The 144179-nt window shown below is 39.7% G+C and overlaps 3 protein-coding genes across 3 annotated transcripts in view; all 3 read right to left on the bottom strand.

The window, feature by feature from the left end:
• Positions 1–8202: 8202 nt before the first annotated feature.
• SLC13A1 (solute carrier family 13 member 1) lies at positions 8203–32862 on the bottom strand (the record flags this gene model as incomplete). The annotated part of the gene is made up of 15 exons (XM_082000027.1): positions 32440–32862; positions 30466–30594; positions 29628–29764; positions 24363–24550; positions 23488–23545; positions 23339–23405; positions 22666–22829; positions 18032–18151; positions 16698–16796; positions 16507–16608; positions 11412–11515; positions 10334–10443; positions 9508–9669; positions 8447–8584; positions 8203–8346 (listed from the first exon to the last, which is right to left on the bottom strand). The coding sequence occupies exons 1-15, from the start codon at positions 32536–32538 to the stop codon at positions 8203–8205; spliced, it is 1821 nt and encodes a 606-aa protein (XP_081856153.1). The 5' UTR covers positions 32539–32862.
• Positions 32863–67638: 34776 nt separating this feature from the next.
• On the bottom strand, positions 67639–130125 carry ATP6AP1 (ATPase H+ transporting accessory protein 1). Its single transcript, XM_081996743.1, has 10 exons — positions 129951–130125; positions 121726–121852; positions 121552–121620; positions 114689–114882; positions 113661–113704; positions 108954–109039; positions 82936–83177; positions 82278–82331; positions 73186–73423; positions 67639–67935 (listed from the first exon to the last, which is right to left on the bottom strand). Exons 1-10 carry the CDS (start codon positions 130061–130063, stop codon positions 67726–67728), a joined length of 1377 nt encoding a protein of 458 aa, XP_081852869.1. The 5' UTR covers positions 130064–130125; the 3' UTR covers positions 67639–67725.
• Positions 130126–138432: 8307 nt separating this feature from the next.
• The window catches only part of IQUB (IQ motif and ubiquitin domain containing), a gene marked incomplete at its 5' end in the record, with an annotated part of 22689 nt that continues 16942 nt past the window's right edge, over positions 138433–144179 (bottom strand). The window contains 3 exons of the mRNA XM_082001936.1: positions 138433–138844; positions 141088–141273; positions 143093–143341. Of these exons, the coding sequence (XP_081858062.1) occupies positions 138677–138844; positions 141088–141273; positions 143093–143341 (603 nt within the window). The 3' untranslated portion in view covers positions 138433–138676. The remainder of the gene's footprint in view (positions 138845–141087; positions 141274–143092; positions 143342–144179) is intronic.

Genomic DNA, 144179 nt, shown 5'->3' with positions numbered 1-144179 from the left:
CTTCGCTAAAAGACACTCACAATTTTGCTAAGGCCCTACACAATACAGGAGCTAGCAGTAATTAGTACTATTATTTTCTTTTAGTATTTTTCACTTTTCTGTTAGCACTATCTGCTTGTCAGGAAAACACCCCAGTGATTTCAAATCACAGATAGCTTGATATTTCTTAGATGTGGACAAGGAAGAAGAGCCAAGATATGCTTAGGGGATACTCATTCTGGAGGTTGCTGCAGAAGCTGAATCGTGTTGAGATCGCCTCCTGGGACTGCAAGCTGCTTGTAGTGGCATTTACTGTCAGAAGACCATCTCCAGAGCTCTCCTAAGAACTGTGCTCCCGGGTGACAGAGCAAGGTAAAGTCCATGGGGAAAGGCTGGGCGAGGGTCCAGTTAACATTTAGCTAACTTTGGTTGTGACAAAGTTTGAGGGAGCATTATAGACAAGACACCTGTTTGGCTGGACCAAGATCAGCTGCTCACTCCTGTGCTTTGCTACCTTTGAAGGGGACTCAGAGCAGACGGGAGTTTCCATCTCTGATTAGCTAGGAGAAGATTTAGTTTTCCTGTGATTTAGTCCCATCATGGTTGTGCAGCAGAAGCAGAAATGCTTCTGGGAACTTCATATAATAGCCTTCATTGACCTCAGCATCATGCGTAACACAATATTTTTTTCTATGTTGTCTGTAAAATCATCCTGGAAGTACAATACAACTCGAGAGTGAGGGGGTAAGTCGCTGTAGGAGAGCACTGGAAGTTTAGCTCTGTTCTGCTTTCAGCTGGGGTAGAGTTTTCTTCCTAATAGTTGGTGTAGTGCTGTGTTTTTGTTTTAGTGTGAGAATAATGTTGATAACACACTGATGTATTCAGTTGTGGCTAAGTAGTTGTAGTGCTTATACTCAGTCAAGGACTTCTCACCTTCCCATGCTCTGCCAGCGGGGAGGTGCACAACAAGCTGGGAGGGGGCACGGCTGGAACAGCTGACCCAGACTGGCCAAAGGGATGTTCCATACCATATAATGTCATGCATAGTATATAAATGGGAGTTGGCCGGGGGTCAGGAATCACTGCTCAGGGATGGACTATCGATCACCGGGTGGTGAACAATTGTTGCATTCTGCATCACTTGTTTTTGTATCTTCAATTATTATTATTATTATTATCATCATCATCGTCATCATCATCACCATCATCATCATCGCTTTCTTTGCTGTCTTATTAAACTGTTTTTATCTCAACTTGTGGAGTTTTTTTTCTGATTGTCTCCCCCATCCCACCTTGGGGAAGCAGCTGTGTGGTGCTTAAACCACAGCAGGTTCTAATTTTAAGGCTTTAGTCATAATCCATTATTATATAGAGGGTGCTCCACACCTAAGAATTTCAAGAGTGGTGTTCAAAAATATCACTCAAGAGATATTGCCTAAGCCATGATTCAATAATTGCTACACTAAAAATATGCAGTGCAACCAGGAAAGGGTTAACAGCTTATTGGAATTGAAGAATTGTTCTTAATGGGTGCAAAACTCCATCTTGCTTTCACAGCATGAACAGGGAAAATTATGGTACTATCTATGCCATCCATTTCCTTCTCCTCTGATGCATTATAATAGCACCTAAAGAAAGAACTAGCCAGCACATTATTTTCTATATTATGCAAACTGAACTTTTCAAAACCATGAAGGGTGTCAGCAAAAGTTGTCAGTCTTGTACATGGATCATTACCAGTTTTGAAAGGTGAGACTCAGAACTGCAGATTGTAGGTTAGCTTATTTCTCTCTTTCTCTCTATTCCCCCATCCTTTCTTTTCCTTTCCTTTCCTTTTTCCCTGCTCCCTTGCCCTTCTTGCTTATTTTCTTTTTTTCTTTTCTTCTTTTTATCTCTTTACAATAAGAAGCAGAGTTTTGCAAGACAACATGAAAGTCTGATAAAGGGGAGTTGTTCAGAGAAATCATCTAGGAGAGCAGAAAATGCTTTTGCCATTTGTTATGCATTCAAGCAAGTGCTACAATAAACAAGAGACTTTTACACTGTTTACTTCTGCTGAGCCAAATAGTAAAAACTGTCAAATGTTTGTGGCTTAGTTACATATGCCTGGAATGCTTATGTTGGGTAGCTTTAGTGCATGTGCTTATCACTTTATGTGTGCTTTGCTAGCTACACTCATGATGTGCACAGATGAAGATGGACATCATATAGCATGAATTACCATGTTTGGGGTGAAGAACAACTTATCTCCATGTGTGAGCCTCTTAGCCTGATAAATCCCAGTGAATCTGGTGTTAAATCCCACTTCTAATAAGAACACTTTTATTTTTAAAGAAAAACACCTGGCCTGAATGTCTGACTTCTATATTTTAACATAGGCTTTGAATTTCTTTTTTTCATTCTTATATACCCAAAGGCCTAAAGCCAAAGAAAAATCTGTGAATCTGATCGTCTGCTTAGTCCTGGAAATATTAAATTATTCTCTCAAACTGCTCAGACTGATTCCTAATTTAGGCATCTCTGAATAGCACTGTGCCCATATCTCTCTGTGGGGTGTGGGACCACAATCCAGCTACAGCAAGACATTCTTACCCTCAGATGTCTGGGGTGAAGGTCTCTCCTTGGAGGAGTACCACTGGGAGAGGGCAAAAGTGTGATTGTGGTCCCAGCTGCCAGACCCAGACCTTCCCCCTCACAGCTGAGTGCCCATGCTATGGGCTTATAGCTATCCTTTTGGGGCTCATTAATTTTTCTCTGTTGGCTCCACAGAGTCCATCAGGAGGAGAATGCACCTTATAGCCTGGTAAAGTTGGGTTCTCTTTTGTGATGTAAAAACTGTGAGTCCAAATCAATCAGCATTTGAGGAAGGATCACAAAAGAAGTTTTCATGCTTCCTGTGTTGTTAGAGGATGTTGGATGATGGACTGGGAAATCTCTAAGTGAAGGAAGCAGGTTGCCCAAAAATGTCCCACAGCACTCTTGGATCAACGCCTGAGAACAGAGTTTCAGGCACATGCTTTTCAATAGCATTTTATTTTGGATGGTTTGTGTGTATCAGCTTGCTGGTTCTTCAGCCCTCATGTGGTACCTAGTTTTTCCCCACATCTTGTGCAGGAGTTTTGAGAATTTAGGACAGCAATCTGAAGCCTACTCTTGGAGCTTGACACCCAAATGTCCACATTTGCCACAAGTGAACTTGGCAGAACCTGAGGCCCTTCATTGAAGGATGACCAAATGAGATGCTTGGAAGTGACTCTGCCAGCCATCCTTGTGTATCTGCTCCAGCACCCTGACCTAAAATGGTTCTTCCTGACTTCAAGGGTCACTGAATCAGGGATTATTTTGCACAGGTATATGCATTGCTTCCTGATTTTCTAATGAAGCACCAAACAGTTAGAGATTGTGATATATTTACTCTGTGTTTGTAGAGGGACCTAGGAGAGAGCAGAATTTTTACTATTACTGCTTTATAAAGCTAAAAGACCACTCTCCTTTTTTATTTATTTTAAAAGTGAACTTTTTTGATATCCAGTAAGTTTAAATTATTCTCAGCAGGTACTCTTCTCTGCCATGCATATCAGGTGTTGAGATATTATAACAATAAAAAAGCTTTAAGAAATCTCAGGCACTTATATTGAAAGACAACCTTTCTTCACAGACCACAGTTTTAGCTCTTGTTAATTTATCACTAAATACATGTTGGACTGTACAGCATTTGGGAAATATTTATTTTAAAAACAGTAGATCATTATTGTAAAGGGACGTTGTACAGAAATTGAACGTTGTGCAGGTAAAGTAACATACAACAGCTTCCAGAAACCCAAGGCAAAGGTATTAAGGAATAAGACTCATCAAGAGTGCCTTAGCTGCTAAAAACCATAAATCACCCAGTCAGCTTTGCAGACTAGGAACTAAGCGGATAACTGAAGTTATCATTTACCACTAACAGCTGCAAAGCAATCTGGCATCGGTGCAGACCTGACCGCTGGGGAATATCCTCAGCCCCAGGAGCTCTGGGGCAGCAGGATGTCACCACCGGGGCAGCTGGCGTCCTACCGAAGGCTGCCGACGGCAGGGTGGGAGAGGGTCCAGGAGCAGACTTCTGTGCACCTAAAGGGTCACTAGAAGCCTCCCGGTCCTGCTGGCAACGGCACATAACATACAACAGTCTTTTGATTGCTGTAATTAGTACATGAGCGGGCTTGGTACCCACACCTAATCCAAAAGTTGTAAGATCCAGGGTATAAGGCATTTTTTTTTTCACTACACCCTTCCTGCTCCTCAGCGAGCCCTCAGGCTATAGGCTGGTTGGCTTTAAACAAGCAAGAACCTTGCGGTAAACAAACATAGATATTTTGTTTGAAAAGGACATAAGGGGATTTACACTTCAAGACTGATCTGTCTATCTGATTGTAGTAATAGAACTGACAAGAAGCTTTTTCTGGAGTTGACTTGTTTTGTGGTTTCTGGTAATCTAAAAGCACATCTTCCAAAAGCAAAGTGAAAGTATATTAAATATAACACTGCCATAGAAAAGGAGAACAAAGACCTGGCACATCTCCCCTAATGCAGTACATGGCAAGGCTCCATTTAATTCACCAAGAATGGCACCACAAATAAATAGTAAGTCATAAATATTACTTATGTATTCATACAGTAGACTAATTAGACTCGGCTGAGACAAAGAAAAACACACAGCATTTTATATGAAAATTATGCACAGAGCAATTTACAAATAGTTAATGTAGTCATCATATATTAATCAACTCTTAAAATATAGATTCATTTCCACCATTTGTCACAATACTCACAAACTCTGGACAAAGCAATGAATATAAGAGCAACATATGAAGAACATGGTGCCTGCAGTCAGAGCCAAATCTACCCACTGGGTACGCAGAGAGCCAACCATTTGGAAATTCTCTTTTTCCTCCATTCCAAAGCTCTCAGGTGAGGAAGTTCTAGCAATATTAATCTCTGCACTGCAGAGTTGTTCATTTTGACTTAGAAGGTTCTTAAAAGCTTTAAAAATAAGTTAGCAATAATAACAACTCATCTCAAAGATTGTGTCTGACCTGCTTCTTAAACTTCTAGCAAAACAAGGAAAAAAAAATCCTGGTGAAGCCCTACATTCCCACTACTACAAACTCATTTATTCGTGACTGGTTTACTTACAGGATACAATCTCTCAAAAACCTCATGCATCGTTTCATTTTTGTCACTAATTTGTCACATTATGACAGTTAAGATGATGGTCAGAGAAAGTTTATTTTTAATTCTGCATTTCATTTTGAGAACTTATAAACACACATGGCCCAACTGATGACTAACTTTCTTTACTTTACAAACCCCTCTCTTCTCTATTTGCATATTATTAGCTGCATGCACAGATCGTACTGAAAATAGTTTTAGAAGTGCATCCTTCATGAAACAATTTTAATCTTCTTTCTTGTTTTCTGAGATACTTTATCATGCTGTCTGTCCTGAAAAAATAGTTTAGGGAAATTCTGTGGTGTGCATTATGTGAGGATTCAGACTCAATGGGCCTTTCTTATATTATCTATGATCCAATGATTAAGGCAAAAGTAAAGCAAATAAACAGCTGCAAATCATCGTGCTCAAACTGAGCTTCAGCTTACACTGAAAACTGTATCACTTACTACAGTTGACAACTTCTGAAGAGTTCTCTTAAATGGTGCAAAATTATTATTCGCTTCCATGAATGTATGCAACTTGAAGAGAGAATACAGGTGTCAAAGTATGATTTTACAGAGCAGTGCATTCATGGATGTCTGTAGACCTCAACATCATATTCAAGGCTGAGGTTACAACAGCCAGCTCCATGTTGTGGACATTAATATGACTGGGGGACAGCTCATAAGCACCTAACAAATTTCCTCTGGCTGAATAACAGTTGCCACATGGTTTATAATACTGGTGATTCTTTGCAGAGCAGACCAGTGGAGACAGAAAATACACATAAATACATACATAGAAAAAAATCTGTACCAATTAAAAGGAAGAAAAATGAGTCTATTCCACTAAAACGAATATGTGTTTGTTCATTTGTTTAAAGACAAAACATTTCACCACAATGACAGTAAGGTACTGTCAGGGAAAAGTAAAGTACTGTCAACTATAGTACTATCCAGGGAAGTTGTGCAGTCTACATCTTGGAGGTTTTCAAGATGTGACTAGACAAATCCCTGAGCAACCGGGTCTGAATTCAGTGCTAGCCTTGCTTGAGCAAAAGGTTGGACAAGATGGTCTTCTGAGATCCCTTCCACTTGAAATATTCTATGGTTCACTGTTTCTACTGTTCTTGAATAATCTGGAAATTACTGACAGAACTGGAAAGATGATACCTGGGAACCTTAAAGTAAGAGTACTCACTTAGCTGTTTCTCCTCTCTATGCCTGCAGGACCAAAGGCCTACATAAACCATGAGCTCCTTGTTTCTGTGTTGCACATCCTTTTGGGAAGAGACCATATGGTATAAACCAAGACCGATGTCTTGGATTAGCTACTTGCATAAGCTTTTCCCTCTAGTACCTGATGAGTTAGAGGCTTCATTTAGGCAGGTGTTGCATCTCTATAACCATAATCATTACTGCAGGGGATCAGTTAACATTATTTGTATAGTGGTAGCTCCTGATTGGCCTAGTCATGGACATAGATCTATTTTGCCAAGCACTGTATAAAAAATAAAAAAAAAAAGAAAAATAAAAGGGAGGTAGCCATCCTAAAGAGATAGCAGCCTTAGTGAGGCTGAAAAGTGTGGTGGCAAGTACAGACGGCAATTACTTACACCAAAACATCATCGTTAAGAAAAAGTGCTTCTTTAATAACTCATTGCAGCTGAATCTGCAACCAGTAGCTAATGGAAGCAAACTACATCTATAACAATCCTATACACTGTGTTCTGGCATTCTAGAAGTCATGACTGACATCTCTATTCTAAATATGCACTATCAAAAATAGATGTAAACCATCTAATCAAAAACCAAAAACGTTTTGTTGTTGTTGTTGTTGTTAGGAAAGCTGGATAATTTACAGTTATCTGTAAAAGACAGATTAAGGTTTACAGCCATCACAGAGGTGCCCCAAGGGATGACCCAAGCTAAATATATGCAGCTTGGATTCAGACTATTAACTAAACAATCTTTACAAATTGACACAAGTCTTCCCAACAGGTGAAAAGAACAACGCTGTAGTCCTTACAGTAAAAAACATGTAACAACCATATAAAACATCATTGTTTGAAGACATCTTTGAACTCCAAACTTCCATTCTGACTACATTGAGCTGTTTTGTGTTTGCAACGTTAATGCAATCTAGAAACCTTAAACTGTCACCTGTCCTGTAGAGATCATGAGCCTCCTGGTGAAGATGCACTGTAGTCTTGATTGATGGATTGAGCATCACATCTTCAGCACTCTATCTTGTGCTTTCATTCATCAGGGGATATATCTCTACTTTTGGTACAGACGTATGATGATAATTTAGTCTCCATTCATGTAGATCAACTCAGATCTATCAATACATGTCTATCCAGAAAAATACTAAATGACAGCAACATGTTTCAGTGAGGTCCTGGAAGGAGATAGACTAAACATATGCTTAAGTATATATTCTCCTTCCAAATTACAAGGTGCTTAACAGATAAAGTGCTGTGTAAGTGGTTGTGCTGCTTTTCTCCATTTTCTGTGCATTTTTGACAAGTCTGTAAACTATGTGTTCAAGACAAACCACTGCCTGATCTTTTGTTTGTGATCAACACCATTTCAGTGTTTGAAGCTAGAAAACAGAAAACCAACATGTTCTTGGACAAATCCCAAATATCACCAAAGTAATAGTAAGAAAAAGTATTTGAAATAATAAAATCTAAATCTCATTATTCCACTACCCTGAGAATGGGGGCAAACTGCCAGTGATAACGGCTATGCACATTTATTTTTTTCCTTCATAATATGAAGATATAAACATTCAGACTAGCTGAACTAGATTAGAAACTTGATCTAACTTTATGGTATTTGGAAAGTCTAGCACTCTGCCTGATTAGACTCTCAGACTGGATCATCAGTCTCTAGGACTGTGAAATATGGCATTTATAGTACTGTGGATCCCTATTGTTGTGGTGACAAAAAGCATTTTAAGTGACTCACCACATGTCAGTGGAAAAGAAAAGAAACAAAACCAATCCAATCCCCAGGATTATTTTTTTTACAGCCCAGTGCTATTTGTAGAAGGAATATTTGTTGCCCAGCTTGGGTAAGTATAGAGATCAAATATAGGTACTATCCATGTCATAATTGCGAGCATAACTACAGCAACTCCGATGATGTTAATGCCCAAACCAGCTTTCACCTAAAGGAGAGGGAAAAAAAGCAGATACTCACATCAAGACACTGAAGAAAGCTTTTAAAATGTTAAGAATCCCTATTAGGCAGTTTTGCTCAAAACTCACCATGTCCATAACAGTTAAATGACCATATGAAAATACAATGGCATTGGCTGGGTTTGCTACAGGAAGCAGGAATGCAAAGGAAGTGCACAAGGTAGCAGGTATCAAAATGAAAAGTGGGTTCACATGAATGGCTTCAGCCTATCATATAATAAAAGAGAGAGAGCAGCTGTCAAGGGACACGTTTACCCAATGAAATACATAAATCCACATTTCTTCTATTAACACAAGTGAACTGTGACCAGAACTGCCAGTTTAAATACTGAGAAATAACCTTTTCTGTTACCTGATTTTTAAGATTATGTCTGGGAATATTTCAGAGAAGAAAAGGTGATTCTAATACAGAATAGCTACTGAACTTTAAATTCACACCTGATGTTTTCTAACTGTAGTTGAGTCCATAGAATAAGACTATTGCAAAGAGTGTGTGCACTGCACAAGCACTGAAAGCAAAACACTGCAAGAAAGATGATAAAGTTGAATTTATACATAATACATAGGAGCGATTCAATGAGGTGAGGACTGAGGTTTCATCATAAGAGAGGGAAAGGGCATTAGTATGTGTCTAGGGTGGCCAAGAGGAAAATCTACAGACTAGAAGATGATCAGTAAGTTTTGAAGAAGAAGAAAGAACTAGGTGTTTTGATAAAAAAGATGAGAAGAAAAGACACAACTGAGCTAAGGAGAGAAGAAATGAGAATTACATATAAAGCACACCTCTTAGCCCTCTCTTCTCTTTGGTGACAGCTTGAAAGTTGCAGTGTTAACCATTTTCGCTGAAGATGTGGTCCTGAAGAAACACTAAGAGAGCTGTCCTTTTTAAGTTCTTTGACTAGTTGTAAATAGGAATAACAACGTTGTTTTCTGAGTGTTGAACTTTTACCTAATTTTACTGAATTTTCTGTCTCTTTTGTAAGAAAGCCCCAAGCAGCCAAGTATCCAATGCACAGCACAGCAGAGCAAAGAAATGCATCAAGTATTTTACGGAGACCGCTTCTTTGAGCAGCTGTATTACATCGATGATAGAGCAGATTCTGATTAAGAACAATCTATATTATACTCACCAAAGGAGATAGTATGGGCAAAAATATCGTAATGGTAGCTGGATTGCTAGCCACTTCTGTTACTGAAGTGACGATAAGGCATGATATCAGGATAACCAACCACAAGGGTAATGATCCTAGAGGGGTCAAATTACTTGCTACCCACTCAGAAAGTTTTGAAACCTGCAAAAGGAATATGACAACATGATTATGTTTTACAAATCACTTGAAAGGAAATTTAACAAATGGTATAGAACAGGAATTTACTGATCTGCTAATTATGAAGTATTTGTGTAAAAGAGAAAAAATCTGAAATATTTTCCATATTCCTACCACATGTTTTTTAGCACATTTTTCTAATTCAATGGTGTCATACAGGAATGCATGCAAACTATATTCCATTTATTTATATTTGCACCTCTGAGAGGTTTAGATAATCAGAAAATTGTAATATGCATATATCAAACTTCATAACCAGAGTTTGGGTCCAAACCTTCTCAATTTATTGGAGTAGACAGCAGGGCTCCATGTGAGCGGTACCTCAGTGACAAGACATTAACCCTAAGGTTTTGGATAGAGTGTGTCTGCACAACTCCTGCCACCATGAGGTTTAAATTAAATAACAAACCGTAGTCATCATTGTGCATAGTCTTTGAAGACAAAGCAAACTCCTTTTTTTGTAACCCTGTTTTCTGAATGTCTTGAATATTCATCACATTAATTGTGTTCAATATTGCTACCAAATAACTTGCTAAAACAAAAGAATGACTGTGAATTCACTGTATGTCTGAATTGCTCCTGATGTGGGTCGTGCTAATTGTTTGGTATCTTCTATAAATTGCATTACCTCACAGCCGTCTGCCAGTGCAAACCCGCCACCAACAAGAATAGCTATTTCCCAGGGCATGCATGACTGAAATTCCTTCCAAGTAATCAGTGGAGCGTAACCAAAAGCAGCTAGAGAAAAAAAAAAAAAAAACCAAAAACCAAACCGAAACAAAACCAAAACCCCCACCAGCATTAAAAAACATATTGAAAAGTATCTTGAAGTAATGTCTCTGAGGAAGTACTTGGGAAATATTCAAACGGTTATTTGAATGGAAATATTCAAACGGCTACAATGGTTTCCACCAGTGGAGCGTTGGCTCCTGTTCCCTCTCTCCCTATGTGGAAGATAGCTATGGGATATCAATTAGTTTAATTTACTCAATATAACTGCACTATTCAGACAGATTGCTCAGCAAATGCTGTTTCTCTTAGGCTCTTTTAGGTTCTGATCGTGAATTCTCTGTGAACCCCCAGATCTCATTGATTTCAGCAGCAGAACTGAATGCATAAAGAGGACAAGCTGGAGGTATACTGTAATGAGGGCAAATTACATTTTGAAGGGGAAAAATTAAATGAGAATGGACTCATTTACAATGTCGAATTTTATAAGGTACCTTAAATAAGCAGTAACATTTTCAAAAAATAAACCCAGCCCTGCCCCATGCAGTCCCATTCACAGCCCATTGCAGTCAATGGAAAGGTGGTTTCCACTGGCGGTGGTGGGCTGCAGGTAGCAGTTTCCTGCACAGCACTAGCTCCTGCTGCTCACATTGCTTAATTGTTGGCACTGACTTCCAGGTCAGGGGTGCTCTATATCCCAGTAAGACATTATCCTGTATTAAGATTGTAACATTAGTATTTACCAACATTCCTCTAACAAGTGCAATAAGTTATATCCATCCCTGGAAACATTCCAGGTCAGGTTGGACGGGGCTCTGAGCAACCTGATCTAGTGGAAGATGTCCCTGCTCCTTGCAGGAGGTTGGACTAGATGACCTTAAAAGGTCCATTCCAACCCAAAGATTCTATGATTCTATATTTTTTGTTGCATCTTAGATACCTTACTGTAGTAAAACCCACATCAAAATATACTCAACTGTTTTCTCCATTTGAAGTCCTAGACAATATTTTTGCTGGAATAATAAAGAACAGGAGGCCTATCACTAAGGCAGTTGTTGAATCCGTAGCATAGCCTTTATACCTACAAGAAATTAACAAGAAAAAAACACATAAATATATATAGTCAGGAAGAGCAGGGGAAAAGAGTGAGGAGGATGGGGTGGCAGAAAGGAGCTGTTATGGACTGACCAATGGACACCCCATTCCCCACCTCCTGTGCCACTTGGTGCAGTGGAAGGAGGTAGAGGAGTCAGGAATGGAGGAGTGAAGTTGAGCCTGGGAAGGAAGGGGCGGGGGGAAAGGTGTTCTAGTCTTTGTTTCTCACCATCCAACTCTTCGTCATTGGCAATTAAATTAATTTTCCCTGAATCAAGTCTGTTTAGCCCATGATGGCAACTGGTAAGGGGTCTCCTGGTCTTTATCTCGACCCACAAGCATTTTGACCTTGTTTTCTCCCCCATCCTGTTGAGGAGGGGGAGTGAGTGACTCGGTGGGCATCTGGCAGCCAGCCAAGGTCAATTCACCACATCTGTAGAAACGTTAGATGCAAGACCTTTAAATTCATGAATAAGTATCTTGAGTAAGTGTGTGTTATTTTGTCAGACAGAAATAAGCTGGGGGAGGGGAATGTTTGGGAATAGCTGATGCTTAAACAACTAATTTTCACAGTTCAATGATAAATTTAATAACTGTAACATGATCTGTAATAGATTCAGTCCAACGGGCCTTAAGAGCACTGTGCATATCCACAAAGGATGATGCTTTTGTAGCTAAGAGAAGGCAGCAGAGCTTTATTCTCATCCCCCTATGACTGTCATTACTAGGGTCATAGACACCAGGGCCATGTTCATTTTGGTAATTTCCAGTGCCTGAGAACTGCTTGCACTAGTGTTTCTTAAACTGATGCAATATCCTTCTCACTTGCACCGAGCAGCCCCAAGATCAGGGAAAGTGCAAAGCTGAGCTCTAAGGCCATTTTAACACATCCACCTGATTCTGTTACGCACTGCTAGGTGGTGACATATCCCAGTCTGTCTTATTTCAGTCAAGATGGTCATTCAAATGAATAAGAATTTTGCTGAAGAAAGTTAAACCCAACATTTTCTTAAGCTTTGTTATTTTTTTTTCTACTTTCTGTAAATTATTCTGTAACTTTTCCCGAAACAATATACCAATACATTTGTCCTTTCAGCCTCATAACAGTAGGTCCAAGCATAACTTCCCAGCAGATCTTCCCAGCAGCTTAAGGTTTTTATACTAAACCAGGGGTTTTCACTGAAAGGGAAAAATCAACTCCCAGTTATATGTTACAAATGTATAATCTAGTAGATTATACATTATATATACATCTGATGCAAAACATCATTCTCAGAAAACCTGCTTGGGACACAAACAACATCCTACCATTACTCATACTTTATGAAGACACACATGGCACCATTCCAGAAAGAAGCTTTTCAATCATTATCAAATTTTGAGATAAACATTTTTCAAAGTCCATTTATCCAAGCAGTAATGCAACTGCATATCTACCTGCTTGTAACACTGCAAATCTGATTGTCTCATAAGGAAGCAAAAAAGCTGTTGATTAAGGAAATCTCACAATGACTCCCACTGAGATCATTCTAGAGAAGTGGGCAAAAGTACATAGTGGCCTTGAATTGGCAATAAAGAAAGGAATAAACCATGCAGAAAAAAGAAAGAATACACTCAGGCAATAATCTGAGGAAGCGTGAGGGAAGCCCAGCTTGCATACATCAGATGTAATCAGCTGCAGACTGGTGTTGAACTTTATGCTTCTTATGAGGTTCATAAAATCCTGGCCAAAGGCCAACTCGAAACTCCTCTAATTGAACCTAATACCCTACAGCCTGGAATCAGGCCAGGACTTGGAAGGAAACTGCTGGAACAGGAATGATGCGTGATCCTGTGCTGTCAAAAGATGGGGAGGAAACAGGCATTTTTACCCTGTGCTTCTCTCTGTAGTTTTATACAACATTTATTAAAATATTCTACTGTCTGTCTCCAGAGGGAAGTAACAGGGGCTCAGGGCAGGACAGTAAAGGATTAGTCTTTAATAGATTTACAAAATTTTCTTAAGAATAATGAACTGGTAAAGGTAATGTATATTTGAAAAGCATCTGATGATGTTGCTTAAAAATGACCTCTACTCAGTACTGATACAGCACAAATGTGGATCAAAAAGTAAGCCTTAAAAAGTAAGGGGATAGCATCATTCAATACCAGTATTTCTGGTGGGATTTCAAAAAATTTAGTGTCTATTTTAAAAGGGCGTTCAGTAACTTGTGAGAATGCACACAAGGGGCTGAGAACATGAACATGGGTGATGAGAGTGGTGAGAATTTGTTTCTTGAAGCAAAACTTTAAGCAGAGCATTTAGTTTGTCAAAACAAATCTTATAATGTGGTATAATTAAGCCAGATATGTGTATCCTTAAAGCACCTACCACAGAAAAGTTTTTAAACCAGTAGAGAAAGACAAAAACAGATGACTTGTAGCTAAATTCAGACAGAAAACAAGGTATGAGTTTGTTTTGTTTAGTTTGCCAACAGGAACGATTACACACCAGGACAGACTATCAAGGAAAGCGGTAAATTCCAAAATCCGAGGAACCTGTGATTTGCCACCCTGAAATCAAGCCTGGTTGCTTTCTGGGAATTCATATTCTAATAAAATTAAATCTCTACTGGGCTTAATGCACAGAACAATGTAGCTCTTCTGATCTTCAGCGTGTTAGAATAAATGAACTGACAGTCCTGCGTGGTCGAAGACCCTGGGAGTGGTGTGTATCGTACCTAATAGGACCCACTCACTGGCCATGGAGGGTCTCAAGGTTACTTATAGCTCTGACACTGCAGCTTTTCCTAAGGACAAAGCTCAGCTCTGCAGGTGACAGAACTTCCCCAAGGCTGACTTGAGACTGTGGGATAAGGTCCTGTGCAAAGTAAGTACTATCAGGATTCTGATAAGAAATCAGTTTTCTAAGGGCAGAGAAATTTTACAGTTGTTACAGTTGTTTCCTGTAACCTAACCTTAAGGAAGTTGTGCATATGCCTACAAGTGTACTTAAATCCAAAGGACTGAACAATTTTGTACACAAGGCATTAGGGAACACGAGCATAAGAGATGGAAGCCGCAGTTCATGCACTGCTAGAAGCCTCTTGGACATCATGGTGATGAGCGCATTGATAGAACCATAGTTCTTGGGTTTCGAGTTCTTTTTCCTGATTGCTGCTTTGTTTTCTTTAAAAATGGCTCACTACTATTCCCAGCTGTACCTGTGCTGGCTCCTTGCCCCCCTCATGTATCTTGGCTGAGAAGTTTCCTGTTGCTCAGAAAAGTAAAAAACCAATTGCCTGATTTTATGTCAATTCATGCAATTGATTGATAAATTAAAGCTATCTAGAAATAGGCAAGGTCTGAATAGCTAGAAATGCTTTATTTCCACTTACAGGTTTTGTTAGGCAGCAAGACAAGCTTTGTTTCTCTTCAGGTTACCTCACCCAAATTATAACATGATTCAGCCTAACGTGACGTGACACGTGCTTGCACTCCCTTCCAAGGAAAACATTAGAGGGCATCCACAAAGGAACAACCCCGTGCAGAATCTGTAACCACACTTATTATGAGAATATTCTGCTTTTCACTACCGGTGAACAAAATCCTCAGACAATGGTAAACAGACAACTTCAAATAGGAAAATGGGGATCTCTGAACTGAAATAATCTATTTATTTGAGCCGTAAAACCCAAATTTGAAAGGTTGCTTACAACGTCTGTTTTTCAGTATTGGATGTGTCTCATTAAATGGTGCTCGATGAGCTCTGAATGTTAATATGAAGCAGAAAGAAGCAAAGCCAACCTGATTGCTTAGCTGTCTGATTGCTTGATTAGGTCAACACTCAAAAACTCCTTCAAGAGTATGTTTTTTCATATGAGACAATGATCATCAGCTCTGCTGTTGTTATAAGGGGAAAAATCTTTCTTTTACAATTTTTTGGATAATGAAAAAGTAATTAAAAAAACCCTTAGTTTATATTGCACTTTTCAATGCTATTTTTTACGTAAAAAAATTTTTTCTTTGCACTTTAAATCCTCACAGGGCTACAATTATTTCTTGTAACATCCCCTACTAGACTTTCTGGCACAGCACTGGTGTGTGTATGGTGGGAGTATATTTAAAGAGAGGAGGCATGATGGATGCATATTCAAATGTCATTTTTGACAGACACACAGGAAAACAAAATGAAAGATTGCCATGCAAGTCCAGCACTGGCCTTTGACCCATCCAATAATAAATGCTATATCCAGAAGGACCTAAAGAGCACAAAGTCCTGCTCCTCCCAACGCTGCAACTACCTCCCAGTACTCCAGAGCAAGACTCAGACCTTTATCACAGAAGAACAGAACTGAAATTACAGTAATTATAGCAAGAGAACAGGAGATAACACAGTATTATATGTTCTTGCAAGAGTGACCAATTTCTTAGAGAAAAAATTCTAGGTGATCCTGGGGAAGGGACTGCACAACCAACCTGCAGCAGAAGGCAAAAAAATGGAACCGTTCCTGGCTTTTTTGTGGTTAGTTGAACCGTGGCGTTACGACAGTTATGTATGAACAGATAGTAATTAGAGCTGTCCAAGTCGAGGGTGTTGCCCTCTATGCATACAAGTGTGGCTGTCACTAAGGGCAGTAAATCAAAAAATTCTAATTGACATTTCATTCTTGAACCTGCAGATTTGATGAGCAAGTAGGATACTGCACCATCAGACGTTATGGATTCTCACTCACTGGATCAACTCTAAAACCTTCCTAGGAGGCACTTTATTTTATCCTGTAATGGCTTTAGCATGTTTCAGATATTGCACACTTACATCCTTGAAATTGCTGGAGTTTACTTGTTCTGTGTACACTATAAAGATTTTCAATAACTTAAGCCTGGAATATTTCTGAAGTATAGAAAGTTTAGGTTTTTTTTTTAATTGAGAAGAAAAGAAGGTATGTAGTTAAGACACAGTAAAATTCCAAAAAAAGTACCAAAAAGATTACTTACTTTGGGAAAAGTGAAGACCATCCTGGGATGAAGCCAGGCTCTCTGGTGAACCATAGCAGGGTCATTAGAATGAATAGGACAAGTGTAACAATTTCTGGGTAGCTATAGCAGAAACAGAATGGGTTATACATTTTCCTGAATTCACACTTGGATTTACTTGTTCTTGTTTGAAGATTTATAGTTTGACATACCTCATCGGTCCGAGCCTCTTGTACTGCTCCTGAATCACCTGTGCTGAGGCCTCTTCTCTAGCAGTTTTCTTCTTGCCACACTTGAACATGTTTTTAAAACTGGAATGTAAATCAGTAATATTGAATGATGAAATAACAGTGTATATGGAAAAAAACCCCACCCAACCCTCCAAACTTTCCAGTTACCAATAGCACTTTACAAAAATAAAACTTTCACTTTCTAATGTAGTATCTCCCATTTACTTACCACGCACCAAACTGAGTGTATTGGAATTAATTGACAAAGCCCAGTGGGAGATTGACAGAGACAGCAACAAAATGTGTCCTATTATTGACTAGCTCATTCGCCTGGGAAAGATGAAAGTTTCAATTAGTTCCCATGCTAATGGGAACTAATTGAAACAATCAAATACATAACCTGGCTATTTAATGAGAGTCACTTATGACTTTGTTTTACTTTGTTTTGTACTGAAAAAGTTTGTATCACATGAGTAGCCTGCATACTGATCAACAGCCTATTTGCTGTGAGTTTGGTTTTTCATTCTTGGATGAGACCTTTACACCGTGTTAAAAAGAACACTACAAAACAATCAAGAACAATGAAACAATAAATGTTCAGATATAGAGTGTTAAGCGTGGGATGATTTTAAGTCTACTTAAGAGCAGACAGTCTCACTCTTCATCTCTTGCACGATAAGTAGCCATGTAATTGTGGAAGACAGGTGTTCCTGTTGTTATCTCTGCAGATGTTAGTGAACTCATGGAGAACAAGGCTTTGAAGAATCAGCCCAAAAGAAGTATTTTCCTCTCCAAAACACTAAAAGCACAAGCTCAGAGGGGAAAAAAAATACCGTAACATCACATATAAATTTTAGAAAAGTGGAAGTTTTATATTTTACATCTAAAAATATAATCATGCAGTTTATAATACAGATATTGCTCAAGTATTCAAGGCAATCACTGACTGCAGTGAAGGGTAACATCCTGACTATCTTTAAATCTTCCAGTCTTAGACCAAAATGCATAAAATTTCAGTATTCTTTTGTCTTGCACACATGCACTCTTTAATGATGATGTCAGTATATTCTAAAGGAATGGGTATCATCATTTGTGATATGGACTTTTCACATTGGGCTGAGTAGTCAAAGACCCTTATTTTAGAAAATTCCCATCCATACTTATGGACACAGCCATACTAATCAAGGAAGCAAAATCACTGTTGCTGCATTACCTTCCTATTGAGCCTGTTAAAAATAGATGCAATATTTACTCCTGGTACAAAGTATCTCTTGTGTCATCAACCTTTAGTTTTATTGATTGCAACATTTACTTACTCAAACCCAAGGAAGAGCCACTGGAGCCAGACCCAGGAGAGCAGCAGAATGATGACTGTGATGGGGATGGAAAGGATAAACCAGGATCCAAAATTGATGCACTGGCAGTCTGGGTAACGGCTGTGTGAAAGTAAGAAACTGTTCAGTTGAGCTTTGCAAAGGAATGAAGACTTGTGAGGAGTGCCAGAAAGCCCTGCTGCAAGAGAGTGCTTCTAGCGGGCAGCTGACTTCAGCATGAGGTGGCCTCTGGTGTTCTCCTCCCTCACCCTCCCCACCTGTTCTTGCTCATCATGACCACTACAAGAACTAGTCGTGCCAGTTATTTGAGCACTGGATCAGCAACAGGTCCGGGGATTTGACACCAATCTAAGTGTGTCTAACCTGAGTTCAGGAGGCAAGGAAGAGTCACCCACAGTGTTAAGGGCCATTAGGACTACAAAGAAACAGAACTTAAGAAAAGCAGTTCTTTGAGAGAAGACTTTAGCACAAGAAAATACACTCAAATGAACAAGCTCCAATGAACTTAGAAGACAATGGTGGAGACAACATTGAGATATGTATTGTTTAAGGTTCCATAAGGGACTCAAAACTGATTAGAAAAGAAATTAGTATTACTAATTTCTAGGAAAGGCAGGATTGTCACTCCAGTCACCTTGTCTCCTTCAGATTGTCTTAATCTACTGTTTACAGATGTGGGCCATTCAACCAGAGCTCTCCCTGCCACGTGCATTTAAGAAAAAGAGAAACGGGCTCTGGTTTTCTGAAATAAATGAATTTACTGTTGAACAAGATAAATGACAGATAGGCAAAAAGGCCAGGTAAATTAATCCTGTTTTTCAATTTATTTTATGAACAGAAGTCATTCTTCCTTTGAGCTCCTCCAGCTGTATTGAGAGATCTTTTAATGCTAGAAGTAAGAAAAGTCTAGTCTCTTGGCCAGCTTTCCTCCTTGATGCAAAATCAGGTGGAAGGGAAATCACGATGTCTAGACAGGGGCTGAAATTACTATTTTCAATTATTAGCCAATCTTTTGTATTTCGGGCCTTGCTAGAAGAAAAGGGATTGTGATATCACATAGGTCTTTGAGGCAGCAAATGCTTGTAAATGCTTTCTTAAGTATTGTGCAAATTTTAGGATTGATCTATATTTATTATGAAGCTTACATATATTGCAATTAAAGTGCCAGCTGGGACGGAACTCCTACCAACTTCCTGAGGTGATGTTCTAAACTGCAACTGTACATAGTGATGAGATAGTGAAACTGGAATGAGAAAAGGCATTGTGCTATTATATGTAATTTATTGATTACATGGCTATTTAGCTTTTATTACGTGATTAGCCACATCAATTTTGGAATGTATGAATTCCAAGATAGCAAAAAACTGACATCAGCATAGTAATGACTTAGCATTTCATCATTTACTGAAGTGTTTGTCATCTTATTTCCTGAATTATGTGTGATAATTCCTCATTGAGCAACAAACAAGCTCCTGAAAACTTTATTCTAAAGAATCACTTCCATTATAAAATGTTAATTTATTGTGGTTTCACAGTAAGTTTGTGCAGGGCTGGCTATATATTCAAGTATTTCTAGTAATCAATATTAAAGGTAGATAATCTTCATTTCTATAGCAAATATTCCTCAGGTAGACTGCATGATCAATTTAAATAATTAAATAAAATGATCTATTATATAGTGCTGGTTGGATTATCGCTATAGTTGGATTACCTACTACAGGTTTTGTCTGAGACGAGGATGAACAGGACACACTGAACTATTTATTTTCAGGACCTATTTCCTTTGGAAAATGAAAAAGTGTGATTGATTTTAATAATCCCTATTTTACAGTGATTCAGTGACAATAACAAGAAAGTCTTTCCAGGCAAATACTACAGATGCCAACAGATTTGGTTCACAGAACAAATCCAGATAAGATTATTCCTTTTATGACTTTTATAAAATTGCTTAGGTTGAAAATAATGTAATGTTGGCAAAGTTTGATTCTTCATGTTGGAAGGTCAAAGTCAGTTGCCAGAGTAGGATTCAGGAAATTGAATAACTTGTCAGTGAGCCTGATTGGAGAACCAAAGGTTTCCTTGTAGAATTTACTCGTTCTCAGCATGAGAACTCAGTTTTCTCCCTGACACAGCATTGTCTGGTAACCCTTTCTCTCCCTAACCTCTCCACAACCCTCCCGTCACCCTGGGGTACAGCTGCCTGTGCTCCTAGGGTCTGTGGCCCTGCTCTAATACTGCCCAGCTCTGAGCCTTGGCTTGCAGTGATGAAGAAACTGCTTCGTGTGGGAAAGAGCTGTGAGAAAGTCTCCACAGCTGAGCGATGTAAGATTAGATAGGTAAGACTGCAGGTGTGAGATAACTGACACAGGGATCTGCAGCAGCCTGAAGTATTCAATAGGAAAAACACCAATATGGGAAGGGAAAAAATACTACAGGAAAAAAATGTGGAGTCAGAAGGAAGGGACTCAGCATCACCAAGGACCTGTTCCAGGGAGCACTGAGGACCAACCCATCTCATCCGCATTGGTGCCTCCCTGGCCAGTAAAGCATCTGGGCATCTTATGGGCAGTTGTGAGCAGGCTAATGCTTAGCCTATTAGCTGGCTACACATCTTCTTGGTGTGTTAGCCATTACTTTTTTTTTTTCTTTTTCTTTTTTTTTTCCCATAGTTGTCTATATTCTAGACACTATATTGTAGTCTCTCTTTGCATACAATTAAAGAATGGAGTGACCCTGAGAGGATCAGTAGCAAATCTGTCTTGAAAAGGATCCCTTGTGGAAGATGGTCTCACTGACAGGGATGCTTCTGCGCTGTGGAACACAGCAGAATTCTTTGTCCCAAATCAACAGCAGGCTAAGGATTCCTAGCAACACACAAGCTCCAGTGCTAACATAGATATACTGCTCTCCTCTTCATGTGACAAATTAAAAGGAGGGAAGGAGAGAACAGTAAACACTAATTCCAGCTTATGTAATACTAATATTGGGAAGATATGAGGAATATGGAATTTCACAGTGCCATTTTAAGTGTTTTGTCACCGAGTGGGAAACCCAGGAATGTGCTGTATGCACAGCTCTGTGGCTGAATTATCCTTCCTTCACATGCTTATGATACCTGCAGGCAGACCGCAAATGTGTCCAAGTCATGCTAACAGGTCAATTCCCACTTCAGACAGGGCATAAATACAAATAAGGCCTCTAAGGAGAAGGGGAACAAGACAGTTAAAGATAAAAATATTTGCACAGTTAGATGGTAGATTCAGCTTAAGTTAAGGATTAGGCTCAGTGGTTGTGCAAAGATTAAACAAAGTCCTGGTGGGGTTTAAAATGAGATTACACATGCAGTACTCCATGGACAGCCCATGCTCCTAGCAGAGGATGAAGGCACAGGGAGAGAACAACAATCTGCTTATGCATTCTTAAAGAGATTGTTAACAGCTAAGACAAACTGAAAAACCAGCTACAAGCCAGTTTTCTTCAAGTTTCCTACAACTGCAGGGAGATGAACAAGAACAGTTCTTACTCCTAGTGATCAATCTTGGATTCTTCTAGGCTCCTGAGTGTGAAGCCTACTTGCATCAGAAATGCTTCTATGTCTAAATGTTTAAGTCTGAAGGACTTATAATGCCACAGTCTGCCTTGTGTAGTTCTTTTGCCCCAGTAACAGGTACTCTTATAATTTCCATACTGTTTCCATTGTTACTTTGCACCAGACCTTCTCTTAGCACAGGCTGCTTTACAGACTGCACCACTTCAGTTCTCTTCAGTACCATGCAGAAGGCAAATTTTATCCATTCATGGAACACAAGTTGGAAGAAAATCTATCAATAACTGGTCTTTCACTGTTTTGCCATCTGCAATACAGAATAGTGGGCAGAGGCTAGTAAAAGGATTGTGGGTTTTATTTTGTTCTATTTTAAAATTAAAGTACGAATATTTCTGGCCCTGAGTAGTTTGCAGAAGAAAAAATGTTCAGCAAGAATTATTGTTTTTTTCAAAAGCTTTGGAATGAAATCTGCCAATTTTCTTTTCAAAGCAGTTCTACTTAGAAAAGAAAAGGAATATTAAAGAATGTTTTTAATAACCTCAAAACAAAGTGTTCCATTGAATGCAAAGTTTCAGACTGGTTTGAAATGATTTGCTTTTTCTTTGACTAATGGACAAAAATTCCTCATTTCAACAACGCACTAAGCATAGCTTCCTGAAAGTCTCCTGATGATCTTTGCTAAGCAGACCTGAACTTAGCTCCTGCAGTACTTAGAAATGAATAACAGTCCTTTAAGGCAAGATGGTGTTTGTCATATTGATGCTAAGTAGTGACTTCCCCCTCAGATAAGCCCATCCTTTTCCATGCAGCTATTCAAAGAGTAAAGTACTATTTAACCAAAGACTGGTCATCTTTTTGCATGTGTTAGGTGATCACTTATACCCTTTCACAACTGTGCAATTTCATTTTATCTTGTTAACAAAAAATAACAGAAAAGAATAATAGAATCAAATCCTATCAAACCAAAGGGTAAGTTTTCTAATGCATTTTAGGGGACCCATGTGAGAACTCAAGAGTGGTTAAAAATCTGGATTAAGAAGAATACAAATAATTTAATATAGTCTCTTACGTATTGAAGTGCTCAGCAAAAATAAGATTAGTCGATGTTCCTGTGATTGTGGTCAGACCTCCAATGGTAGCAGAATAAGCAACACATAAGCACAACGCTTTGAAAATCCCACTGTATTTTTCCTCTCTGCTTTTTCTCCCTGTTTCAGTGGGTGGTAGGTTCTGCTTAGAAAGAATATGCACCAATTAATATATAAGAAGGGGTCATTACCAAGCACAAAAATAGGATTCAAGGCTGTCCCAGAACAGACAGGCAATTTGCTGGCAATATAGCCATACACAGCATGGTTTGGTTTGCTGCTACAGTGGTGCTACAATTATTCATGCAAAGGAAAAGAAGGGAGAGTCAAATCATGAAGTCCTTTGCCTGAGCTGTCTGTCTCTACACAGGAACAGCCTTTGTATATACTGATATATGTACACCTGATATATAGAGCTTGTTCTCCAGTGAGGTTGGTTTAACTTCTATAAAATACACTGGGAACGCAAAACTACTAATGAACCTAACTACATAAGGAAACTGTATGTATATGTGTATCTACACATATATATCTTATCCACATGAAACTAGCTTCATTGCTAGCTGTGCCATGTTAGGTGTTACACAGAAGTGAGATTTAGGTTAAAACTAAGTTACTCACATTAGCTGTATAATAGAGAGACATCTTAAGTACCTGTTGCTTTTCTTTTTCATTTTCCTTTTCAATTGTGCACACAGTTCTACCCACATTGTTGTCATACCTGGAAAAACAAATGTAGGTATTGTAATAAGCAGATACTATATTTAGATGAATTCTTATAGCAGAATTTAGTAAATTATTACCCATTAACTTGTTTTTCTTTCTCTTTCCAGTCACTGCTTTCAAGTTCTTCTACATTTTCTGTAAGACATTGATGGAAAGACAGATACTTATTTAAGGAAACAAAACTGGACAGGCTCCATCAGCAAGTCCCATTCCATGCAACAACTTCACATCATCCCATGAATGCATTAACAAGTGCCAACATTAAAAACAGCTGAGTTGTGCCCTGCTCCTTCATGACTCCTATACACCAAAGTCTTAATCTTCTAATGACAAGAAATCTCTTCCTAATTTACAATCCAACTGTGTACGTAACCAGTTTAGACTCATTTGTTCTCCCAACATTACCATAGAGTTTAAACAGCTCTTTCTCTTTCTAACATTTAATCCCTAGTGTATTTATAGCCTGTAGTCATATTTCTTTTCAGACTTCATTTTACTAGGCTGAACAAGCCAGCTTCTTCTCTCCTCTCCTCTCCTCTCCTCTCCTCTCCTCTCCTCTCCTCTCCTCTCCTCTCCTCTCCTCTCCTCTCCTCTCCTCTCCTCTCCTCTCCTCTCCTCTCCTCTCCTCTCCTCTCCTCTCCTCTCCTCTCCTCTCCTCTCCTCTCCTCTCCTCTCCTCTCCTCTCCTCTCCTCTCCTCTCCTCTCCTCTCCTCTCCTCTCCTCTCCTCTCCTCTCCTCTCCTCTCCTCTCCTCTCCTCTCCTCTCCTCCTGTTTAATTTTAATTAATCTTTGCGAATATGAGAGGCCTCATACACAGCAACCCAAGAGAGGTCTCACAATGAAGTACGTAATGACGTTAGTACTTCCCCAGCCATTTAACTTTCTTTGGTGTGGTGTTTACCCTGCTGCAGAGTGAGGAAGGGCAAAGACAAAAACTGCACTGCATGCCTACCGTCCAGCTCCAGTGCCGGGTTGATGGAGCCGTTAGAGCAAGACATCTCCAGCGCATCAGCTTCTGCTTCAGTTCTGATGATCTGCTGAGCTACAGCCTCTACAATTGGCATCACCATGGCAGCAGCAGAGGTGTTGCTGAGCCACATTGACAAGAAAGCACAGCTAACCATGAAACCCAGCGTAAGCCTGGAACAGGAGAGAAGAGTCTGTGGCTGCTACAGCAACACCTTCTATCACTGCTTTATTTAATATAAATGGAAAGCTTTTTCAACAGAAAGCTTGAATGTAGGAAACACTGAAAATGTAAAGCTTGTAATGGACCTCTGAGGGAGTTTATGAATTAAAATGATTTGGATCGAAGACATTTCTCACTGATATTATCATATTTTAGAGTTAAAGGATTAATATATTATAAATTGAAACAGGAGATATAATGTTTATTTACAGAATGATACTGTATTTCAATCATCTTTGAAGAAAGAGCACCATGCATGTCACAAGTTCAGATGAAAGTTAAAATGAGTAAACTGCTAATGCTATTAATTTTGTACTGTACACTTGGTCAAACGCCCAGACTAATCACTTACGTTGTAAATCCTCTAGGTACCAGTCCAGGCGTTACAGGAAGAAATATTAACAATTCAGGAAGCGGTACTTAACTTAGTTCTTAACCAGAGCCCCAAGACAGGTGTAGGGATTATTTACCTTCAGTAATGTCATATTTGATATTAAACGAGAAAGTGAAGGTCATTACAATGTCTTAGTCTGGTCTTGGCACAGCTTATGCTAAGTTTACTACAAATAGGAATTGAATCTGTGCAATTCCTGATTGCACTGATGCAATGCATAGAATTGCAGTGACTCTAGTTTTACACTAAAACCCTCAAATATTCTATGTCATACCTGGTGAAGTTGGACAGTAATTTTAGAATACAGGTCACATCATTGCCATTTGTAACATGTCTCTTGGAGTTGTAAATCAGAGTATTCATCTCGACTTCCTGTCCCAAGGTGTTGGCAGTGTCATTAAACACCTGCCATGCATCACCACAGTGAGAGAACAACTGTGAGTGGAGGGATTGTGATGTTACAGCATTTTCTGAGAAGTCATTTGCGCAATTTGTAAAGCTCTTTGCCTAGCCTGGATCAGAAGCTTCACAAAAACTGCAAGGATTACTCAGCACTTGATGAAAAGATTTTATACAAAAATAAGGTAAGCAATATTTTATTACATAAAAATATGGTTCAAAAAGCCTCTTGTAGTCTTTCATTTCAGCTAATAGCAACATTTCAAACTCGTTTTTTCCCAACAGGGGCACCTTGTCTTTTCTCTGTGCACCTTTAATTGCATAATGATGGAATGATCTGCAGACCTGCAAGTGGTGGACCTCATTCAATACAAATTGTCATGAGTAGTATAAAACCCATTAACATTAGGCAGTTTTTGATTAGGTCCTCAGATGGGACCTAACTGTGTTTCCAGGAGAAATTTTTATGCAGAAAATACTGGTCAGGCTAAGAACACTGAGTACAATTGTTCATGTTGTAAAGAAATATAATTTCAGTAAAACTTGCAAGAGGATTGCAAGAGAAATCAAAGCAAATTAACGTGTTTCAAAACTATTCATCTTAAATTTCCAGAATTTGATGGACTGATGGTCAGGTGACCATTTAGTACAGTGTGGTGTACTCTAACGAGTGACTCCAAAAGTGATTTAAAATATAATAAAATATATCCTAACCTGTTCAGCCACAGTTTTTCTGCATTATTCTCCCTGTGGTGTTTATTCTGCATGGAACCTCGGATGATAACTTCATTTACATTCAATTATAAAGTCACTCTCTGTTATGTAATGCACAATCAATATTTTATTGCTCATTCTAGTCCTTGCAGGGTGCATACACGTATTCACCTTTCCCTGATAGTTTGTGGACCAGACCGTGTAGCTCAAATAATGGGAGCCCTTTAGGTACTCGTAGAATCAGAATCATCTAGGTTGGAAAAGACCCTTAAGATCATCAGGTCCAGCTGTTAATCTCGCACTGCCAAGTCCACCACTAAACCATGTCCCTAAGCGCCACGTCTACATGTGTTTTAAATACCTCAAGGGATGATAACTCAACCACTTCCCTGGGCAGCCTTTTTTTTTTTTTTTTTTATAGAATGGTTTGGGCTGGAAGGGATCTTCAAATATCATCTAGTCTAACCCCCTGCCATGGGCAGGGACACCTTCCACTAGACCAGGTTACTCAAAGACCCATCCAACCTGGTCTTGCACACTTCCAGGGATGGGACATCCACAACTTCTTTAGGCAACCTGTTCCATGCCCTCACCACCCACAGAGTGAAGAATTTCTTCCTTATGTCCAATCTAAACTTACCCTCTTTCAGTTTAAACCTATTGCCCCTTATCTTATCACTACATGCCCTTGTAAAAAGTCCCTCTTCAGCTTTCTTGTAGGCCTACTTCAGGAAAGAGGTTATAAGCTGCTATAAAGTCTCCCCAGAGCCTTCTCTTCTCTAGGCTGAACAACCCCAACTCTCTCAGCCTGCCTTCATAGGAGAGGTGCTCCAGCCCTTTGATCAGCTTCGTGGCCCTTCTCAGGACCCTTTCCAATAGGTCCATGTCCTTCTTATGTTGGGGGCGCCACAGCTGAATGTAGTAATCCAGGTGGGATCTCACGAGAGTGACACGTAGGGGGAGAATCACCTCCCTCAACCTGCTGGTCAGGCTTCTTTTGATGCAGCCCAAGATACAGTTGGCCTTCTGGGCTGCAAATGCACATTGCCAGTGTTGAGCTTCACATCCACCAACACCCCCAAGTCCTTCTCCTCAGGACTGCTCTCAATCCATTTTCTGCACAGCCTGTATTTGTGCTTGGGATTACGCCAACCCATGCGCAGGACCTTGTACTTGGCCATGTTGAACTTCATGAGGTTTGCACGGGCCACCTCTCAAGCCTATCAAAGGTCCCTGTGGATGGCATCCCTTCCCTCCAGCATGTCAACTGCACCACAGTGCTTGACAACACTTTCGGTGAAGAAATTTTTCCTGATATCCAATCTAAACCTCCCCTGATGCAACTTGAGGCCATTTTCTCTCATCCTATCGCTTGTTACTTGGGAGAAGATACTGGCAGCCACCTCTCTGCAACCTCCTTTCAGGTAGTTGCAGAGAGCAATGAGGTCTCCCCTCAGCCTCCTCTTCTCCAGACTAAACAACCCCAGTTCCCTCAGCCTCTCCGTGTAAGACTTGTGCTCTAGACCCTTCACCAGCTTCGTTGCTCTTCTTTGGACACGCTCCAGCACCTCAATGTCCTTCTTGTAGTGAGGGGCCCAACACTGGACACAGTCTGTGAGGAGCGGTCTCACCAGTGCCAAGTACAAAAGGACAATCACTTCCCTACTCCTGCTAGCCACACTATTTCTGATGCAAGCCAGTTTCTCCAGAAGAATGCAGAATGCGAAATCCAGAGGACTCCTGCTATTCTACTTCCACTGCTGCATCCCCCATGCCCTCTAATGCAGAAAACTCCTACAATGGTATCTCTGCTTTGGGCTGGATGAGGCTCCAAAGTGCACAGGCTGGCTGAGGACTCCTGTCAGCAGAGGAGGAGGGTTGTGCACAAGGAACATCATGCATCACTTTGTGGTGGGCACAGCTAACAAGTAGCAGATGCTGAGAGGTGGGAGGATCCTCTCCTTCACAGATCATCTTATCATACTCTTATCATCCTTTTGTCATGATCAAGAAATGTGATAGAGCTGAGATAGTTGTGAGGGATACCGCTTCCTCAGGGTTACAAAGCTGTCTCTGGAGTTGCTCTAGGTATCCTCAACAGCTGGCTGCGGGTTTCTGTGTACACAGCAAGTTCCCCAGCAGTGTTCAGCTTAGCACAGCCCGCCATCCACTTGTGTTGTCCCTTTCAAGATTTCAGCCAAAAGGTGAGGACTTAGGAGTGATTGAAAAAAGAAAAACTGAAATAAGTATAACCACATAGCTCAAGAGTATAGCTAAAGATAATGGGAGGCAGCTGAACAAGATTGTAAAAAAAGCAAGCTACCAGCTATCAAAAGATGCCGGAAAAATCAAAATACATGTGATATTTAAGATTAGGACAGACAAATCACTGAGGAATAGAAATAATCTAGCATTTCCATAAGGTGTTATTAGTTAGATCACCTAAGAGGCATCTCATTTCTTAGGTTGTTATTTTTATGGCTTTTTATTTCCTGTCACTGTCTGATTCCTGACAAGGAGTCATAAGCATCATGTATTCTGGGAAGCCAAACTTTCCCTACAGATTTTATCTGCAGCCTCACTGGTGTACTGACAGATGAATCTGTGGGCCTAAAGCTTTTCTGCAAGTTTGTAAAGTAAGCAAAGAAAAGAGTTTTTGCTTCATAAGATATATGTTGATAGTGAGTAAGTAGAATGTGTCATTTCATCACCTTGTACAGCTGGGGAAGTTTCTATTCCTTTGCTATTTTCCTCATAGGTAGACAAAGAAAAAAAATAAAGACAGACATTGTGCATAATGTTTTTTTTCTTCCCCACCACATCTTTAATTTTATGACTTTTTTTCCTCATTGTGTATTTGAATGTTTCTTGTATTTTTGGGAAGTGTCTAGAATTTTGCAAACAGTATTGAAATACAAATTAGTAATAAGTATAGCACAGATTTTCAGTTGTAGGCATCGGGTATGTAATGAACTAATGACCATTAAATTTTTAAACTAAAAGAGGGTAGATTTAGACTATATCTAAGGAAGACATTTTTCACAATGAGGGTGGTGAAACACTGGCACAGGTTGCCCAGAGAGGTGGTAGATGCCTCATCCCTGGGAACATTCCAGGTTGAGTTGGATGGGGCTCTGAGAAACCTGCTCTAGTTGAAGATGTCCCTGCTCTTTGAAGGGGAGTTGGACTAGGTGACCTTTAAAGGTCCCTTCCAACCCAAGTTGTTCTGAAACAGCTTATGATTAAGAAACAGGACCCTTACATTATTCATAAATTCATCAGATATTTTGTTCGGAAGGATTCTTATTATGAACAGAATCACTGCAGGGAACTTTTAATTTGGAATTCAGTAAAATAATAGCATCACCTAAAAATCAATCATATAATTTCAAATATCTACTTTGTTTCTATAGAAAAGAAATGCTGCATTTCTACTACTGAAAAAGCAGTAGGCAATTATTTCTGGAATACATAGCTTTCCAAAAGTATTATTGTCCTTCAAGACATTGTTTAGCACATACCATGCAGGGTTGACACCCACCAGCATCACCATTCTTAAAGCCACTCTTTTGTGGAAATTCCATTTTTCTATTGACGTTGCCAAACAAATTACTCCAATCAGCAGCAGATGAAAGTCTTTAAAATAAGCAGATGCCACCTGAAATAAAAACAAAAAATATTTTGTTAACTAAAAGGTGATTTTCTATTACTATTTGGTATCAGTTTAATGAAAAAAAAATTCAGTAAGGACATATATTGAAATAAATATTGAGAAAGTTTTTTGGCTTAAATTTAGACTGTTAATTTCATTGAAACTGTTAGTTTCATTTAAACCAAATGATGCAAGAATAACTGCACTACAGTGCATAATGTTAAAACAGAATGAAAAATAAGGCTTATGATATGAACAATCTAAGCTCTTTAGTCATGTCTCACAAAATAAATCACCAATGAAATGCTGCTTTTATTAATTTAGTCATCTATCCAACAGATAAAAGAACAGCTTTAAACATAGAGTATGATCATCTCTTTGACATGAAGATGTATACTTAGCATTTTGCACACGCTGTCTTCAGTGTGTCATCTAACTTTTGTAATATTAAGGATATTTTATATCTATCTAGCATTTTCTCATTGACTGGTATCTAAGCACTGAATCATAATCTAGAAAAAAATGTTAAAGACAGATCAGTAAGTCCTGAGGACAAAGCATGCAAGCAAGTCTTAAGGCAGACCTACTGTGATTGGCACTCAGCAAATCCATGGAGTAGCCCATCAGGTTTCACCATTATGTGGTTCTTTCTTTGGAGATTTTACAATTGAAATCCATAATATGATAGAGAGGAAAAAAAGGGTTACCTCCTTGGATTCCATTATACCAAACAATGGGAACATAAAGGCAGGGAGCAAAGCTGAAACAGCCAACGGCAAAGCTTCTGTAAGCCAAAAGATGGCAACTACAAACAATGTGTATGCACATTCTGCTTCCTAGAATACAAAAGGCACCAACAAAAATATGAGTGGATCATCCAGGAAAAAAATCACAATTGCAAAAAGTCCATTTATGTCAGTAGAGAGATTCCCCCTAACTGAAACAAGTATGAGTCAAGGGACCTGAATTTAGGGTACTTATTGTCTGCTATTGGTAAACCTGCTAAGACAGGAAACATAGTTTGTAAAATAGTTTTAAAGAACTTTTTTCTACGAGACAGTAAAATTATTTAAATTCTACCACTTATGAAAGGCGGGAAAAAAGTCAGCTGCCTTTTCCTTCAAGCACAATTAATCATGTAGGTTATTCTGGAACATTCTCAGTCCATGAATTAACATAAATCACAAACATTTTGCAGCTGTAAGCAAACCTTTAAGCCTCTAGGAATACTGACAGTCAATAATAGGTCAAATTTTGTCTCTCCTGTAATCAATTAAGTTTTGTCATCAACATCAATAAGGCAAGGATATCATCTAATATAAAAAGCATTGTGCAAGTCTGACAAGAAACACAGTTGTTTTTAAGACGTGTAATTTTAGTGAAGGTCTTTCATTTAAACTCCTGGAAAACAGGAGTTTTTTCAGGAGAATTTACTTCAGTGCTGACTGTAAAATGCAGCCACAGCCAAATATAATGAGATGAAGTGAGCCTAGTTTCTTCTAGAATCCTAGAAACTTCTTTTGTGTAGTTTTGATTTGTATTTCTGCTCTTGAGGAAAATGGTTTAGATCTTTTTATGCCACTGGTTAGGGCATGAAACTACTCAACAACAGCAGAGATGGTTTGTATTGGGAAAGGAATAACTTCATGAAGTGTTTCTGGGAACCTCTGACTGGAAAATAGCAAAGTTAAATCCAAGTCAGTCAGCTACAACTAGCATTTATTTTCTGTAGAAGCTTGTGTTATGTATGAAACAATTTGATAGTCTCAATTCATTTACCAGGTACCAAATGTTCTCTCACTTAAGTCCTACCACATTAAGAATTTGAGAAATTCTTAATGCTCAGAGAGGAAAGTGAAACATTGAAACTGTGATACGAGACAGTGTGAAGAACGTTGCTCTGTAACCATAATCTATCTGTGATGCAAGGACCTCTGAACTGGACTTTCATGTATTGTTACGCAGGACATGTATAATGCATATGTGATAATACATCACGGGAGAATTCCGTTTCATTTTGCTGATATCAGAGCTGTACTAAATAGAATGACTAAAACAATTTTTAGATAGCTGTTTCATCAGCCTGGAGTTATCACAAGAGTTATTGAATGCCAGCAGAATTTATTTCAAGTAAAATAAAAATAAAGTGTCCTGCCATAACCTTTGCTCTATTTAGGAGCCAGAGGGAATTTCTCAGATCATTGATTCCAGTCATTTGTTATCAGACAACACAATATATTATGAACATAACAAAATCCATTATGAAATAAAAAGGTAATTGCAGCTGTATTCCTTACAATTCATCTCCACTGTCAATCATACAGAGCTGTTTAAATGGCCAAAATGTAATAGTAAGGACAGGATTTTCAAGGTAGTTTAGATGTAATTAAATGAGAAAAAAACATTTCCCAAACAAGAAAACAAATCTTTAATTCAGAACTTCATACAACCAGCACAGAAACTTACATTAAAGTTGTTGTCTTCTCTACATTTCTATGCAAATACTCTGAGTTTACAAAAAAAAAAAAAAATCCCCATTGTAAACATCAAGAAGTCATTCAAGGTCCCCTCCAGCCGAAGCCATTCTATGATTCTATGATTCTATGATTCTGAAAAGATCTAGGAATCTAAGGCTTGACATACAGGTGCAAAATAATTACCCTTTAAAGCAGGTCACTTACTTTGGTTTTGATGATGAGTGGAAGTGGAAGTAAAAGCAGTGGGGTGAGGACAATGAGCAGGAACCTTCGGTAAACAAAGAGGTAGCTAAGAATCTTCATGGTTGATGGCTAGTAGATGAACTTTCTTGCAGAAACTGCCAAAAAATAGGTCTGACTTTAAATAGCTGACTCTGATTAATATTTTTCCAAGCTATCACCTTTAGCCATTGCTAAAGCAGGCCAGTAAACCAAGTTAAAATTAAATCTTACCCTTTATTGTTTTAGTGAGTTTATTAACAGTAGGTTGATAAGATAAGTGTTCATCATAAACCAAGGCTAGATGTCGGCTTCCTCATGACTTTCTCCCCCTGCCCTTCCTCATAACAAGTCTATGTAATTAGAGCAGGTTTTAGACAACTAGATAACCAAACATTTTAGGTGCTCTCCCAGTCACTGTTGGCTTCAGTAAGAAATAAACACATCTAATATCTAAAGAAAATATGTTCAAGACCAATTATGTCATTATATGAAAACATATGCAAGATCGTTTTAATGAACAGAATTAAAAATTCTTGATCTTCTCCATTTGTGGAGATATTCAAAACTCGATAGGACAAGGTCCTGAGCAGCCTGACCTAGTTCTGAACTCCTCTCTGCTTTGAGCAAAAGGTTGGACAAGATGACCTGCACAAGTCCTTTCCAGCCTTAGTCTATTGATTCTACCTGTCTAGAATTTTAAATACATGAGAAAAACAGGGGGTTTTCTGTCTTGCCTGTCAGAAAGTTTTCATTTTCTCTCCTCATGCAGAAACAGGATAAGGTGTTCCACATACATCATATACAGCTTTGAGGAACACTAAGAGTGGGAGAGTTTTTGAGACAAAAGTGAAAAAAAATAAATCCTTTTGCCTGAATTTTCCTGTTTTCAATGAAAGAAAACTTGGTACAGTCTCTGTAATACAACAAAATAGCATCAAATAAAGAAGAGGAAAAGGCAGGAAAGAGGCTTGTACACTCTTTGGGTGAAGATCAAAAGGGGAAAGAACACACTGTTTCATGCTCAGGATCTTACATGAAGCAGAAAATTGGAAGATGGGGCAGATGAAAGAGTTTTTGAGCTACTGTCAGAACCATCCAAAGGCCAGGCAATAAGGTAGATTTTTACTATCGATACAACTTTTTGATTAGAAGGATCTCATGTGTCAGGGTATAGACAAACAAAGTGGTCAGATTGCCAGTGTTGTGGACAAACTTGGTTTCAGGAAGGTAGGACTTTCGTTTTAGTAGGTAAGCAGTATTTCAAATCTAACTGCCCCTCTACTCCACTCTGGTGAGACCCCACCTGGAGTCCTGTGTCCAGCTCTGAAGCCCTCAGCACAGGAAAGACATGGACCTGTTGGAGAGGTCCAGAGGAGGGCCACAAAAATGATCAGAGGGATGGAATACCTCCCCTGTGAGGACAGGCAGAGACATTTGGGGTTTTTCAGCCTGGAGAAGAGTAGGCTCCGGAGAGACCTTACTGCAGCCTTCTGGTACTTAAAGGGGGCTTCTAAGAAAGATGGGGCCAGGCTTTTAGCAGGACTTGTAGTGACAGGGCAAGGGGTAATGGTTTTAAACTAAAAGAGGGTAGATTTAAACTAGATCTAAGGAAGACATTTTTCATGGTGAGGGCGGTGAAACATGGGCACAGGTTGTCCAGAGAAGAGGTGGATGCCCCATCCCTGGAAATACTCCAGCTCAGGTTGGACGTGGCTCTGAGCAACCTAATCTCGTCGAAGATGTCCCTGCTCACTGCAGGGGGATTGGACTAGATGACCTTTAAAGGTCCTTTCCAACCCAAACTATTCTATGATTCGAAGGAATTAATTGAAAACCCAAAGGTGGTAAATAATTTCGGGAAGAAAGTAATCATGGAATAACAGCATTTGCTACTGCACAGAAAGAATTAGGAAAACAGCTTTGATACAACCTAGGGAGCTGAGACTGAGACGTCCTGAGTAGATCATGTCAGGGATAAAGAAGTTCAAGTGAACTGGTAGCTTTTGAAAGGGGCTATTCTAAATATATAAGGACAAGCCTGGTTTGAAGAGTTCAGAGACAGTGAGTAGAGAAAGATGCTATGGTGCCTGCATCAGGAAAGCTTCAAATATCCAAAAATGAAAAAGGAATTGTATGAGATCTGAAAAAATTGGCATGTGCCTGAGGACTGCTATAAAGTAATAACAAAAATATAGACAAATAAATTCAGGGAGATTGTGGCGCAAAACACATTTTAGTTGGAGATGTGAGAGAAAATTTGTGTAAAACTGTCCATAGTAAGAAGAAAACAGAACAGAGTAGAGAGATTTAGTAAAGAGAAAGGAAGACAAAATGTAGACAGTGCTGGAGTATTCAACACTTTTTTTACTTGAGTCTTCAAAAAGGTAAATGACAGTCAATTCTCTAATGAAATTAATTTTAACATGGAAAAGTGAATGCACTATGGGCATGGTGCTGATGGGAGTGTTGAATATTTAGATTTAATATATGTGTTCAAGTCAACAGTTCCAGATGAAATTCACCCATAATTCATGGGAGAGAAGTCATGCAGTAATCTGAGAACTATTTTAGAATATATTTGAATATATTCTGATATACCATATATTTGAAAAACTGTGGAGGATTAGAAGTTCCTAGAAAATTGGTCAGTCATACATGGATATAAAATATGGCTAATACGTCACATGAACGCAATCTAATTTTCTTTTATGGGGCAACTAGCTTAGTGATCAAAGATATAAAACATATGCATTTTATTTGATTTTAATACACTTTTAAAATGAACTAAGAGCAATTCAGAAGTAAGTACAGAAGAAATGCTCTAGGGGAAATTACGTTTGAGTGCACAACTGGTAAAAAAAAAGTTGGTCTTGAAGAATAGTTACAAATGTTTCACATTCATGCTTAGATGACATTTCAAATGCGATCCTTAAGGGGTCCTTCTGTTCTGATTGATTTTCTAGCCCATATTTTCATTCGTGGCTTCAATCATAAACTAACAATGGGCAGGACAAAGGTAATACCTTCTGGCTGATATTAGACCATAAGGCTGTTTTTTCAGCATTCTCAGACCATCCCAGCTATAGCAAAATGGCATGCGGAGGTAGGTGTACACATTTCAGAACAAAAGAGAAGAAGGAAAGAGAATTCCAGTGCTAACCCAAGTGAAGTATTGCTGATGAAGCAGTAGAAATTGTTCTGAAGAATTAGCACTGAAATTCTTAAACCTGTCTGCAGGTCCCTGGTCTGAGACCTGCAGCCAAGCCAGCAGAGATGGCCAGCGCAAAACTAGGAGCTAAAAGGAGAAAGGAAGAAGTTTCCTTCCAAACTTAAGCTGAGATGTTTTTGGAGCAGTCAAGCTTTTACAGGTAACCTGAGAATGTATCAACAGCTAGATGCTCAGCTAGGTAATGAATTTGTAGTGGACTAAGTTTAGTGGAGGAAGGCTGAAGCCTTTCTGAGGCAAGGGAATCTGACACAAAACCTTCCTTATAGGCAGGAACCAGGAACAAACAAGGGCATGGAAAGCTGCTTACAAGGACATTGAACATACAGCTCTGCATGTGAAGAGGAAAGGGGTTCTAATGTGGTATGTATTGCTATAGGTATTAATTTGAGGTATTTTTGAAAGATTAGGGAAAAAAATGTAAATTCAGTTTGAAAAATAAGGATGTGTTTGCAACAATGAAAAATAAAAAGGAGATGAAGTTTGTGGGGAGAAAGAATATTTCTTGTTATGCCAGCCACTGTGAGCTGATCTGGGTCAGTTTTGATCTTTAATTCCCTAGTCTTCTTGGAATGTTTTATTTATTTTTGCTATGTCTTGAGTGAACTGTGGACAACTCCTGTGTGTTTTCTCAGTGGCTGAACTGAGTTTTGTGGGTCATCTTTCCAGACCTCAGGGAAGCTTGTGAGGATGATCCTTTTATGCTGAAGCTTTGCCCAGGTAGCTGTATTTGAAACTTGACTGAGGACTACTATTTCTGTTTCATACTTGATGAAGGGCTTGTGTGCTCAGAAACTCATCATTGTGTGGGGCAACACAGCAGAGGAAGTATTTGAGAAAGGGAAAAGAATAATCCAGAGTCTTCCAAAAGCTGATTTTGCCATAAAACAAAGCAAGGTCAAAGGACCTGTATGAGATCCAGTTACGGTGAATAAGATGTCAAGACAGGCATCGTTGCATCCCAATGTATATGATTAATAAAGTAACAGTCATGTCCCCACCTGTCAGCAAAAAAAACCCCAAACTTTCCTAGGCATTATGGGATTCTGGAGAATGCCAGGTTACAGTCAGCTTCTGAGTCCTATCTGTTGAGTGATGCAAAAGAACTATTTCGACTGAGGCCTGAGCAACAACAAGCTGTTAAACAGATCAAATGTCAGATACTTCATGCAGTAGCATGCAGGGCCAGATCAGACAGGACAAGATGTGAGAAATGTTCCCTATGCTGCTGCCAGCAAGCATGACCTCAACTGGAGCCTCTGGCAGAAAAGACCCAGAGAGACCCAAAGTCAACCTCTAGGGTTTTAGAGCTAGGGGCATAGAGCATTTTGCTAAAAGACCTGGGTACGGTTGGTGGCTAATGCAGAAGAATGGTGAAATCTGGTATGTACCCCGAGGAGATTAAACCTTGGGGGTAAATAACATTTGGTTTGAGTTGCATGTAACAGGAAGTTCTACATCAAGAATCACCTGAACCAACAGAGAATAAGCCTCACAAGAAACCAGGCAAGAACAGCTGTGACCCAACCTGAGGCAATAATTTAATACAACATGCCATGTCTCCTGTTCTGAATGACCATCATAACACATGAAGCCCAAGTCATGGAATAAACTAACTCAATGGATAATTAATGAACATTGTACAAGGGTGGATGTCTGGTTTCAGTTGGGATAGAGTTATTTTTCTTCACAGAAGCCAGTGTGTGGCTATGGTTTGGATTTGTGATGAAAATAATGTTGATAACATACTGATGTTTTAGTTGTTGCTAAGCAGTCAAGGACTGTCCAGTTTCTCATGCTGGCCTCTGGCAAGAAGGCAGGGAGTGCATGGGAGGCTGGGAGGGGACACAGCCAGGACAGGTAACCCAAATTGGCCAAAGGGATATTCCTTTGATGTCATGCTCATCATACAAATCTGGGGGAAGAAGAGGGAAGGGGACAATGTTCAGAGTGATGGCGTTTCATTTTTCCAAGTAGCCATTACATGTGATGGAGCCCTGCTTTCCTAGAGGTGGCTGAACACCAGCCCACCAATGGGACGTGGTGAATGAGTTCTGTGTTTTTCTTTGCTTGTGTGCTCAGCTTTTGCTTTACCTGTAAAAGTGCCTTTATCTCAACCTATGAGTTTTTTCACTTTTACCCTTCCAATTCTCTGCCCCATCCCACCGGGGGGAACGAGCAAGGGGCTGCATGGTGCTTGGTTGCTGGCTGGGGTTAAACCATGGCAGTCCTTTTTGGCACCCAATGTGGGGTTCAAAGGGTTCAAGATAATGACAGATTTGATTGGAATGTGCTAGATCAACTTTACAGCTGTTATTGCTGTTTAGCTATTAGTTGGCAGGCTCCTGTGTTTGCCATGGGGCTTGCTTGCCTTACTGTATATTAGAGTCTGAGTCTAGTGCTTGTTAGTGGCTGCTTTTTGCTTATGCTGCTTGCTGTCCTGCTGTACTGCTTATCATCTTACTCTGCTGTGCCTGGGAACATATTGATAACAGCAGTGTTGACGTGCCTGGGCTGGCAGATGCCCAGGGCATTGCTGCTGTTTCTGTGCTGCTGTACTGGACAGGCTGGATCTCCAGTGTGAACTCGAGTTAAAGGGACTGTGACCTGTGGATGAGTCCACCTGGGAACAGGACAGCCCAAAGTGTCTGCGTCCATGAATAAGTCTGTGCCAGAGCAGGTACAATTTGAAGCATCTATGGCCATGGTTATGTCTGTGCTACAAGAGCTATACCTCTGGAGGGATTGTGGCCCATGGAGAAAGTCACACTGGAACAGCTGCACCTCTAAACAGCTGTGGCTGTGGATAAGTCTATGCTGCAGCATTTATACCCCTGAAGAGACTGTGGCTCACATTGGAGCAGGTACAACCTTAAGGGACTGCAATAAGTCCAAGCAGGATAGGATCAAGGGGAGGTGTTCATTGCAATGTTAAACCTGATGGTCTGGTCCAAAGGGACGAGGGGTGGAAATTGTAATGGAAATACCTTTAAATTGTTGTAGCTCATGATTTGAGTTGCATGTTATAGGAATTACTATAGCAAGGACTACCTGAAACGATGGAGGAGAAGCCTTACAAGAAGCAGTGCAAGTGCAGCAGTGACCTGACAGAAGCTGGCTTTGGTGCCCAGTAACTCCATGCGACACACCATCTCTCCTGTCCTGAGTGACCAGCATAACAGATGGAGCCCAAAGTCATGGACTAAATGAACTCAGTGGACATTTTTGTGAGCATTTGTGGACATTTTAAAGATGTTTTGTAGGGGTGGTCCATAGACTGAGGGAATGACATCTGTGTATTATATCAAAGGATGGGAAAGGGTGTGGTGGTTAATGAGGCTGTCTTGGATAGTGTGGTACCTAAGCATGACATAAATGATATGGAATAAGGGGTGGCTGTTGTGGTTTCAGCTGGGATAGAGTTAGTTTTCTTCACAGAAGCCAGTATGAGGCTGTGGTTTGGATTTGGGATGAAAATAATGTTGATAACGTACTGATGTTTTAGTTGTTGCTAAGCAGTCAAGGACTGTTCGGCTTCTCATGCTGGCCTCTGGCAAGAAGGCAGGGAGTGCATGGGAGGCTGGGAGGGGACACAGCCAGGAGAGGCGACCCAAATTGGCCAAAGAGATATTCCATACCATACGATGTCATGCTCATCATATAAAGCTGGGGGAAGAAGAAGGAAGGGGGGGACACTCAGAGTTACGGCCTTTTGTCTTCCCAAGCACCTATTCCGCGTGATGGAACTCTGCTTTCCTGGAGATGGCTGAACACCTGCTTGCTGATGGGAAATGGTGAATGAATTCCTTGTTTTGCTTTGCTTGTGTGCGCGGCTTTTGCTTTACCTGTAAAACTGTCTACCTCAACCCACGAGTTTTCTCACTTTTACCCTTCCAATTCTCTGCCCCATCTCACCATGGGGGAGTGAGCGAGCAGCTGTGTGGTGCTTGGTTGCTGGCTGTGGTTAAACCACAACAGTGGCCCATGGACTAAGGGAATGATATCTGTATATGTATATATCATGTGACAGGAAGGAGGGTGGTGGTTAATGGGGATGTATTGGATAGTGTAAGACCTGAGCATGACATAAATGACACAGAATAAGGAGTGGAGATTGCACTGGGTCTGGCTGGGATGGATGGATTTTGTTCATAGCAACCTTTATGGTACTGGTTTGTATCTTGTGATGGTTTGGATCTTGCAATGTTTTGGATTTATGACTAAAAGTGTAGATAACATGCTAGTGTTTTGGTAATTGCTGAGCAGTCCTAGCACAGCATCAAGACCTTATTCCCACTCTGCCTTCCCAATGAGTAGGTTGGTGGTGTGCAAGAAGTTGGGAGGGGACACACAAAGGCAGCTGACTCAAAGTGACCAAAGGGATATGTCATGCCATATGAAATCATGCTCAGCAATAAAACTTGAGGGGAAGAGGTGTTTTGGGAAGGGAGGCATTGCTCAGAGGCTGTCTGGGCATTGGGCTGCTTGTGGGAGGTAGTCAGTGATTGCCTTTGCATCAGTTGTTTTATTTTGGTTTTCTCTTCCACTTTCCTTCACTTAATAAGCTATCTTGACCCGCAGGTTTTCTCACTTTTGCTGTTGTTCTTCTCTCCTCTGTCCTGCTGGGGACAAAGCAAATGAGTAGCTGGTTGTTGCTTAGCTGCTGAACTTGGTCAACCCACCACACATTGTCAACTGCCTTATAAGTTACATTACCACTCTCTACCTTACCATGCATTTATCTTTTGACCATCACAGATACAATGGTAGTATGACTGTACAAAACCAAAAGGAATGCTTCAGTTAAGTGATACTTCCAGCGAATTTCAAAAGCGTGCAAAATTTTACTATACCGTTCAGCAGGGCAGGATCCTTGGAAATGTGAAGAAAAATAAATAAATCAGTATTTCCTTGTCAAAGGTTGATCATGTGGGATTAGCAGGATACCTTTATAGAATGAGATAAGCAATATTTTCGAGCAGCACATCTAATCTAGCAGCAAAGTATTTGTTATACCAATACATGACTAATTACTGTAACAGAAAGGCTATATTTCACTACAAGATGGGTAAGCTACTGCCTAAAGGGAAAGCATCAGTGAAAGAACAACCAGAGCAAAGGCATGTTACATTGTCAGCTTCTCAAAAATTTTTGAGGGATTTATGCTATTACAAAATTTCATTAATGATTCTTAGGATGATACTTATTGATAACAAAATTGAAAGGCATTATCAGGAAAGTTAAGTTTTTTATATAAGAACCTGACAACTTGAATTCTGAAGTTAAAATGTTATAAAACATGTAGTGGGCAGAGAGGAAAGCTCCAGAAGTGGCCTGAGTAAACACTGTGGCGAGATTCACTTCTAATATCACACATCCATGTCTAAACTAGTTACTGTAACCTTTTTTCACAATCTGCAGAGAGATGCAAATACTTCCACCCTGCTGAACTGAGGTGCTTATACCAGGCTGCGGTGAATTACACTCTGAAGACGACTGTTTCTCTTCACTCACTACAGAAAGCCCTAAGCAAATGGGATTGGAGCAAGATGTCTAACTTTTAGATGTCTGAGGTAGGACAGATGTGTTCCTCTGCCTATTCGGGAAAAAAAATTAAGAAGTTATATGAAGTCAAGAATGGCTGCGGGAGACTTGGAACACTGAGCAAAGAAACAACTCTCTTTTCCCTGGGTCTTAGAGTTTAATTGAACAGTATATAGCATGTACCTATCAACAAACAAGACTGCATAAGAATCATAAACTTCATTATTATTGAATAATTAGCTTTCACTCCCTCCTCAACATTACAAAAAATGGAAAACCTCTCCAATTTTATTTGTGTATTAATTTACCAGTGGCTGGGATCAAGGGGTTTCTTTATTGCCAGAGAAAAATTAAGTATCTTTATTATGAACCCAGCATTGATTGCCACCTTTTGAAAGATGCCACTGAGAATAAATTTTTACTAAACAGAAAGCATGGAAATTAAATCACAAGCACTAATTCCCCAAGATCTTGCATATTTGGCAAGGCTTTTAACCAGCTCAGGAAATTTTGCCTGGCTGCTTCCCATTTTTACCACTCATTATTTTTCCTCAAAAGCATTACAGCCTTTGGGACTGAAAATTCAATCTGCATCCCCAGAAAACACATTTGAAGAGAATGAAACTCATCCTCTCCCTCCCTTTCTCCCTGCTGCAGATGTAAAAGCAGGGAATGGAAAACAGTCAGAATTACACCAAGGATCAGTGGTGGAATTGGGTGTGTAGCCACAAGGGTCTCCCACCAGAAGACACAGTGTCTCCCATTGGATCAGTGGTGAAGAGAAATGATGATATGAAGGTGCTGGGCCTTGATCAAGATTTGCTTCTCTAAAAACCACAAGGGAATCAAAGCAGCAGATGTTGGGTAAATGTTATAGCATATCTAAGATTTAGCACTTAGGGGTGCTGGATGAAATTCCATCCTGAAGTGCTCCTATTTCTAAGTACATATCTTAACATGATGACAGACTCTAAAACGCTAAAAGCTCTCTAAGTCACTAAATCTTTATGGAAATAGAATTTGATGCATTTTAAACTTATTTTTTTTTTTCATGTTTACATTAGTGGTCTTTTTTTAAACTGTCTCCTAAGGAGCAATCTCTTCTAAGCTTAGCAGAATGCTGTCAGAGACAATGACATTTGTGTGGAAAGGAGGTAAACTGATGTGCAGAGCAATCAGAAAAAAAAATACCTTCTGGACTTTTTAAGAGTATGAGATTCAAGATTCCGGACAATATGAGATCTGTCTCCAGACTGAGGATGAAAGCTTCTGAAATAACTTGGATGTTGCGTTCTTATGATCTTGGCCTGATTTACTAAATAGTGGTAGTTAAAACCCTACAAACCAATTTTTGTTTCCAGTTTTCCTCACATTTCTGTTTCTAAACTACAGAACTGCTGGGAAAGTACTGCTTGGAAGAGACTATTGACAACTTTTGGAGAAGCAGTTCACAGAAACCAGATGAAATATATTTTCAGCATGTGATGAGAGAAGAAGAAACACATTTCATACCTACATTGAGGCTGTATTTCTGAATGGACAGAATCTGACATGTTTAATACATTTCCAGACTCTTTACTTCATAAAAGCAAACAAACTGAAAAGAAACAAAACCCAATGACTTGACTTTGAAATTTTTAAACTCTAAAAAGTTCACTATTCATTTTAAGCACATTATATCACTCCTTTTATTTTTTAATAGAAACCCACTGTGCCTGAAGGACATTAATGCCATGATTTTTCAAGATGACCTGTACTTAACAGCATTTTTCTTTGAATCAGTTGAAGCGCTTCAGCAATTGCTATATAATCTTCTATCTTTCTGAAGCAGAATCCTCTATTTTAATGACACTAGATAGCACAGAGCTCGTCTACTATACTCATTATTCATGCTGGGTAGACTCTATTCCTGTGGGTGTTCCCACTGGAATCACTGGTCAATGACCTGAAGTAGTATTGCCAAGATGCAATTTACGTGTAAACTTCATTTATATACTGGCTGTAGAAATGTAAAATACAAATGAATAATGAGATTTTAAAACTATAAAGAGCGCAGATACTGGTGTCTCATATCTGAAGCATACTCTGAAATCTTAAAAAGACTCAGTTACTTGAGACTCATTATACTAAGTCTGTCTCTACATTAATCTGCTTTGCACAAACAACTTCTTGATAAAGCTTCCCTTCACCTCTGAACTAGCTGTAAACAAGATAACTTCAGAACTGGAAGCAATGTAGTTTCATCAGTGCAATATTTTGCCTACAGTGAGTAGATTCTGCTGAGAGTGTTACCTGGATTGAACATGACATTAACCATGTGAGTCCGATTTCATATACTGGAACCCATCCTGGAAACCTGCCTAAGGAACCTGCCACTCAGCTTCCACAGCGTAAGTTATTTACTTGGCCAGGACCTCAATGTTGAGGTCAGTATGGTCCTCTTGATGAAGGAGCTACCATGCTTTCAATGTTTGCTTCACTCTCATTCCAGAGGCTTCACTGAATGCCTCAGCCTCATGTACATGGTTGTCCAATGTGCTCCTTTTAAGGACAACAGTCATCCTGCCCTTGGGTAACAGATACTGTTTGAAGATGTCCCTGCTCATTGCAGGGGAGGTTAGACTAGATGGCCTTTAAAGTTCCCTTCCAATCCAAACTATGATTCTATAATGCTTGTGCTCCTAAATTCTGGCAAAATTCCGTTGCCAATTATCAGCATGTGATGAAAAAAACCCCAAGCCTTCAAAACCTTTCCATCTTCCTGCATACCCTGCTTACTGACTGAACAGGCAATGATATCATTCTTTAAGAGACATGTCCTCTGGGCTTTTGTCATGTACCTCTGGCACAAAACCAGACCACCAACCTCGAATCATTTATAGGTCTAATTCAACATCTGACAACTTCTTGCCTCCCTAAAATATGGCCTCCATGTTTATTCTTGTTGAATGATGGATGTATAGTTGGCACTGTGTGAATCCAAGACTGCTGTGTGCACCAAAAACTTTAACTTGTAGTGGATCTGCATGGACAAAGTCTTTTCAGCAGAAGAAACACTCACAAAGCCTGGGTGAGTCTGTGTCCACACCAGAGTGGCTATATGGGCAGATCTGTTTGCCATGCACCATGGTCTAATGCTCTCCTGGAGTTCTTAGCACAGACTTTTCAGACTTCTTCCCACTGGCATGTGTACATTCTTCATAGAACAAGGTGATAGAGACCGTGCTAGACTAAACATAGGTTTGGAAGCCTCTTCATTTCATGAAGTGCTAATAATAGTCCTCAAACTTACAAAACACAAGCTTGGCAATGAATTTCAAAATGTATTTCTCAAAATAGTGTGCAACTCTTCAGCAAACAATCTCAGCTACAAAAAAGCAGACGCCACCTGATTAAGCACGATACTATGCTTTGGATTTTTATCATTCTGGAGGAAGAATTTTTCTTTGAAATTAATTGCACGATATGACTCTCAGATCAAGGTTTTCATTTTTGGAAGACTGCATGTTCAAGATCAGGTTGGACAGGGCTTTGAGCAACCTGACCTAGTGAAAAATGTCCCTGCCCACAGCACGGGGGGTGGATTGTATGATTTTTGAAGGGCCCTTCCAACCAAAAGCATACTATGTTTAGTTTCATTCAGAATGCAAAAGCAACAGGAAAAAAAGTCTGCCTAGAACGGCACTATAAAACATGTCTGTCTTTGCAGGGGGGTTTCTTTCATGACAGCAAAATCTATTTTACATGGTCTTCTAGCAACTAAAATTTGAGTCAATATTACTAATAATGATGTCTCTTGAGAAGCAACACGAGAAGAGAAAATATTTAAATTGATTGTTTGCTAGCTTAAGAGTTTTTTTAATTATTTCAGGTGATGACAGCTATTTAGAATGGTATAATTACACTTTTTGCAATTGATGTTGTCTGTGTGTTGATGACATGCTAATGTCATCAACCATGCTGTCTTTTGTCTAAGATGTTTGATCAGTTTGTGTTATCGTTGAGGAAAGACGTTAATCAGCCAAAACCATTAACTATTGTCTTCGACTTCTACTCAGAACCAAGTTCAACTTCTGCTTCCTTGGAAGCCACAGAGGACAAACCATTGCAAAGAGGAGTACTAAATTTATTCTGGTGAAACACAAAACTGATAAAAGTAGTTTGTCAAAAATATGTAGGAAGTTTTAACTGATCAGTGTCACTATGTGGAATTTCCCAGTGGAGTAATTATTCTAAACTGATCATTCCTAAACTTAATCTTTTTTTTTATAGTCACAGATAACTTTAACAGTTTGCTTCCTTTCAGTAAAAGACACTTTTATTTCAATTTTACTAATACACCTTAAAAACCCTTACATTTATTTAATATTCTTCCATCATGTTTAACTTTGTGGAGTTAACATTGTGGAAATGTTTTTTCTTTGTTTTCTTTTTTTTACCCCAAGGGACATTTTACTGATCAAACTTCTCTTATGTTAATGATATGCTCTCCACATTCAAGCCATGGGAGTAAAATTCCGTTTTCCTTTCTTGGTACAGATGTTTTGAATTCTTTATTAGATCTTCTTCTGCCTTGGACCAAATCTTCACATTAATACTTTATTCTCCAAAATGGTATCTGTTTTTTATAAACTTCCAGATGCAAAGACACATGAAAAAATAAAATTTATAAGGGTTAACTAGGTGAAAAGGTTGGATTTCATAATGATTTTGCGTTTGGAAGTGTATCTATCTTCTCTGTCAATATTCTTACGTATTTATTATCTTTACAAAGTTTACCAAACTGCTGGATGAGTTCATCTATTCTTCTTATTGGTAGGCTTATATTTTAACTAATCTTCAATCCCATTTTCTTTGTTCCTTCCTTCAATTTTCAGTCATCCTTTGTCTCTCTTTCAATGACCAGGTTATCATCAATGATAAAAGTGTGGCAGTCATTTACGTTTATAAAGTCCTGAGAATATTTATTAGCCAGATCAAAGCCTGGTTTATCTTAATCGAGACTTTACTTCCTAATCTTTCACTAATTTTGGACAATAAACACACAGATATATTTACTCAGGCATTCTTTGTAATCTAGACTCTAACAGAAAAAAAACTTCTAGGCCAACAACCACCAGCAAAACAAACCTCACAAGTACTCCCATCTCCCCATGCTGCAGCAAACAAATTCAACTTGCGATGGAATTGGCTTGCGAAGTCTAGGAGCGAGCCGAACACACTCCTCTTTTCACTCATTCGGTGGGAACTCTGTCCACACCTCCTGAACGTTGTACAAGACTGGCTTGGCAGGGTGTCTCCTGCGCTGCCAGGAGGCTGGTAGTAAATGTGGGCTCGTAACACACCCCAGGTCAAGCAGTCCCAGGGAAACGGGCCAGGCTCATGGAGCAAGACGCTGCTTGAGAGACAGAGTGAGGTACTAGTACGCATAGCACATCACCAGCCCCATTCAGCGTGGTCAAGGAATTTTCCTGTTAATGAAGTTTAGCTATCAGGCTGAAACTGCAGCAATGAGAGGAGGCTGCAGCCACGCGACTTCCACCAGGGTGGGGTAGAAGTGGAGACAGTCTCCGCTCCCGTCTGCGTGCCCATGTCCTCGTGTACTTGTTTTACTGCTGACTGAAATTAGTCACCGAAAATTAAAGTAGCTATGTTGTTAATAACATGCCTTAAAGAGTAGTCCAAAATGCAAATGCATCTACATCCACATTGTCCTAGTGTTGACACTGTCCATGGCAAGAGTGCTCTGGCTTGCAGCCACAGCAAGACCTGCTGCTGTCAGGTTAAAGGCAGCTCAACTTTGAAGAGTAAATTCTGCTTGATAAAATATATTTTCATAGATTGCTTTTTTCAGCATTATCACAGGGATTCTCTGAAGGAGTAATGGAGTGGCAGGAAAAAATCACCTCAGAAGTTCTTTTTGAAAAGGTTAAGGCTTCTGAGATGAAAACTGGCCAAATGTTTTCGTCTCTTATACTGTGGGTATGAGAGTATACCCTATATACTGTGAGTATAAGAGTATATATTATAAGAATTAATCTGCATGAATTAGCAAGTGTCTACCTTACCTTCGATAAACAAAGTGTTTGCAATTTACTATCTCACAGGAAGCTTCACTGAGTTTGGGAGGAATGCCCTTGGTGCGTTGTGAGACAGGCAACATGAGACTTCATGTGCCATGCTGCAAATGTTTTTTTCCTTCCAGAAAACTGTTTGTTTGGGGATACAAGTACAGTCCCATAACAAGAGAGCATGTTTGTATCAACGTTATTTAATCAACTTTGAAGGAAAACATGTATTTCAAGGAAAACATATTTCAATGATTAAAGACTAAAATTCAGATGTGAAATCACACTGTAAATCTCCCTTTGAATCCTGTAATGTGTTTATTAAAGCACTACAGCAAAAACACAGAAGAAAAAAATATTAATCAGCAATTGCTTAACCATTAATATTTTCTTTTAAAATAGACCAATTTCAGACATCAGGTCCAGAGTTGTACTGAACCAGATTTTAAGGCTCTTCCAATTTGCCTCATCTGAATTTGAATCGGTATTGAACTCTAACAGCCTGAAAGATCAGGGAGCACTAATAATGAGACTTGGCTATCACCCATCCCCTTCTCCCTTATTCTGAAATAATTACTTATTTCAGGTTCAAAGCAAGCTGTAAATTAATATTGTAGGGCCATGCAATTTTTGTGGAAAGATTCAGAATTCTTCTTGATTGTACCTAAAAGAATTTATAAAAACCACAGAAAAATGCTATTACTTTGTTATTAGAAGAAATTCTGAACCTGTACTTAGGATCTTAAGATATTTCAAGAGGTGGTTTTTTCCCTGTGTGTACGCTCCAGGTTCTTCAGCAATTTTTCATTTAACGCCTATCCGTGTCATCCTTTGAAGCCAACAGGAGCTCTCAGTACACAGTGGGCACCTAATAAATAACAAATCTGTTCAGTTATGCCGCAGTCTGGGGGAGTATTCAGATTCCCTCAGGAGCTGACCATGATGGAAGAAAGGATACAAGCCATGGTGATTCCCGACAGAAGTGGCTTAGAATAAGAAAAGCTACAGGAGCAGGGCTGAAGTGTGCTGCTTTATTGGACATCCCCCCATCCAATGCCTGGAAACGTTCTGCAGAAGCCTCTCAGTCCTGGTGAGACATTTTCATCAAGCCTCCAGCAGAATTCTGCAGAAATTGGTCCCCCAAGAGAGCCCTGGAGCTCCCTGGCTCCCTGCCAGCTCGGTCACGCGAGGCTGAGCCTCCAGACTCTGGGGTCAACGGGCTCGCACAAGTTTACACCGCAAGTGGTGGGCAAAGCTCCTCCGACAAGGGATTTCAATGAAATTTAGGAGGTGGATTTACAGCATGTCAGCTATTAACTCTGTGCAGCAGATATGAAGCAGGAATGAATGGCTGTGTGCTCTAGATCTTGCCGTGTCAGTACCAGGGATGCAGAGAAACTTTTCGGGTACCCAGGCTACATTTCCAGCAGCAGCTGCCAATGCTAATGCCAGCTGGACAATTTAATTTTGGAAACACCTCATGTCTTTGAAAGATGAGTTCCCCCCCCGTCTTAAATTTCTAACCCACAAGATTTTTTTTTTGCTTTTAACCTAGTTTCAATCAAAACAAAGGAAAGTTTTTATACTAACAGCTCCTGTGAACGGGAAACACCCTGCCTTGGCCAGCTCTACTGACCCACTCCAATGAGCTGCTTGCCTGAAGGGTCTTCTTAGGTCAGGGAACTCAAATCACCAGATCCAGTGGGTGTAAATCAGGAATAAAGTGACACAAATCCTACTTTACGTGTCAGAAAACAGAAATGTCCTTTATGTCTTACAAATCAACATGATTTCTTTACATTTATATGAGAGGCTTCATTAGCTGTATATTTCCAATTCCCAAAAAAATATAAAGAAGGAGGAGAGATATACAGCTCCATAAATATGTAAAGTATGGCAGTTTGGAATTCCTTACTGAAATTAGTTATGGAGAGACGTTAATCACTGTACCCTCTAACTTGGCTGCAGGTCGTTACCTTTACTCTTAATTTTTGCAAAGATTAACAATCAGCCAATTTACATATATAGCTCTGGAAAAGATTTACAGATTCAGATTGTAGGAATGAGCTCCAGATATCGCTGCAAGTGTCCTGTCTTTCTGATTTTTCCTAATTAAATACCGGATTATGTTCTCTTCCCACCCCCACCTTGCTCCCCCCTCAAAAAAAATTCATCCAGCCACAGTGGAGTAATAATTTTAAAAAATACAAAAATTTTGTACTTTGTTCTGACTTTTTCAGAACAGGGTCATTTTTTTCTAAAACATGTCCTGAGTGATTATAACTTTACCTATGAAGAAGGCAGAAGCAAATAGTTCAGGAAAAAGTTGTATTTTTGTATACTGATGGGTAGCAAGACACAGGAGCTGTGGGCTCTCAAGGGCTGGATTCTTACAAAGCGAACTGAACAGCAATAGCTTAAAAGAACAGTCTTGGCCGACTGTTGGATACAGTTTAAACAAATTGTCAGTATTTCAGTTAAATCAACCTTTTCTTTCCTTTCCTGTGGTGTGACACGGTAACTTTCATGGAAAAAAACACCCATACAATCCTTGGTCAACTTCCCTTCTATTCTGAAAAATGTGGTTTCCTACCTGACTTAACAGTTTAAAAACTCACTCTAACACACCTACTTCTTCAATAAAATAAAAGAATACCTCTTGAAAACAAGAATTGCATTTCCAGTTCTGGTACCCAAGGCCAAACTGACACTGTACCAACTCCCCAGGCTCTCTATGTTTAACCCCCCGACGGGGGCAATGCACCTCCCTTTTTTCTGTCTCCCATGCTGAGGTTGGCACAGCCCAGCGCGGGCTCATCCTGCACCCCAGCTTTTCCCAGGGGACACCTCCAGCGGGCTTGCTGCCTTTCCCTGAGGAGGGGCAGCCACTGATCATTGCCCAAAGAGCCAAATTCCTCCTGCCTGCCCACAGCTGGAGCGGGGCACAGATGTGGGGAGCAGCGTCCGACCCCGCAGCCCCGCTCCAGCGGAGGGACGGCAGCCTGACTTAGGGTTTCCAGAACCAGAACCGTCTCTTCTCACTGCTGAGGCTGAGGCAGTTTGCAAGAGAGATTTCTGCTGCGCGTGCTAACAGCAGCCACCCCATGGGCTCCCATTTCATTTCGGGTCCCGGTGCTCGAGTTTTACGCAGACAGCAAGCACCGCTAACCCACTATGGCCACATATGTGAAGGGTGCCCACGGCAGCTCTCCCTTGCAGGATATATATGTTGTGTGTTTATGCAGACACACACCCCTTTCCCCAGGAATTCTGAAAAATGACATTGGGGGGTTAAGGAGAATTTCTGTCAGATACTGGAAACTCTCCTGGCTAATCAAGCAGTCCGCAAATTCCTGTCACAAGGTTCAATGCCTCCACATTCCTTTGCAGAGTGTCAGGGTGATCTAACAACAGGAAACCTGCTGCTGCTGGTTGTAGAGCAACCAAGGAGAGAAATTCTCTGTAGTATAACAATTTGGTCTTCAGCCAGGCTCAAGTTTGTGTTGCTGGGGCAGGGGAGTAGCTGACCACAGCTGGGTGATGAGACTGAAAGCTGTCCACAGCTTTGAAGTCCCCTCCCTAGGCTGCTTCCTTACAGGCAACCAGGTGGCTTTAAAACTTCAAACAAACAAACAAAGAAAATCACAGGCTTTGTTATTATATAAAGTCAGTCAGCTACCATTTTAAATAGAAAAAAAAATCAGCGAGGTAAGATGCTAATAAAATTAAATATAGAAATAGCTGTTTATACATAGCTTTCCCCCCCCAACTTTTATTCTTTATTCAGTCCTTTATTCTGGGCTTAGTTTAGCTAGCTTTGTGGCTTCCTGGCCATAGCAAACTCTGCACGGCCACCCCTGATCCGCAGAGGCTTCCCTCTGGCTGTCCGGCTGCTCCCCGCTCCTCGCAGCCGTTCCCATCTCTGAGCTGCGGGTTCCCAGCTCCATGCCCTGCTCCTTCGCCACGTCTCCCTGGCGGCTCTTGAACCTGCCCAGTCCCTTGGCAGGCTCGCTCGTTTGGGAGCAATTTCCCCCACCTTGCCGTCTTTCCATTTGGCTGCAGCTGACCTAGTTTCTATTAAAGGATCAGCATGAAGACATCCGTACCAACAAACCAAGTGCCAAAGCTGCCTGGCTCAAGGCTTCGCTTCGGGACATGGTTTAGGGGCATGGCGGCGTTGGGTTGATGGTTGGACTTGATGATCTTAAAGGTCTTTTCCAACCTTAACAATTCCGTAATTCTGTGATTCTCAACAGAGTGGATCAAACGGCTTTTTAGTGGCCAGCACTCAGGATAAGATTAGCTAGACCGCTAATTAGTGGCTGCTCAGCCTTGGAGGCAAAAGGAACCATGCTGTCAACAGCCCCGTTAAAAGCCGTTAACCCTGTTAATATCTTCTTCACCCGGCCTCTCTCTTGACAGGCCAGATAGCAAACCCAGCTGCGGAAGCGCTGGCACAGAGGGAGCGGGCAGCATCACCCGGGCTGTGCTGTCACCGCCATGTTTCCATCATCTCAGCGGTCTGCTTCTTGCCCCGCAGCCTTCGCCGAGGCTGAGGTCCAGCTCCGGCTCCTCGGAGCCTGAGGCCCGCAGCGGCCCGCAGCAAGGACAGGCAGCACCAGCCGGGGACGTGGGACCCATGAGGAGCCCGGCGATGCAGGCAGAAAGCACAAGGACCCCCACCCTGACGGGGTGATGCACGTCAGCCCCATTCCCAGCGAACAAACCCCAAAAGGGCTGCTATTTTGTCTGGAATCTGAACTGCATCACCACACTTTGAGCAAGGCAGCTGCAGATCTGCAGGAGAGGGTCGTGGGTATTGTGGATCTGACTGTTGCAATTAATGGCCATCCCTTAATAAAAAAAAAAAAACATTAAAAATGAAGATCAGAACAGGCTAAGCTGCAAAACAGCATTCTTCTTAAGTGCATGACCTCTCTTACCGATACTGCAAGCAATGGAACTATAAATATAATAATTAGGAATTAACCTTCTTACCTAATACAAATTAGCATTGACTAATCTCTGTAGTTGGACATATTTGGTTTACAGCTAGTAATCAATGTGTCGCAAAGAGTGGCTCTGCCAAATTCAGGCAGCGTCCTGAGGTATAGCTGAGTACAACTGAATACACACACTGTGTTCTTCTTAGCTGAGTTTCAAAAATCTGGACACAAGATTCCCTAACTTCCTACTAATTCACTTTCTTTTTAACTAATTTTGCATTTACCTCATTTTTTGTCGAGGTTGCCCTTTGCAGCGCTTCTCCATTGTTTGCTGTAGCATGGTTTGACAAAGGTTTCTTACAGAAAACAGCAGATCAACAGGCTGTCAATACATTGCAGTAAACCCATGTTTTATAGAATTTGTATTTGTAACTGAAGCGTGTATAAAGCTCAAAGTTACAACACAGCAACATGAGCAACTATTTTTAATACCCAAACCTTCTTATAAGCTCTGCTATTATGAAGGTCAGTAAAACTTGAACAGTAGTAAACTTCCAAATCCGGGTATAAAACATTTACCACCTAAGGCAGGGTTTGGTAAGATTATTCATTGGTTACACAATGCAGCATTAACAAATAATAGGGAAGGTTTCTTTGTTAAAACTTTTCAGTAATCTTCACTGATAAATATTTCTGTGTGTCTTATCACACCCCAAAGGAAAGAAAGAAGGAATATTTTTGGGGGGTGTTGTGGGGCGAACGTACCTTGTGTTTACTTACCTCTCTTTTGCTAAAGATCCTGAATTATTAGTACTTTAAAATAAAGCTTATACATATATCCAAGGAGTTTACATTAATCAACAGGTAGTCACTATTTACAAGCTCACTAGAATAACTACCAAGAATAAGCAAAAAAGATGGCACAAATACAACCAAAGCAAATCCAATTGGAAGGTGAATGAATATCCACAGGTTTCATTCAGCTCTAGTTGTTAAGTATATTCAACTTTCCTTCCTCTGGCCAGTGGAGCTGAGCCTTTCCTATCAACAGTGCCTTGTTCACAGTACCTGAAGCAGTTTTTTGGAAGAAGAACGAGTTTTCCCAGTGTTCTCTTTGATTATCCCTCCTTTTTTCATCTCACTTTTGTTGTTTCTGTCTCTCTGCTCTGTCTTTCCTTTCTGTCTGCTCCTCAGTGTACTTGCTGGCAGGCTGACCTGCAGAAAAATCATAATGAAAAATGGTTCCTTTCCTTCTTAACAGGACAGAGTCCTCCCAGTTCAATTCATTTCACCACAGGGAGTTTTGTGTCACAGTCAGGAAAACAGTTCTACTTCAGCAATAAGGGGGAAGTTTTCAAAACTAGCTTTTCAAAGCACTCTGCTTCACTGATTTGTTGACAGTCTCCAGGCTTCACAAGGAATTGAACCCTCTGCGTCATTTGTCTGTAATCTAGGTGTAAAAACATCCTGTTAATTTTCATTCATTCCTCAGATAATGAAAAATAAAAATTAGTATCTTGCTCCTGAGGTTCTAGTTTACTGGGTTGGGAGGGATACTTTCTGCTGAAAGGGTAGTTGAAGGAGAAGGACCGACTTCTCCTGCAGGAAGAGTAAGGGATTAAATGTGTCTCACTTATTCTGCTTAGAACTTTTAAAAATATTTTGAATAAAGGACTGTTTACACAGTTTCTCTTAATTTTTTTTCAGTTCATACACAATTAAAAAGTCAGAATGTTTCTGTCCTCTCAGCGAATTGTAAGGAACCAACATGCATTAGAAGTTTGAGGGTCTGACTCTGTTACAGGTGCTTACTGAACTTAAGAGCTAAACTGACAAGGAAAAGCACAGCCAGAGAATTAAAGAAATGAAAAAGTTCTGAACATTTGACATTACGAAAATTGTTCCTCACACCAAAACCAGTTAGATCGTAGAGCAGATATTCAGGGAAGTTCATGGGAGCGGTAGGTGGAAGCAGTAAAAACAATCATGCAAGGTCTGGGGACAGACAAAATGATGATGAGATTCCTTATAAGTGATGGTGACACCACGAGCTTTCACTGCGGCTCAGTGTGCGGCTGGGCGTAGCAATGGCAAAGCAGAGGCAGTGTCTCTAATTCCCTCTAAGTGACAGCAAGGTGTGTGGCTTTGCTGAGTCATTGGCTTCTATAGCAGCACCTGGGTGCTCAAAATTTCTGTAAAATAGCCTACCTATTTAACTGAATAAATACTGATTGAAATTCTAGTTTTCAGCAACACTTTGTTTTAAGTCCAAATTTCCATTATTTTATGCAATTACCTTATGGCTAAAAAGAGACAGGCTCCTTAACAGGACTACAACAGTACTGTGTTTTTTCTGCTCTAAAATTGCATTCCTTTTAAGTTCTCAGAATTAACTGTGCAAAAAAAAACTGTCACAGGAACTGAAAACACGAACGGACAAAAGGAGTATATGAATTTGGCACATGTATTTTAGTTTCTTATAATCTTGATGTGATCACTATGCAAAATATGATGAAATGATAAAATAAGAGGATAAAATGTCAGTATTCGCCAAGAATTTGAAGTTCAGGGCATTTGTCCTTCCCAGGTGCTTTCTAGGAGCAGCTGGAAGCAAACATCCACAAACAAGAGCAGAAAGAATTATAATTTTGTGAAGAACTTGCAAGGTTTGCTCTGCTTCTCAAGAGCAGATAAAAAAAGCTGGGGGAGAGGACAACAAAAAAACCCCCAACAACCAGGATTCAATGCTTCCAAGTACTTTCACATTGCTTCATACTGAGACACAAACAAGGATGCAACTTGCAACAGATTCCTTTGAATTTTGGGAATGCTTTTTTCCATCTATTTAATTTTCACCAGTGAAACAAGCTGGAGAGCCTCTTCCCTCCAGAGAAATGTTCAACTTGGATACCACTACAGAACAGGGCATAAGTTATTAGATACATCGAAGTAACTTAGCTAAATGAATTATGATCAAGGTTTATGTTCTTTTGGGGCTTTTTTTTTATAAATCAGCCTCATCTGTGTGCTAAATTATTTATATTACAGTCTGGCCTACAAGACTCAAACTGAAATTGCGGACACATTGCATTGAGAGTTTAATGTCTAGTTTCCTTCTAATTTGAACACTTGTCTTTATCTTGAAAAGAAAGAAAAAAACCCAAACCTGCAATAAACCAAGCAAAATAACATTAGAAGTCTCTCTTCATTGACTTCGGTGAAACAAATCTTGCTTTACCACCACAATAAGTGAGGGTAAAACTAGCATAGCTGTCAAGAGTCAAAGTACCTCGGAGCCCAGAAGGTCAACCGTCTCCTGGGCTGCATCCAAAGCAGTGTGGCCAGCAGGTCGAGGGAGGTGATTCTGCCCCTCTGCTCTGCTCTGGTGAGACCCCACCTGGAGTCCTGTGTCCAGCTCTGGAGCCCTCAGCACAGGAAAGACATGGACCTGTTGGATTGGGTCCAGAGGAGGGCCACAAAAATGATCAGAGGGATGGAACACCTCTCCTCTGAGGACAGGCTGAGAGAGTTGGGGTTGTGCAGCCTGGAGAAGAGAAGGCTCTGAGGAGACCTTACTGCAGCCTTCCAGTACTTAAAGGGGGCTTCTAAGAAAGATGAGGCCAGGCTTTTTAGCAGGGCCTGTAGTGCTAGGACAAGGGGTAGTGGTTTTAAACTAAGAGAGGGTAGATTTAGACTAGATCTAAGGAAGACATTTTTCATGGTGAGGGTGGTGAAACACTGGCACAGGTTGCCCAGAGAGGAGGTGGATGCCCCATCCCTGGAAACACTCCAGCTCAGGTTGGACGTGGCTCTGAGCAACCTGATCTAGTCGAAGATGTCCCTGCTCATTGCAGGGGGTTGGACTAGATAACTTTAAAGGTCCCTTCCAACCCAAACTATTCTATGGTTCTATGATTCTACTTTTTAATCTAAGAAAAATTTTTATTTTTCCAGTTTATTTTAAAATAATGCTGTTTTGCTGGCAAAAAAAAAAGAAATAATGTTTCAGATCCTCTACCTGAAAAAGTGGATGTTCAACTATCAAAAGAAGCATAAAACACTTTGCAGTTGCACAGCATCATTTACCTGAGCATCATGGTGATTCACCATTTTACTGAAGCAGAAATCGAGGCACACAGAGAGGAAGGTCTGAAGTTTTGAAAGCAGCCTGCAATTGGGCGTGCTTTCATGTTACGGGGGTTAGCTTTCAAGAAAGTTAATTTCCTGTCTCTGAAAGTTTAGGTTCAACTGGCATAGTATTTGCTACAGACAACATCTGCTTTTATTAACCATCCTCTTGTTTGAGGGTCTTTACCTCAGGTTTATCTGAATTCCAACTGCAGGTACTCTTAAATTGTGTCCAAAATTTGAGACTGATGATTTAGCACTAAATGACATATTGTAGATTGTCAGTAGACTAAAATAAAATTTAAAAAAGGATTTACCCAGTTCTAACCTCTAGGTAATTTTGCCTCCCCACTCCAAGTCTTCCTGATGTATTTGCAAACCTCCTCTTTGAAGAATTGTATTTAGGAGCTTAATATTTTCAGACCTAAAAAAACTAAGGATGAAGCATTTTATTTCAAGTTCTTGCTTCATACAAAGTAAGTTATGAAAGCACTACGAAATAGGAATGCAAAGGGATGAACATCAAACCACACTGACATGTGGACATCTGTCAGTGACACCTACCTCCACACTGGACCAAACGTTACATTGCACGCCAGATTTCAGCAACAGGACTGAGATCTCAGTTCCTTAACATGTGTCTCCTAGCGGATAAACTGAGGCTGTTCAAAGCAGAGTATAAAATAACAGGCTTATACAGAGAGCTTTTGAGGACCAGCAATTTCTTTTATTTACTCCTAAAGCTGCTTTAGAAAAGGGTTCTGGAAGGCTGGTGGGGCAAGTTCCAGGCTGTGCAAGGGCTGAGTAGAAGCAAGTACAGAAAGGTAAGTCATGGATCTGAAACGTCTGACTGCCAACCTTCTCAACAGGTTTCTCTCACTGAATGAGAGAAAAACTGAAAAATTATTTGGCTAACACAGCTGACGAGCACTTCATTTATTTCAAAAATCAAATTCACACTGCAATCTGACAGTCCCTACTTTGTCTGCTGAAAAATGACCAAATCTCACTGGCTACTTCTTGTTCACCTCAGAGTGAAGGCAATGCTGTCAGAGATATGACAGAAATACTCTTCAAGAATAATTGGTTCATCTAAGTAGTACACTTCTAGCAAAAAACTTAATTAAAGTTGAAGTTTTAAAAGTTCAAGCTTCACTTATGGAGCTACTTAACCATCATAATTGCCTCATCTGTTGCTATTTGCACGAAGTTAAAAACAAACCCTTTTGGGGTTTTCTTTGCACATCAGCTTACAAAAGCAATTTCTGGTTTGTTTACTAGAGAAGTATGAGAGATTATTTTGTTAATGAAACAACATTCATTTGTTTCTCTATCAGTTGCTCCATTTAATAATCCTCCATTTTCCTGCAGTATGTGTAAGCCTAACAATAAGCCCTTTGACACACAGGCAGTGTAGCCCTTTCTGGTGCTACCTGCTTGAGCCAGACGAAGGAAATTGTGCAAGTGATGCTCATAACACAAGGACTCAAGGGGTAAAGTAGTCTCTCCCTCTCCCTGCCTGCAGTGAGGGGATTAAAATCCCAGTGATCAGACCTAATTCAGACTGGGAACATAAGGGGTTTGCCTTTAAACACAGGAGGTTCACCATCCTGTCACTCAGTTTTGCAACTCAGTAGACCACGCGATGGGCTATGTCGTATTTCTAAGATCAAATCTGAAGCCCACCGAAGATGGAAAAGCTCCAGTGCCTTGGAACCAGGCCATGGTTTCTAACTGATGCTGCCCCTGAAATACAGTTATCATCACAGGGCATCCGCCGGATACTGTGCATTACGCTTGGGCAGAGGGGGAGAGGGGCACCACGCTGTGCTGGCACATCCCCTGTCATTACAGAAACGAGGGATGCCTGACAACTGAAAGAAATCAATGCCAGTTTGCTCATAACTGCTTGGCAGTACAGCAATCACTTCACTGACTAAATCATCAGTTAACTAACAGAGGTAAAATTCAAAAGTTAAAGGAAACTTGACAGTGTTGCTATGTAAAATTTTCTCTATTCTGCTTTCAAGCTGTTATGTGATCTGGTGGAGTCCTGCTTTGTCCTCTCAGAGCCTGTTGCCATGGGAGTGACTGAAATATCCTAAGTTAAGCATGATAGCCTCTACTTCCTAAACAAATAAGCAGCTTTTCCCTCTGCAAAGGAGCACAAACGGTACTTGTGCTGCTCTCGGAGATGCGTTGCACTTGCCAAAGGTTTTTAAGCACTGAGCTCAGCTCTGAGCAATTGGGTCACCGAACGGGAAGGGCCAGCTAGAAGGTGCTGCCTTGTGTGTGGGCAGAAGGGAGATGTTCTGGAGTTTCAGACCTCTCAGTATTTCCAAATCAGATCACGTCACCCCTCACTTCTGCTGTTCACTGGCAAACAGACCCACTGCAAGCATGAAGAAAAGGGGAGACAAGCTGAGCTTCAGCTCCAGGCAAAGCTTGTCAGACATCCAGGTAGACAACATATCCCCATGAGCAAAAAGGATAAAGCAGCAGAGGGCTCAATATTCATCTGCCAAACCACTTCTGCCTAGCAGGGAGCAGGATGATACCCTCCTTCAGAGAGGAGGCCTAGTGACTTGCTTTTCAGAAGCACTCCTTGCATTCAGGAGAGCATAGATCCTGCTGCCGTGCCTGCTGCTTGCAAGGAGAGAGGAGGGAGAGGTGGAAACCTTGCTTCCCCACTCCCCAAAACTCTAGACGGCGTGAGGCAAGCCAGCCCTCAGTCTGCAAGGGGGTGGTGGACCAGAACGGCGTGGCGCGGGGTTTGGCTTCCCCGCCTGAGGCGTTCAGAGCAAGTGAACAGGAGAACTGGGAGCAGTCCGACAGCGCAGAGCGGCCCTCGGCGTCTGTTTTCAAAGAGCAAATACAGCAGTCCTCACTTTTTCAGTAGGGGCAGATCCTTTCTCAGAGTAAAAGCTTAACTCGGAGAAAAAAATCCGTTTGCATGTTGTTTTTCACAACATATGCATTCGTACCAAACAAAGTTTATGGTGACAGAAACGTTCCTGACATTTTAAAGCAGTTGCTACGTTTTCCTGTTTGTTTACTTACGTATTATTCCCCACAGGAAGGAAACTGGGAAGAAGAAAGGAATTTAATCTTCTTCTTTACAGGTTTCTTATTTAAACCTTTGCAACATTTCATAGCTTTGTACAGAAGTCACCCATTCCTGTATCCTGTGCAGGTCTTCCAATCTCATTCTAGAGATCCTGCATATAAGAAGGAATTTTTTTCCATTCCTCCACTTTCTAATTCAGTTTGATTTTGTCTAGATGGGAGCAAATAAAGCTCTTTTCATCAGGAAACTTAAGATCTGGCCCTTGGCTATTGATCCTTTCAGCTTTTTGACTCAAATATTTTTAAGCAGATCTGAGTTCTGGGTTGTGTTTTTGGAGAGCTTACAAAAATTGAACTTTAGAAAAATTAGGCAATGACTCATGATCTCCAGCCCTAACCACCTTGGCTAGGATTGAACAAGCTAAGCAAGGTCAGGCTCAGCCAGTGAAATGAGCAGACCAGGAGGCTGTTGCTGGGAGCTGCACTGGTGAGTGGCACCGGAGCAGCAATGTTTCTGAAAGGTGGTGGGAGCACTATGCTGCAGAGGAGGAAGACATAAATCTGTATAAACTTCATATTAACCCTTCAAGTTTTGGGGAAAAACTGCTAATTTTAGCATCTTGGCCAAACCGTATGGGCCTATATAACCAGTGTCATCTCGGATATAAGATGCGCTCTTCACTTAATGGACAATTTCACACCCTGCTGTAGCACACCAGTAAATAGAGGTTATGTTCTGTCAGAAATATGCAGTCTTTAAATACAGATGAAGTAATATTTGCATCAATACATTTTGATTTGGAGACCCTTTCTGTATCAGAGGTTCATATTAGTATCTGGTATGAAACAACTACCACCACAGCACCACCAGCAGAGCAAGATCACTAAGTTCCTTAACAGGATTAGAAATATTTAATAGGTAATTGTTTAACATTGGACTTAGTCTTTAAAGGGAAAAGATCATTCTCCTTCCAAATACACTAAAACGATGATATGGAATTGCAATAATGAAATTATTTCACTTAGAACACTAAGACATCATCTCCCTGCTGCAAGTGCCCTTTAGACTTCCTTTCCTACAAAGCGTGCAAAGGGCTGGAGCACAAATTACAGTGCCGTTGAAGCTCTGTGATAACACTTTCAGACAGGAGGCCTGATATATTACAATATCAGATGAAGACATGAGCTATAACTTTGATCACTATGTAATTTCCAGATACAACAACAGCTTCACCATAAACAGCTTTTAGATTGAGTCTCCCATTGCACAGCAGCTGAATCCAGCCCTGGATTTGCAGCAGACGCATACATTGCTGATTAGACAAAATGCAGATTTTACTTAATGAGTAACGTGCAATCTTACTGAATCTTTGAATTGAAACCTTTGGCTATTCCAGATGAAAACAATGACCCTATTGAAGGAGTCCTTCACCTTTCTGATAAGGAAAGGTGGTAAAAGTAACTAGATCACATGTTAGCAAAGAGTTGCATAACAAACAGAGGATAGTCATTCATTAGGCAAAATCCTATGTCTCTCTTAATTCTTGGACACCAAATTTATTCGGGAAAGAGTTTCAGATATTACAGTTAAGAAAACTGACCATTAATCTTTATCTCATTTTTCTGTTGCCAGAAACGTGCTCAGACCAGCAGTTTATGACCACTAAATCCTTTCTGCCCCCTTGAACTTCAGAGTGTTATAAAAGCAATTATAGATAAAATGGGTTCAAATTATGTCATGACATGAACAGACTTTAAATCCCCTGATATATCCAATAGAGAATTTTTTGTGCTATTTAAGGTAAACAAAAAAACCCCACCCAAACCCCATGCTAATTTTTCTCCATTTAGGTATCTATTAATTACTGTTAGACCACACAATTGGTAGCAGTAAGCCATTAAGGTCTAAATTCTGGACTCAAAACCAACCAGTACACCCACAAAAACTTATGTGAAAATCTAAATCAATGAAATCTGATGCAGCTGCTCCACTCTTGCTGTATACGTACACATCCATGAAAACTCTACAAGCAAAAGCAGACCATCTATTTTGTAAATGTAATACTAGTTAGTTATAAAAAGTTAGATGAAATCTCACATTTTTCCCTCAGCATTCAGCTGCCTCTTTCAAACACTCTGGGGTCCAATTCTGTCACTTTGTGCGCATGGTAAGATAAATGTGGTATAGGTGCAAGGTTCCCTCCTCCCACTCCCTTTCAGCTTCTTCAGAGTTTCTGGAGGGCAGCCAAAGCAATGGCTCCTGCCTCAGTTCACAGACAGCCCCAAAGAGTGGTTCTGGGAGAGAAAGCTGAAGACTTAGGGGATTTTCCAAGAAAAATTTCCAGCATCACACAGGTGTGCACACCCTCACTGGCAGTGGCAGGGCTCTTTGTTGCCACCCTTGCTTTTCCATTGGGGTGTAGGACTCTGGTGACCACTCAGAAGTGCAAGGTATCTCACTGTCTACTGAGGAATAGTGGATGATCCATATTGCCTCTCTTTTTCCACATTTCTTTCTCCTCTTTCTCACCAAAGAGAAGAGTTGAGACCATTGGAGGCCTGGGGCATCTCTATTCAATTGGAGTCTGAAGATACAGAGTGAGAGAAGGCGGCCACAGCTGGGTCTTGCCCGGTAGGTATATTCTGCCACGGACAGCCTTTAGGGATCTTTGTAGCAGGATATGAAACAGCGCACTCCTGAGCTTGCCCTAACATGCATTATGAGCTGAACTGTGTTCAGGCATGCAGAGACAGAAAACACGCTGCCCAAAGTGGAGCTGGTGCTGCCTCTCAGGCTATTGGCAACATGGTCTTTGACCCTGACAAGGCGCACGGCTGCTTGCATGCTTTGGTTTCCCCTTTTGACAGCTATAATAAAAACCCTTCCCCAACATCACTGTAATGTGTTGAGACATCAGTGTTTGCAGCTATCTGCTCTGCTCTTCTGCCAGGGTTTTATTACTCAACAGCAGGAATGACAAACCCAGACAAGCAGCTGCATCTCAGCTACTCTAGTGCAGAACCTGATGTATTACATCTTTGGTGGAAAAAGAGAGCAAAGCAGTGTGAACTGAATGAACAGCTGAGGCACAGGTATACGTGAATGAAAGGCAGGGTAGATAGGGACAGTAGTCTCTGAAACCATGCCAGTATGCTTCAGTGAAAGGCATCTGTTAAATGGCTAAATTGATTACTCTGCTATACGCATGTATTCATATTTATCCAGAACAAATAGGATACAGAAAATTACAATTCAAACATTGTATCAGGAAGTCCTTAACTTATCCATCTTCCAAAAGTAATTTTATTAAAGCATTTCTTGGCTTTTTTATGTTACAAACATTATTTTTGCACACTTTTAATTAACTGAAGAAAGTTGCATATCATGTCATAGTGACTGTACACGATTCATTTTATGCTACTTCTACACAACTAGTTAAAGGAGCATTAAGACAGACTTGAAATGTCTTCCCAGTCTTCCACTGAATATCCACATTACCATTCCCAAAGCAGAAAACATAATGATCATTCAGTAAACTGTCTCCCATCATGTCAATAATGAACGGTACACAAAACTAAGCTCAACTATAATAATTCAAGAACATACCAGGTCCAGGTGTTATACAGAAATCCAGCCAGTCTGGAGTGGGGAACCTGCGTTCAAACAAGAGGCATACAAAACGTTGTGGTGAAAACAAGGAAGCCACTTCATTTGTGGGACATCAATAGCAGATGATTTGCTCTTGGGCACAGTGACTGTCGTAAGTCCCCTTTCCACCCACACAGGTAGGAAGACTAAGAAAGACACTGTCCCACATTCTGGAAGCGAGAGACCTCTTACTTAGGGAACCACCCCTTGGCAAGATCTCATTTCTTTTTTTTTTTTTTCCCCTGCACTTCAATAATTTTTAAGCCTTTAGAAATCTGAGTTCTGAAGCTCTTTTCTCCTTGATTTTGCATTAAGTTTTGATAGGGAACAGACCAATCTGAGAGCAGTACCTTTATTAGCAAATTGAAGATGATCAGGTTCCTGTACTGGAAGATAATAGACACCACAGGATTTTTTGGCATTTGAGCAGACTGAAGGCATCGTTTTAATTTTGTGTTTGTTTCTCACTACCCAACCTATTTTAATGGATACTAAATTAATCCTCCATAAGTCTGTTTTGCCGACGATGGTGACTGGTAAGTGGTCTCCCTGCCTTTATCTTGACCCACAAGTTTCTCCATCCTATTTTCTCCCCCTGTCCTGTTGAGGAGGAGGAGGAGTGAGAGCGCAGCCGAGTGGGCATCTGGCAGCCGGCCAAGGTCAACCCACCAGAGGATGCAACAGAAAAAACAGCCTGCAGGAAGAGGTCCATGCCCCCCTTTTGTGGGTTGTCTCATCCTCTTGTTCGATGTACGGATAAGATTATCACTACACTTGCACCCACAATCATCACCACCTTCTGAGACTACTGCTAGTTTTTTTGGCAGCAGTGACCAGCATCCAACATTCAAGCTGCTTCTTGTATCTCTGATTATCTTAGGAGTTAGCTTCTCATGGTAATTGCTTGTTTTCAGCATCTCTAGTTTCCCCTGCTTGACCCCAGCTTATGCTGAAATAATTACAGAGCCCTCTAATACCTGGACACTGCCTAATAATTCAGCTGATTTAGATTTGCATATTCATTATTTATCAGGCACCCAGAGAGAAAGAGGAGCCAATCACTTCATTGAGTCTTTGGACTATTTTATTATAATTCTGTTTCATTATAAATCATTGCTAGGTTTCCACATGGTTTGTGAAATAAGTAATTTCACAAGCAGAGAAACCAACAGACCAGGACACAAAGCAAACCTGTATCAGGTCAGGAGGTTCAGATTTTAGCTCCATCTCAGCTCTCCCTTCCAACAAATGATCACTGATGAATTTTGCGAGGAAATACCCTAACTTAGGGCTCCAGGACTTTCGTGTTTAGGTTTGGGTTTTCTCTGGTTTCAATTTTGATTTTTGACAGTTAAATTGATTTTTTCAAGTTGTGTCATAGCTTTTTGATAGTTCCTGATTTTTTTAATAAAGTTTCATTCATTTATATATTTGAAAGCAAAAAAAACCCTTCTACTTTTCTAATGGATCATGTTTCCCATCATCCCCTCCATCTTTATTAAATTATTTTGTACTTTGTAGAGAAATAAGCTAGCACTCATGGAAGTCACTACTTCTGGTAACTTCAGTGAGCTCTGGGGGAAGTCCTAAAGACTACCAGGCAGAGCTAATATTCTGGCTGGAACAGCTCCCAAAGCAGGCATGTTTTAACAAGTCCACCTGTTATTAAGCTGAATTATGAAATTAGAAGTACACAGAACTGGAAGGCCCCAGACAGGTTTCTAACTTTAGTCAGCAAGGTAAACAAACACAGGCAGATGCAAAATCCTGCTAGAATTTCATAATATTTAAAAGGAAGGAATCCGGCCCTGCTGAAATCAGTCATCAGTTGTCTTTGACCACAGGGCAGTGTGATGTGCAGCTGCAGGGGTTCAAAATGGCATGAGGATTCCAGCAGCACACATGGCCCCCGATGTGGTGTATTGGGTGTCCATGTCCAGGTGTTGGCAGCAGGGGTGGCCTCTGTGAGAAGAGGCCAGAGCAGCTAGGTAGGCATCTGCTAGCCAGCCAAGGTCAACCACCACTTGTGGACAAAGAGCAGTTGATCCTCTTCTAAGAGGGCCTGGCCATTATCCCCAGAGCCCAGCACACCTGGCCCCCAGGACAGCTGGGGCTCTGGGTAGTTCCCTTCCCTTTCTGCTGTTTTTCCCAGCACAGACGTCACAAGGATAACCCTTCCACATCAAAGGCTACAACACATAGCTTGAGCTTTCCATCACAGGGATGTCCCAATTCACTATAGAAACACAGTATATCCCTCTACAGGCCCCGTTTGCCAGTATTCATGGTATCATTGTTGTGAAAGAAGGTAGAAGGAAAAAGCTTTTCTCCCAAAAAACCACCTTCCCCTTCACCCTGGGAGGTGTAATACCAAACACAGCAGACAGTTCAGTCTGGTCCTTTTCTGAGGGCTTCAGTTTTACTGCATCAGTGAAAAGCTAATCCAACAAGCATCTCTTACAACACCTGTTCCAGCTTGATCTCTTCTGAAAGGGGCTTATCTCTTCACCATGGTACAGCCTATATGAGACTCTGTTTCCTCCTCCTCTTCTCCAGAGTCCAGCCCAGGCAAGCAAGGGAGGGTACAGGTATCCCCAGTGCCACACTACAGTCAGGACACTGTGAGCTCTGAGAGAATGCTTAGAGGGGAGGCTGGACAAATTAATGGGCTATAACTATACCCTGAGTTATTAAATGCAAAGATGCCACTTCTGAGGCTGAGGAAGACCTTGAGCTTAAATGGTGGAGACTGGTGGAAGATCTGCAGGAATTACTACCATGTTCTTGCCATACTCATACCGCTGCTGGAGATAGGATCCTGAAATGGGTGGCCTTGTTAAGCCGTTCTTCGCTTCTTATGTGTCATCACTGTCGAACAAAATCTGTTCCAAATTTTGTTGAATCCACATAAAAGTCACAAGAAAGCTGTCTTCTACAAGCCCAGCCCTTTGTAATAGTCTTCCTCTCTTCTAGCTATCAGCTGCATGACTATTATGTCAATTTTCAATGTCACATTCATGTAATTTGCTTTGAAGGAGGAAAATAAAACAAGTCCAGTTGTCTCTCCTGGTGATTATTTTTCACAAAGAAAATGTGCCTTTCTAACACAGTGTTTTTGTATAGATCAAATGCCAGTATTCTTTGAGGTTTTGAAAAACATTTGGGAAAAATATTACAGCAGAGAAGTCACCTCTGCTAGCTAAATGCCAGCTTTCTTTTTGTTTTCCAGGTCAGTATTGAATGATTCAGGAGGAATAGCTTCAGACAGCATTTAACTTACCTCTTTGACTGCATAATAAAAATGTGACATCCAGGAATGATGGGTAGAAACTATTGTTGGTCTAGCTAAATTGTTGATTCTAACTGTCTTTCCTCTGTACCATTGTCCTATGACATAGATCAACATCAGAAAATTTAGAATTTTTCTCATGTGACAAAGGTAATTTTGTCAAAATGATATCTTTTTGGTTTTTATCTACTAATAGAACATGCATGGTCGTAACAAAACATTACAGAAGAGAGAATGAAAGTGTTATTTTTACCTTTTTTTTACCAATTTCTCATTTCTCTCTTACTATTTCCTAACTTTTCATAAAATTTAGTAACTCAGATTGCCCAGTGAGAAGATGTAGCATCTTTTATTGATTGCAAAAGAATCCAGCACACTGAATGTTTTCAGGCTTCTGGAATCATTGAGATAACCATAAACATGCTCAGACTTAACAGTACATTAACATAGTGCTTCTAATGACTTTATATAATTTTTTTTCCCTTTTTTGTACAAACTTCATAATTATTCCAAAGATACCTGGAAAAGGAAGGATGCTAAGAAAGTTACCTTATCTCTTTTAAGATGCTGTCTGCATCTTAGGTTATGAGCTTGAAAAGTTGCATTCATTGCCATGACACCAAATACAATTTTGTAATCAGTTTGGACAAGGCCGTATCTTGCTTAGTAACTCCATCAGCTGTCCATGGCTAAAACAAACATATAAATTAGTGTTACTCAACATAATTCTCACAGGCATAAGCTGACATTAGAGGGAAGATAAGCCTTAACCCATACATTCTCATTTGTGATGCCACATCTGAACAAAGTGATGTATTTTGACAAGACTTTTCAAGACCATTTATTCAGTGACTTATACTTTCTTAGTTCTGTACATTTCTGGATGGTTTTCACAAGAGAAAAAATGACAAGACACTGTTCAGCCTTCTTAAGAAGTAGCATGAATACGATATACTTACTGAAGAGCCTTTAGAGAGACCAGTATTTTCAATATATAGTTTCCTATCAAATAAGTTATTTATCCTTCCCATTTATCTCTGTTGTGGTATCCTTTCTTTGCCAACAATAGTTAATCTGAAGGCAGTTTGCCCTGGTCTTTCTAATAGCCAGATAGAGTAATAACCTCTACAGCCTCACCTCAGACCCTTAACACAGATAGCTATTAACAAATGACAGTAATAACAAGTAGTATTATTATTGTTGCCAAACATAAGGATCCTTTTTATATGTAGTTTAATTACCTCCTTCTGCTATGATATCTTACTAGGTTACACATATTATGAAGTAAAAGATTATAAAAATGATAAATATCAGAGCAGAAAAAGCTGTAGCAGCATTAAATCAACCCATGGCTATTCTGTTTGAGGAACTGACAGAGCTGGACCCTTGGGATCATCAAATCTGTTGTTTGTTGTGAGCTGCATGATCATATGGATTCCATAGGTCAAGATCCACAGTAAAACTAGAGATGTCACCAAGCCCATCCAGATTCCAGGAGTGAAGAAGCCTGTACAGTCACTTGCATAGGAAAACTGGTTGTTTTCAATGTTGAAGCCTTGAATCTGAGAATGAAGAAAGGTAGATAGATGAGAGCAATTAAACATGGAGTGTAGGCCCTACTTTCAGAATGTATGCGGTAATTACAAAAAACGTTAATTACCACTCACACTCTGTGCATTAAAAAAGAGTGAGAACCAAAGCCTCGCATAACAATTTTGCAGGTTCCTGTTTCACCCAGGAAATTAAAGATGCAGGATGTATTTTTTTGGCAAGAGGTAGGTTTCCTACTTCAGGAATTGGTGTTACTTTTAGAAGTCAAACTCCAAAGGAGATGTGTGATTAGTATTGTTCAATGACCACTTAAGAACCAGAAAACTGAAAGCACTCAAAGGTGTGAGAATTAAGGCCCCCCCAAAGTCATGTTGAAATACCCTGAGATTTTTAGCTAATAACTCTTTGACAAGCAGAACTCCTGAAACCTACTTTAAAATGCACCTAATGGAGATGACATTTTTTGGCTGAGTTTTAGTGCAAGTTCAAGGAGAAAACAGTTGTGAAACTTTTCTTCCCCCCTCCTTAGACATCAGAGACTCAAGACAGGAGAGAGGGTTTGCTTTATTGAGGTGTGGGATCTGTGTTGTTTATTGACATATGAAACCCATATATGCTTTTCCAGCAGTTAAAAAAATCTGTTAGTATCTCTCCTTCAGGAGACTGGATTCTTCAAGTCTGCCACTGACTGAGCTCCTACCATATCATTTTCCTCAGAAAAATCAACTACTTTGGGGATCTATTCTCTGCCTAGCCACCAATTTTGCAAAAAGTATCAGCAAACTGAATGCTTTTGAGACCACTATCCTTCTAAAAGTGTTGTTTAAACCAGACAAAGGATTAGAAAACTACGAAGAAAGGGAAGACAATTTCCCCTCTGCATATATGCACATGACATAAGCACTGATTCCTTCAGAAGGAAGGGAATTTAACTGGTGGAAGAAAATGGAGGATGGAAAGAATTAATCTGATCTGTGTTTTTGAGTCTTTGTTAAATAATTTTATAAAGAAAAATAAAGACTAGGATTCTTATGTAATTACAGATTCTTTACAGAATCACAGAATCACTAGGTTGGAAGGGATCTTCAAGATTATCAAGTCCAACGGTTAACCGAACGCCACCATGTCCCCTAAATCATGTCCTGAAGCACCACATCCACACATTTTTTTGAACACTTCCAGAGATGGTGACTCCACCTGGGCAGCCTGTTCCAATGCTTGACCACCCTCTCGGTGAAGAAATTTTTCCTAATATCCAATCTAAACCTCCCCTGGCGCAACTTGAGGCCATTGCCTCTCGTCCTATCACTAGTTACTTGGGAGAAGAGACACGTCACCACAACCCCCTTTCAGGTAGTTGTGGAGAGCGGTAAGGTCTCCCCTCAGCCTCCTCTTCTCCAGACTAAACAACCCCAGTTCCCTCAGCTGATCCGCATAAGATTTGTTCTCCAGCCCCCTCACCAGCTTCGTTGCCCTTCTCTGGGCACACTTGAGCACCTCAATGTCCTTCTTGTAGTGAGGGACTCAAAAGTGAACACAGTATTCAAGCTGCGGCCTCACCAGGGCCGAGTACAGGGGCACAATCACTTCCCTACTCCTGCTGGCCACACTATTTCTCATACAGGCCAGGACACTGTTGGCCTGGACATGAGTGTGTAAGGAAAGCACCAAACATCATAAATCCACCAGTAAAAATCCAAGACCTTAAAACTGACTATTTTCTATAAAACATTAAAATATAAAATAAAAAGTATTATTTTATTTAAATCACTCCCCTCACCAGGCAATAAGCAAGGAAGTGGAAGATCATGGGTTTCTAGTTTTCTGTGTTCCCGCTCCATGATTACTCTATGCTTTATGATAAACTAAATGGAAAGCTTTGTGGCAATAAAAGAGTTTATATTTTCCAGGAAAGGTGTTGGTGCAAACATTGAAAAAATTAGTCTGTGGCTTGCATACAATGCTACAGCAGTGAGCACTCTGGGTTTGAGTTCATTCATGGCTCAGGCACGCAAAGTTAATGCCTATGTAATACGTGTTTTAAGACCAATGTCTATACTTCCCACAATGATGATTAATAAAACTATTCTCATACGCAGAACTGAGGGCTATTTAGGCACTGTGGAGGTGGAGACAATTTTAGCAATTCAAGCTCTTCTGTGCGTCTTAGAAGAAACTTTCCAAGTCCGATCATGGCAGCTAACTTGCAAATACTGCCTGCTTTCACTACAGGCAGAGTTCTGATTAAAGCAAGATTAGCGAAAATAAGCTTTTGGGTTGGATAACTGTTTGCGCTTGTTAAGCCACTGTTTTGACAACAGACGAGAATGTGACTAAGAGTCATGAAATATAGTCTGAAAGAGTTATTTACAATAAAAACAGAAAGCAGGTCATGATTTTTGTCATTTATGTTCAGAAAATGGATTAAAATTCTGGGAAAAAAACCACACATGGCCACATTCACAAGAACTCTCTGAAACGCTTAACAGGTATATTTGGTTTAGAAAGGCTTTACCATTTTTTCTTTAGAGCCAGAAATATTGAATTTTATTATGTCAATTCTACTGGGTTTTTTCTGAAGCAGGATTACGCTTATTGAACCTTCGAGGTGAAAACTTTAATTGTATATTCTTAAAATGCTATGTCTACTTTTAGGTGAGAGATGAAATATATGCAGTGTTCTTTTATTGTTTTTCTGAATCTTTATCATTTCTCTGGGGGTGTTAGATCCCAGGTGGAAGATAAAAATATCTTCCTACCAACATTTCTACCTATAGAAAAGTTAAAAATACTTACATGTGTTTCTTTAATTTTTATGAATGTAAAAGCCTTTTGGATACAGGCATGTGCTGTGGAAGTTTTAATTTTAGTGTTTGGACCAGCATAATTTGTCTTGGTTATACTAGACTGCATTTACTGTTAATTTTTAAAGTATTTTTTTGAATGGAGTTTTCTCATCTTTTGACCTTTGAGAAAGCCTTCAAGTAAAATCTGTTGTTTTCATGGAACTTAAGTGTAAAATGAACATCTAATTTTGATCTTAGAAATATTTTAGCCACAAAGTATCCTAATATTCTTAGTTTTAAAGTTTTTGGCAGTTTTTCTTAGGAGCAAAGGGGCTTCTAAACCACTATGACACATACTAAAGAAAAGCAGTGCAGTCTCCTGTTTAACTTCATAGACAATTCTGAGATGCTCAAGAGGATAAAAGGTATCATGGTAGAAGAAGCATTCCTGTAACAACAAAGCCAAGAAAAAACCCCACCAAAACCAGAGCAGATTTTGGTACTGTGTACAGTTATCAGTGGTGACATCCTAGGCTATGGGCACGCCTAGACAGCATCCCACAGAGGTTCTTTAGGTGGTAGTGACTGAGCTAGCTCCAGAACTAAAGTAAAAGGCTGCATGAGTTCAGCCTTGCCTTGGAACAAGCTGTGAAAGGGTGTAGGTGCTGTGTCCATCTAATACAATGATACTGTTTTCAGGACCCAAGGAGGCAAAGTGCCATTGCACCACCTAGACTGTCATTGGATCCTGGTTTCTAATTCATTACACACTACATAACACTGACATGAAAATCACATTCTTCAGTTTGAGCAATAAGATTTTGTGCAGGCTGCAACCACTGGGCACATTCCATGTGCTTTCTTCACTGTGCAACAGAGCTTCGGGGTTTCTAAACCTCGTTCTGGAACAAAGACTGATATTGAGATCAATCAGATTTTACTACATATCGCTGAAAGATACCTGGAAAGGTATGATCTAGTTCAGCTAGAACTTAGAAACAAGCCCAGAATGGTGACTTTCTGTTTTCTCACACAACAGAAAAGATCAGAACAGGACTTTTCAGGTTGTGTTCCGTGCTTAGGATTTGGTCAGAGAAAAAGATCTTTCCCAACAGGAACTGGAAGTTCTGTTGTCTGAACAGTGGAAGCAGCAGCTGCTCCAAATCAGTAAGGAAGGTGGGAAACCTACTACTTCTACTCTTGATCAAGACCCCAGTGAAAGGAAGCCTGCTAAGGATGGAGCAAGGCCTCCCTTTAAGCTTTGAGAAGGCAGCAGTATCAATGTATATAGAAATTCAAGTAAAAGATATGTTGTAAGTGGATGCTTTGTATTTTCATAGCCCATGTACTTTCATAGCCTAGTGATGCCAAAGTCTAACTCCAATGAGTAGACTAGGCAAAGTACAATTGTGTGGACTCAGCTATTTTCAGGCCTTTCCATAAAAATACCATCAGGATGAACCTTCACAACATTGGTGTGTTTGCTACATTGCTTCTCAAAAAACTGTGGGACTTGATCCTGGAATTTGTGGAAAATAAATCTCAGCACCAATGTTGTTCCTTTGAGATTTCTATTGTTTAAGCAGAAATGTCAAATCTAGACTCAGATTATTGAGATATGGTTTGTTATTAAAATAATAAATACAATTATATCAACATTTGTATCCAGATATCATGAGGTTAGCTCATCTTTGACAAATAAAGTCCAGTTTGGAATTATTCCTATCATTTCCATAATCTCTTTAATTAAAGAGATCCCTTAGTGCAATATTGTTTTAAGATATAAATGTTGATGTGCTTCTCCTAAGTCAAGATCCATGCTCAAAATAATAAAGATGGAATCATCTACACCTCACATATGTTGCCTGTACTACTACGCTAAATACACAGAAAATCTATGCCTCATTCAAAAAGAAAGCCAACTGCTTTCCTTCTGGGCCATGAGGGACCTAATATTGCTCACAGTTGAAGTCCATGGCAAACCTTCCATTAAATCTAATTGCACTGGGCTTTGTTTCTGTCTGTGGGAGTTCAGACAGTCTATGTCACTGAGAACAGTAGCCACACTAAGCTGTACTTTAGGTAAACAAAGTGCAAAGAAATCGAATAAAAACAAAGCAGCATAAAGCCACCCACCTAAGAGACCCATGTTTCCAATAGCAGCCCAATTCATTAAACAGGCATGGGGACTTAGTCATTCTTTGCCTGATTAAGCGCATTTAGTTTTATTGGTTTTTCTTTTCAGTGGACAACTTCATAGTTTTTTGTTTTTCAAAGCTCAGCTTTCATGTTCTTATTGTTCAGCATCTTTTTTACCCCTCTATTGAATAGCTCACCTAGGGGGAACAGCTTTTCTTTCACATTTTCCCTCAGGCTGAAATGGAAGTAAGGGCATTATGAATGCGTGTTGTTCAGCACCTACAATAGCAAGTAACAGTTCTTGGAATTATCTCTGAAATGGCAGTGTGTACTCACTTGCAACCTGGAAATGAAAACATCCCAGTGTTTTGCCTCATTGTTGGATGGAATCAGCCTTGCAGGATAGAGATTGCTTGTTCCCACCAGCTGACAGTGAAATGAATACTCTGCAGGAGCAGAGATGACAGAAACATTAAATTTAGCAAAATTTTCTCCATCTTGTACGATCTCAACTGAATCTAAAGTGGACCAATTTCTAGCCGAGCCTCCATAGAACTTGTTGGTCATTAAAAACCTAGAAAGACAACAGAGGAAGAAAAAAAGGACAAAATGACAGAAGGAAAAAGTTAATATTCATTTGATGAAGTACTGGTGGCAGATAAAGGTTCACTACTGCTAGCTGCAAACATCACAGTTGGTATCTTAGCTTGGCCTCCCATGTCATTACAATTGTTCATAAGTGAAGACATTTTGTGAATACGTTTTTACTACTTCTTAGAGTTTCATCTCACACGCACAGCTTTCCATATCTGTGGCAGGCAAGGAGCAAATGTGATTTCATTCTCTAAGGGCCTCCCCCAGTGCAGTATTTCATCAGTTACCAACAGTTTGTAATCAGTGGAGCAGAACCCGAGAGACTGCCAGTAGGCCTGCAGTGGCTCTCAATAAACATTTTATGGGCTTTTTAAAAGTTGCTTTTATGATAGGTACAGGCATGATAACCATGCTGATTTATCATTGCAATTCTTCCTCGTCTCAGATGCCTAAATGGCAATTTGCCTTTGCAAATGTCTGAATTTGCAGTTGAAGGCAGAGTTTTCTCTCACTGGAGGGTGGAGAGGGGTCATCAGCCCTAGTTCCCTAATTTGTAGTAGGTTAGGCACAAATAAATATTTTCTTATTTTGAAAAGGTCTGTGTAGTTGCAGTATTTCAGCAGTTTCCAGTAGTTTATAATCATGGGATTTGTATATACGTTACTACCGCTGCAGTCTGAACACCTTCCAAATGTTCTGAAACAGAAATAATTGAGAAAATCAAAAAGTACATCCTGATCCTTTACAGATCAGGACTACATCCTAATCTTTACCACTTTTTAGCCAGTTGCTTTTAGGTATTCAAGTTATATCATAAGGAAATAATAAACTTTTCTCCTTATTGTATGTTGCTTAATACTTGAACACTACATGGTCTACGTATGTATTGCTCTACTGTTTGCTGAAGCTTTTTTTGCTTCTTGATAACCACAAAGAATTTAGAAGAGCAATCTTTTTAGTAATGTCGGACTTCGTACAAAATGAAATGTGCTAATACGTCTATGCACAATGGGTAACACTGTTTGTGGATTTTAAAATTTGGGGTAATGCTTAGATGCAATTCTGACAGGTTTGAAAAATAAGCAGTCATCGATAAATGTGGCACTGTATAGAATATCTAATGTTCTATGGGGTGTATATATATATATACAGAGACAATATTCTTTGTTGTAGAATATTTCTTGTTTGTTCAAATCAGTAGCATGTCATCCACACAACATAGTGTCTAAGCTCAACACAAACAATGTTCCTTAAGAGTAACACACAAAATTTGACAGGTGAGATTACTACAGTAAGTGAGGCCCCCCCCCCCCTTTTTTTTAATAATCTGTGGATTTTGATTCATATAACTTAAAATTTTCAAGAGTTTCAAAGTGTTCAGAAGGAATCCTAGAACTCAAAGTGTCATTCAAGTGAGAAAAGGATGTTTTGTCTAATGGCTTTCCTTATATTTTGAGTCTAAACAGTTCTTCCCATACAACATTCATCTGCAAGCATCAGTGAAAAAGAAAAACACATCTTAATTTCATCTAGTACACATTCACAAATATTTATGGAAAAATATTCTATTGTTATAATGATAAAGTTACAGAGTTAAAATATGTATTAGCCTAGATATTAATTGCTAGAAGAAAGGAATCTTTTCCTGATATACAGCACAATCTGAACAGAATTTCCATGGTGTCTCAGCAGCAATGCTGTAAGCATTAGCTGAAGACCAGTTATAAGCACGGAGAGGTTTACTCAAATGTTTGTACCAACCACAGATGCTGGGTGTGCTCTGTACTTTTGCTGAGAAGATAAGAGAAGTGGTAAATAAGGAAATTCTTTGGAGACTTAACATATGAACAAATAAGTCTTATAAGGCTATGTATGTGAATACAGATGTGAATACAGTCTAAAGTGACCTCCAAGAGAACTCTGTCTCTTCACATTGCACCAAAAACTAGAATTTTATGTTACTTGCAGATTTATGAGAATTAAGATTCTAATTAGTGAACCAGTTGAGCACAGTTAGCTTAACAATACAGGCTTTTATACTTAGTATTTTTCCAACTAACTGATAGTGAATAGCCTCCAACAAGCATGGACTTAACTGATAACTGATATAACTATAATTCATTTAATTACAAAAAAGATATTCAAACAACAAAAATAAATAGAATTACTTAATTTAGTTTAATGTTTTCTCAGATGAGTAGATAGCAAATAGAATGAGCAGAATACAGCAGATGAATGACAAAGAGAGGAGAGATAACAAAGATTTTATCTGCTGAACAGAAAGTACCTTGGCTTTTATAGAAAATGCTGTGTTCATATTAAACATTAGAGCCAGTACAGGAAGTAAACTTCCACACAGACATTATGTACTTTATATATCGTGGCACAAAAAATTCTTGGTTATAGGCCAGACACCCTTTGTGCCAGATAATGATATGAAATCTAAATGCCACCACCTGTTACAAATCACCATCTCGTGTGGCTATTCACAAAATCACAGAATCACAGAATCACTAAGGTTGGAAAGGACCTTCAAGATCATCAAGTCCAACCATTAATCCAGCACCACCATGTCCCCTAAACCATGTCTTGAACTGCCACATCCACACGTTTTTTGAACACTTCCAGAGATGGCGACTCCACCACCTCCCTGGGCAGCCTGTTCCAATGCCTGACCACCCTCTCAGTGGAGAAATTTTTCCTAATATCCAATCTAAACCTCCCCTGGCTCAACTTGAGGCCATTTCCTCTTGTCCTATTGCTGGTTACTTGGGAGAAGAGACCAGCACCCTCGTCGCCACAACCCCCTTTCAGGTAGTTGTAGAGAACGATAAGTAGCCATAAGCAGTAAGTAGAGAGCGATTCATTACTATCTCCATCACAAGGAGAGAGATTTCTGAAAAGAAAGCTAGCTGGAATTACTGCTGTTTGAAAGATTCAAAGAGAAGCACAACTGTTAGATGAAAGACTTTAAAACACTGTTCTTGGGTCAATTCTATTCTATACACACTATGAGCAACAACAACAGTCAAGTACTTAACAATGTAAATGGGGAAAATACTAATGCTCTGCACTTCCATCCACTTTGACACCTTTTCCCAGAGAAGATGACAGACAGGTGCTTGAGCAGCTGGATGTCATCAGCTGCTGAGAGAGCTGAGATGATGCTTCTTCCAGCAAAAGCTACTGCCCACTGCTCCTACCCCTGCTGCAGCAGTAGTTCACTTTTCTAGAACTAGCACAACCAGAAACACTCTACAACCACTCCCTACCAGCTCACTTCTTAGTGGCAAGTGCAGGAAGATGAATAGGACTGCTGCTCTTGCTAGAGGGAGGAAGAGGGGGATGGCATAGGATGAAGCAGCTATTGCAGCTGCTAGTAGGAGATGGGATATGACTAGCTGCTCAGCACAAGGCGGTAGACTAGTGGTGATAGGGCAGGCTCTGGATCCAGCTCATGGTGGTGAGGTTAGAGTCTCTTTTACTGAGGAATAAATTGAGCTATCTGAATGTGTTCCTCTCTGGTGTCACTTCCTACCTTCAAGGGATGCTCTCCTACACCTAAATAAATGGCCTTTACAGGGCAAAAAAATGCAGTCATCGCTCTAACCTCTGTTTCTTCCCACCTCTTTGCCCTGCTTGTGTCCTGTTTATTGAGGCAGACTGTAATCTTACCACTGAGTCACCTCGAACAAGAAATGTAATCAAATAGAACCAAAAGTGGAAAACAGAGGTTGTAATGTATCTCTGTGGATTTTAGAAGCTGTTTAGAATAGACATGCTGAGAGAAACAAGGTGAATACAGTGTTCCTGAATCAGGAAAAAATCAATGGACTGTTCTGTTTCTGTTGGGTATATCTTATTATTTACATTATATGCCACGCAGTATTGTATTATGGTAGCTAATAGAGGCCTGAAATGACATGATTGTCTCCTAAATCAAGAGATAATCCAACATAAAACAGCACAAATAACCAACTGTGTTTTCAGCAGAAAATTTTCTTCATAGAATCGCAGAATCACAGAATCATTAAGGTTGGAAAAGATCTTTAAGATCATCAAGTCCAGCTGTTAACCTAACACCGCCATGCCCACTAAACCATATCCTAAAGTGCCACGTCTACACGTTTTTTGAACATCTCCAGTGATGGTGACTCCACCATCTCCCTGGGCAAGCTTGTTCCAATGCTTGACCACTCTCTCCTTAGAGAAATTTTTCCTAATATCTAGTCTAAACCTCCCCTGGCACAACTTGAGGCCATTTCCTCTTGTCCTATCACTAGTTACTTGGGAGAAGAGACCAACACCCACCTCACCACAACTCCCTTTCAGGTAGTTGTAGAGAGCGATAAGGTCTCCCCTCAGCCTCCTCTTCTCCAGACTGAACAATCCCTGTTCCCTCAGCTGCTCCTCATAAGACTTGTACTCCAGACCCTTCACCAGCTTTGTCGCCCTTCTCTGGACACGATCCAGCACCTCAACGTCCTTCCTGTAGTGAGGAACCCAAAACTGAACACAGTATTCAAGCTGTGGCCTCACCAGTGCCGAGTACAGGGGCACGATCACTTCCCTACTCCTGCTGGTCACACTGTTTCTGATACAGGCCAGGATGCTGTTGGCCTTCTTGGCCACCTGGGCACACTGCCGGCTCATGGAAGATGGGGATGGAGAGCACAATATACTCCTCATAATCCAGGAGGAAGCAGTCAAGGACATGCTAAACCACCTGGACACCCACAAGTCTATGGGACCTGATGGGATCCACCCGAGAGTACTGAGACAGTTGGCAAAGGAGATTGCCAAGCCACTCTCCATCATTTATCAGCAGTCCTGGTTAACAGAGGAGGTCTCAGAAGACTGGAGGCTTGCCAATGTGACGCCTGTCTACAAGAAAGGCCGGAAGGAGGATCCTGGAAACTACAGACCTGTCAGCCTGACCTCTGTACCGGGGAAGATTATGGAGCATCTGCAGGACAACCGAGGGATCAGGCCCAGCCAGCATGGGTTCATGAAAGACAGGTCCTGTTTGACCAACCTGATCTCCTTCTATGACCAGGTGACCCGCCTAGTGGATGAGGGAAAGGCTGTGGATCTTGTCTACCTGGACTTTAGTAAAGCTTTGACAGCGTCTCCCACAGCATTCTCCTGGAGAAACTGGTGGCTTGTGGCTTAGACAGGTTTACTCTTCGCTGGGTGAGGAACTGGCTGGATGGCTGAGCCCAGAGAGTTGTGGTGAATGACGTTAAATCCGGCTGGTGGCCGGTCACAAGCGGTGTTCCCCAGGGCTCGGTTCTGGGGCCGGTCTTGTTCAATATCTTTATAGATGATCTGGATGAGGGAATCGAGTGCTCCCTCAGTAAGTTTGCAGATGACACCAAGTTGGTTGGGAGTGTTGATCTGCTGGAGGGTAGGAGGGCTCTGCAGAGGGATCTGGACAGGCTGGATCGATGGGCCGAGGCCAGCTGTATGAGGTTTAATAATGCCAAGTGCTGGGTCCTGCACTTGGGTCACAACAACCCCATGCAACGCTACAGGCTTGGGGAGGAGTGGCTGGAGAGCAGCCTGGCGGAAGGTACCTGGGGGTGCTGGTTGACAGCCGGCTGAACATGAGCCGGCAGTGTGCCCAGGTGGCCAAGAAGGCCAACAGCGTCCTGGCCTGTACCAGAAATAGTGTGGCCAGCAGGAGTAGGGAAGTGATCGTGCCCCTGTACTCGGCACTGGTGAGGCCGCACCTCGAATCCTGTGTTCAGTTTTGGGCCCCTCACTACAGGAAGGATGTTAAGGTGATGGAGCGTGTCCAGAGAAGGGCAACAAAGCTGGTGAGGGGTCTGGAGCACAAGTCTTATGAGGAGCGGCTGAGGGAACTGGGGTTGTTTAGTCTGGAGAACAGGAGGCTGAGGGGAGACCTTATCGCTCTCTACAACTACCTGAAAGGGGGTTGTGGCGACGAGGGTGCTGGTCTCTTCTCCCAAGTAACCAGCGATAGGACAAGAGGAAATGGCCTCAAGTTGTGCCAGGGGAGGTTTAGATTGGATATTAGGAAAAATTTCTTCACTGAGAGAGTGGTCAAGCATTGGAACAGGCTGCCCAGGGAGGTGGTGGAGTCGCCGTCTCTGGAAGTGTTCAAAAAACGTGTGGATGTGGCACTTCAAGACATGGTTTGGGGGACATGGTGGTGCTGGATTAATGGTTGGACTTGATGATCTTGAAGGTCCTTTCCAACCTAGTTATTCTGTGATTCTGTGACTTTTTATTGTTAAGCATATAAAAAATAATAAATTTAGGCATTTTTGTGTCTAAATGCCCTGGTGGCCTATTAAAAATCTGGATCACCCCTAGCCCAATAAAATAAATCAAATTCTCCTGCAAAACAGAGCCAGCTTAAGCTACTTCAATTACTTGCTGGGAATGACAGAGGGTAGGACTTTACCTACTTTCTTTTCAAGTCCTCACCTATTGTGGAGCCTGAGTTTCTTATCCCAGCTTCAAGGGCTGTTTATGCATTTTGGTATTTAGTTATAATGTATTCAAGTAGAAGCACAGGTCAAGAGAAACTTTGTGAGTATTTCTGCCTTTGCTACAACAGGCTCAAAGGATGTAAAAAATATTCCGGAAGAAGAGAGAAAACATGAACCATTCACCTTTTGTACTGACGTTCTCCTTTAATTTACAGTCAGTCTGTCTGCAGAGTTGCTTCAAGTTTCTTCTCTTCAGATGCACCTCAGATTCATGACTACATTAAAGTTTTCTCCCAATAATTAATTAAAAGATTTTAACAAACAGATGACTAACCACAAATCTGAATAATCCTCATTAAGTCCGTATGCATGCACTAACATCACATTTGATCTTATGCCTGCTGCAGCAATCAAAATCTAAGATAAATGTTTCTTTCAACTGCCAAAGTATTTTGTTTCTATAGTAGCATCCTAAGGTTTGCAATTTGCTGTTGTATAGCTGAGCAAAACCTGTTATTACTTTAAAGAAACCAACCCCTCTAAATTCTATCAATTAACTTAGTAGCTAGTTTTGCAGCTCAGTGTCATGTTCCATAGGATTTTTGAGTGCTTTATGATTCATATTACTTTCCTGGAACTGCCATTTTACTAGAAAGCATGGTGTTATGCTGAGGATGGTCACATTCAGGACAAATGTAGAAAGCAACCAGGTTCATTCATACAGAAAGAGATTACAGGAGGGCAGCTAAGATCTGCACCAATATAAGCAAAGACACAGAATGAGAATCCAGGGCACTGTTTTGGTGAGTCTGTCTGTACAAGAGTGAGATAGGAGCAGCAGACAGTAGACAAAAAAGAACCAGGGAAGCACCAGGAAAAGTGGTATTTTGTGACTTGGAGTAAAAATAAAGACACAACTTGGGCAGTCTTGGTTTGAGAACAGTATTTTTGGAATGGGATCCAAGGAAAATGTTTCCTTAATTCCCCATGATGTTCAGGGAAATGTATGCTCCTTTGATAATTTACAGTACTGAAACCCAGAAATGTTTGACTCCATCACCAAGGACAAGAGTCTCCAGGTTCTTATACACAGCTAACTACAATAACCAAAAAAGTGAAAATACTATACTAACAGCAATCTTATCTGTACATTATACCCTTTCACAATGCTCTAGGTGCTTGCAGGGGAGGGGAGCATATTTGGTTTTTTGACACCTATCATGGTCTCTGATGATGACTGGAAGTGTCTTTATGCACTCCAAATACAATTCCAGACACACCACTGATTCTCTTCAAGACAAGTCCTTCCGGGGGTCCTTTTACCTAAATGTAGAATGTCCTTCTATCTCAGTGTAAATAATGGTATTTATTCATTCATGCTCATCAACTTGGTGCCACGTACCTCTTGCCTACCAAAATATTGTTCAAGCTCTGATTATCTCCTATATTATTACTTTAAACTTCCTCTTTTTGCTTTCCTTGGATTTCAATTTCCCTTATTCAAAATGTCAAAAACATTTTATAAGAAGTCGTTTGTCCTTCTGCTGCCCAAGCAAACATCCAGTTCATCCTCTGATATATGCAAATCTGTTTCAGTACAAGTTCCCTGGCCCGAGTCCTTCCTAAATAACATTAAGCACTTAACTGAGGTACCTAAATGAAAAGAGCAGGACACATTATCTTTGCCAGAGCTTAAGAAATTAATTTTAGCTGCTGTTCCTGTTGCTGAGGAAAGAACTGAGGTTTGTGGACCAGCAGTTCTGTGGCAGCCCTCATAGCAGTAGCAGAAGCTGTCCCCATCCCTAGAATCCACTAGTGAGAGCAACAGCTGTGAGTTCTCCTTTTGACTTTTCATCCCAAGTCTTCCCATTCCCTAACTTTTCTTCCACCTTCTCATGGTTGGAGAAACCTGGTCTTGTCACCATTCACGGAGCTGAAAAATTATGAGGTTTTGCAGCCCTCATTAGCTACAAGGTAGCTCTGATGAATAGAGTGGTAATCCACATTAGGACAAAATACAACCCTGGCCATGCAAGTAGACTTCAGCCCCTAGAACCGTTTACAAATCACCGTTAGATTTCCCTGAGACAGGATTGTGGTCTGATCCTATTAGCAAAACAAGATGTTTCATATATCAGTACGTTACAGTATAGTTGCTTGCCTATACTGCTTTTTCTGAACTTTACCTGAGCATATTAATATATTCTCTATATAAAGATTGTATTATTGTTCTCCTGTATAGTAACTCTTCAGAACAGAAATCAAATCATAATTTTGAAAACATTTTCACTTAACTCCTCCTTTTTTTTTTGCTCCTAATTTACAAACAGGCTTTGTACACCACGAAGGTCTATTTAAGAATAAATCATAAGTTACCTTATCTCTAGGCTGCTGATTCCATTCACTGGCTTTGTGTATTTTAATGACAGTCTAAGAATAAGAAACAGATTTTTAATGTTAGAGTAGTCAGCTTTAATTAGATCATTGTGACATTTCAATCGGAGGGAATATTCTAAATCAATAGGCAATTACAAAAGTCATATAGCAAAGGTTCAGTACACAGAAAAATATGACAAAATATTTCTTTTTTTTTTTAACCCAAGAGCAGGTGCTTCGAAGTAAAGGAAAACAGAGATCATGTTTCATTAATGTACTTCCAGCTGAATTACTACCTAGTAACTGGCAATACTCCCCTTCAAGGGAATTTTACAATGAAATGATAATCTCGTTAATGCCAGTGGAGATTTCTGTGATTGTGAGACCGAGCACAGGGAAACTGGTTTGGACCAAATATAGACAAGCAAGGAAGTAAGGAATGTAAGAGGAAAAAAATTGTGAAAATAAGAGGCTGCATCTGAACAATTTTTGTGGTCTTGAGTCAATCTTTTTCTTCTAAGAATATCCAATTTTATCCAATTTATTTTGTATGCTTTAGAAGAAGAAAATTAAATTAATAATGACTTGACATTGCACCATTTCTGATTAGCTTTCTGAATCACATGTATTATGATAGGAAATTTCTTGTGCTACTCACGTTGTGTTGATGTCTGAGCACTCAGAGGAAGAAACATCCACATTCTGGGTTACAAATGTTGCATTTGTCAAATCTATAAAAACTGAACCGTTGGCTTTGAGGCTGAAATTACTCGCGTAAAAAAGGATGCATATATCATTTCCAGTGGTCACATTCAGAGGAGAATATGATAAACTGAATTCTTCCTCAGTGGCCATTAATTGTCGTCTTAATTCCCCCAGTACATCAGTTCTTCTAGAAATCTGGAATAACAACACATTCACAATTCATCTCCTTTGCAAGAGATAATATCAATTGAATACAGACCTTCACCATTCTGTCCGATGAGCACCCAACCTTCTTAAAACCACATTCAACCTCAATATTTATTATTGCCTGTCTATTTAGCTGGCAGTATGGAGGCAAATGAGGTGGTGTTAATCTAGGTTCCCACAGTCAGGTGTCCACATGTGAAAACAAGCACCACTGACATTAGGCAAAGGAGCATAAACCCATGTTGTTAACGCTGCCTTAGGATAGTAGCATGCATTAGTGCTAACAGGTAAGAGAATGTTTTTTTTTTTTACAGAAGAATATACTGAAAGAAATTAACATTTTTTTCTGTGATAAAATCACAAGAAAACTTCAACTTGCCAGTTGAGTGACCACCCTCCTTTGTAACAATAACTGTTTTTGTACTCTTCGTTTTAACAGACATGAAAGCAGGCTACCGAAAAACAGCAGTGTTATATTTAGACTCTTCTGATGGCTTCTGGAAAAATAAGATCTATGCTTATTTGGCTGATATGGTGAACTCCTATAAGAGACTTCGCTGCATATATACATTTGCTTTTAGGAGGTTTCCAGGAATCCCCTTTAATAGGTAATGTCTTTTTACAAATGTGCCCAGGGCATCCGTGGTAAAACAGCCCTATTGATGCTGACGGTAAAAGCTAGCTGACCTTATCAGACAATAACTTAATCCTGTTGTTCATATCTTACTCTTCACTTCTATGTTAATATCTGAGCTATTCCATCTATCTTTTAGACCTATGTCAGCTTTACAACTTTGTACTATACACTGGCCTCTGCCCTTGGATAACTTTGGGATACAAGAAATGAGAGACATCACAGGGGTTGCCAGAACTACAATTATGTGGAGCTATTTCCTGGAACCACTTTTAACGGGTTTAAAGACAGGAGAGGACCATTTTCCAGTCTGGAACAGAGGCTATAATATCACTTTATAACCTGCCTGTGAAGAGGAGCCCCAGAAGATTTTGTCACCTTAACCGCTGCTCTCTAAACGCTAAGGGCCATCTGTTATTTACAACACATCTTTGCAGAGATCTCATTCTCTGAACAAAGCAGAATGGGCTCAGTTTAAAACCTTTGACTAAACGCTGAAAGGAAGATTGCAATCTTCCTCTCCCATACATGCATACTTTATGAATTTCTTTTTAATTCAGAGTAGTGCCCTTTCAAATACATCAGAACATGCATTATTTTAAATGAATACCATTTTCTTTAAAAGAACAGTGTACAACAAAAGAAAATATTCAACTTTTGATATAAAACTTTTAATCTTCCCTTAGGCTCTCCTGAAAAGTAATCATTTTATTTAAAACTCAGAGGAAGAGCTGAAGTCTAAATTATATCCTGTCTAACAATTGACTTCACTATGTGGGCCCCGCATATCATCTAAAGAGGGTTTTAAAAACCACCTGCTAACAGCTGAAAATAAGGCTACATTGGAGACTGTGATTGGGCTAACCTGGGGGATTAGGTTTAAGTATTTTAAAATAAGAAGAAAGCTATTAGAATATAATCATGAGACTCCATCTTTAGTTCTGTTGCCCTGTTGACAGTACTTTCTCATGAGGCTCTCACATAAAGATTCCCTGTTGCCTCTGAAAAAGCATATGAACCGAAAGAGCGTTTGCCTGTGAAGAAGGGATGTCAGGGACTAAGACATCCACTAGTTCCCCATGATCAAACCTGTTTTAACAAATTTGCCCGTGATGAAGAAGGGAGGCAATACAGCTTGCCAAGCACATTTCTAAAAGTAGTCTTTGTTTCAGTCATATTTGTGGCTGAAGATACAGGCAATCATGGACTGTGCAGTCCAGCGAGTCCTTACTTGCACAGCTATAAGCAGGCAGGATGACTACACCAAATGGAAACCTGAAAGTATCAGCTCTCTGGACAAATGTCCTCCAAACACTTAACCAGCCTGTGTATTCATCCTTTCACCCTGAAGGTAAATTTCTCTAAGTTACCTGTGGATGAAGTAATTTAGCACATTTGAAATCAGAAAGCATTACCTCACAGAGATTCAAGAAAATTTAGTCTTGAGGCTGGAGGGCAGATCTCTGAAGCACCTCAACCTGGGACCCACAGGAGACCTGAAAGGCAATCACTCCTTCCAATTGGCCTGCAGTGGGAAGTTGAGAGTTCCCCCAGTGCATCCCTGCCCCTCAGTTTCAGGCACATTTTCTTATTCTTTTCTTGCTGTACAAACATGAGCTTACTGAATTAGAATAATTCTCCCTGTGCTATATATTTCATATTAAACTATAAATGACAAGATACTTCATTGAGAAATGGCTTATATTTATACTGAATTCTTGTAAATCAAATTAAAATATTTAGGAACCATCCATACTGGCAGTGTTGTCAATCACTAAACCGTACTTTATTCTGTTGTTTAGTGCCCCCTTTGCCTTTACCTAATCTGAGCCACAGGATGTGTGAGTCACTGTCTTGTTCCTCTGGATTTATCAATGATATTTTTGATCTCAGATATGCAGTGAACAATCAGAAGACCTGATTAAACAAGATACAGAAAAGAAAGGGTGCAATTTACATTGTTCTAGACGAGAACTGAACATTGTAATTACCAATTGAACCTGCAATAGAAGTAGCCTGGACAAAATTCTTCCTTTTGATCTGTTTTGCAAGCCTCCTAATTCAGAATCATCTCTCTTGGAAAGGAGAAAGACAGCTGATCTGGCAACAGTTTGATGCACCAACATACTGATCTTTTTTCAAAGCAAACAGACCTTAGATCCAAAATTATTCATTTGTTTTGTTGTTGTTGTTGCTGGCTTTTTGTTGGCTGTTCCAAAATAGAATGGCTAGAGACAAGAAAAAAGATTTGGGGCCATTTTATAGATTTGAAATTACAAATATAAATCAAATGGTTGCAAACACATAGGAGAAAAATACAAAATATTGGGAAACTAAAATTTTCATTGGCTGAAATTATGAATGGTAATGAACCAGAGAAACGGGCTACATTTCACACTAGTTCCAGTGAGGGATTTTTGGGTATCAGTTCAACAGATGGTTATACCTTCTCTTTCAGTCTTGTACTTCTTGGCTTTTTCATTCCTATGTTTAGGTGAGCACATCAACAAGAATAAGAAAACTGCCCTGGTGGTGCTCATTGCTCCTTTTCATTTCTAACAGTATGGATCTATGACCACATCCACTCTGTGGAGTTGTTGCTATTATTGTCGCAGCTAGAGGAAGGGGAAGGTCTTTCTGTACCTTCAGGGAGGGAGGAGAGGAGGAGGAAGAAGGGTAAACCCCCTTTCTCTTTTTAAACCAGCCTAGTCCCTGCCTCCATACTCCATACTACACCCCAGAACGCACTGGGGTACAGTGTGTTCTCTGTGTATACCCTACTTAGATGGTAAATGGTAATTTTTCCAAACAGGGTCATAACAGGATTAAACCAGTTGTTGGAATCACAAAACTACATAAAAATCTTACCTTCTATTCAAAGAAAAAGTACAGTATAAGAACCAGATATTTCTTATTAGAATCACAGACTCATAGAATAGTTTGGGCTGGAAGGGATCTTTAAAGATAATCTAGTCCTACCCCCCTGCAGTGAGTAGGGACATCTTCAACTCGAGCAGGTTGCTCAGAGCCCCATCCAACCTGACCTTGAGTGTTTCCAGGGATGGGGAATCTACCACCACTCTCGGCAGCCTGGGTCAGTGTTTCACCACGCTCACTGTGAAAAATTTCTGCCTTAGATATAGTCTGAATCTACCCTCTTTTAGCTTAAAACCATTATCCCTTGCCCTACCGTAAAACACATTGTGAAAGGGGAGGTCGAAAAATCATTTTGAGTTGTGAATTTGAAGGCCTGTATTATGAGATGTAACGTTTGAGAAGGGGCAGACAGGCACTGCAACTGCTACCATAGCACCCCAAAGGCAAATATCTGCTATCTGAACTAGACTTTGGTTTTGGTAGCTCGAACTGCATGTACCCATAACGTACCATCAGTAATTCTTTTGGCAGGATACCAAGTTGACTTGTTCACTTAAATTTTCTTAATTTGCTGTAACAGGGATCTTTACAATCTTCTTTTGCAAGATATCATTTAAAAAATGATGTTAGGAGGCTGCCGTGTGCTAAGTGCAAGGATGCTGCTCCCCACAGAATGACAGATCATGCTGCTTGATGGGGTTTGGCTGTGGGACATCAGAAGTCACTCAGCATTCACATCCCAGACAAGTATCAGCACATTTCAAATAATTTTTCTGAAATTACCATCTCAGTTTCCTTCCCATGCAAATAGGTCAGTTTTCCTCCATGTTTTCTAACTGATGTAGCATCATGGCCTCATTATGGACCACCATTACTACCACCAGCCCTGCTAATATAACAGTTTTTCTGAAAGATACTGTACCATAAATCTGTGATGCAGGCAATAGCTGCTTGTATCTCACTGCTAAAAGTAGAAAATTTAAAAGGCAAGCACTAGAATTTGGTATCACCACAAGGATGTTCTTTTGCAGTGTCAAGTTTATAAAATCACATGTATAGTAAGCAGAAAGAATGCATTTGATTACATCTATTTCACTCATCCAGTGGTGCAAGACTTTAAGATAACAGTGCTTTGACCTGTCAAAATCAAGAACATTAAACAAAGAGTTACCAGTTACCTCTATTTTTGAGAGTTTGAACTTTTTACATTCTTATGTTTTCTAATGTTTTGTGGCTTTTGGTTTTTTCTTCCCCTCTAGGCTATAATTTCAATTTTGGCTCTAGATTTGGTGAATGTTGCATTCCATATAAACCTCTGTTTTATTGAGGAGGCTGGATTCATCCTGGATTCATCCTCTGATACACCAGAGGATTGTGCTGCCATTCAGAGGGGCCTCCACAGGTTGGAGAAATGAGCTGACAGGAACCACATGAAATTCAGCAAAGGGAAGTGCAAAGTCCTGCCCCTGGGGAGAAAAAAAAACATGTACTGGTACAGGCTGTGGGCCTCCCAGCTGGAAAGCATCTTTGTAGAATAGGACCTGGGAATCCTAGTGGACACCAAAGGGAACATGAGCCAGCAATGTGGCAAAGGACGTTAATGGTATCCTGGGATGCATTAGACAAAGTATTGCCAGCAGGTCAAATGTGGGTGATCCTTCCCCTCTACTCAGCACTGGTGAGGCCATACCTGGAGTGCTGGGTCCAGTGCTGGGCTCCACAGTATGAGAGACATGGACTAACTGGAGACTTCAGCAAAGGGCTGCAAGGATAAGGAAGGGTCTGGAGCATCTCTCCTATACGGAAAGGCTGAGAGAGCTGGGATTGTTCAGCCTAGGAAAAAGAAGGCTCAAGGGTGGGATCTCATGAATGTGTATAATTAACAGAAGGGGGGTTGTAAAGAAGATGGAGCCAGGCTCTTTTGAGTGGTGCCTGGTAAGAGGATCAGAGGCAATGGGCACAAACTAAAACACAAGAGATTCCATATGAACATCAGGAAACACTTTTTCTACTGTGAGGGTGACTGAGCACTGTCATAGGTTTCCCAGAGAAGTTGTGGAGTCTCCAGCCTCAGAGATGTTCAAAATCCAACTCAACATGGTACTGGGAAACTGGCTCTAGCTGGCCCTGCTTGAGCAGGGGGGATGGACTAGATAACCTCCAGAGGTCACTCCCAACCTCAATCATTCTGTGATTCTGTCCTAAATCATCTACAGATCTAGATCTCAACATGATCTGAGTAGGATGCAGGATGAGGGATGTTTCTTCATCACAATGGTCAAAGCCTAGATTTCTAGATTTCAAGAGAGATAGAAACCCAGTCTTGTTAGGATGGATTTTCTTGCCTACTAAGTGAACTACACATATTTTACCTACTACTTTTTCTAAGTTGTATTTTTTGAATTAACTTATCAGTACAGCATGCGAACCATGAGATCCTGTCTGTCCATCACCAAAGATATGAAATTAAGCATAGTACTGAAAAAATTTTGAGTAAGTTCAAATTCTAATGCAAGCTTTGATTCAGCAACTACAGTCCTTTGTCCTCTGTTGCAAAGGATCCTACCTACCTGCAGCTAATTTTGACTTTCATTCCTTATAACTAAAACTGACAGAGACAAAATTTCTGCTCTGCTGCAGCTGAACCCAGAGGATGTTTAAACTGCTTTTTCCACCAGGAATGTTTATAGGGTGACATGGTTATACTCAGAATCCCCCAAACATTTCCAGCAGAGATGCCTAGCTTATCAGGAGTTACCAGAAGCTCATTTGAATGCACCTTTCTTGCTTGTTTGCCTGTCTCACTTAAGGTCGTAGGTTATCACATCTTCAACATGTTTTTTCAAATTTGAAATTGCTCTTCATACTGAATCACACAAAATTTTATAGCATGCATATAACACTGTAAAACTTACATATCTAAAGACTGCACAAATACCAAGTAATTGCATTTGCATGTGTCATCAGAACCAGAATTCAATTTCTGAAATGGTTCTTTCTTTTTTTCCACATTAATTATCTTCAATGCAAACAGCCTGAGGTAAAACTACAACACAGCCTTCAAGGGAAACAAAGCAGGTAAAAAAGTGCATTGAGTAGATTCAGGAAAATTTAAAACCCTGGTTTAGAAAAATCAGTTTTTGTATGCGTGTATAAACTGCAGTAAGCTCTTTGGATTGTGAGAGCCAAGCCCTTACTTTTTCACTCAGACATATTTCCTGTCAACTTTAATGATTTTTTTCCTAAGCAGAAACTTTAAACTGACCAGAATCACCAGTCTAGGCAGAAAAAGCGAGCGGGTACGTAATGTGCTGCTTTTCAGTGAAAGACAAAATAGAAAACTAGGTCTAAGTACAGAGCGAAACATGCTTTAAAATAAAGATAGCCTAATTCAAAATCCATGCATAACTGACCTATGACAATATTTAGGATAAGCATGGACTTGGATACCTCTGTTGCTCACGTACATATGTGCATTTATACATATACACATGCAGAAGGAGTTACACAAAGTACCAAGATCCAAACACACTGTAGATAATGCAAGTTCATGGAAGCACAGCATTTGGTAGAGAGGAAATATACTCCAAAGTGGAGAATTTTTTACTCGGAAATCTCATTCTCTTCTCTGCTAACTTCATGGATCTACAGGTAGATCCAGATGGGGAATGCAGATCTGAGGGCATTTACAAGAGGACTGAGAGAAGGAGCTTAAGGTGGTCATACTTAAAAGTACACGGGAGGAAAAATGTTTTCAAAGCAGGATTAAGTTTGGATTGCTGAAAATGGAAGGAGCTCCTCACAAAAAAATGGAAATTAAACTTCTAGAAAATGGTATCCTTCTTAGAATATATTTTATCCTTTTCAGTTCCACCTCAGCAGTTGGTAGGGATTCATTAGGCCACTGCTTGCTATGATACTGACATGAATTCTGTGCTACTTTGCACCTTTGTAAAGCAATCGTAAGCCTAACCAAGGCATTGAAATAAATATCAATAGCCTGTCATTTTGCCCAGAGGAATCTTTCACCTCTTTTTTCCCTTTATTAATATTCTGATAAAGCAGGGGGGAAAAAGAATGCATAGAAATGAGTTACACTACATCAATAGAAATAATTTATTAACAATGATTGCTATCATTTTAGTGCCCTACAGGATATATGACCAAGCTCACTGGCTCACATTATCATCTAATGGCTTCCCTGTGTAAGCGTGCATACTTCTACCAGCAAGCCAAATGGCTCGGGGACTGTGACACTCAGCTCCTACCTTGCCTTCTGCGTCTCATCTCCCAGGGTTTTCCACAAAAGCCAGGCTGGGACATGAACGTTAAAGTCAAAATATAAGTCTCACTGTAAGAGATGAAGATCTCTTCTATAATTGATAGTACTGTTATGACTTGTGGAGAGTACCCCAGTCATGACCAAGTACTTGGAAATTTCTCTTAGAAGGGACAATAAAACTGCAATATTTATTCTACTGCTCAGTTCCATAGCCTGCATAAACACAACCTGCAATTTCAGCTCGTGTGTTTATGGCTAGATGTGTTTCCTCACAGGCCTGCCCTTTTGCAGCACTGGGCTCTATAAGAGATCTCTTCCACTTACAGAAAACATGACTGCTCTGTGCTCCTGATCATGGTGCTGGGGTGGGTGAGTTAGCACGGACCTTGTGAGTGCCAGAAGCCAGAGCAGAGGAGGGTGCTATAATGCAGCAACTTGAGATAATGATTCCACTTAAAAGGTCTTAAAATAAGGCAGGAAAATTTTGCATGTATGGGATATACAAGCATGTCTACAAATGTCACAGCAGTCCCAATTTTATGAAGAAAACCTGATATTTCCTCTTTTGTCACTCCAACTTTCAACTGATTTTTATACCAAACTTTTTAGCTCTTCTTTAAGGAAGAGCATGAATTGGTCTATAAAAAAAGCTTGATTTTAGAACATAAAACAGAATATATATGAGCTGGAGAAGCAGTGGAAGGAGCTGCTACACTTAAATTCTCCACCTTCAATTTCACTTAGGACAAATAACCCTAATAAAATCATTGCAATGAAAACAACGTCCTGATCATCTACCAGATTGTTAAAACTCATTTACATCCTTTTAGCTAATCAGATTTTTTCAATCTCATATAAGAGAGAGAAAAAAAAATTATTAAGAGCTTACATTGTAAAACAGAATTAATCCTGCAAGGAATCTACCAGATGTGTCATTCAAGGAGTATTCGCTGATGCCAATGTCCCCAGCTTTAATATCAGATTTTGGGCTCTGTTTCAGGCAATGCTGCAATAAAGATAAAAGAAGCTAGAGATTTTACATCATTTTTGACTGCTAAGGGCAATACCCACTCCACCTGGCTGTTTTCCCCACTTTCTTATGTCCGTATGTGGAATCCAAGTTGCCATGGAAGATGTGAAAAAGGATGAGGAGCCTCTGCTGCAGTAGGAGGAAACAGATAAGTAGTGAGGAGTGGACAGAGGTTAGATATGGGTCTGGTGGGTTACCCAATTGAAAAATGCAGACAGGGGCCAAAATGTGTTACTGACAGTGCTGGGAGAGTTGCCAGCAGTTTGCCCCAGATGTAGGCTAGCCACAGGGGAATTAAAAATCTGAATATGTATAAAATTCTCCCTCCCTCCACTAAATATTTTGATCCTGCAGAACTTTGGAGGACTAATCTGCAAAACTGGGAGGCCTGTCTACCTTTTTTTCTTAACTTGAAGAAAGGGGTGTGCACAGGACAATAGTATTACACTTCAAATTTTTATTGATACTTCAAGGAAATAAATGTTTAACTTTAAAAAGTTACACGTCATTCTTACAATTCCCCAGGTCTGTCTGTAATAAATGACAGTCTAAATACTAGTTCGTTTTTCAAACGGTCAGATTGTCCCTGTAAAAATACTGTGTTCAATGTGGCAACACCATTCTTTGCTCTTGGCATCTCCATCTGTGTGTGACAATTCTTTTGGAGAAAACAGAGAAAGCCAGAACTTGGACTGCAGGAACTTGTGAAGGGAGTGTGGCTCTGTCTTCCTAGTTTTGCGGAATCGAAAGGCAAAGGCCAGTAATTTTAGCAAACTGGATGTCTTTGACAGGGAAGTTAAACCAAGCATTTTTTTCACAGAAAATCAATAAAAAGGTGCTTACCTTGCACTCTGCTTTCTTGCACTCAGTATCCACTTAATTTTTCTGACACTAGTGTATGTAAGCTGGAAGGCATATATATAGATGAAACCCACATCAGAAAGTCTAGACAAAGCTAATCTTACAAATAACATCCATGCTTTTTTGAAGGAGATAAACATGCTTTTGTTTTCTTTTGATAAACCCTTTTCCCCCTTCCAAGTTTGTCTCAAAATAGATGCATTTCCACCAAAGCCTAGTTAACCCTTCCGGTTAACACATCTCAGCCAATGTCATCAATCCCAGTTTCATCATTTCCTTCATCTCCTACCAGTCTCTAGCCTATCCACTAAAACAAAATGAGACCAAAGCATGGAACCTTTGCCAGCAGTTAGGTGTAACTGCCACCTCTGTGGCTGGTAGTTACTGACCCTTGTCATGATATTAAACTTTGGAAAAATGAGCTTTATAAGGTGAGGGGTATTAGAAAACAAAGATCGACTTCCTTCCAGCACTCCTGTGGGATGGCTTTAGCAGCTTGATGACTATTGTTGCTCCTACACCATAGTCAAGCTTCAATGACAAATAATGGCAAGCCTGGCTGGGGATTTGGTTCAACCCACAAGCAGTTGCTCCTGCTGGCTTTTCAGATCCTGAGAAAAACTGTGGAGCAGCAGTAAGGAATATCGTTAGGGTCATAAGGAAGTAATGTATTGGGAAGGAGGAAGGAGTTTTCAGCAGTGAGGAGGCAAAGTGGGATCCAGCTTTCACCTTGAGATAGTTCTGCTCAATGTAGGGCAAGAAACCCTCCTTATTCTGTTCCAGGATTTTGCAAGAGATTTGGCTGAAAGCCACAGAGGCAGAGATATCTATCCATTAGAATACTTTGGGTTTAACCTTCGTACCATAGTGCACTAAAATGTAGAATGATACTTTTTGTGATTCATTAAATATCTATCTGTGAAATCACTCAATAGTTTGGGCTAAACCAGAAATCCCATCACATGCCTCATGTTGGGCAAATTTGCCTCTTCTCTTTACAGCATCCCCAGCTAACAGTCCAGGGGTCCACTGGGGAGCCCCAGAACCCTCCCACCATTGCCTCTGGGTCTGATGTAGTTTGACTGGTGCTAACAAACACAGGTGACTGCACAGGGGTCTGACTGTACAGGGCTATTTTCTTGAAAGGTATTAACACCACAAGTTTCTGTAATCAGTCAATTTTCTAATTAGACAACTTTCTAAAAAGAAAGATACTATATATTAGGTGACTGAAATCCAATTCAATTCAAAGTTGTCAGCTACAAAGGATGGGACAATATGGTCCGCAGAAAGAAATAAGATCTGTATTTCAATACACAAACACTGCTGTAACAGTCTGTCAGCATTTTATTAACACCCCTGCCTAGTTCTTAGCTTTGTCTGCTAAAGCTCTAATGTGTAAACTTTGTAAACAGAGGCTTGCATGCAATTCCAAGTTCACAGATTTTTATGGAAAGGCCTGTAGGATTTAATAAAAGTAACTTTTAGAGAGAACACTTCAATAAAACTATCCATCACTAAAACAATGATATATTTCTCTGTTAAAGTCATAAATATGCTTGAAAATGACACAAAAAAATTATCATCCTCTATCATAATTTTAGAGGCATGTATGCTGTACTTATGTCCTGGTTTCAGCCAGGATAGAGCTGGTTTTCTTCACAGAAGCCAGTGTGAGACTGTGTTTTGGATTTGGGATGAGAAACTGTTAATAATGTGCTGATGTTTTGGGTTGTTGCTGAGCAGTCAAGGACAGTCCAGCTTCTCGTGCTGGGCTGCCAGCGAGCAGGCTGGGGGTGCCCGGGGAGCTGGGAGGGGACACAGCCGGGACAGCTGACCCAGACTGGCCAAAGAGATATTCCCTACCATACGACGTCATGCCCAGTACATAAACTGGAGTTGGCCGGGGGGCGGAAATCGCTGCTCGGGGACGGGCTGTCGATTGCCGGGTGGTGAGCAATTGCTGTATTGGGCATCACTTGTTCTTGTACATTCCTTTGTTGGTATTATCATTGTTGTTTCCTTCTTTCTTTCTGTCCTATTAAGCCGTGTTTATCTCAACCCACAAGGTTTTTTTCCTAATTCTCTCCCCCACCCTACTGTGGGAGGGGGAGTGAGCGAGCGGCTGCGTGGTGCTTAGTTGCCGGCTGGGGCTAAACCACGACAGTCCTTTTTGGCGCCCAACGTGGGGCACGAGGCTTGAGATAATAACGGTTGCAGGTCACAGTATCAGTTTATTTGATTTGCATGATGCTCTCATCTTTGTTGTACATGTTAAAGATCGGTGTTGGTCTCTGCGGGCTGCTGTACTCGCCTGCGAGTTTTGTTTTTAGAGCAATGACCTTGAGATTAATGTGGTATCATCTGAGCTCTGTACTAAAGCCGTTACTGTATTTTGGCTACAGTCTTGTGGAGACGATTAGCAATTATACTTCTGCCTCTGAAAGGCTTTCTATGGAGGAAATGCAGAATGGTACCTTTGCTACCCTCTATCATAACGTTTCCTCCTTCATCACAGTAATTTTTCCATATTTTGAACACCCTTGGGTAGTTATAATACCTCTATTGCTATGGCCAGTGCGAAAGTCTAATGGAGAGTGGAGACTGACAGTAGACTATCGTGGCCTGAATGAAGTCACGCCGCCACTGAGCGCTGCCGTGCCGGACATGCTAGAACTTCAATATGAACTGGAGTCAAAGGCAGCCAAGTGGTACGCCACCATTGATATTGCTAACGCGTTTTTCTCGATCCCTTTGGCGGCTGAGTGCAGGCCACAGTTTGCTTTCACTTGGAGGGGTGTCCAATACACCTGGAATCGACTGCCCCAGGGGTGGAAACACAGCCCTACCATTTGCCATGGGCTGATACAAACTGCACTGGAACAGGGTGAAGCTCCAGAGCATCTGCAATACATTGACGACATCATCGTATGGGGCAACACAGCAGAAGAAGTTTTTGAGAAAGGGAAGAAAATAATTCAAATCCTTCTGAAAGCTGGTTTTGCTATAAAACAAAGTAAGGTCAAAGGACCTGCACAAGAGATCCAGTTTTTAGGAATAAAATGGCAAGATGGACGTCGACAGATCCCAACGGATGTGATCAACAAAATAACAGCTATGTCTCCACCAACTAGCAAAAAAGAAACACAAGCATTTCTGGGTGTTGTGGGTTTCTGGAGAATGCATATTCCAAATTACAGTCTGATTGTAAGCCCTCTTTATCAAGTGACCCGGAAGAAGAACGATTTTAAATGGGGCCCTGAGCAACGACAAGCCTTCGAGCAAATTAAGCAGGAGATAGTTCATGCCGTAGCCCTCGGGCCAGTCCGAGCAGGACAAGATGTTAAAAATATGCTCTACACGGCAGCCGGGGAGAATGGCCCTACCTGGAGTCTCTGGCAGAAGGCACCAGGAGAGACTCGAGGTCGACCACTAGGGTTTTGGAGTCGAGGATATAGGGGATCTGAGTCCCGCTATACTCCAACTGAAAAGGAGATATTGGCGGCATACGAAGGAGTTCGAGCTGCCTCAGAAGTGGTTGGTACTGAAGCACAGATCCTCCTGGCACCCCGACTGCTGGTGCTGGGCTGGATGTTCAAAGGGAGGGTTCCCCTCTACACATCATGCGACTGATGCTACGTGGAGTAAGTGGGTCGCGCTTATTACACAGCGGGCTCGAATAGGAAACCTTAATCGCCCGGGAATCTTGGAAGTGATCATGGACTGGCCAGAAGGCAAAGATTTTGGAATATCACCAGAAGAGGAGGTGGCGCGTGCTGAAGAGGCTCCACCATATAATGAACTGCCAGAGAACGAAAGGCAATATGCCCTGTTTACTGATGGGTCCTGTCATATTGTAGGCAAACATCGAAGGTGGAAAGATGCTGTATGGAGCCCTATACGACGAGTCGCAGAAGCTGCTGAAGGACAAGGTGAATCAAGTCAGTTTGCAGAGGTGAAAGCCATCCAGCTGGCTTTAGATATTGCTGAACGAGAAAAATGGCCAATACTCCATCTTTATACTGACTCATGGATGGTGGCAAATGCTCTATGGGGGTGGCTACAGCAATGGAAGCAGAGCAACTGGCAACGCAGAGGCAAGCCCATCTGGGCTGCTGAATTGTGGCAAGATATTGCTGCCCGACTAGAGAATCTGGTCATAAAAGTACGCCTTGTAGATGCTCACGTACCCAAGAGTCGGGCCACCGAAGAACATCAAAACAACCATCAGGTGGATCAGGCTGCTAAGATTGAAGTGGCTCAGGTGGATCTGGACTGGCAACATAAGGGTGAATTATTTATAGCTCGGTGGGCCCATGACACCTCAGGCCATCAGGGAAGAGATGCAACATATAGATGGGCTCGGGATCGAGGGGTGGACCTGACCATGGACGCTATTGCACAGGTTATCCATGAATGTGAAACGTGTGCTGCGATCAAACAAGCCAAGCAGTTAAAGCCCCTCTGGTATGAAGGACAATGGTTGAAATATAAATATGGCGAGGCCTGGCAGATTGACTATATCACACTTCCACAAACTCGCCAAGGCAAGCGCTATGTGCTTACCATGGTGGAAGCAACCACCGGGTGGCTAGAAACATACCCTGTACCCCATGCCACTGCCCGGAACACTATCCTGGGCCTTGAAAAGCAAGTCTTATGGCGACATGGCACCCCTGAAAGAATTGAGTCGGACAATGGGACTCATTTCCGAAACAACCTCATAGACACCTGGGCCAAAGAGCACGGCATTGAGTGGGTGTATCACATCCCCTATCATGCACCAGCTTCCGGAAAAATTGAACGATACAACGGACTGTTAAAGACTACACTGAGAGCAATGGGTGATGGGACATTCAAACATTGGGATAAACATTTAGCAAAAGCCACCTGGTTAGTCAACACTAGGGGATCTACTAATAGAGCCGGCCCTGCCCAATCAAAACTTTTACGTACTGTAGAAGGGGATAAAGTCCCTGTGGTGCATGTGAGAAACATGCTGGGGAAGACAGTCTGGGTTACTCCTGCCTCAGGCAAAGGCAAACCCGTTCATGGGATTGCCTTTGCCCAGGGACCTGGGTGCACTTGGTGGGTAATACGGAAGGATGGGGAAGTCCGATGTGTACCTCAAGGAGACTTGATTTTGGGTGAAAATAGTCAATGATTTGAATTGTATTATGTTAATTGTTACACAATACAGTATGTCATTACTACTATGGTTGCTATCTACCATATCGATGGTATTACAGTAAAAATCACCCAGACTGATGAAGAATGAGCTTCACCGAAACTAAGCAACATGCAGCAGTGATGGAACCAGAACTGGCTTCAGCAGCTTGCGCCCAACAATTCCCTTGAGACCGACATCTTCGACCTGCAGATCATGGGCATGGACCGTGCCAGATAACGATCCAACACCACATACCATCTCCCCTGCCCTGAGAGACTGCTATGATGGATGAAGCCCAGAGTCATGGACTGAATGAACTACACAGACATTTTAAAGTGATGGCCCATGGACTAAGAAAGTGATATCTGTGTGTATATATTAAAAGACAGGAAGAGTAATACTGAATAATTGGAATGTATTGAAAGTACAGGACCTGAGCATGACGTAAATGGTGTGGAATAAGGGGTGGATACTGTCCTGGTTTCAGCCAGGATAGAGCTGGTTTTCTTCACAGAAGCTAGTGTGAGACTGTGTTTTGGATTTGGGATGAGAAACTGTTGATAATGTGCTGATGTTTTGGGTTGTTGCTAAGCAGTCAAGGACAGTCCAGCTTCTCGTGCTGGGCTGCCAGCGAGCAGGCTGGGGGTGCCCGGGGAGCTGGGAGGGGACACAGCCGGGACAGCTGACCCAGACTGGCCAAAGAGATATTCCCTACCATACGACGTCATGCCCAGTACATAAACTGGAGTTGGCCGGGGGGCAGAAATCGCTGCTCGGGGACGGGCTGTCGATTGCCGGGTGGTGAGCAATTGCTGTATTGGGCATCACTTGTTCTTGTACATTCCTTTGCTGGTATTATCATTGTTGTTTCCTTCTTTCTTTCTGTCCTATTAAGCCGTGTTTATCTCAACCCACAAGGTTTTTTTCCTAATTCTCTCCCCCACCCTACTGTGGGAGGGGGAGTGAGCGAGCGGCTGCGTGGTGCTTAGTTGCCGGCTGGGGCTAAACCACGACAACTTATGAGTTTAATGGCTGCATAGGCACAATGGCTCTGTATGAATAATGATGTCACCTCTTTTCTGTTTTAAGTGGCAGAAAATCATTTGCTGATGGCTTTGAACAGACTCTAATACTTCAGGGGATTGCAGGCAGGGTAAGAGTTAGAAAGTAAAGAAAAACACAACCACTATATGCATAAATATAGCAGATCTATAACAGTGCAACAAAATGTCTTCCTTAGCACAAAACACTGAATTTTGAAAATTGAAACATTCTGTGACACTACATGAAGTGAATGAATTCTCTTCCAAAGTGAAAAGAAAGATAGAATATGATATTCCAGTTGAAACTAAAATGAAATGATCAGATTTCTTCTAACTAGTTTTGTGTTACAGATTGGATGCACTAAAATTTAGGGTTTGTTATTCCACCATCAGATCACACACACTTCCCAGAATCAGGGATCTGCCTGTTGGAGTGGGTCCAGAGGAGGACCACCAAAATGATCAGAGGGATGGAACACCTTTCCTGTGAGGATAGGCTGAGAGAGTTGGGGTTGTTCAGCCTGGAGAAGAGAAGGCTCCAGGGAGACCTTACTGCAGCCTTCCAGTACTTAAAGGGGGCTGATGAGAAAGGTGGGGACAGACCATTTAGCAGGGCCTGTAGCAATAGGACAAGGGGTAACGGTTTTAAACTAAGAGGGGGTAGATTTCAACTAGATCTAAGGAAGAAATTTTTCACAGTGAGGGTGGTGCAACACTGGCACAGGTTGCCCAGGGAGGTGGTAGATGCCCCATGCCTGGAAACATTCCAGGTCAGGTTGGACGGGGCTCTGAGCAACCTGATCTAGTTGAAGATGTCCCTGCTCACTGCAGGGGGGTTGGACTAGGTGACCTTTAAAGGTCCCTTCCAATCCAAACTACTCTATGATTCTATGATTTTACTGATTATTGGCAAAATTTTATGTCATGTTTTAGTAAAACATGTCTTTGTTCCTCTAACAGCTATTCCTTTAGCGCAGACAGCGGAGGCTGCAATAGAAATCAAATGGTGCAGGATATAAATGCTTTTTCCAGTGTACTGGGCATCCCTGTGCTTGCACCAGCTGGTTCTTTTACTGGCTTTATTCAATCAATTTCCTACAAAGGGAAGGAAGACAAGAAGTACTGCTCTGACCACATGCAGGAGCTACCTAGCCAGACAGCACCAAGCTCCTGGCTCTTCAGCCCTAGGAACATGTTGGGAGGAGACATATACACTGTGATCCTCTGGGTGGATGGGATCATTTCCCATTTCTAACCCTTTGCTTCCCTAAAATGGGAATGCATGTCTGCTTCTGAAAAAGATCACACCTATGGGCTTTGGTGCCTGGAGAAGATGCTGAAGATACAAGTCTCTGTGGTCACCAGTAGCAATGAATGGGGAAGGGATTCAGAGTTGCCAGATCACAAGGATCTTGAGAATCCAACCCGCTTCACTGCACTGAAAGTAGGGAAAACTGCACCATGCTTGAGGGGTTACCTATCCAATTTCCAGTGACTGACAAAGCCACTGTTGTTATGATTTTCCTGGTTGCCAGCAGATCAATGATTTACATCCAGCAGGCATTTTTTTGATGTGTCAATTATTTTAATTTTCAGAAGTGGTGATTCTACAAGAACCTAATAGGCAAGCATGAGGTGGAAAGTCCGTGAGCTTTCTTTAGTGGAGCTTTGTTTAATCTGTTGGCTGCTTGTTCTGGCTCATGGCCCTTAGTTAAATAAGTTACATATTACCTTTTACATTCCTGTCCCAGAGAAATGCTATGTCAATATCCCAACCTTCCACTGCCAAGACACAAGACCAGCTAAACTGTGTGAGACCAAAGGTCCACCTTGCTCACTGCCAGTGCTACTGATAGTAACTGGCAGCTAAAAATAAGAAAAGGGTAAATACAAACAATACTTGTCCCAGGATACCCTCCTTGATTTCTGTAATCTTTGGTTAGAAACCTTCAGAGCTGAAGGTCGCATTTAAGTGGACATGTGTAATACGATCTTCTTTCTATCCTTCCTTCCTATCTTTCTTCCATTAGTTCACCAAATCACTGAAATCTATGTACTTTTGTCACCTCGAAATAGTTTATTTTGTTTCTTTAAAGGAATTTGCTGTTCCCGAATTCCTGTGTTATGGTCTGTGAGTGGTGATAATCATAAATACTGGCCACAGACAGGGAATAACTATTTCCTGCTTAGCCCATCCGTGTTATTGGTGGGTTTATTTATTATTTCCCTCATAATTGTCATTTTTCCTAGATAAAATATTTTAATCCCGTAGCTGTACTGTATCACTTTGGAGATGGGGAGGCCAGAACGACACACACTATTCCACTGGAGACTTGCATTCACCAAGGGCTCAGTGAACTAAGCTGACACTTGCTGCTTTGCCCTTCTCCTTTCCAAATGGTCGGGAACGCTCTGCTCACTATTCATCCCACTGCTGACTGCTGGGATGTTCCGAGAGGTCTACCCACAGCCGCACCGTAACCTCTCTTCTGAGAAATAGTGTCCACTCACCGCAGTGTAATACGCGTATTTAAGGTTTTCCTTATGTGTGTTACTTCCCTTTACACTGGATTTCAGCTGTCATTTTGTCACCCAGTTATGCAGTGCTGTGAGTGGTTTCTCCAGCTTGTCAGGACACCAGCAAACTTCGGCACCTTCGGATTTCAGCCCCCTTTCCATACTAATGATGACTCTGTCAGCACAGGTATCGACATCAATCCCCAGGGAATTCCACTGGTAACTACTCGCCACTGTAAACACCGATCCTTTATTTTTATCCTTTGTTTCCTACCTTTATTGTTTTTATTTCTCCCTCAAAATAATTTCACTTTTTTGCCTTTTATTGTAGCAACAGTATCAGTTTTACTGATGTATTTTATGCTTCTCAAAGAACACCGAATCCACATTGCATTTTCTTCATATATCCACATATTTACTACTTTAGTTTCAGCCAATGTTGACAGTACAGGACATAAGTTTCCTGGTTGTAATTCTCCAGAGATATGGAGCCTCTTTTCAAACGGCATGTCACACTTGCCACTTCCTGCTCCTCTGGAGTTAAAGCCAAATTAATTTATAATTTTAATATATGCATATAGATTATACAAATTATATTTATAACTTGTACATCAGAAATCGTGACAATTGATAGTTTGGTAGTTTCTTATTTTAGTTAAAACTTAGGTGAAAGTTATCTGGCCTTGGTTATATGCTGCTGTTCATTTTATTGATTTATTCTGAAATCTCTTCCACTACCACCTCAGTAACAACAAAAGTTTTTGAGGCTCGATGATTACTAAAAATCTTTGAGGTGAGAACTTCTCTATGTTCCACCGCAGAGATGATCAACACACAGACTCATTTGGCTTTGTGTTGTCACTCATTTTTCAGCGTTCCTCTTTTTTATTAGATTCAATGCTCTATGAAAGAATTAGTCTAATGTGTTTTTATGAATATTTTTATGTTTTTTGCACATTATTCCTCTGAATCTCTTTTAGTTTACCATATAATTTTACACTGAAATTGCAAGAATTTGTATTCCTTTTAATTTTCTGTATGCATACAGGACTTTGTATTTTGAAGCATGGCTTTAGTACGTTTAATAGCCTCACCTCTTTCACTCTGTTGTTTAACTATGACACAGTTTGGGATGTTTGGATGGGGGGAGGAGGGTAAGGGGAAAGAAGCAGTCTTTCAAAAATGCTTTTTGACATACAGTTTGGGCTTTCAATACGTTGTGTTAAAGAGTTTGCATTCCATCTACAAACAGTGTCAGTCAACATAATTAGTGGAGCTCACTGGGCAATTCACCAAATCACAGACACATGGATCACTTCAATCTTTAGGTTAAAGTCATATCACTTGGATGCCATGTTTGGCCACAGTCTTCAAAGACTCTGTTCCTAGAATAGGACTCTAGAATTCCCAGAACACTTATCTTTGTCTCCTTGAATCCAAACTTCTTTTAAGATACAACAGCTGTCCTTTACAGATCTATTCCGTCACTCTAATGAATTTTATACTTTGGCATTTTCCTTCCAGAAAGTTTTTAGTGTGCCTACCAACATGACAAATCAATATGCTTGTTTACAGTTACACATTCAATTTATTCTATTCTATTTTAGCTGTATACCTGAATTTCATTCTGAATTATTATGTTTATGACCTCTGCTTATATATGACTGTAGTTTTAAGAGTATTCAGTGCAATTTTTATACCTGCATTTGACCAATTTCTGTTTTTTCCCTAAGACAGAATTCATCCTCACCTGTGTCCTTCTCCACCATCCTTCCCCCAACACAGTTTTCCTGGTCCTTAGTTTAAATGCAAAATAAATACAACTTTTTAATTTGGCATGTATGTAACACTTGTATAGGCTTCATCTATGCCTTAAAAAGTTAGCAACTGAAAATAAAAAGATTGTTCTGATCAGATAAGAATAATAGTTTAGTTCCATGCTGTCCTTCATTTCCCAGTGAGGTCAATAAACATATATATATAAAAACATAAATATAAAATGAAAGTTAAAGTTGCAAAAATGTTTAAAGTAAGTGAATCTTAATGCCCTAGTGCAAAGTCTAGGGTTAAAGGTAAAACACTAGTTTTCAGTTATTTCCCTGAATTCCCCACTAACACATGGAATGAATCATACAGAATTGCTAACAAGCATTTCTCACATCCCTAGAACTCAATTTTCAAGCTAATTTGGCTAGTCTTTTTTTTTTCCTCTAGAGTGACATGTAACTGGCTTCAACCATCCTTAAGCAGTCCTTTTGTAATTATTTAAAAACTCTACCTCTATTAAGTGGAAAAAACTGAGTTAGCTAGGAAATAATTAAATGCATATTCTTCATCTACAAGTTAAAGTTTATTTTTTATTATAATGGGATTCTTTAAGTTGGGAGAGGATTAAAGGATGAGGAATTCCTGTGGTTTCCTCTTTTAGATTGGAAGCACTGATGCTTTATTATACTATCTCAAACTATAATTGTTCCTTCAAATGTAAAAAATACAAGAGTAAATGAATAAGGCAATTCCTGTATTCAAGGATGTGTGCAGATATCCACCCTGCAACCCCAACTCTAGCAAATGGCATTATAAGCATTTTTCTAAAATTTGGTGCATGCGAAAGCTTCCATTATATAACATTTGAGTATATTAAATGGTTAAAAGCATTCCATTAATCAGAAGCTGTGAAGTCTGTGGGGTAGCTGTTGCAGGGTTTAGATTCCTCAGAGTGGTGAACTGAACAGTCAACAAAAAAAGAGGAGCTGGATATAAGTGGAAGATGTAACACTGCAAAATGTAATGCATTTTAAAAAATGCATTAGGTAGAAGGCAGAGACAAAGAAAATGCAACCACAAGCACTTGTCAAAGAAGACAAAACTTTTTCATACTCTTTTCAGCTGGGGTGCACATCAATAGCACCTGAGGATACCTTCAAGAGACACTTTTTAAGAGTCAATGCAACCTCTTGTGCTGCAGATGCCCATGTTACTTATGGCTAAATAAAGTTCCTCTAACTCATATTCCTTGGCTCTGAGTGAGATCAAAGACTTCACACACTTAAACACCAACTAGAGCAGACAGCTTGTAGACTGAAGCAGTCAAAAGCCCACGGTAGCTGAAACTCTCTGAAAATGTGGAGGCAGTAGAGGTTTAAACAGCACTTCACAATGCATCTGTAAAAAGTGGAGTCAGCAAAATGAGTATCAGCTGGGAAGTAGCCATAAATCTCCTTTTGGCAATATGTGGTTCCTCAGCATTCAATCTAACTGAGAAGAGATAACAACTATAAAACTGTCATGCAGAAGTTTCAGAAGCAAACTTGTAAAAATATGACATGGACGCCATGAGGATCTGAAGGATGGGGAACATGATGAAATTTATGGTTTGAGGCATATCTATCTTTCAATCACTGCAGCCTTTTTAACCTCTCAAATTACAACAGCACAGGCAAAATTATGCATTACAATCAGAAGCCAAAAAAACTAATTAGCAGTAAGCACAAGTAGGAGGGGTGACTTTGATCATAGTCCCCAAGAACACAAAAATTCATGTATTCATGAGAACTCCTGTTGCAAGAGTGGAACAAGGACTGCAAAGGGGTTTGATTCTCCTGAAGAAAAATAAGCTATCAAATGAGTTTCAAGGGGAAAAAAGGTCTTGTCAGTTATCAGATTATCAATTCTTGGTATAAATTTCTGGTTTTTAATGGAAAAGAAGATGAGAAACATTGAGTGAGAGTTGTCTGACTAAATGTATATGTCAAGATCTGACCTAAGCATGAAGACTGCCTTTATGGTTGTCAGAGACAAAGGAGATCAGGAAGGGTGAGATTCATCTCACCCTGCAGCACTCCATTACAAAATAGGTAAGAAGGATCATACCCTAAAAAGTCTTTTATTGTAAAGAGAACCCTGGTTGATGACTTCAGATGTAGACATTTACACTTCACTTGCCCAGAATTAGGTGATACAAATAACTCTCACATTGTCAGCCCAACTCAGCCAGACCTTGAAGGCGAAGCATTTTAGAACAAGAGTTGCAAGGTGTGGCAGTCATCTTGTTGGAAGAAGGCAGCTCTTTTACAACAGGGTAGGATATCCAGAGGAATCATCAACTGGTTAGTGAAACCACTTCACAGAATCACAGAAACACAAAATCATTAAGGTTGGAAAGGACCTTCGAGATCATCAAGTCCAACCATTAACACAACACCACCATGTTCCCTAAACCATGTCCTGAATTGTCACATCCACACGTTTTTTGAACACTTCCAGAGATGGTGACTCCACCACCTCCCTGGGCAGCCTGTTCCAAAGCTTGACCACTCTCTCGGTGAAGAAATTTTACTAATAGCTAGTCTAAACCTACCCTGGCACAACTTGAGGCCATTTCCTCTTGTCCTATCACTAGTTACTTGGGAGAAGAGACCAACACCCACCTCACCACAACCCCCTTTCAGGTAGTTGTAGAGAGCGATAAGGTCTCCTCTCAGCCTCCTGTTCTCCAGACTAAACAACCCCAGTTCCCTCAGCCGCTCCCCATAAGACTTGTGCTCCAGACCCCTCACCAGCTTCGTTGCCCTTCTCTGGACATGCTCAAGCACCTCAACGTCCTTCTTGTAGTGAGGGGCCCAAAACTGAACACAGTAGGTCACCGAACAGCCTCTGTTTCAGGACTGTAATTCTGTCTTCCAGCTTCAAATTCTGAAACTGGAACAGAACAAGAACCAGCCTGAATAAATCTCCATTGTCCATTGGGGTTATTATCTGATAACTATGATAGCCCAAAGGGATCTGTGGCTGCACTGACTAAGCTAAACAGTTCTTGCTCATCAAGTCAGAAGAGACTCAATCATAGGGGAGTTTTGCCTCCTGTCTCATTATTTCACTTTCTGTGAAGCCAACACCAGTCTGGAATCTTTTCCAGTTTATGCATTTCTCACACTTATTTTTCTCTGCTTGGGGCAATGGAAGAATGAATGTAACAAGATAATGCTATGAAGCCATCACCTGCCCAACAGCAAGGAGCTAGAGCTATCAGGAGATAAGTATCTCATAGCCCCGGCGTTTAGGAGCTCCATTGCATAAAATTAATTTACCTGATCAGAAAAAGGTGTCTTTTTTTTCTTTTTAATTGTCATGCTTAAAGCTCATTTTGTTCATTAGCAAGAAAAAGCCAACTTAGTAAATGGAAATCTTTCATACTGAATGATTGCTATTGATTTTCAAGTGTACTAAAGATCCGTAAAATCTTTTTCCATATGATCAAAGCCTTTTACTCCTCATACAGAGTGATCTTGGTTATTGCTGGGGAATGACCCTGTAGCTTCTAGATCATGGAATATAGTCTTTATAACTTAAGCAAAAAGAGTTAGTTCTTCAGCTTAAGGTTACAAAACAGTTCACATTTTCTGTACTTCAAGCACAGCCAAAGATATGCAATACATACTGAGAAGAGGTTACATGCAAATGTACAGACCAATGAACCCTCGAAGACACTTTCCATTTTGCCTTTTCTAGCTCTGTACAGAAGCTGATAACCTTGAATGCACTGAAATAACTTAAAGTTATTACAGGGCGAAAAAAAATGCTTGAAATGGTTTTATATGGCATTGAATTTAAAGAATTAAGAAAAGTTTAAATTGCTTATTTTTTAAAAATGCAGAACATGTTAAAACACATAGCTTTAATTATTTACAAGTGTTTCAGTTGCTCAAAGTCACCTTAATTTAGAAAGCCTGCTGAAATGTGCGTACATGGAAAATACAACAAACTTAAAATTGCTTAAAAAATTCCTTCTCTTGACACCAATTCTTTCATTAATTAAAAATATTTTTCATTCCAATTGTTCTAAATGCTAAGAATGCCCATGTGCCTTTGCTGTCAAAGAGCCACAATAACTAAATAATTTTTATTTTGGATCTTTGTTAAAAAAATAATGAATTATTTACAAAAAAGGCAGATCAGAAATCTTGGAGTTATGTCCTCTCCTTTACCACAAGAAACATACAACACAGAGAATTTCAGTGTGATCTTCCTCATGCTGCTCTGTCTTTGTATTCTAACTCTGTTCTCCAAAACCCAGTCTCTGGAAATGAATTTCACAGGGTGGATTATTGAAGAAAGTTCTTGTTTTTGTTCAGTAGAACTAGCTTTTTTCCTAGAGTCTGAAGGGACTGTTCTGATCATCTTGTTGGATAGCCAGAGTTCAAGATCCTATCTCCCTGCAAAAACGCAGATTATTTCTGATTGAGCACAGAACACCTCTGGGGGCCTTATCCACTTTTGCCTTAAAGAACATTTATGAAGTGCAGTCAAGTTGCCTCTTACTGTTCTTTTGGATAAGCTAAAGGGACTTCATAACCATTTAAAACAGGTTTTCTAGATGGTGTTTTTCTGTTAAGAACAGCTGTGAGTTTTCCTTAGTCTTCTCTCCTGAAAACTCTCCAGCTTCTCAAGATCCTGTCTGAAGTGCTCACACTAGATCCGGACAATCCAACTAATGGTTTTCCTGTTGCCTACACCAAGGCAATTATATCTTCTGTATTCTCAAATGACATTATCTTGAGTTTGAACTAAACTTGAAATTAAACTAAGCGTCATATTAGTAGCTCAGGTGTGTTACCACTGGAACAGATATGTGTCTTTTTCAAAGTTGCCAATTTTTAGGATACAGCCCACCCCTCATATGCCTCTCGTTTTGGCAGGAACTGTATTCTGTTTTTCTCAAAGCATAACTGTCTTCCATTTAATTGCATTAAAATTAAAATTTGAATATTTCTTGATTACAACCTGTATCTCACACAAAACAGGTAACAGCATAAATAACTATTCTGCATTACTACTTGCTGCTAATTTAATATGATGTGATCTATAAATTATGTTCTGACTATCAGCAGGGGTGAAAACTTTAGCTTCCAGTTGTAAATACCAAGTATTAACTAAGAGAAATGAAACCAATTAATTTAAAAATTGATACATTAGTAGCCTTCTGTTAATTAACAACACTCAGGCTTTACTGACAAGCCGCACTAAGAAGCTCTGTAAGGATTCACATAGAACTTACTATAAAACCATTAGAGTTAAATGGAAAAAAAAAATCCAAAACTTATAGTCCTTAAAGATAATAAGTTCTAAAGACAATGGCAGATTTATGCTCTACTACAACAGTAAAACTTCAATAATTATGTGATATAGCTATCATACATGAAAATTCATGCAATCATTTCTGGTCAAAACCTCATATAATACAGATTGTTTCCTTGTGTAATCTTGAAAATCATCTACAGCATTCATCTGTAAACATTGAGTTGTTAGATGCCAAAAATCTGACAGTTCTAGGCACTGAAGATTACTCACCCTTGAAGGTCTCACTGCAGTATAAATTACTGAAAAATGAATCCCTCGTTCCTGCAGATCCATGGTCAGTCTTCCAATTATTTTGTCTATAAATAGAAACATGTATAATTTAACAAACTCTGTAAGCTGAGAAAGCTAAAATCCTACAGTAGTTGGAGAAGTAATGACCTAGATGTTTAAGCTTATTTAGTTTATTTAAGCAATTTAAGTGCTCGTACCATTTACATGTCAATAGCTACGAACCGGATAAGACATGTTCAGTGTCTTGAAAAATGCACAATTTCAGTGAGACAATAAAAAACAATTACATTACAACAGTTCAGAAAAAAGGCTGATTTTGAAACTGAAAACTAAATACTGTAGAAACAATACCTGAAAGGTTGAACTTTGGGCAATTAAAAGCAAGGGCAGAAGAAATTTCTTACGGGATGAGAGCAGGATGCATATACCACTAGTCAAGTGACCAGTTAATAAAAAAATAAAGCTTAAGCAGTAGCATACTCTGAATTACAAAGTACACAGAACTAATCACTGAGAAAAAATACTCAAAACATAGTGCTTAGTTTGGGGCATGATATGCATAATATTGGCTGCAATATTCCTTTTTGTTTCAGTAGATTTAAAGACTGATTCTGCACCCTCAACAGGATATGGAAAATTTTGCTGTTGACTACACTAGAGGCCAAAGTAGAAATATGGTGGAATATTTCTGCAAAAGTAAGGAAAAGTCAAGTAAGGAAGAGAAGACCTTCCAAAGAAGTCCAGAGATGCCTCTGCAGAATATTCTCCTTTAGTTCTGAAACCACAGGCAGTTGTAACAAATACTTACAACTCATAAATGTTTTCCAGCTGTAAGCAGAAATATTAACATCAGTTTATGATAAGGAGCATAATAGTTGTGAATCAAGAGCTATTATTAGTGTTGATATTGGGACTAATAGAGAAATAAGCAATCAGATTAACATTTACTGTTTCAGTGTCTTCCCACTTCTCATCCATGTAACAGTCTGGTGAATGGATATTTTACAGCCTGGACATACAGGCTTCTCAGATTTCAAGGTTCTACGTTACAGAAACTGTATTTCATTTTCATGTACTAGAAGTGGAGCTTATATTATTATCCCTTTTAGCCTCTTCTATTTATAGTAATTATGGCCTCTTGGCTGAGTAAGATGTTTAGATTTTGTAAAAATGCAAGCATTTGTTTTTCTGCAGGGTTTTAACCAACCTGATTTCCTCATATCAGTCCAGAATCATAGCTAGGTAAAGTTCCCTTCTAAAAAATTACTGTTAAAAGGATCTACTGTAAGAAACAGACTTAATAAGAAAAACAACTGGTTATATACTACCAGTGTAAGTATGTCGTGTGTGGAGGTTTAAGGCATTACATAATGTAGATTTTGTATTCTATGATGTGCACAGAGTGCAACTCACTGAAAATTCTCAGCAGCCTCAACTAAAATTTGCAGAAGAAAAAATAATACATAGAAAAATGCATAGATTATCTTTGTTTTTTCTTTCATTAAAGAAACTGATTACTTTTTGAAATGACACATTATTTGCATTTCACTTCAGTAAGGAGCTATGTGTAACTATAGTTACCAGTAACATATATAACTCTTGCCTTTGGGAAGATTCTAGAGGCAATTCCTTCATTCAGAGAAGCTGCTGTGAACACTCTCACAACAGAGTTGATATAGATCTTTCTTTGCCTGTGATCACAACTCTACCTTGTTTATGAAGTACTTGCAAATTCTCCAGGGGAAAGGGCTCAGATTTGTCCACAATATTTTAAAACACCTAAATTACATGCCTAAATGTGAGTATTAGTCATCCCAGGCTCTTTCTTTAAGGGGACAAGAGATATCTCCAGATGGTGATATTGATGTTAGAGTGATTTTAGAGCGGATCTATTGAAGTTTGTTTTGGTTTTTTTTGGATAGCATGGATCAAGGAAACACTATGTAGATCTATGAATGTAAAACAGTTTGTCTAGGATAACACCTTCCAATTAGCGTAACTGCCTGCATCTATGCCCTGGTGGAAGCATTAAACCTTTCTAACTCATTTAAGACACGTCCTTTGAATTTCACAAGGGAGTGCAGGATTAGTGCTATTATTACTTTCTAATCTACCCTAATTTCTTTGTGTGCTTTTACACATGAATGGAAGGGATGGAAGAAATGAACTGAGAAGAAATGTTCTGGGAGGAGAAAAGTAAAAAGAAAGGGAGAGTGTAAACTGGGAACAAGACAGAACAGAAAAGAGCAAGATCAGAGGGGGGAAAACGGGAGAGAAGAGAAAGAGTGGGAAGAGGAATGCACTGAGAATCAGAGTGGAAAAAGGAATACCTGCAATAGCAATTAAAGAGCCTCATCTTATGCAGATGGAGTCATAGGCAGCTTTATCGTTCATTTGGGATCCAGCAGGTAAGACTGACATGACAGAATGCAACCTTCTCCTGAGCAGAGAAACATTTAGGAAAACTGGCAAAACCTGAGTAATAATGTCAAACCCTACCTCATGCAAAAGAAAGAAAGAAGAAATACTGAAAAGAAGCATAAAGAAAACAGTGAGTCTGAATCCCTTGAAACTTGACCAAATTTGGATTCTGAATTCCAGTCTGGATTTCCTAATAAGTCTCATTTTAATGATGTGCTAAAAACTTCTGCTTACTCCAGCTTCTAGATATTTCAGAACAGCACATTTCCTTTGGGTAGAATCTGAGCCCATTAGTTCTGTCTTACAGAGCTTCCTGTCTGCAGTGAGTAAAGCGGCAGGAAAGATTTCTCTGACATTTTATTACATCAGATTTTAAAACTCTCTACAGCGGAAAGGAACGAAGTTGCTGTGACAAACGTAAGAGGCTTTGTGAACTTCTAGGCAGCATACTACAGGTCTGCAGTGTTTTACTGTTGATACTGCAATAAAATAAATTTACAAGCAATATTTATGGGTTAACAATTCTCTTGTCATGTTGCAGGTATGTGACAAAGAGTATTTGTTACTGCTTACCCAGGCAGGATCTGTCAGCAGTCCCTCCGTAACAAACACCAGTAACTCATGACCTTGCAAGCAGTTCTGACCTTGAAGGGTCTCCTGACAACATTATTTGGCAAATGACGATGGTTGTGCTGCAGACGGTACCTAGACACCTAGACCTGCTGGAGCCCAGATTGCATGGCTCGGAAGACTGTGTTTGGGACACTTATCTACTACTTTTGGAATGACTCTCTTCCGACTCTCTCCCATCGGCTGCGCAGCCTTCAGTGGGATAATTTTAAGCAATCGTGGCTCAGTAACTTTCATCTGTATTAAAACTTCCTGCTGATGTTATTTCCAGTTTTTATTCAGCATCGCATTGAGTGCCTGCTTTGGTAAATAAACCAGAAGGTGAGTATTTAGCCCACACTCCCACTTTTCCAGAGCACAGCTGAGATGAAGAATACTAGGTGCAGATTTTGCATTTGGCCTTACAAAGTGGCACATCTTCCCTGATCCACATACCTTTTTCCTGATAACATCTAGTTGACACTAACCTGGAAGTTGGTATAACGTGTTCCTCCACCATCCCAAAGGTTCCCCGCTAACTTTGCTGTTCCAAAACCAAGTGGCCTGAGACAGGGTTTGGGAAGCTTATTTTTGAGTTTGTGCAGCTGAAGAAAGAAATGTCTCATAAAGAAAAAGCCAGGGTTTAGCCAAAGCCAATATTAAGCCAAGGCTTTTCCTATCTAATATTCTCTAGGGACAAGAAAAGAGAACTAAACAACTCCAATTCAGAGATGGAAATCCAGTTGCTTATTTGAGCACACAAACTACACTCACTTTGGAGTAGTGCAAAAACAAAGAGAAAAGGACACACCACTACTAAGGTATCTTCCCCTGAAATCTGCTTCTAATTTTACACCCCCAGCTCTGGATAGAAACAGTCATAGGCACTAAGGACACTGTTTAATTATCAGCCCACTACGCTAGCCTACCCTACCCTACCCTTACCCTACCCTACAATGTACGTCCCTGAAACTACCACTATAGTGATTTGCAGACTTTATAACTCAATCTCTAATTTAGAGTAGTAAGTGAAAGCCCTGCAAAAAAAAGAGATGCCTCTCAGTGCCTTTGGTGTATGGCACCTCTTCTTCAGCCAGATGCTAGGCAAGATAAGTTTTATTATAGTGTTATATGGAGACATTCAACTTTAACAAGTAGTCTCTAATACCTGCAAAACCAGTAAAAGACTCTAAAATCGAAGGCTGTGAAGGACACCAGTATTGTTTTACGAAGAAAAACATTTCCTATTCATTCAGACACCCTCTGTTGAGACCAAAATCTTCAAACTGCTGGATGAGCCTGACATCTCCAGCTGCTGGTGTGCAAGGTGAGACCTAAGGAGGTGGTCCACGCTGCACGGAGATGCAGGGTTTGTACTCTGAACTGGGAGGATGTCAGAGCTTGAGCAAAAGCCCATGCCTGAAGCAGCAGCGAATGATCACAGAGCTGTATCCATTTTGGTGGATTTTGAATCAGTCGCTCAGTACTTCAACACTATGATAACTGACTGCTTATAAGTACTATAGATGGGGAAGAAGAGAGTCTTAAAATAGTAGTATTACAGCAAAACCCAGGAACTAGAAAACACAATCTGCTCAAGTGAAAACACAGATTTAAATGATGAAATATTAGTTATATCTTGGTCATATTGCTTACCATTTTCAACAATTGCTTCCAGGGTGGAAATCTCATTTAAACCACTACAAAAAGAGTGGGAGAAAAATAATTAAAATAGTTTTCTAGGCAAGAACAATGTGAACCAGAAATGTACAAAGATACTGACTAGTAAAAGGATTACTGCAAGCGTCAGTCCCTCCATCATTCTCTCATCTCCTCCTTATGACCTTTATCTTCTGCAAAGCCATTAATAGTACAAGGACCACATCTTCGGCTGATTCCTCAAACCCGTCAAACTTCCTTAGCTGCAGAGAAACCAGACTGCTGATGCTATTTAGACCAATGTCTGCACAGCTTGCTTTTCATTTGGTGTCGGTCCCTTGTCTGACATTTGTACATGAGTTCCTTAAAGTGGGTATCATGTCTTTTTTTGTGTAGTGATGTGATGGCTATGATTGCACTTCCTTAGGACCTATTGATACATGCACCGTATACCGACATATATACTGGGAACAGGCCAGGAAGAAGAAAGAGCAGGAGAAGCTGAGCAGAGGGACTCAATACACCCATGCCTTATATTTTCTAAATATACATTCACCTGAAGGAAGAGTCTTTCTCTACCTCTGTTAGATCACAGTTGTCATAGGCCTGGAAACACAAAGAAATATAGCCCTCCTCTTCCTTCTAGAGTGATGAAAACCAGTCTTTCTAGTCATATTAACTTCAGGTTTGTCTATATGCTTATTTGCTTGCTTATTTATCCTGCCAGGTTTTTTTGACCCCTGGAATGCCTTCTAGCAATTAATGCTGCAGGTTAATCATGTGTTGCATCAAATAATTCAGCCTTGCTGCTAAAAGTATGTTGCCATCTAGTTTTATTAGTGGTCCCTTTGTTGTCACCAAGGGATTATAAAAAACACCAAATTCACCCTTGCAAGAAAAATAACTTTGCTAACTCTGTAAGCTTCCACTTTGTTTTTTAAATTTCCTGAATACAAGTAACATTTTCAAAAGCTTTAAAAATCGTGCACACATGTGGATCAGTTTTGTTTGTGACAGGCTCCTACCTGACAAGTGGTTGTAGCTGAACCACCAGTAAGTTTGGTTTAGATGTATTCACTTCCAGATGAGAGGCATCGAGATTAGTTATGTTTGCTAGCTTCCAATCTCCTGACCCCTGAAGAAATCTCAGAAGGTACCTGGTAGCCTCGCAGTCAACAGCTGGCAAAACTAAAGATGAAGGAGAAGACTGAAGAATTTCCTGTAACAGATTTATGAACAGTTTATTTACTTGCTTAATAAGTAAACACTGATTTTTTTTTTATGTATCCTTAATTTAATATTCAAGGTGAGGAACCACCATTGTAAACACTACATGAGTTCTCACCGGCCTGATGCTGGCTGCAGGCTACTCCTGGAAAGGGGTAGTGAAGGGACACCTGTGTGGTTCTTACTCCTCCACCTTCTTGGGGCAAGCTTAAGGCACTCAGTGACATCAAATTCCTACTGTCCTTCCCACACGCGTGGAGGAAGAGGGGAGACAGATGATGTAGAAGTTCTCAAGCTAAGAATGCATTGGAGAGACAGGTTATGAACACTGCTAGAAGCAAAGCTCAACAGACAGCCTTCTAACTAAATGCCTTCAGAGGTGCGAAGGATCAATGTCAGACTCCTCAAGTTCCAGCAGCTCTATTCTGTACAGAGTCATAATTTGCCTAATAAATACCTTCCTTTGTGATGTACCACCACATCCTGGTGGTACTGCACACAGCAGAGACAAGTGTCTAATTTGTAACTATCAATTAAAGCAAGCTACATGTTTCAGGATCTACAGAGCCTCCAGACACACACAAACAAACTTCATGTCATGTACTTTATGTCTTTCTACTCAAAATACAAATCATAAAGCTCAGGCTGAACTTGTTCAGATAATCAAGCATCAAGTTATCTATCACTTTATTTATAATTCTCATAGCTGAGTTTCTGATGAAAATGCTTGAGTGAAATGAATTTAAAAATAAACTTGTTCTGTGAATTTCAAACCTGCATAGTCAAAAAACTTCCTTTCCAAAGGTTTTTCTTTATAATAAAATTAACTTGAAATGTTCAGGGAAAGAAAATGCAACACAGAGACTTGAAAATGATCAAAATTAATGTACCCCAAGTTTAACATGAATATTTGAAAATATTTTTTCATTAAATCCTAGTATACCACTTGTTAACTTTGCTTTCCCATTTTCTACATTTAAGTTTAGATTGAGTCTGTCACTTGAACCGACATTCAGATATTCAAGTTGCTATAGACTCTCTCTCCCCCTCTAACTGATGCAAGTGTTGTAGTGTTGCTAACACTTTTCTCCTCCTACTCTTTTTGCTTTTTGTCTGTTCTCTGACTGCCTACCACTTTTTTGACCTGCTCTGGTTTTTCTAATTGCTCACATGTTTTCCTTGTAGGCAAAGGCTAGTTATTTTCACATTTCTATAGATGCTCATAAGGGAGGATTATGCACTATTGTCTGATTTGCCAGACTGCTAGAAAAATAACTGCAGAAATTAAAATAGAACAGAAAGCACTGATCTGGTTCACAAGGTCTTTCAGTAGCGTTTTTAGCACCGCCTTGAAAGAAAGGATGATACATTTAATTTTGGCTTGTTTGTATATATGAATTTAGAGCTAAAATTCTGAGCAATGGTCAATTATTTTACTTTATTTTCAATTTTTTAATCCCTTGCCTCCTAGCAGTAGCACAATGGCAGCAGCCACTTCTTCCAAGCGTATATATAAAGCAGATTACTCATTTATTGTAGAATAAGATATAAAATGCATCATTACTGAGTAATATCTGGATTGTGCCTCTGCTCCTAACCAATCCTGCACTGCCATCTGCCTCAGCTTCCAGCCACTGGTATTCAACTGCTTTCCGTCTGAAGGGCAGACACAGCTGGACATGTACTTATTAGCCTCAGCCACGCTGATCTCATGCCTCTTGTTTGTCCTTCTTGACGTTTTGTCCTTCATTGGCATAGTGTCTTTCAAGACACTACACACTTGTCTTCACAATACCCATATGTTGCTTTACGCATTTTAGGATTTCAATTATCATGGATCTTCAAAACATGAAAATGTCAAAAGAGGGTGGAGAATGAAGAGGACTACTGAGAAACACCCAATTTTGCATTCTGCTAAAGGGCTAAACAAAGAGGTACAACCACACAGTAGCTAGGAAAAGGAGAGGGAGAGGGAGAGGGAAAGGGAAAGGGAAAGGGAAAGGGAAGGGAAGGGAAAGGGGATAGGGGAAAGGGGAAAGGAGAAAGGGAAGAAAACCTCCTGTTGAGCTGTTGGACTGATAGCAGAACTTCTTACATTAAATGTCAGGATCTATAACCTGTCTATGGGCAGCTTACTTTGATTATGAGTATATTTACCTTCCTTAGTGTCCCCTGAAGCACCAATCCTGAGTGAAATATTACAAGAAACTTCACTCTTGGATTATATATATCACTGTTCAGGTTTCTTTGAAGGTAGGTGTGGGATGACTCTGTCCACATTTCTAGCCATCCTGAAGCCAAGTAGCTGCACTATGATAAAGCTGTGCTTGGACTTACTTGCCCAACTCTGATTTCAGTGTTACATTAACTGGATTGATACTACATCTAAGCAATCTGAAGCTGAAATGGAGTAAATTTAGGTCTGTCATTAAAAACTTACTGTTAAAATCTTTGTTAAAGACTCAGGCATCTACTTATAAAAGATCAAGTAAGCATACTCATTGTTCTGCACTAGTTTATGTTTGGCATCGAAGCTGATAGACATTCCTATAATAAAATTCTTAGTTGGGAAAAAGGCTCCTGTGTTGTCTCTGAGAATATCTGGGAACCTACACCCAAAGTAGGCAGGCTCTTCCATGTAAAAGAGGTCATTTAAATTTTCATCTTTTACCTGTGAGTATATCATATGAAAGTACTGTGTTTATTTTCTACAGCATTAGTCAATGGGTTATCTATAAAAAAGAAAAATCTGTTAAAACAGATTTGGAAGCACATCTGTTTCTACACAAAGTGAGAACTGCAAAGAAAATTATCATTGTTGCATTTTAACTTTCCAATTACTATTAATCTTACAGACTTTTACACTGTATCTATGCTCTCCAAATGTATGCATAAAGCTATATATTACAATTTTAATGAAAATTGATCTCATGTACTTTAGCTGATAAAATATGTTGCAGCTACAGAAAGTATTGTTGAACAAACCTCCATGCCACTGTACTGTATGGTGGCAAACATGACACCAGATTTTTTTTCAAGGGTTACAGACAGATCCGAGGAACTATAGAGAAGCAAACCTGAAGTCCAAGAATGGAAGGAACTATTCCAAAGGATAAAATACAGATTACAACAACAGGGAACGATTATACTTGAAAAAAGCTGACATGGCTTTGCAAAAAGACATTGTGCCTCAAAATTCTGCTGACAATCTCTGAAGGAGTCAACAGGCATGTACGCCAGGGAGCTCTAGCTGTTAAAGTGTACGCGGATCCACAAAAGGCACTTGACAGAGTCTTGAAGCAAAGACTCCTAAAGAAATGAACGTACTTTAGTGTGAGAGAGGCAGTCTTCACATGGAGGTAGGTAAAGGATAGGTAAAGAGTAGGCAAAGAGATAGCAAACAAGGGGTAGAAAAAAGTATCTGTTCCTGCACTAGGATCTGTTCTGTTCCATATTTCCATAAATAATCTGGTAAAAAGCATAAATATTGAGCTAATAAAATGTGGTGGTTACACTGAATTATTCAAGACAGTAAAGGCAAAGGCTGATGAATTGCAGATGCAACTTCTGGTACAACCTCTTGGGCAACAAAGTAACTGATGAGATTCAATGTAAATTGATTTTAGCAGAGCACAGGGTGAGAAAAAAAACAACACTAATTTTATGTACACAATAATAGATAATAGACTCAGAACTGAGTGTTACCCTTCAATAATGAAACATGAAGAGGCACAACAGCTGTTTGAAAATGTCAATTCAATGGCTGATAGTGATCAGAATTCAAAAATCAAGTATTAGTAGTTTTTTGGAAAAGACTAGAGAGCCAAATATCATCATGTCACTAAATAAACCTATGATGAACTTATGTCTTTATTATTATGCAGTTCTGCATGCCCCCTTTTCAAAAAAATAATAAAACTAAGAGACACAAAGAGAAAGGGAACAAAGACAATCAAAATATAGTAGGACCTCTGTATCACACGTGACTAAAGAGTACTCCTCAGTCTACAGCCACTGAGTGGGGATACGATGGAGATATAGAAAAATGAATGGCAATGTCTTCAAATAATAATTATGTAGCTGCACAGCTGGCCACTAATTGGAGTGTGTTACCATACACTGCAGTTCTAAGGATTGGAGCATTGCTTGGGGAAAGCCAAAGCTAATATTAAAGAAAAATAGTTTGTATGGTAGGCGACTGCTTGACGAAAAATTTCCCCAATGCTAATCTTCATATTTTATTATTTAATTAAAAAGTTCTTTGAATGTTTAAGACAAATGATCTACCTATAAGATTTCTTTTGTATTAACTGGAAATAGTATTCTTTTATTGCATACAAACCCATTGATCCCAAAAGCTCAAAACAGCTGCTAATGTAGCTGAACAAATCTAGTATCTGCAAATGCCTCTGTGGTTTACAAGCCTATAACTCTCACAAATAACACTTCCTTCTTGTAGTACACACACTGCTACATGCACATATACATTCAAAATGAGATCTCCAGTTTAGGTCTGTGAATACATCTGCATTTCTGAAGTTCAAAAGGAGGATGCTCGAGTGACATGGAACATCTATTATAGCTTAATGAATCACTTGTATAATACAGAGTGTGAAGGTATAAAAATTTGTGATTATGCAACATCAAAGACTCTAATTTCCCCGGTGAGAAAATTCAGATCTGACCTTCACTTTGTCCTGTTTTCTGTGAATATTATGACAGAGTCTTTCATAGCATGATTAAGAATGGATTTCTTTCGCAAAGTAGTTCAAGTGGAGTGCAACTGATGTGATAGCAACTGAGCAATTTTTTGCAGCCTCTGTTATGTCCAAGATGGAACTGGATGATTATAAAGATCCTTTCTGGCCCTAAAAGCTACAAGTCTATGCAATAGATATTGACAAAATTCTCCATATGGGCACCTAAGTGAAAAAGAAATATTTGATTTATACATCTCATTTTATTTCACTCAAGTTACCGCACCTCACCCCCACAAAATGATGCTGGAAAAGAATTAAGATTGTCAAGTCCAACAGAAGAAATCTAGGAAGTGTTGGAGTTAAGGTGAGCAATTTGTCAAAAGAAACTTTCCAGTTTTAAAGAAGCTGTAATGAGAAAAATGTTCTCAGCTCCAAGTCAGAAAGGGAACAGAGACAAGGTCAGAAAGCAAACAAACTGTTACTGACATTTATTCAGCTTGTTGAAAACCTGGGTTTAAATCTTTGCTCTTCCAGATACAGACCAAAGATTTACTTAAACACAATCTTTTTTTTTAGCTGAGGACCTCCTCACTAGCCTCTGTAGGTCCCCAATCCACTCTGTATACCACTCCATTTCTAAACCCATCAGTCCCCGGACTTACCTCTAGCCTTTGGCTAGAAGTTCAACTACAGTGCTGATGAAGTCTTGATTACAAAGCAAAAGGAGAAACTTTTAACTACTTTAATATCTCTCCTCTTAAACATCCAGGGCATACTTAAATAAGACCACCACAGTATTAGGAGCTTGCAGTGTCATGTGTACTTGTCACACAGCTTCTGAAATCAAACCAGTTTTGCAGTCAGGCAGCAACAAAATTTGCTCCAGACACAGCCTTGCATAGATTTTAAACCCAGAAGAAGATAAGGCATACCAGAGAAGTACCAGTACATCTGCCTCTGGGCACAACCGCTGATCCTTACACTACAAATGATTATTACTCCCATTCATTCCTCAGAAAACCCATGTACAGTTGTTTTTGTTCCAGCATCAGTGTTAAAATGCAGTTATATGGCAGAGAGATGAAGATCTCCAGTATCAGTGACATAAGGAAGATGTGAGGTTCTTAGACAATATAGATGTAGAGACAGGTAATACGTGAATATTTATGTATTTAATTACACATACAGCTTGCTGTGTGGTGCTTGGGAATCTTCCTTGTGTGCTCTGATAGCAGCTACGTTACTAATAGCTCTGTTCATCCTGCTCTGCCCACGGGAATGCCTTTATGGCTTCCATGTGTCAACATCTCCTTTGTCTAATTACAGTTGAATAAACTGTCGTTTAAGTATAGCCAGCGATGCCATGCACAAAATCTGTAAAAAACTGAGTGAGAAGAGAAGTTGAAGTTGCTGACCAGCTCAGGAGGACTCCATCTTCGATTCTGTGTCTGGAGTTGATTTCAAATTGATCAAGTAGCATGGCTTTTTTTCATGAAGATTGAAACAATCCAGTATCGATTCATTTATTAACTACATTCAAATATGAAACAGTTAATTCCCTGCATGAGTTAAGAGAGCTTCAATTTCAATGAAAATAAAATAGATGTTCATTTCTGAAAATCAGGAATAAATAATTGATTCCTATAATTTCTTCCTATGGCTTCAAAACAGAATCTTGGGGTGTAAGTCTGGAAGCTTATATTGTTTTTTCCAATACAAAATTTCGTCATTTACGATGAATTCTGAAAACAAGGTCTTCAGAAATAAAATAGCTACAAAACACTTGGGCAAACTCAGTTGATTTCTTTTAATCCAACTGAAATAATCTCAATAAATAATTTAAATAGGAAAACTACTGCAAATTGGTTTAATTTTCCCAATTACTTTTTGTTTGCATCTTTCTCATATCTTTTTTATTTTTAAATAATGATTATAAAGAAATAAAAGAGAGAAATTCTTGCCTGAACATTTTGAAATGGATTCTTGTTACTGTAGGATTCACTGAAGTATGTGAAATCATCTATGCTAAGCTGAAAAACAAAGAGAGTAGATTGGTGAGAAGGGGCCACAGCATCTCACTTAAGTACAGATTTGCACTCGGCATTGGTGAGAGAAAAGGAATTAATGTTACATACTGTGTCTTGCAGGAACAAGATGAGGTTTCTTGAATTCTGGGTAAAAACAGGTTGCAAGAGTACAGTCAGCTCCTGTGCTGAGACAACATGTCCTTCATGCAAAGCACTGTCTGGATTCCACTGTGATCTACAAAGAAAAAAATTCTTTTCTGTAAAGTTTACTGCCAACGATGACACCTCTTCTTTCTTTAAATATGCAACAGCAGGTAATGATATCATCATCTTTGAATTAAGATCAGGTTTACAGTTCAGTTTACTTTCATTCTACTCAAGAGGAAAAGAACTTGCCCATTTATGCCCATATCACATCAACCGTGTTACAGCAGGAATGGTACTGGTCCATTAAGATAACTGTCTCTCTCCACTTTCTTGTTTCTGTACAACAGCACAGTTGCACCTTTCAAAAAATTTCAAAAAATTAGCTACTAAGTGGAATAAAAAGAATTTCTTGAAAAACCTTCAGAGAGAATTCCCAAAGGGAATCCCAACTCCCAAAACTGCCGTCAGACATCTTGATGGCCAGCAAGGAGAACTCAGGCCAGACCACAAATTGTCATAAAACAACACATCTTCACAAAACTTTTGTTAAGTTTAAGTGGCTTTTCAGTGTTATTGTAAACAGCGTGTTATCTCCAAAGATTTTCATGATGAAGGAACCACTCTGCAGAAGCAGCTCAGAAAAGCCACCTTTCCAGAAGCAGGAGCTCTTCTGAACAGAACGGTTCAAAACACCAAGGAAAGCTTACGATTCTTTTGCCAACCTGTCATTATGAGGAATGGACAGAGAAATAACTCATCTGTTTAGTTTTACTACTACAAAAAACAGTTATGGGCAAAACTAGGGGTGGCATTATTCTTTCAATAATTGGGATTTTAACAGTATGCAAAGCCAATAGGGATGACATTTATTATGAAAATTTTGGTCCTAGGCATCTTGACTAAGGTAATATTGTGTGTTTTCTGTAGAAAACCCAGAGCTTGAAACTTAATCTCCCACCTCCCCCAAACACAGATCAGTTGCTAAGGCCTGAGAAATCAAGTATTCCAGACCCCTTAAATGGTTCTCATTACAAAGAATAAAATATAGAGAATTGCTGCGTGCTGTAGCATCAGCTATTATATGATTGCAATTTGGTGAAGTTGAGAAGCTTATTAAATTTTCTAACCCAAAAGCAATTCGAAAATGATCCTTCCACAGCAAGCTTTTATGAATGAAAACAACCTCTGCAGTCTCTTAAGATGGGTAATAAACACATAGGCGGGGTTCAATGTTGTTTCTCAGGTAAGGTGAATCTATATTTCACTTCAAGACTTCCCAGTACTTCCCATGAAGATTGCCAAGAGTGAATCGAAAGCCTCCAACTGCACCCACGGCAAAGATAAAAACAGTGCAGTTCTGCAATGCCGGGTACCTAGATCCCTTCAGGGTTTGGGGTTTGGGACAGTGTTAGAGCAAATAGTATATGTGGAAGACTCTTTCAGGATAACATGCTGCAGATGTTAAAATTAAATTCTACTACATCTTCTCTCTGCCACTTTTCAAGCTTTAGAAGTAAACCCTGCTGTGCAGAAAAGAATTTTTTCCCATTTGGTAAAAATTATCATTTGATATTTTCTTAGTTTTGCTCAGCATCGTCACTTCTTTGTCAATTTGTGTTTGGAAATCCCTATTAATTTGTATTTATGAAGCCAAACAACTTAGAAATTGTAACAGAGATTCTAACAATTGTAACAACAACAATTGTAACAACTTTTCAGAAAAATCAAACCTCACAATCTCAAATATTTAAGTATAATATTTAAAAATAAGATATTTGAAAAGACAAAAACTCCCCAAAATTCTGAATGACATTCAGGACCTGACTTTCATACTGACATTATGCCTTGCATGGCCATGCCAAAATGCTAATGATATTAAAGGAAAAGAAGATAGATTAAATTAAGAGATGTTAAAAATTGGCTTATGTGAAAGAAAATTATAGTGAATATGTTGGTATATTTATTTTAAAAACTAACTAGATAAATCTATTCCATGTCTAATATTAGAAAAAAATGAAGATTCTGAGAGCTTTTGAGACTAGCAATTAAGAATAAAAGGTAACAGAAAGCACATGAAACAAAACTAAGTTATTTACAGCAGCACAATGGCAAAGGCTTTTGTCATGAACTCAAAACCTCAGAAATTTAATGATCCTGTTTTAAAGCAAACTTGCTTCTAAGGTATTCCCTGTTCCTTGAACCAGCTCTTGCTAGCTATTTAACCTTGAAAAGCACCTTTTGTGAGACTCTCTAGCTTCCAAGCAGTCAACTTCAATAACTCCAGCATCATCATTAGAAAAATAAATCTACATCAGTTGGTTAATAATTCTATTATAATGCAGCATTTGGCTAGTACTTATATTCATCATATCATACACACTTTTTTTTTTTGCTTCTTTTAAACAGCTTGCTGTGCACTACCCATGGCAGTAGGCAAGGCTACACCCTTCATTGAACTGGCTGCTACTGTCAGCTGGGTGCAACAATATCCTCACCACGGTTCAGAAGGGCAATGTCAGTATGTTTTACTAGCTGGTTTACTGTGAACTGCAGGGTGAAATGGAGATACGTGACTGCCACAGACAGTACATCGTGGGTGAGACGAAGGTATGCTTTACTGAATGCAATGAACCTGTCCATCCCTTTGAACTCTTCACCTCAAGCAGGCAGCGAGAAATCAGTACAGGACGGCATAGAAGAAACAGGCAGTGGGCCAAGACATGTATTGATTGCTACTATTGATCGCTCACACAAAATTTTATGTCCAAAGATGCACAGCCTTGTGCAGTCATCTGCATGCCATGCACATCAGACTTAACGTCCCCACCATAGAACCATCCTGGGGTCCTCAGCCGTGGGGGCTTGTAATGACGAGCATCTCTGCTAATGTATGCGCTTTCCCGCTGGCTAAAGAGGAGGAAATGTAAAACACAACTGCTCTATTTCCTCCAATAGCCAGAAAATGCACTAAAGAAAGAGAGGAAAGAAAGCTTAGCTTGGTATTTTTCTTCTTTCTTGTCCCTAACTGCTCTGGCATGACAACAAATTTAAGCATACAGATTTTTCTCTGACAAGTGCTCTTTCCAGGTAGAACTGAGATTTGAGCCAGTAGTTTTGATGGAAGTGAAGACTTCAAGATTTTTTGTATCTGGACTCCCAGAAGGGCAGACAGTAAGATAACAGGACTTCTGTCACCCTAACTTGTGAGCTTACATTCTTGCTTTGTAGCTGGCTTCTGAACTCTTTCCTACAAGTTATTCTTGTATTTTCTCTTTCAGCCACCTCATGATTACCATGTAAGAAATAATATTTTCTCCTGCACAGCAGAAGTAAACAAGCTAATTAAAAAAAAATTGGAAATGACCTTCAAATACCACTTTTACACACAAAGCTCACATGTCACCATTACTAGTAGCAGTAATAGAATGAAAACTCATGATTATAGGAAAAAAATTCAAAAAGCTACTCAAGCGTGTTATGCTAGTACATGGTATCTCCATAGAAGTCCAATAAAGTTACAGTTAAAACAATTTTCTCTTTCCAGTGTATATGCTTTTTTTATTCCACTTCCAGTAGATCTTTCAGCAAATTCCTTGCAGTTTTAAGAAATACTGCAAATATACTATTTGGCAGAAATGCCTTCTCAAAGTCACTTGTAATCTGTATTTGCCAGAAAAGGATTCACTTCCCAGTATAAGCATAGCATAAATGAAGGTAGTAATATATTTTCAATGACTGTAAGCAAAAATAATTCCTAAAACAAACACATGAGGGGGCAATCACAAAAGCTAATTTTAATGAATTTATTTCCTTGGGCTCCCTCTCTAATCTATGGAGGGAAAGACGTTCTTCTGAATATTGGTTCAAAGTGGATAAATCATGTTTCTTCTGTGAATCATATGCAAAGTGAACCTTTCCATCTCTACTTTTGAAAAGCAACCAGGAGATATTAGTTTAAAGGCTAATTTAAGATAAAGGTTAATTTTTTCAGGCTAAAGTTATCTGGAGAATGTCCACTGATATATTACTATTAATTTCTGAAAAGCAGGACACTGTGACCTACTGAGTGATTCCCACTTCATATTTTTCCTGAGTTCAACAGAGACAGACTGTTGTTTGGTAGAAAATACTTATTCTTCTCAAAGTACAGATCTGCATTTTTCTTTCTAGAGGAAAGAGGTATTTGATTTACTAATGCCCCTGTAAGGATTTATATCACACTTCCTTTATGCTTTGCACACTGCATGTGTTTTTCAGTTGCAGGTTTTACCTGTATCTGACATCCAACGTTATCTTTAATAGCATGATTACAGAACAATAATAATGCATGAAAGAGATACTTTAAAGTGTTCTAATATAGCTGTTCTGAGATATGGCTTTACAAACACTGGCTAGTTCTAAAGAAGAGCAAAATGCATTATCCTTCAACTATTCAATATCATATCCTAACAGATAACCTGGGAGAGGATGATGGAATATATCCATGAATCTCAGCTTCTGTTGATCAGTGAATCACTGAAGTATTAAACTGGTGGAACATGTTTCCACACAGTGAATGAAAATTCATTTGTAATTGCTGCACTTCTTTAGTTACCCTTCCTCAAACTTTTAATTGTAGTTTCCAGACTTCATAAGCCTGTAGATCACATACTGCAAACCTTGCGTCACTGCAAAGTACCAAGATGTAAAGCATGAGCTTTAGGGGCTGGCAGGGCGGGCAAAGGGCTGGCAAACAAGTGTAACTGTTACTCTTCCTTTATTTTAGAAAATAACATAAATCTCCTTTTCTGTTGCTTCACTGACTTTCACCAGTCTTCTCTGTCCCACAAGAACTTCTCCTTTCAAAAATGCAAAGGTCATGGTAGGAGGAACACTTCTTCCAGAAAATGTTCTATTCCTGGAAACATGAAACTGGTTTAATCAGCCCACTATCCTGTTTTTCTTGCTCTAGATTTGTATAAGCCTGAACAATCAGCAGTAGAACAAGTTGCTAATTGCATCTTGGTGGAAAGTTTACTGTTATGACCACACTGAATTAACTGATAAGATTTTACTTATATTGACAACAGGTCTGTTGTTTCTATAAACTAGGAAGTAGGACAAAGGAGCACTGATCTTTGCTTAGATTCTTAGGATCACTTTTATCTAAGAACAATTCTTTCCAACATTTACCTTGTTTTTAAATACAGAGGTTTAGTATTCATACATGTGCCTGTGTTGTATAGAGGTGAACAGATTAGAATCATAGAATCATAGAATAGTTTGTTTTGGAAGGGACCTTTAAAGGCCATCTAGTCCAATCCCCCTGCAATGAGCAGGGACATCTTCAACTCGATCAGGTTGCTCAGAGCCCCGTCCAGCCTGACCTTGAATGTTTCCAGGGGTGGGGTATCTACCACCTCTCTGGGCAACGCATTCCAGTGTTTCACAATGCACACTGTGAAAAAGTTCTTCCTTATAACTAGTCTGAATCTACCCTATTTTAGTTTAAAACATTACGCCTTGTCCTATAGCAACAGGCCCTGCTAAAAAGTCTGTCACTATCTTTCTTAGAAGCCCCCTTTAAGTACTGGAAGGCTGCAATAAAGTCTCCCCAGAGCCTTTTCTTCTCCAGTCTGAACAACCCCACTCTCTCAGCCTGTCCTCACAGGGCAGGTGTTCCATCCCTCTGATCATTTTGGTGGCCCTCCTCTGTACCTGGTCCAACAGGTCCATGTCTTTCCTGTGCTGAGGGTTCCAGAACTGGACACAGGACTCCAAGTGGGGTCCCACCAGAGTGGAGCAAAGGGGCAGAAACACCTCCCTTGACCTGCTGGCCACGATCCTTTGGATGCAGCCCAGGAGACAGCTGGCCTTCTGGGCTATGAGCACACACTGCTGGCTTTTCATCCACCAGAACCCCCAAGTCCTTCTCGGCAGGGCTGCTCTCCATCCCTTCATCCCCCAGCCTGTACTGATACTGGGGGTTGCCCTAAGCCAGGTGCAGGACCCTGCACTTGGCCTTGCTGAACCTCAGAAGATTCACATGGGCCCACTTCTTGAGCTTGTCCATCCCTCTGGATGGCATCCCCTCCCTCAGCCGTGTCAACCGCACCACGCAGCTTGGTGTCATCTGCAAACTTGCTGAGGGTGCACTCGATCCTACTATGTCATTGATGGAGATATTCAAGAGTATTGGTCCCAGTACAGACCCCTGAGGGACACCACTCATCACCAAACTCCATCTGGGCATTGAGCCATTGACCACCTCCCTCTGGATGTGACCATCCAGCCAATTTCTCATCCACCCAACAGTCCATCCATCAAACCCATGTCTCTCCAATTTAGAGAGAAGGATGTTGTGGGGGATTGTGTCAAAAGCCTTACAGAAGTCCAGCTAGACAACATCGGTAGCTCTTCCCTTGTCCACTGACATGGTCACTCCATCCTAGAAGGCCACTAGGTTGGTCAGGCAGGACTTGCCCTTGGTCAAGCCATGATGGCTGTCTCCAGTCACCTCCCTCCCCTTCATCTGTCTTAGCATAAATTCTGGGAGGATCTGCTCCATGATCTTCCTCACAGAGGTGAGGCTGGCAGGTTGGTAGTTCCCAGAGTTCTCCTTGCTACATTTTTTAAAGATGGGTGCAATGTTTCCCTTAACATTTTAAGACAATTAAGTATTTTTAATATAAAAAAGCCTTGATGTTGAGACATCCATTTATTTCTTTTGGGATGGGAGGGGGAAGTCAAAATTACCTAATCAAACTTTATCAGATTTTGCAGGTTCATATATGTTGTGGCTCCACAGGGACCAGAGCTTCCGTTTCTGGAAATGCTTAAGAGATGGGTAGACATGTCAAAGCTAGTATTAACTACTGCAAGGAAAAGGATGCTATGTCCAGGATACATATGAAACAAGCACAATCAACACCTCCTACACATCTGTTTTCTGTGGCCCTCAACATTACAGCATCACATATGAAAAACCAGAAAAGTAGCATGCTTGTCTATATAGCACTATACATGGAGAAAGATCTCCTGAACTACTGAACCAATCTAGTTCCTGACATTCATAAAATTTCTGAATCCTCCTATTGATGTCTTAAAATTACCACATTAAGAAGCAACTCAAAAAGAAAAGAAAAAAAAACATTAACAAGATTTAGCTCTCAGACTTAAATCTTACTTGCCTAAATACAGAAGATTTGCACTAGAATAAATGAGAGCAGAATTTAGTCTAAATCTCTTCCTAGTGGCAGCTAGATAATTCACAGTGTCTCAAATGTGTTGAAGAATGGCTCAAAGCCTCATGAAAGGCAGAGTGAATCCAGTGCAACTAGCTGAAAGGATAATTACCTCCCCAGAAGACTTTGGTTTGGTTACTTTCCCAGTTTACAGAAGTCACAAGGAAAGCTCTAGGAACAAAACCAATGTGTATGCCCTGCAGAGACAGCCTCGTGAATAAGTGGTGCATAGTTCTCTGACACCTTTACATATCCAGTATTCCACCTGAAGCTACTGCATTGCCCAAGCTGCTCTATTTCTGGAAAACCCAAGTATTTACATAAAATCCTTAAAGTCTGCATGAATAAAATTCCTGGCTGGAAAAAAGAGGTGTATATCTGGCTCTTTCAAGACAGGTTCAAAGTCTTATTTCATAAGTGTATGCAAACCCCTGAATGAACGTGTCTTGCTGGATCTGTCAAGACTGTTGCTGTCTGTTGACTGTTTCTAACAACGGATGTCTATACATACAGCAGTGTATTCTACTAAAAAAACTGCATTAAAAAGAACGTTAAATTGAAAAATCAGCATTCAGGAGTTAGGAAATGCAAGGATTAAGGTTGCCCACAGAGTTTTTGGTCAGCTCCTTTTTGTGAGATTGCCTTATGCTGTGCCTTTAAGTCACGACATCTCTAACAGTGGAGTTCAAGGTTGCCTTAGGGTGAATAAAGCATATCTGCTTCAGATTTGAAGAATATGGGTTTTATTTACTTCTTACTGCCCAGCTTAGAACACTAAAATTATAAATAAAAATGGGTAAATTAATCTGTTAGGGTGTTTGACTGCTGAGAGGCAAATTTATTTATTGGGTAATTTTTTTTTGCCCAGAGGTTATTTACCACAACTGATGATATACAATATATTCTGCACGCACGCACAGAACAGTAGCATAAGTAGAGATACTCTTTTATTAGGTTCCTTACCTCTGAGTTGACCAAAGCAGCATCGGTACATGGTCCACTGACAGAGACATTTCCAACAGCGCAGCGAGGGTGCACAACAGCGGGGCTGGAGCGGCAGAGTAGATCTGCGTCATGACTCCAGGCAAGTTCCCACGTAACTGGCCAGCTGCAAAGGAAAGTCCGAGTGTATACACAGCTGCACTTTCCGGTTCAGTTGCAGCTATATGGATTCAGTCAGGCTGCTGGGTGGGGTTGCTCTATAACGACAGTGGGCATGTTCAAAACATGGACTTCCTTAATTTGAAGTTGGGAGTTATGCATATTTTAAATAACTTTCAGTTTTCTGATTTAAGCAGCTCATAAAACTCTCCGCAGTATAAGCACAGACAGATTGCTCTAACATTCTAGTACAAGGGAGAGTCATGAAGTCCAAACTCCTGTCCTACTGTTTTCTAACTCCCTGATAACTGCAGGCTGATAACAGACTTGCTCAACTTCAAAATGGAGTTCATAGGAAAGTTTTCTGTACTGCACAAAATGTATTCTGCAGAACTGCTATCTTCTTCCCCTGCTACATATTATCATGTCCCTCAGCTTAGCTCTTTCACATGTATTGAGAGCTGGTGTCACACATTTGGGTGTTGACAGGTTTGAAATCTGCAGTAAATCTATCCATTGCAGATTCCAGCAAGAAGGAAGAGAGTGAGAAAATGGTATGTTTGGAGTGTATCCACTGAAACATGGAATTGTTCAGCTATCTTTTGCATGGAGCAACGCTGTCCAAAAAATAAAAAATATCAAAAGTCAGGAGCAAATTATAATCACTTCAGAACCTGACGCGACTTCAGTATTTCACAAGTCTCATGCAAGATCAAAATAGTCAAAAGAATTTCTTCATGCTGGGAAGCAAATTCCTTCAGCATACTTTTCTGTTCCTGCCAAGCACTGAGCTGTTTCTACACCTTGTGACTACATTAGGCAGCAGCAGTCCCTCAGCACGTGGTCGGCACAGGGCACGGGTGCCTCTTCACAATCAGAACAAGATGTTCGGGATAATACACCAAAAAAATTGTTAGCTATGTTAAAACAAGTTGTGATAAGGGAAAAGTAAGGAAGCACAATGAAAATTCTAAGAAAAGATATAAACAGATGTCAGAAGACATGCAGTTCTGAATCTGAGCACACGTGGCTTGATTAATGAAATCCATTTGCCTTAGCTCACAGCCTACTGTTGCAGTGCTGTTGTCTAATGTAAGGCAATTGTTTCATCACTTCAATGTGAAATCAGATCTCTGAGACAAAAATAATAATTTTGAGGGAAGTAATAAACCCGATCATCTACATGTTCCTTTTCTTCTCCATGTAACTTTACGTAACACTGAAGTTAACCCTTTAATTGCTCTTTTTCCTCTTCTCCTCAGAGATAGATTAGAAATGCTTCATATCCGTTTTCACAAGCTACTGTCTGTTTGTCTGTTTAAGGGAGCATACCGGTAATACAGCAATCCAGAGCACAAAGACAGGCATAGAACTGGGACACCCTAAAGCAAATTTAGTATGAATTGGAATAACTTGGTCAACGCAAGCAACATACTTTGTAATTCTCAAAGTGGTTGACTTTGCCATGGCATCTTCCAGAATGTGAGAGATGTAGTTTCTCACATAACTGTCCAGAATAATCTTGCCAGTTTTTGTGTGCACCTCCTACCTGCAAAGCCAATCGACTGTAAGTCTTCCTGTATGCTTACAATTAACATTCATGTAAGAAATGAAGACAAACTGAAGGTCAGCATTATATATATCAAGAGCGCACAATGTGGTTGCCACAGAATACTAAAGGAATCACAGAATTTCCAGAAAAGTTTTCAATTTTGCAGAACCTACTAGATTTGCATTGCATTTGGCAGTCTACAGAAACAGTGCATTACTACTATATTTCTATTCCACTAAGCCCGTGCCTTCTTAGATTGTGATTCCTCTCATCCTTTAGCTTGCACAATGCAGAGATCCTTGCTTTGTGAAATAGAGCAAGAAAGTAGCCTATCTTACTATTCTAACACAAACCAGTGAAGAGTAGATTCTAGTGGGTCTCCTCCATTACTCATACAGTTGATAAATATGATCAACACTGCCAGGACTTCCACATCGGAATAAACCCTCAACAATCTGATCTGAATGTATAGAAATCAAGACCAACAAATATATAGTGGTGTAAAAATAATATGTTGTAACCTGACAGGAAGATCACCATGATAGCAAATGATTCATTACTAAATATTTGACAATTCTATACTTCTTAAATTACTAGTGCTGAATTCTGTTATTACAGAGCACTTTTGTAGGACTAAATCATTTACATCGTTTCAAGAATTCCACTGCTGGCATGTGGAACTTCTTTTACAAGTCCATACTCAAATGCTGACACTCTGGACAAAAAGCCTAAGTCATGTAAGAGATTCCTGGCTTCTTCCATCCGAAATGGCTGACAAAGTAGGTTAATGACAACAAAAGAGAAGATAATACAAGAGAGAGAATTAGGAAAGAAAGGTATATTGTCCCTGTCTCTTTCCAGCTGGTAATATCTCAAAAACTAGATGAACCCTTGGTTTGAGCTGGATCTTTTGATGAGTATTTGCACACACTAATGAAATAACACCCAAGTGAGATGGAGCACAGTTGGTGGGTATACTCTCTGTATTCTGCCTTATAGAAATTGTCTTGATGCTTTTTGAAACAAAACCACATTGTTTTCTCTCAGATAACCATATTACTTATGAAAAAAACTTTTAACTGAAAACAAACTGAATTTTCCTTTTTGATATTTCTCTACAACCCACAGTTTGGGAACAACTGAAGTGAAGAAAGTTTTGAAAAAAGGAATGAGAAGAACCCATTGAGTGGGATTTTAATTTGCCTCCCTCTGTAAATTTGGCTCGCAAATGCAACTGCATATATTTTCTCCTTTTCTTTTTTTTCACTCCTAAAAATAAAGACTTTTTGCCAAATGATAAGAAAAAAAATGCTTATTTCAAAGAGGTTTTTCAAAAAGTTTCCTTTCTTTCATTTAATTAAAATGAGATAACAGTGTTTTTTTATATGTGAGCAGGAACCTAAAAACACTTTTGATTGATGTCTGTTGGTATACACAAAAGAACACACAGTTTACTGTTACATTTTCCATACAGCTTTTTCCTTTAAAACCCATAGGTGATCTTGAGTCCACGTTTAGAACTGCTTGCACATGATGATTTTTTAAAATCCAACACAAATTCAAAATACTGAAACTCAGACTATTGTGAACTCATTATGAAACTGCAATGAAATAAAAAATACCTCCATTACCATGCTTACCCACTTAACCACAACAATTTTATTATGATATACCATGTATTTACATTCTACCTCTACCAATTCCTTTGGATTTATACATGCTTTCTTTTACAATTGTATGCCTATCACATATCCTACATATTTCTTATCCTGTCAAAGTTGAAAAAAAGACTCATAATAAATAATTGGAGAGAAAAGATTAAGATGATGGAAGCTTAATTTCTTTCGCTTATGAATCCTTTTCTTAAAAAAAAATTCTCTCAACTTCAGAATTCTACACTCCTGATGTAAAAAAATTTGAATAAAAAGAAGTATGAATGCCAGATTTGTGTGGGATGAAATTTAGGACTGTAAGTCAGGCTAAAAGGGATGACTGTTGTAACAAGGACAATTTACAGTGCAAGATAATCCAGAAGAACTATCTACAGATAGGTGACAAAAATAAAAGCCATCCATTTTGCATGCAAATTTGATCCTTAAGCAATAGTTTTGGGAGCTAACATGGTACTACAGCAGCATATTAAAGAACCTCTTCCCCCAGCTCACATAATAGATGTATTCAAATTTATGGTCTTTAAAAAAAATAAATAAAATAATCCAAGATTTGGATTTTTTTTTTTAATCTCAGTTATTAATAGCATAATTTCCTATTTAAAAAGTGTTTTCCATATGCCAAACACTGGTCAGCAACTGCTTTGCTACCCTCACATATTTAATTTATAATCCTGTTTTATCACTTTTTAAAATCATTTTGTTATCTAAGAAGGGAATTGATGCTTTGTTCATGGGGACATCTTTTTGGGGTAAGGAGGTGGAGGGAGCAATTACTCTGACTTCTTCCCCTGAGACATAACTAGGGAAATTTACATCCTGGAAAAAGCATGGACTTTCCTCTTGGGAGTGGGGAAGCAAAATGCATGTTCTGTTTTGCCAAATTAACATATTACCTACTTGTGCATGTGGGAAGAAAGCTGGAACTTTTCCCTCTGGAAATGGAATACCAGCGGTGTTGGAGGTGGGTAGAAGGCAAAGTTTGCTTCATGCTTGAAAAGTCCTGTTCACAAGAGAGTCCTGTGAGGTAAGCTGCAGGTGTTAATTGGCCACGTGTCTCTGCTAGTGGAGAAGGAGAAATACAAGCCATAACGGACCGATCCCCTTTTCCTGGTAGTGAGTATCTACATCTGGGAAAGAGCTGAGGCAAATCCAGCGGTTACTCACCAGCATTACTCACGCACTGTTAGGAGCGTGGACTCCTCACAATCTCAACTTCTAAGCTACGATTTCAAAGACTTTATAAGCCTATCACTTTAGCCACTTCTGAGAAGTGAAGAGAGAAGGTTAGAATTTCACCTTACAGTCTAGTCTCCTTTGAAGAGGCACTGACATTTTGCAATCATAATCTCATTAATCTTGAAAGATCTAGGTGCCAAAGCAGAAACCTTTTTACCAACAGATTCTGAAACCATCTTGTGAGTAACTCTGAAATTCAAGCAAAGATGCTCAGCTGTTCTTTTAAAGAATTTACTCTGTTCTTAATAGAAACTGGCAGATCTGATCCTTTATTGGAATAGTTTTCTTTTCCTGATAAAATGCAATGACTTCTCTGAGAAATATAATATTTTTAACCTGACTCTGATCTTTTCAGAAAGCTTTTCCAGTATTTGCCACTGTCTGATACAGAGAATGCTTTCATTCTCATAATTGTTCAGTATCTTTTTTAATATCATTTGTAAGCTACATAAACAGGTGAAGCAACACAGTAGCTCTTAGAGAAAAGTTTTAAGTTAATTCCATTTCAAAATGCAATACAATTATAAATGCTATGGACAAAAATGGGTAAAAAATCATTGTTTTTAAATTCAGTAACAATAGCAACAAAACATTTATGATGATCAAAGTAGCAATTAAAAAAAACTAATGTGAAATATTTTATATTAATTTCAATTATGCCAGATTTTTTTTTTAAATTGTTATCCTATTTTTTAATTATGTTGGCTTTACTTGGCTTTGCCCTAACAAAAGGATTCAGTTAGGTATCCAAAATATTGAAAATACTTTTTTCATTTTTCAACAACTCTCTTTCAATACATCATGTCCTCCAAAATATTTAATTGTTATGCTTTCAAAAGCCATTTTTGGACACTGACTTGAAGGAAGACATTAAATTTAACTTTATACAGGTAGTCACTTACATTGTGGACAGCCATGTCCCAAATATTAGTCAAGTATCCAATTCACTATAATTGCACTATTTACATGAGAGCTTTCACAGTGTGATTAAATGGCACTGCCATTATCAGGAATTTCAGTACTTTCCAGACTTCTGCATAAAACAAAAAATTTTTGTGTGTCTGAGCAATTCTCTAGCAAGCAAAACACTAGTTTGCTTGAGAATATGGAACTGAATATGGAATCTAGAACTCTTCAAGCATAAATCTGTAATACTGTGTCAGTTTTGTGTCCCTCAAACCAAGAAAGACTTTGATAAACTGGAGGAAGTTCAACAGAGGTCCACCAAGAATCTCAGGGGGCAGAAGCACTGGACATACGAAGAGAGGCGGAGGGAACTTGGCTTGTGTAGCCTGGAGAAAAGAAGGCTTGGGGAAAACCTGATAGCAGCTTTCCAAAACTTAAAAAGAGATTACCAAGAAGATGGAGCCAGGTTTCTTATAGGTGTGCATGGCAGAGGAGGAGAGACAACACACTACTGAAATTAAAAACTGTTTTTTAAGATGAGGACAGTCAATCATTGGAACATGTTGCCGCTAGAGGTTATGCATTCTCCATCCTTGAAGGTTTTCAAGACCTAAATGGATAAAGCCTTGAGCAATTCACTCTGACCTTATAGGTGACTGTGCTTTGAGCAGGAGGTGGACTTCTGAGGTCCCTTCAAACCTAAATTATTCTATGATTCTGTACATTCCTTCTATGACAAGGTGACCTGCTTAGTGGATGAGGGAAAGGCAGTGGATGTTGTCTACCTAGACTTCAGGAAAGCCTTTGACACTGTTTCCCCCAGCATACTCCTGGAAAAACTGTCTGCTCATGGCTTGGATGGGCGTATGCTTTGCTGGGTAAAAAACTGTCTGGACGGTCGAGCCCAGAGAGTGGAGTTAAATCCAGCTGGCAGCCAGTCACAAGCGGTGTTCCCCAGGGCTCGGTTCTGGGGCCGGTCTTGTTCAATATCTTTATTGATGATCTGGATGAGGGGATAGAGTGCTCCCTCAGTAAGTTTGCAGACGACACCAAGTTGGGCAGGAGCATTGATCTGCTGGAGGGTAGGAAGGCTCTGCAGTGGGATTTGGACAGGCTGGATCGATAGGCTGAGGTCAACTGTGTGAGGTTCAACAAGGCCAAGTGCCGGGTCCTGCACTTTGGTCACAACAACCCCATGCAACACTACAGGCTTGGGGAGGAGTGGCTGGAGAGCTGCCCGGTGGAAAAGGACCTGGGGGTGCTGGTTGAAATCTACCTGAACATGAGCCAGCAGTGTGCCCAGGTGGCCAAGAAGGCCAACAGCATCCTGGCCTGTATCAGAAATAGTGTGGTCAGCAGGAGTAGGGAAGTGATTGTGCCCCTGTACTCGGCCCTGGTGAGGCCGCGCCTCAAATGTTGTGTTCAGTTTTGGGCCCCTCACTACAAGAAGGATGTTGAGGTGCTGGAGCGTGTCCAGAGAAAGGCAATGAAGCTGGTGAGGGGATCTAAGATGGTTTAGTCTGGAGCAGAGGAGGCTGAGGGGAGACCTTATCATTCCCTACAACTACCTGAAAGGAGGCTGTAGTGAGGAGGGTGTTGGTCTCTTCTCCCAAGTAACTAGCGATACGATGAGAGGAAATGGCCTTAAGTTGCCCAGGGGAGGTTTAGATTGGGTATTAGGAAAAGTATCTTTACTGAAAGAGTTGTCAATCATTGGAACAGGCTGCCCAGGGAGGTGGTGGAGTCACCATCACTGGGGGTTTTCAAAAGCTGTGTAGGTGTGGTGCTTAGGGACACGGCTTAGTGGTAGACTTGATGATCTTAAAGGTCTTTTCCAACCTAAATGATTCTATGGTTCCAAAAATCTCCAACACCACCTGACACCGAAATCAATGGACTAGTGGCTTTTCACATTTGTCTGAACTATTTCCTTAGTGTTTATTTAAATCATCCTTCTGGGTTGTAAAGTACATTTTTTAAAAGCTGTTTAAAAAGAAAGGTGACAGATTTATGAAGAGGTAGGTTACTATCTATATGATTCATGTTTTCCTTCTTGCCCTTCAACCCATAATTTCCTTCAAAAATCCTTTTATGGCTTTGGAAGAAGACCAATCTTGGCACAAGCCAACTGAAATGCTCATGTGCTACAATTCCACAATTAGTTTGGTACTGAACTAATATGCTGAATCTGACTTTAATGTAAAATCAACTGAAAGACTCCAGTGCATTCTAAAATCAGTGGTCAGTCAGGTAGTGGTTCTACAGTTCATGTTCTGTTCAGGGAGTCAATCCAGTTTCCAGCTGTTTGCTGCCAAATATATGCTTATTTCAGTAGCATTTAACTACTGCTTTTTCGTAGACAGTTTTATTTGTCAGAGCAAAAGGCTTTGTCCTGGGTGAAAACCACATCTAGAATAGAGGTTTCAAGCAGAAATTTGCAACTTTCTGTAGGACTTTATTGAATGTACACCAGATCATATTTTTCTCTGTAACTATATTCAAACACAAACATAACTAAATAAGTTTATGGAGATAATTGATTTCTACTTTAATAACACAAGCTCCTCAAAAAATAAACACATTCCAAACAGTCTGCATTCTGTATTTCAAATTCCAAGTCTGATTTACAATAATTTCAAGATTAATTTCAAGGTCGATACTTACAAGCTGGCAGTTCCACTATGACCATCAACATGAGCTATAAAAAGTAAAGGTATTCTTTTGCACAAATGTTTGCAAGGCAAAGCACCTATATTTGGAAGAGCATATCAATTCTATTGTTTTGTAGGAATTTAGGATTTGAGGGGTTTTCTGCCTTATATGCTTAAGACGAGAAATAAATTTAATACAGTGTTTATAGTATTATTTTTCTAATTAAAAGGCGACAAAGAATTAGCTAAATTCTCCCAACCAGAATATCACACTACAGACAGAATGTTCCAAGCAACACAGGCATACACAGAAAGATGGTCATTGCTCTAAAAGTTTAGAATTTACAAAGCTCATCAACAACATTTTACTTTTTAAATAATGAGGTTGCAAAACATGAAATGCAGTTATATTGACTGGTCAAGATCAAACTATTTTATCCTCAGAAATTTATTTTGATCTGTGCAATACAATTAAGGTATTGATGAAAAAGTACATTTCTTTAAAACCAAGGAAACTATTAATCAATAATTCAGTTAACTTCTTTAACTTCAGTTAACTTCTCCTAAGAGTTATGTTTTTGTACCAGTAGGAATAGGCGCACCTTTTGAAAATTCATTTGCACTAGCCTGAATGTCACGCCTATGCAAAAATGATGTCATTGTTGGAATCTGAGCAAAGTAGGTTTTTGCTCGGATATGCTTATGTTTTATTCTGTGAATGAATGCCGCTTCATAAGCCTGAAAGGAGAAAAAAAAATCAAAATACCATTAAATACAATTAAAATATCTGGCAATCAACATGTTGCTTCATATTTTAGACAGTATAAACAGTGACCCTTTAATAAATTAATCCAGATAACTTATTCATCTATGATACATGATGAAATATTTTGTAGTTCTATACTGCTACCTTAGGGCCCAATAGTGAAAATTACGAACCACTCCTTGTGAAATATTAGTCAACTTTTAAAAACAGAAAAAATTCTGGCATTTTTTTACCCATTCCAAATAAAACTTATCTGTTTCTTTTCAGGCAAGAACATTTTTACTTATCATTGAAAATTAAAAAAGGCAATGTTTAAATATCAACACTTGCAAGGTGATGACTACAGGAAATGTCCTTAATAAGAATCATAGTGATTATTCACAAACAATCATGGCAGCAAGAATTTTGCAGCATTTCAGTCAGCCTTTGTGTTCAGTGGTGTCATTTTCCTAAATTTCTAGTGATAAGAAGTAGTTCAGATGATGTAGTAAATAGCCAGAATATTTAGTTGAAAAGTCCCTTTGCTATTGCTATAGTCATCATTATGAATAACTGCTATGAAAGACAGTGCTTGAGAGGGCTTTTTTGTTTCAGTGAATGAGAAACAATGATTCAACTTACAACATTTGTACTGTGCCTCATTCTCCTTATTTCACATTCTTTTTTTTTTTTTTTTTTTAAAACAAAGCTTTGGCCATTACCAGTGAAGAAAGGTGACTCCTCACTATAGCTGACCCACTTCTACTTTCGTAGCAAGAGCAAAGTGAAAATACCTTACAATTTTTAGGCAGGCTTGCATACATTACCTGTTCCTTTTCCAGTCTAACTCCCCCCTTTACCGAAGTTCTGGACCTAATCAAGTTAGTGGCATCTCTTAGATAAGACATCCAGACTTATGAAGTTAAACCAGAAAAGTGCGTAATCAGAATCTTTGCCTGCCATAATGCTAGTAACATAAATTTATGGATGCAGAGAAGCATCACTAGATTCAGACTGCCTGAACAGCCTTGTTGACTGAAAGTGAGACAGAGGAGTCAATAAGGAATTTCCAGCTCAAAATCAATTTTACCTTTTAAAGCTAATGCACACATAAACATGTATCTGCTTGAAGACACAAGTTGGACACACACACAAAAAATATCATGGATGTCAGGATTCCCTTTACCTTTAGAATTCCCTCACTGATACATTTCTTCCCCAAAGCAAACGTTTCATTAAGAGAGCAATTCATTTGCTCTGTCAGTTTACTTGTCACATACTCTTAAGAATTCCAAAAAAAAAGGTCAATGCCTAACAGATGAAGTTGCATATTGTGTTAGAATTAGAATTAAGAACAGCCTGAACAAAAGGGCACTATACAACAATGACCTCAGATCACCGCTTACATAAATCAATAACCTCGTGGTGAAATGCTTAATAACCCATTACTAATTGCAGGACAAACACAGCTCACAGGATTCTCCCGTGCCTTAGAAAACTTGATACTCTACCATACGATGTCCAGTAGACTGAGACATGTACCAGACTACCACGTTTAGATATGGAATTTGGGAGGAGTGGTGTAAAAATACACAGTTTCAATGACTTCTTTAACAAATTCTAAGTTTTTAAACTCAGAACAGCAATTATGTTTTTATTGCTTAATTGCAAACTCTAAGATTACATTGTCAAGGGTACTTAAATGACATCTATGTAAGAAAGTAAATTGAGACAAATTTTATTATGACAAATGGTTATGTTCTAGACAAAGAGCCAGTCTGTTATTTGATGAGAAATTTATAAAACTAGAAATTAATGAGGCCAGAGCATGTGCAAGAGCACAGGCACACTATTGTCACAGTATTTATGGTTCGTCTTTAGTATGTTTTTCATCCAGGCCAGCTCTTGTCTGATGTCAGCTGACGGAACAACATAAGTGTGGCACTGTTCTCAGTAGGCAGCATGGAAGAGGCCACTTAGCTTCTTGCATTTCAGGAGGGAGAATCTGGGCAAGAGAGAGCTTAAGTACATGGATGTGAGCTGTACTGTGTCAGCTGCCCTCTAGACTACTGCCCATTTTATTTAATAGTACGGATGCAATCATTTAAATAGCCACAATGGGCTAACCTAAATGTGGATGAGCGTAAGCACTAAATTCGGCCAAACATCATTAGTCACAGGATTCTATTAAAACAGAACGTAAATATTGTAAAAAACTAAGCCCATCAAATTTTACCTTCTGAAGGTTACACAGCTTAAGATGTGCATCTGCCTCATCTTTAGTGAGGAGAATAGTGTTCCATGGAGACCACTCACACTGCTTATCCCATCTGACCATAACCAAATCATAGAGGTCACTGCAGGCACTGAGAGCTGACTGACAGCCCCATATGTTCTCAATCAGGTACTGCAGATCTTGATGCTGAAATGGAAAACAGGGTTAAGAAAGAAGCAGCATGTTTCATTCTACAACAGAAGTATTGTAACTGTATAAGAATCCAAATAAAGCTTTGAATAAACAATTTTTTATGTATATATCATATAATCACTTGGTTAAAGAATGTCTAGACATACAGATCTTCCTTTAGCACAGTGTGGCAATTATTAACTGCATTTTTCTTGTATAATCTCTAAAACATTACATTCTTACTTTGATTGTCTCTGCCAATGGCAATTCATACAAGATCTGTTTGTAAAGGTTCTCTAGTACAGAGAGGCTTTTAAATGTACTTTTAACCTATGTCTAAAGATTGACTTAAGTTAACCTAATTTGTTTAATTTATTACTAGCCATCTGAAATCACTACTAAATCTTGATAAAAACAGCTTCTTGAATACAACAACAAAAAAAATTGGGATGGCAGTTACCACTGAAGTTTGGCAAGTTTTTCTGTCACCCTCCATTAATTCTTCTCTGTATCGGTCATGGAAAATTATTAGAAGATTTTTATATACAGGAGTCTGTAAACAACAGACTCTTAAATAGGTTTTTCTCCAGGCTAGCCATTTGAAGAAGACTCATTCCTCTAAAAAGAAATCTTGATTTTAATTAATTAAATAATGGCCTTTGCATGTTGTTTATTAAACTCCTGACAAAGGATGAATGAAACTGTGCCAATACAGTGCTTTAGTGAAATGCAACATCATGTATTCTCAACCATCTTGCTTCCAAAATCCAGGAGTGAAAACCAATATGGATGAACATCACCTACAAAATCCAGGTTCTTTGATAGTATTTCTTAGCATAGGCATGATAATTAAAGAATCCAAATCTTCCTTTTGGCAGCTGCCATTGGCAAAGTGCTAAACCACTGCATGGTTTGTTTTGGTAGCAGTGGGATATTGATGACTGGCTTTTGTTTGCTTGGTTGTTGTTTCAGACACACTGAAAATACAGTTCAAAAACTGTTCTATGAATGTTGATACTGTAGACATTTTTATTACTACATCTCAGAAAGTTCAAGTAAATCTCAGCTCTTCTATATTTTCAATAAATAACACTTTGCAATTACCTCAGATTTGGCACTTTCCCAGTGGATACTGGATGTCAAATTCTTTTGTTGACAAAATAAGTAATAACAACTAAGAGACAATTTGCTGAAATCAGAGGCAAGAAGTTGTTCCAGTAATGATTATTAAGAAACATCGGGTACTTAGTAATATTGCAGAAGATTACAGATGATTAAGATGATGATAGAAAACTTAGAAGGTTAAAATATTTAATGAATTCCTTTCCTAATACAGGCAAAACAGTAAAACTATCAACTACACAGACATCCTACTGACATGGAACAGGAATGTCAAAACCTCAGCGTCTTTAACAATTTAGTTGTATTACTAAAACAGTCCGAATAACAGGCTCAAAGTGTTTTGCTAGCATTATGACGAGCAATATCACATTCACAAAAACATTACTGTTGCTTTACAGATGATGCCAGTATCTTTAAGCAACAGGATGGCCATAGCAGAACCAGAAGAACTTGGATCATCCGATTCTTTGACCTATCAGCTAAACTTCTACCTTCTTTTAATGTGTAGCTTGTAAGCACTTTTGAAAGTACAGCTATACTTCAAGAGCTTAAGTGCTTCTCCTTTATGGTATCGAACATCACATATCACAGGAAGAAGTTTTTGTAGCTTTTAGCCTATTTCTCCACCTGTCAACAGCATACACAAAATAAAGGAAAAGTTATAGTCAAAGTCACTGGTTTCCATTATTAGCAATGCTGTTTCAGACAGTACCTGAACTAAGAAAACGATTTTAGCATCATCCTGATAATCAGCTTCAGACTTTCTGAGATTTTCTAGTATAAGTTTGTACTTCAAAAATGTTTGTCGTCCCCGAGCCTCATTATCAAGCTTGCAACACAAGCGACATCTGCCAATGCTGCGGGAATTAGCAGGAACAGGAAACTCAGTAGATGGTAAGTAATTTTCACAACTATGACAGAAGTTAACATTTTTATAAAGCTTTAAGGGATCTGGTGGAACCTAAAAGATTTAAAAGAAAAAGTTAATTTACCACAAAGTATCTTTGTCTTACCTGTGTGTCACCCTAACTCTATCAGAATACATTTTTTATATATTCATTAATGTATTCTAATATGTAAAAACCAGTAATATTCATTTTAAAATAGCAAATAGGTGGTTGTTTTTTAAATAAAAGACCAAAATCCATTCTATTTTCTTACTGCACTTGTTAAAATCAGTTATATAAATCAGTTTTTAAGCTATATAAAGATACTAGACTTTATGCTCCAGTGCTCTTGCTGATGCTTTTATGTATGTAGATTGTCAGCCTTTGTGGAAAGATGGCAACACAGAGAAAAGAAAAATTAATTCTTCTGCATTTAATTTTTCATATAGAATCTGTTCTTTTTGTCAAAGATAAAACCCTGAGATTATGGGCATATTAATATTTTGGTATAAGAACATAAAATCATCAGAGCCACGTGTCCAAAAACAATGTTGGGGAAGATAATAAACTAGCCTTGCTAATGACCTCTTCTCTGCCATATTGCTTCATGGGTTCTGGAAAGGATATAATGTATTCTGTGCAGAGGGCCCAAGTCTGTAATTAGGTAGTTTGAGTAGTCTGACAATCCAGCTACCTATTGTGGTCATCTGCCTTTTTTTGAAAGTACCCTGAGGATTTGGTCACTTTGACTGTCTGTTGATGAACTGCCATCTTTTTTATGGTCTACAGAAGGTTACAAGATTCAAATACAAATATAGGCGCAATTCAGCCTTCAATTTAAGGTAGAGTTAACCACAAGCTACAGAAGGCAAAGATCTCCCATCTCCAGTCTCTGCTATGACACATCTAGGT

This window comes from Phaethon aethereus, assembly GCF_964289735.1.
Source record: "Phaethon aethereus genome assembly, chromosome: 1".
Taxonomy (NCBI): Eukaryota; Metazoa; Chordata; class Aves; order Phaethontiformes; family Phaethontidae; genus Phaethon; species Phaethon aethereus.
The sequence above is the reverse complement of the archived record's forward strand: the minus strand, read 5'-3'. Positions and strand labels throughout refer to the sequence as shown.

What these genes read in the sequence shown, in the direction of transcription:
- ATP6AP1 (XM_081996743.1), bottom strand. Translation starts at nt 130,063, where the DNA reads ATGACGCAGATCTACTCTGCCGCTCCAGCCCCGCTGTTGTGCACCCTC. An exon ending in ATCCATTTCAAAATGTTCAG is followed by an intron (nt 114,883 to 121,551) that starts GCAAGAATTTCT and finishes AATCTGTTACAG; the next exon opens with GAAATTCTTCAGTCTTCTCC. An exon ending in CTGCAGTGAGACCTTCAAGG is followed by an intron (nt 83,178 to 108,953) that starts GTGAGTAATCTT and finishes TTGTTATTCCAG; the next exon opens with ATTTCTAGAAGAACTGATGT.